General features: G+C 37.8%; 1 protein-coding gene across 9 annotated transcripts; it reads left to right on the top strand.

Annotated features, from left to right (window-relative positions):
- The first annotated feature begins 12,986 nt into the window (after window positions 1-12,986).
- LOC121304079 (sodium-dependent phosphate transporter 2-like) lies at window positions 12,987-113,942 on the top strand. 9 transcript variants are annotated; one of them, XM_041235087.1, is made up of 11 exons: window positions 12,987-13,132; window positions 95,271-95,837; window positions 100,220-100,360; window positions 102,330-102,415; window positions 103,271-103,367; window positions 103,848-103,967; window positions 104,359-104,571; window positions 104,902-105,502; window positions 105,905-106,090; window positions 110,635-110,719; window positions 113,518-113,942. In XM_041235087.1, the coding sequence occupies exons 2-11, from the start codon at window positions 95,549-95,551 to the stop codon at window positions 113,680-113,682; spliced, it is 1,983 nt and encodes a 660-aa protein (XP_041091021.1). In that variant the 5' UTR covers window positions 12,987-13,132; window positions 95,271-95,548; the 3' UTR covers window positions 113,683-113,942. The 9 variants fall into 9 exon arrangements, with proteins under 9 accessions (XP_041091021.1, XP_041090992.1, XP_041090983.1 ...); XM_041235058.1 differs by lacking the exons at window positions 12,987-13,132; window positions 110,635-110,719 and adding exons at window positions 60,617-61,029; window positions 111,689-111,773; XM_041235049.1 differs by lacking the exon at window positions 12,987-13,132 and adding an exon at window positions 60,637-61,029.
- Window positions 113,943-133,433: the final 19,491 nt, after the last annotated feature.

Raw genomic sequence — 133,433 nt, 5'->3', positions numbered from 1 at the left:
AAAAAGTTGTTGCAAGTCTCCCTCTAGTGGTTAATTTCTGTACTTACAGGGTAGCATTGATTTGGACAGTGAAGTTCCTGCGTTGACCACAGTCACTGCTACCACGATTTTAAAACGAATATATATATATATATATATATATATATATATATATATATATATATATATATATATATATATATAATATAGATATACACACACACACACAACACACACACACCCACACACATATATATATATATATATATATATATATATATATATATATATATATATATATATATATATATATATATATATATATACATTAATAGAACAAGAAATTTAAAATGAAAAGCAAAATTTATAACAAACTACTTAAAACACTAAAACACATTTTTGGGGAGGCTGCCATTATCAATCCCACTTGATTTTGATCCTTTTTTTTATTGAGCCAATGCTTTTATTTTTCCAACACTGAATAGTCTCATTATCAGGTTTAAGAAGAAAAAACAGTTTTAGTGTGAAAATTATTCTAGTTCTATTCCATTTGAACCTTATTTAAATATTGCATTTAATTTGTAGCCAAGCTATTCAAAAAGTATTTTCTTCAGAGCTGTGTGTGAGAATATAACCCTTAACATATAGATCGAATATGCTTCCATTAGTCAATCAATGAATGTAAGATATACTCTATAGGAAGCAGGAAACATGTCCCCTGCACTGTATTAATAACACATTTACTAATATTGAACTGTTTTTACTGTACACCATGCAGTATAATGAAAACGAATATTGCAGCTCAGCAGACCATTTTATTTGGCAGGTTATATATTTTGCTCTGATATATTTTATTACTCAAACATTATTTTGCTTTATTATTTCATAAGCACGCTCCATTTCTAAAGTGCCTTTTTCAATGTGTAGGACAGATCCCGTGTCAGTTATAGTTTCACACTGTACATTCCTGGTTAATTGTATACCTGGTTAAATGTTATTGTACACAAATTTGGAACTTTTTTACTTACAGTATGAAGATGGAATTTTACAATCTCTCCTTTTCTGGCTATAAAGCTCATATCTGGGAATTGCTTAGAGTCTCTTGCCATTGTTTTTTCCTTTAGTCCACATTAACATATAGATGTGTCCTATTTCTGTTGTTCTTTTTTGTAGGCTGCTGACTAAGTTTGAACCACACATGTATTTATTGTGTTGCTTGTATTTGTAATTGTTTTATTGTCTAACAGGATCCCTTTGTAAATGCCTCGTCTCAATAGGTAAATCTTCCGTAGAAGTAAATCAATAAATACAAAATAAATAAATACAAAAAAAAAAAAAAATCTGTATTGTAGCAAATAGTCCTGTTTTTACTGGATTTTATGGCCCTCTCCTACTTCAAATTTGCCCATCCCTGATACTTTAATGTTTCATTTCCAGTGGCCACTAGGGGGACACAAATAAATACAGCTTCATTAATGCTCAGATTGTAGTTTCACAGTTCACCACAAAAAAAAAAAAAAAATAGCGAAAAAATCCCCCAAAAAAACCTGTTTGGTTCAGTGCTTAATTTTGCAAACACATATCCGGGCCTCAATAGTTTGATTGGTAAGGAGAGCCCATCAAGGTAGTTTTTTGCAGTTATTTGAAACCAAGTGACAGTTGTGACTTGTTTACTTCCATCTTTGTCAAAATTATCACGTCATCTTTTAACAGGTCATCTTTTTTTTAAATATAATTTATTTTTTGTACATGTTACATCTTTATATGGCTAATGTATTGTTGTGACTTTTTTTGCAAATTCTTTCATGCAAATATTGAACAAAATATTTGGTAATCTACAATATATTGTAAGATCAATTTACACTGATTGGACAAATAGTGAATCTGCAAAGTATGGCAATGTGTGATCATGTGACCAATATAAGCAGTGTGCGAGTTGTGTGCAACTATTCAGCAACAATCATTGGAAAACAAAAGACCACGGATCTCACAAGGGGCATGATAGTGGGTGTCCATACAAACTCCTTTGGTTATGCCCTCCTTTTAAGGCCATTTTCTATTTTGTATGTCCATTCAGTATATTACACTGTATAATTTTTGATGAAAATATTGCACTGTATTTAGTTTCTTAAAGGCTGTGTTATTTTTTTAATGCTATGTGAATTACCTTCTTTGTACTTCTAGTCTGTGTGGGATATTAAGGGTCAACGTATTATATTATTGTACAACACATCAAAGCTTCAACCAGCTAGCCAGAGATTGGATAATGTTTGTTGGATTGTTTTTTCTTGTGTACAGTTTCCAAGTAACTGAAGACATTGTATTCTGGGAGATGTAGTTGTTAGTATAAGTTTTAGGGGAGGCAGGAGGGGAGACAGACAAGCTGCACATCAAATACTGTACTGTACTGCACTGCTATACTGTACTCTCCTTGTCTCTGGAATTCATTCAATTGAAAAGACTAGTGCATGGGAAATCAAATGTTATTTCTGGGGCCCCATTCCTTTTAAAATCACTGGGTGCTGTCGGATAATTCATTGGTTCTTAGTCTGTCCTTTACGGGTGGGCACCTGCTGCATATATCTAGATAAATATAAACAAATATATTATCTATTTGCGACATGGATCAAGAGGACATTCTTTAATGTGTGATGACATTTGAAAATAAGATTAGAGCATAATGAAATGGGAAACAAAATAAACTACGGCAATGTTAAATAATTATAACAGCCGCCTTGCCAAATTAAACTGATTGTTATTTTTTTTTTTTCTAAACCAAAGTGAAGTGGTTTTGAATGGTGAAATATACTGTAATCTATTTTTACTATAGCATAGTGAATGCACACCAATCTCAGATTATTCAGTTGGCATGGGGGAAGTGGTTTGGAGAAGAAAAAAAAACAACGTGCAGAACAATTGACTGTTCTCCACTCCTCACCCAATCTGAACTTCCCTGCAACTCCCCCGCTATTCTTCAGGTTGATTGACTTCGGGTAAGTTTAGGGGAAGTTACTTCTTATTCTATACTATTCTGTACACACTGTTACAAAATAGTATAGTATAGTATAGTATAGTATAGTATATATCAGCTGCTATATGTTCTACTCACAGTTGAAAAAAAGATATGTTAGTCCTAAGAGGCTTTCCAGAATGATTTGTAAATTGAACAAATGATATATACTGTACTTAAGCTGGTACTGTATTGGATAGGGCATATAGTTACAGTACAGCATTGACTAACAGGCAGAGTTGTGACATGTGTACTTTACATACAATATTTGAAAAAACTACGCGTGTGCAGATATTCACATTTTCTAAGTAACTGCCTTTAAGACATGTTTGTCGGTAGTAATCAAAACACACCAATTTATTAATGTGTTGATTTCAAAGCAAGAAAAGCTGCCCTTCACTCACCTTTATAAATATGTACCAATTAATGGCAAATAACTTCCGCATTTAATGTTTTATCTGCTGACTGGAAGCAAATTATCGTCTCTTCCAGGGCACTGGCATTTTCACTGCCATACTGAGGCCATAAGCTGTCAATGAGAATATGTTTCAAAACTAGCAAATGATAATTATTCGTCATGAAAACATGACCTTTCCTTAAACCTAACACAAGGTACTGCTGTGGCAACTGGGATATGTATTTCTTTGTTGCGAACATCCTAGGATAACATCCTGCTTAGGACTACAATCCCACAATTCTCTGCTGAGAAGACGCATTTCTTAGGAAACTAAGATAAAAAGATAAAAAGATTTCTTATCAAAAGGGTAAAATAAAGGTAAGACAAGTAATTGCTGAAATGAGTTTTAGGTAGTTTCATCACGACAGGTTCTATATTCAATAACACTGTTAGATGTGTATTGATTGATAGTTAATATTTTTGTAAACAAGGGAAACCGAGGGACAGCATTGTTTTGTGTTGGGTAATTAACTATTTTTTATTAAGGGCAATTATCCGGAAACTACGAGTCTTGGCACACTCCTAGAAATAATATTTCTAAAATAATGTCCACCAGTTTTTTCAGCCTTGTCCAAGGTGGGTGGCAGCTACCCTGCCCCCCTGCCTATGGCTTCCCTAGCCAGCCTCTCCACTCTCAACAAACTAAATTATGGGCAGGGGTACCTCGAAGGGCGAGGCCAAAGATGTAATGAAAATATGTATAACGTTGTGTTTGTTTTGTAAGCTTTAATAAATACTGTTTTCTGACACATGAGTTTTCCTGACTGAAATCAAGTTCATGGTTCATTTATAGCATGTTTACATTGAATACTAACTTCCCCCTATGTGCTAACTGTTATGTGGGGATATGTCAAACCTATCATTTTTCCAGAGAATCATTTATCCAACTGTCATGGAAATTGGTAGTAACACTATTATAAGTTATTAAAATATCAGATATCCATCTGTCTATGTCACAGTTACAGTTTTACATATATCTAGAGATCCGCCAATCCAATTGTGATTGAGCATTTGATTGTCATTTCATATTCTACATACTGTTGATGTATATGTCGTGGTCATCAATTTTTTTATCATACTGATAGCTCTGACTTTGAATTTATAACCATGGCATGGGGTGTAGTACAGGACACAAAGTACAGGGCATATGAAATGGAAATACCCCCAAAAAAGAATAAAAGATCAGGTAGTCTACCATATAAGGAGTATGCAATTGCTGGAGGCATTCTGCTTGCATTAATTTCTGTTACTGATAATATGGTTGTTTGTAAAGTTAAAGACAATGTTTGCAGAGGGTAGTGTACACAATGTGTATGTGTGTGTGTGTGTGTTTATATATATATATATATATATATATATATATATATATATATACAGTGCCTTGCAAAAGTATTCAGACCCCTGACCAATTCTCTCATATTACTGAATTACAAATGGTACATTGAAATTTCGTTCTGTTCGATATTTTATTTTAAAACACTTAAACTCAAAATCAATTATTGTAAGGTGACATTGGTTTTATGTTGGGAAATATTTTTAAGAAAAATAAAAAACTGAAATATCTTGCTTGCATAAGTATTCAACCCCCACACATAGAGGGGGGAGGCACCTTTCACTGCAATAACAGCTTTAAATCTTTTGGGGTAAGTATGTACCAGCTTTGCACACAGTGTCACAGTGATTTTGGCCTATTCTTCTTGGCAGATTTGCTCCAGGTTGTTCAGGTTGGTATATTCTCAATGGGATTGAGATCGGGACTTTGACTGGTCCACTGTAGGACATTCACCTTTTTGTTCTTGAGCCACTCCAATGTTGCTTTGGCCTTGTGCTTGGGATAATTGTCCTGCTGAAAGGTGAATTTCCTCCCAAGCTTCAGTTTTTTAACGGACTGAAGCAGATTCTCTTGCAGTATTTTCCTGTATTTTGCTCCATCTATTCTTCCTTCAATTGTAACAAGATGCCCAGTCCCTGCTGATGAGAAGCATCCCCACAGCATGATGCTGCCACCACCATACTTCACTGTGGGGATGGTGTGTCTTGAGGCATGGGCAGTGTTAGGTTTGCGCCACACATAGGGCTTTGAGTTTTGGACAAAAAGCTCTATCTAGGTCTCACCTGACCACAAAACCTTTTCCCACATTGCAGCTGGGTCACTCTCATGCTTTTTGGCAAACTCCAGACTTGCTTTCAGATGGTACTTTTTGAGTAACGGCTTCTTTCTTGCCACCCTCCCATACAGGCCAGTGTTATGCAGAGCTCCTGATATGGTTGACTGGTGCACCATTACTTCACTCCCAGCCACTGAACTCTGTAGCTCCTTCAAAGTGATTGTTGGCCTCTCTGTGGCTTCTCTCACAAGTTTCCTTGTTTGAGCGCTGAGTTTTGAGGGACGGCCTTTTCTTGGCAGTGCCTGGGTGGTGTGATGCAGCTTCCACTTCCTGATTATTGATCCAACTGCGCTCACTGGGATATCCAAACACTGGGATATTATTTTGTACCCTTTCCCTAATCTATAAATTTGTATTATTTTATCTCTAACTTCTGTAGAATTCTCTTTGGCCTTCATTTTCCTTCAGATTCAGAGCCTTACCAATGATCTTTCAACAATGGGTTTTTTATCCAGAAAATGTGACAGCAACTTTAATGGTTCACAGGTGGAGGCCAATGGTAAGGTAATTGTGTCCTCGTTAGGGCAATTTCTTTCATTGGTGCAAACTGGGAGCTTCCACAGCACAGGAGTTGAATACTTATGCAAGCAAGATATTTCAGCTTTTTATTTTTCTTAAAAATATTTCCCAACATAAAACCAATGTCACCTTACAATAATTGATTCTGAGTTTCAGTGTTTAAAAATAAAATATCTAACAGAACAAAATTGAAATGTATCATTTGTAATTCGGTAATACGAGAGAATTGGTCAGGGGTCTGAATACTTTTGCAAGGCACTGTATATATATATATATATATATATATATATATATATATATATATATATATATATATATGGTGACAACTGTTCGTGTTACATAAATAAAATATGTCATAGATAAGTAGGGATGTATTCCTGTCTTTTTTAAAAATGTATTTATTATTTTATTCTCTCCAGAACTATGCTGTACTATAAATCACAATATTCAGTGACGCCAGAAATTGTATCAGATATCTGATTGAAAAAAAAAAACAAACAAACAAAAAAAAAAAAAACAAGCTAAACAGTACAGATCTTCTTTGGTTTACTTAGAAAGAAATACTTCAAAACTTGACAAGTGAATTTTGAGCAAATTAAAGGTCTTGATAACAAAGGGTCCCAAGATTGTCTGCTGCCTTCTCGAGTGATAACAAGTTGTGACGTCACTGATGATGTCAGAAGCAATGATGTCATATATGTGGTCAGCAATGTCCTGTAGGCCCACAAATGATATGAGACCTTGGCATCTGTTACCTCATTGCAAAACACCAGGAAGCTTTCAGTTGGTTTTCAATGCAGTTAGAGTAAAGATACTGATATGAACACAATGAATGGCTGTTTCTTCTGTTGTTGGTGTAAAAAGGAAAGTGAGAAGGATGAGCAGAAGGAGAGGGTAGGAGATGGGATGAAAAGATTAAAAGAGGATATGGGGGAAGCTGAGGTACTGGCCTGTTGGGGAGCGGAAAAAGAGGCTGGGGACTGTGCTGCTGAATTTAAAAGAAATGTTAATGCCATGGAACCATCTGAGGAAATTGGAAGGGAGGTGGAGGTGTGGTCTGTAGAGACTGTGGGAAACACTAATTATGAAGTCGTGGCCACAGATGTAGAGAGCAGCGAGGCTTCGGGGAATTACAATAAAGATGAATGGACACCCGCAGCACAGTCAATGTGTTCAAAGAGCAGCTTCTACCTTGATCGTATTCCAGTGGCAACAGACACCAAGACTGGAAACTTAGACATGCCATGGATGAGTCTACCTCGCAGGCATGAACACTATGCTGTAGAGAGCAGGAAGGGAAAACCTGGGTGCTCTGGGGAACAAAGTGGCATTCTGCCAAAGTCTCTGGAGGTGAACAGGGATGAGGGACAAGAGGACCTCCAGCAACGTTTGACACACTACAATGAGCTAAATGAAACCCTGCGCGTTGAGTTGTGGAACATGGGGGAAGAGGAAGGGGGGAAGCCAAGGGCACTCTGGAGAGCGGAGTGGTGGCTCTTTGAAAAGGATTCACTGGTTGCTGAGGGGACTTGGGAGCCCCCTGGTTATCTCCAGTAAGTGTAAAAAGCAGGACACAGGGTAGGGTACATAAGGATTTTAAATTGGACAATGGAATAGAAGGAAGTGTCAAAATAGAGCTGCTATTGGGTTGGGACACCAAATGCCTGGATTACAGCATTGACACTGTGATATAGACTCCACAAGTTGCTGGAAGGTGTCCAGAGGAATGTTAATCCATTCAGTTATTGATATTTTATGCAATTGGTGCAATGGGGGTAGACAGAGGAGCTTGAATTTATGTTCATACCAAACGTACCAACTGGATTGAGATCCAGGGATTTTGCGGTGGCCATGGAAGATGCCAATGGGTTCTCCAAAACCCAAGTCAGAAAATGGAGGTAAACTTGGTGAGCTGGTGTGACATCTTTCATGTTTCCATAGCAACTCAACATCCAGGGGAATTACCACTGCAGTCCCAAACCAGGCAAGAGAACCCGAGATGTACAGTGACAAGCTTTGGGCTTGACAAAGTAGGACTAACAATTAGAAGAGATGTATAATCATGGTCCAGATATTCAAATGTGCAGCTTTGTATTAATAAAATAAAACACTTCTATACTGTAACATGTGTCAAGGACTCGCAATGCACCTGTCATCAGCATTCAAAAAATATGGATACCTGAAGAGATCTCTCTCTCTCTCTCTCTCTCTCTCTATATATATATATATATATATATATATATATAATTTACAGGTTAACTTCATGGGACCTGGAGAAATGTTTGTTATATCAGGGTGTTCACTATAATGAGGTTTGGTATTTTTCTGTATCAGAAATATAGTGAAACAAATTTTTACATTTTTTTTTTTTAAACAAAGATATGTTTGCTACAGCATGTGTTTCTTTTATATATGAGACCTACAAAGCTTAAATTTGTTATGCTCCTGCAACTTACTGAATAAGTGCCTTAAAAGCAACACTTTTGATAGTTCATGTAAACATACAAATAACCAGCAGGTGGTAGTATATATATATATGGTATTTGGCTAAGTGGGCATTGGTGGCGAAGAGCAGTACAACAAAGAAACGCATATTTTCACAACTTGATGAGATCACCAAGCAAAATAACTGACAAGTCAAGATATTTATTATGTTCTGTCATCATATTACAGTTTGTGTGTATCAGCTGATATCAGTAAATATTACATTTCAGGCATTATAGTTTGCTTACTACTCTACTTCATCAGGCAATTATTCTCCATGGGAAAGCTGAGTAACATTATACCCACATGATTCATTGAGCATAGTAGTGAGTCAATGGGTTAAGATCTCTTGGAAATGCTGGGGTGACCAGATGTGTTCTTTCCAGAGTTATTGCTTTAGAGACTGTAGATATTGTTAAAATAATTAGATCTTTAAAATGAATTATCTAAGAGAAAGTCACACAGTGAAAACAATGAGTGTTTGGTCAGTTTAAAAATGGTCCATTGTCATATATTACTTTTATCATTTGTTTTAAATCTTTTTTTTTTTTTACTAACAGTTCAATGTTCCGGCACATTTAAAGGGTCCTCATACTCTAATTTGTATAAAATGAAGATTGGTGAAAAATCAAGGCAGTTACCATATTCACCACGTGGAGTGTGACAGACAGGCATGTGGACACGCACGGACCAGTGCATAAGGGTCAGGAAGTTGGTAACTGTGAAGAAAGACATAACCTCCAATGAAAAAAAGTTGGTGATGACTTTCCTCACAAAATGATTATTTTTATGTGTGTTTTGTACATTATACTAGGGATGGTTCCATAGCGAATGGCCAAATAATCAGGTTTCAGAAGCAGATGGGCCTGTTTGGTTGGTAGATATCCGAAGTACACACAATGCTGCAGGCAGACATCCGCTTGGACTAGTTTCTACCAAACCTCTGTTTGTCAAATATCCTGACAGGCTACAGGTCAGCTACCTCTCTTTCTTTGACATGGTTCCCATGAGACCAAACAAATCCGAAGGCTCCTGGCACAGAAATTGATTCTGCCTTTTAAAGACGTAGTTTCACAAAGGGAATGTAATTCGATAGAAAAAGGCAGTAACTTAATGAAGGGCAACAACTGTTTGATTCTGTCATTGATCTCTAGACATTGATCAATAATCTGGGATAGGCAATCTTATTGTTACATCGGTGAGAAGGAGAGAGCAGCCAGGCAGAAAATGTTTTCTATGAACTTATAAACAAGGAGGTGCACCATGAAGGAGGGCCGTGGGCGTCTGAAGGAAACGCTTGAAGAAGAAATAAGGACATTGTGTCTCTAATCAGTAAGAACAAACTGTAGTCAGAATTTTAACACGTTGAGATGAAGGCATATTTATCATCAACAGAACAGAGTATAGCAATAAGAACAGCAGATTATTTTTAATAGTTCAACTACATATGAAGCTACTGTATGTATCATGGTACCCTATCTTCTCTTCAGTGGTTCACCAAAACCATAACTTATTTTGGGGGGACAGTTCAATCACACAGGGGTGGGTTTATTGAAAAAGTGTGCTTATTAATGGAGTGATCTGGGGCATTAATGGAGCCATGTGATACTATGACCATGCAAAATGTATAAAAGAGTAAAGAGGTTAATCTGAGCACCCAAACCGTGTAATTACACGCATATGAAGAGGTTGTAAATTGTCTTTCCTACAAACATTGTAGTTATCACCATTGGTTTATGTGAATAAAGCAAAAGGGAAGAGGCTGACACTGTGTAATATGCATTACTGTCATTCAGCGCCCGAAGATGCCTGGGAATGGTTACGTGTTTTTCCTCAGATGTCCATAAATACAAAATCTTCCAGACTGACAAGATACACAGTACATGTTCAAAATGGGTCACCTGTAGGATGATTAGATTTTCAAAGCTCAAAACCGGGGCACATTGTTAAATAATTGATAAGACTGATTAAACCGTTTAAATATAGGCTATTGTAATGGTTATTTAAATAGCCAACCGCTCACTCATAGTATTATCTTTTTTTCTTTTTAAGCAGCTAGCTAATTTCAGTACACTCCTGGGTGTATAGTTTGTGGCTAATTACTTTAAGTGGCCATATTGTGTTATATGTATTGCAAACTTTTATATTATTATTATTATTATATTATTATTATTATTATTATTATTAATAATAATAATAATAATAATAATAATAATAATAATAATAATATATAATAATAATCTTTAAATACATTCACGTTTTGGCATTTTTCTTTCATTTTTACTCATTGCGTCAGGCTCTATTTATTGTCTTTGTTGATGTGGTTTAACCCGATGGATTCGGATGATTAGAACCTCTGGCTGCACCCTTCTGGGCTAAATCCCGCCACAAAATTACCGTATTACACACAATTGTAGCTTCATATTGAATATAAACTAAATGAAAACGCACACCGCGTTGAGGAATAAGCATGTATGCCAGTGTTAATCACTTTATAAAAATAATGTTCTTGATTACTCTAGTACCTGTTTTTTTTGTATTTATTTAGTTTTCACTGCAGGTGACATAAACTAAAAACGTTTGTTAATGTTATTTTGACAACATTTATTTAAGTGTGTCGCGCAACGTGAAGAGGCTGAAAACCGGGACATTTCAAAGGTTTTGAGCAAGATGTTTGGACACCGGGACATTTGACTGAAAACTGGGACTGTCCTGTCTAAACCGGGACATCCGGTCACCTTGTAACGGAATGTGTACATTGTTTTTGTAGTGAGCTATACTGGCAGTATTGTGTGTAACGGATTTGCATAGTGTTTTGGACACTCGTTTGCAGTGTGCTTGGTTGATGGTTCGAAACACAAGCTTCTTTGTCTGTCAGAAAATGTTTCACAAACATCAAACATCTAATCTAAATGTACATCTTGCATAACCAAAAGGGTACCTAGAGGACCTTGCTATATATTACAGAGGGCCCTGGTTAGAAACAGAGGTAAAGGCAGATGTTCTGAAAAGAGTAAAACAAACGTAATGATATAAAACTACATAGAAAAAACTAAAGAAAGTGCAGTTAAAGATACTGTAGTTCTGAGTACTTCTTGCTAGTTTTATTTTCCTCAGAAAATGTATTTTTAGCGCTTGCTTCAAAATATGACTCAAAATGTTTCCAGCAAAAAAAAAAAAATCACAAATGGTAACTAAACTGAACAGTTTATTCAACTGATGTGCTTTCCCCTAACCACTACAAGAAACTGCAGAATTACAGGAATGTTAGTCATTCTTGCTGGGTAAGATGTATGAGGTGGGTATAGAGTATATTTGAATACAAACTGGAAGAATAGGTCGTGGTTAAGCTTTAATTCCATCTGGATTCCACTCACATGCAAATCAGGCCAGAATAAATATACTCTGAGAATTCTGAACCACAAATATACATAATACATACAATACATAGAAAGCATCAGATGACAATTTGAATGTGTCTTACAAAAAGGCTAAATTAAATATTTGGACTGTTCGGCATTCCCCAAACAGTCCAGGTTTTCTGTTGCTTACTTACTACAGCTGTATTATATTTAGGGCATCTGATTTTCGGTTTTAACCACCCCTGATACAAAAAAAAAAAAAAAAATGAAATCGGTGGATAGCCAATAAACACCAGAAAATACTAGAAAAAACTGTGGAAATGGGTAATCAATTTACGTTGGCTTTACCCTTTTCCCATTGAAAAATAAAACCTACTACAAAAGTAATAATAAACAAATGTCCCAGTGCTTTTGGGCAATGTCCCGCCTTCCTGACATGTATCTATCATTGATTTGTTTTGAATACTTTAAACCCGCCCCAACTACTGATTGGAGACTCCGCTTGCCAGATTTAAAACGAGATTACAATGACGAATGGAGGCTTGTCAGCGGGATTTAAAGCTGTATTACAGTTAGGAACAGTAGCGTACACGAGAACACCCAGTTTGCACACAGACCCACCCAAATCTGTGCCTATGCGAATGCCAAGTTTAAGTACATTTATAAAAAAAAAATAATTAATAAATGTCAACTGTGCGTCCCGAAGGTGGGTGTTTTAATTTTAGATCAAACAGGCTATTTTTTTTAAATGCATCAGGCCAATTAAATCAAAGTAGTAATTGTGATGCAGTTATTTGGGTGGGATATACCTCACACAACGAATCATGTGCACGCCATGTTTGATTGACAGCTTGCAAGGCAGTTGGCGCAGATCTGTTGAAAGTCCCAGACGTTTATTTTAATGTGCATTTTTAAAGTAAGTTAGTAGTAGTGCGGCAGTCAGCATTGCAAAACAAATATGCACATGCTTTTAAGAGGTAGTTTAGGGCCCATGTGAACAGGATTAAGACTGGCCGAATGCTGTCAAATAGCTTAAAATTGCTGTTCTTTGAAGCGATATGTGCGAGTGTCATGACTGTATAACTGCAAGCCCAATGCTTTATCCTGTGTAAGGTGGAGCAGAGACGAGAGGATACTAACTATACTAACTATGGTAAGTAATTGATTGACTTTCATTGTATTTAATAATTGCTTAAAATGTAATATTGTATTCTCACTGGTTTGGTGACGCTGCCACTTTGACTTTTTATTATATGTATATTTAAATATATGTAAGTACATTTATTTTTTTGTCTGCTTCAAATATTTTAAATGGTTTACGTGGTTGGGAGTGTTCTGTCTAGACAGTTTTGCAGCTTTAATATTTTTGGAATGAGTGTGTGTTTGGAATGTACTGTAGCAATGACAGGCATTGGCGAATCAAGAGCTGATTTCATAAGCAAAAATGTTGCTTTCAACTTCTTGCAATTTACCATGAAAAGAAAAACAGGTATTTATTTTCCTTACAGTATTTCACAATGTGAATTCATGCTTTTATCAGTGCCATGCATTTGGTTACTATGGCAACGAGGTCACGCAAATACATTAGGTTACTTACCATAACCCTGGTTCCCTGAAAGAGAAGACGACCACAACTTACATTGGTATGGGATATTCCTGCCCTTCAGATAGGTATTGCTGAGCTCTCTATACCAGAGCTGCCGAAATGCCCCTTCCTATGATGATGCACTCGGTCCGGCCTACCGAGGGAATAAAACAGTCACTCGCAGGAAGATCCTCCTCTTAATTGCTGTGCGCCTTTAAGGAAACGGGTAACCAAAAAATGCACAACCGGAGACATAGAATCTACAGGGGCATGGCAAGCAGAGATGCCTCTAAATACACCTTCAAGGTGGAAGGCGTTCTTGCAGAAAATGCAAAACTGCTGGCATTTAGGGCAAGGTAATGGGGATCTTCCAGCATCGAGCAGTTCTTGCAGAAACTGCAAAATGACTGGCATAGGGCAAGTAATGGGGTCATGGTTCCCAGCCAGACACCAAGCTTGAAAATACTTCCACTTACAGGTATATAAATACCTAGTGGAGTCTGCCTAGCGCTCTGCATTGCTGCCACAACCGTGTCTGATAGCCCTAGGGTTCTGGGTGCCAAAGAGAGCCTTTCGCCTGACTGAGGACATACAAAAGCAGTGGAATCTCCCATGGCTGGCCGTGCAACAGCTGGCACAGGATCAAGAACAATATTCTCCTGGGTCACTTGGGAGCCACTAAAAAAACTGACGCTTTCTCTAACTGGACTTTCTCGAGAAAAGCTGGGAGTAGTGGTATTGGCGGGAAAGCGTACAAAAAGGCTTTGGGCCATTTGTGCACTAGGGCGTCTAAGAGTGATGTGGCCTGTTTCATCACACTATGTCCCAAGGCCGGGTGGTCCCAGGAGGAGCGTACCTCCTTCAAAAAATCTGGGAAAGCCGGGAACCTCTGGGGGCAGGGAGCCGTCGCCTGTGTCTGGAAAACGGACCATCCTGGTTCTGCCACTGGCATCCAGGGGACCTGCAGGAAAGCTGCAGCACGGCAGGGTGGTACTGGCTTCTGAGACACTCTCAGAACCAGGTTCTTCATCTGCAAGAAGCCCCGTCACCCGAGGTCACTATGGACAGTGTGTGCTCCTGTACCAACTGGGACGATCCTGCTCATCCTTCCTGCACTCCCTTGGTAGAGAGGAGGGTATGGTGATTGGGGCTGTGGGAAATTACCCCAGGACAGGGGTCTTTGGCACCTGTTTATCCAAAAGCTTCAGGACCTGGGTCATCTGGGCTTTGAGGTCCATAATGTCCCTCACCTTCTTAGTGCTCTTCAGCTGTCTCGCTTGTGGAGATGGGGAGTGATTACGGGTGGCTTCTGCGTTGGAAATGCCTGACAGGGGTTCCTGGGACAGGTCGTCTGGGATGTCCGAGCCATTGATGGTCCGGCCATGAAGGACGCAGAGCTCGCCCTTCTGGCTAACTCTCTAAGCAAGCCACTTTCAGTTGGGCCTGAAGGGCCTCACAGATGCTACATGCCCCGTTCTTCTCAAGGGCCATAGTAGCATTTGGTACGCCCACGTAGCACACGCAGAGGGTGTGCTTGTCCTTCTGCACAATGTCGAACACTGGTAAGTGTCGAACACTGCTAAGCACACCTTGCGCTGAGTACCCTGTTTACACTGGGAACTGCGCAGCACTGTGAGCTATACAGAAAGTAGTAAAGGGAGAGAGAGTACACTGTTTACATTGCCCGACTCACCGAGGTGGCGGGGTTGTGTGGCCAGCAGGGTCTTCTCGACAGGGATGGTATGACAATACAGATTTTTTTTCTTTGGGAATTTTTAGTTTCTGTTTGCACTTTTTTTTGTCAAATGAAACGGCTTTTGCAGTTGTGAACAGTGTGTTTGTTTCTGTAGGTTGTATTCATATGTAAACAAGCTCTTGTTGATTGAAATAAAAGACAGCGTAATTTGATGCAACCGTAGTGTGTAAGATAGTGTGATAACTAGGACATTTTGATTGATGCTTACATGTAGTATATCTGTAGCTATAAAGTAGAGAGGTGGGAAATAGTGCGTTCGAATCCCTGCCATTACCATTTTTAAAGAAATTGTGTATGTTGTTTCCTTTATACACATATAATAGATCAGAGGATTTTTTTTTACCAATAATGTTCATAAAGAGCTTTGTTTGTACGTACTAAATGCTTTTTTGTTTTTGTTAATTTGAAAAAAATATGTAAATATTTATGAAATATAAAACAAAAAGCAGCATCTTGAGTAAAAAAAAAAAATCCTTTTAGCTTGACTAACTACAATGTGAGCACTGTTGACAAAAAGAGTATGTATTGGGTTAAAACAATTAATTTCCTTCCTATCAGCTACTGCTAAACATCGTATATAGGTCACATGACCCAGTGGTTCAAATGAACCCTATGAACCTTTGCTTTGCTTCAGTTGGTTCATTCCAATCCTGGCATGCACTTGAGTGTATTAAAATTGTGTTTCAGGAAATTAATTATGATGTGCTAAGAGGTACAACACAGGAGTGCGATTAACATTCGTTAAAAAAAACGAATCTCCCAAAAAATGTATAATTGACAACCCTAATTGTTCCCTTATTATTTTATAATGTCTGTGATTACTCTGAGTGGTCTGGGTTCTAGTGCTACAGCGTTGAATTATTATATCTTTTTGCTTGCGCTAAGCTTCACTAGACTTCACTGGGAATCCTAAGCCTAACCATTATGGCATTATATATGGCAAATTACGTACTAGTTTTGTAAATAATAATAAAACCCAACAAATTATGTAGTAATATGAGCACCCGTTCAACTATGAAACCTTTATTTTTCCTCGTTTGCACATAATTATTTTAATAATGGTTGTATTAGGATTTCCGTTACATCTGACAGTAGTATTTGTGTACTGTATACTAGCTATATATAATCTTTATTTAACAAATACACTTTTCTGACATATTAGTTTAAATAAATTTGCCTAATTATCTTGCGAGTGCCCTGAGAAGAATAAAGGTACAGATTACTTTGAGTGGAATACAGTTTGCCTCATCCCACACCTTTACCTTATGAACATTTAAACATGCTGCTGTACATTATCCACAAAACAAGAAATATCTGACAAACAAGACCTGCTGTGTCCACCCTTTACACAAACAAACAAAAAAAAACTGCTTGTGCCACAGGCAGCATGAGTGATATGTTCTGATATTAATGCATGCTCTGCCAGCCACAGCCTAGTCAGTAGAGAGCGTGTGTTTGTAAATATGTCCAGAATGTGCATGATAGTGGACAGCAGAATCAGCCAGTACAATCTACAGAAACTAATACAGATGTGTGCAGGCTTTACAAAATACACTCAGAAGCACATAGGCTGTAGAATCATATACTGATGCACAAAATTAACGCAACCAAATTAAAGGGAACAAATCGCTAGGTCTAATGGATTTAATCAAATATTTTAAACATAAATATCAAACAAAATCACAGAAAATGGAAACAAGAGTCATGAATGTCACAAAGACGGCTATAGTGGGTGACGTCAGACCAGAAACCAGGAAATAAACAACAGAGAGGTGGAGTTTTGGGGATGCAGAGTGCTTGCTTGCGCTCAGCATTTAATGAATGAACAGAACAGTAGATAAAAAGGTTGTAACAAACAAAAACACAGGACACGGCATTTTCGCCAAATTAAAGAGACAAACAAAATGGACTACACAGACAAACACGGTGAGCTGATATTTGAACTATTATTATTATTATTATTATTATTATTATTATTATTATTATTATTATTATTACCTCCGTCTCCAATCCCGTTCTCCACTCACCGAACACACAACATAAAACACAAAATACACACAGGGGCGGGGCACTTTGCCACATGAATCATGATAGGTTTTTAGTATGAAACATGACGCGGTGTCAAAATGAAAACATTACAAAGTTAGTATTGCGTATGACCTCCCTGAGCATTAACACAATCCTGGCAACACTGACGCACAGACCTGATCAGCCTCTGGATAGACTGCTGTGGGATGTTCCGCCACTGTGCAACTGCAGCCACCTGGCAAAGGCTGGCTGGTCACGGTTGTCTCCTGTGGATGGCACTGGTGATTTGGTCCCACAGATGTTCTATTGGATCAAGGTCAGGAGGAAAATCTGGCCACGGCAAGACCTTGACATTGTTTTCTTGAAGTCATGCAATTGTAATCCTAGCACTGTGTGGTCTTGCATTGTCCTGCTGGAAAGTCGACACTTCCGGATTTACTTGCAGAAATGGAAAAACTGTTGCCTCAAGGACTTTGTCAATGTATCGCTGAGCAGTAAGGTTGCCCTCAATCTGCACCTAAGGCATTCTTGTGTTTAAGGAGATTCCTCCCCAAGTCATCACACTTTCACCACCCCACCAGTTAGCTTGAACAATGCAACAGTCAGCATAACGGTCCTGGGCCGGTGTGGTGACCCTCTGCCTTCCAGGACATGGCCTGTCCCTCACAGAGCTGGTTTTCTGGTTTCTCTGGACTAGTCTGCTGATTGTTGAAGCAGAACATCTCATTCTCTGGGAACTTCTCTCACAGACAGGCCACCTTCAATCATGCCAATACTCAAACAATCAACAAACCTATCTGCTCGCTATTTAAAATGTAAATAACACCATGTATGTACCCAATGAGCTATTGATGTACAAGTTAGACTGTTGCATTTTCATTGTGCATCAGTATATATTGTAGGGGAAATTGATTGAAATACACTGAATACAGCTTTTTTTCTTACTAAATTCAGAAAGGCAACACATTTAAATGCATATTGTTTACTTTGTATATATAGTATGCAATCCCAGTATATTATTACCATTCTGAATTCCTATGTATATTATATATCCCACACCAGATCACCACAGTGTTCCAAGCTGTTATCAGCAGGTATGTCGGTTGTACTTTATACAATTGAAAATATAAGTAGATCATATTTAGTAACAGCAGTAGTTGCCAACCCTGTCCCAAAGTATCCTTATCAATCCAGGATTAATTTCAACCAGGAACTAAATATTTGTTTAAAAAATGCATGTTTTTTCAGCCTATGAAACTTTAAACAGTGTGTAGCTACAATACACGAATGCTCTGGAGTCTTATGCCCATCACTGCTGGTAAAACTACAAAACTAAGTCAAGAAACATTTCTGCTAATGCCTTCTTCACTATATGCTTATTAACTGTTATGGTATGAAAAGCAAACAAGTAGAATCTTGAAATACACTGTTCCAAGTTATTTTCCTTCATAATTGCTGCCTTTTCACATTTCTTTCTATTTTGTTCTCAACGCCAAACAATTACACACTCCGAGTGTTATGGCATTATATTGATAGCAGGAGATTTTTCACCAATATTGTTTCGTTAGTGTTGGTTCTGCAAGTATCATATTTACAACACATTAGTAAACAACTGCAGCAACTACTTGAGCATTTTTAGACATTGTTGGCTTGTCACCAGCATTCTGTCATCAGTGATAAACCCATCTTTAATTTGTTACTTGCCATTGCTTGTTTGTTACAACTGATTATGGGTGCTCACTGAGGAATTGTTATCCCTCCCCCTCCCCAGGTGTAACCAGCTTTGTAAGTGTTGAAATCCATTCATGAAGACTATAATATAGTTATTGATATGCAGGAAACTCTTTGTTTTCCATAAAGAAAACAAAATCTTCCCCAATGACTGTTCATTGTCCTGTGGACTGGAAGCTTAGGCTGAAATTTGGGGGAGAGATTGTTGCTTGGTTGCTCTCCTATTTAGGATTACTGATTACTTGCCTCATTAAATCACTTCCTTATATACTATATAAATCTCATGTAAACTTACCTGGGCGTTGCCTTTGCAATCTGGTTGTGATCCTACACTCCACCTCCCCAACTTCTACCTTAATGCAGGCAGTTCCCTTGCTGGGGAGGGGCGTGGCTTTGTCACGGTCCACCCTGCTGACCTGGCATCGTCAGATCAGGTCCTCTTTTCAGAGGGCGAGGGCTTCTTCTCCTATTAATAGACGGGACCAGCTTCCAAATAGTCCATAATCACCACTCACCATACCCATACAAGCAGTCACGATCCTGACATTGAGTGCTTTGTGTTTATAAAACATACAGTACATACACCCCAAATTCTGAGTAATTTGTTTTCTTTTTTTTTTTTTTTACACTTTTAAAAGCCCTGTTTCTGAAATCTGCAACTAAAGCAATTACTGTGTGCATTCACTATGCAACGCATACTTTAAATAAATATTTTTTCAGAATAAAACTGCTGTTTAACTTACAGTACCTAAAAATAATGTTCTATGAAACAGATGTTTTAGCTGCACTTTTTTGGTGTTAGTTTAGATGTTAGACGTTATATATAATTTGATGGTTTATTTTGTTGTTTTGAGCTGTTTACCTGGAGATCACACAAACAGAACCCATTTTGGTACAATACAAAACTCTTTTATAAGTTCAGGTCATCTTAAACCTATGTCCGACTAGCCCTATTAAGCAGTAGGAAAAGTACACGTGCCCTTGCTGTCTTTGCTGTCTGTTGGCAAGGGTTTTGTAACCTGAATCCACCAGCTGTTTATATATCCATGATATAGTCCTATCTACTCTAGTGCAGCTTACAGCAGCACCCAAAATTATTGTTGTCCAACTGCCTTCACAGCTGATCCCTTTTTCTAGCACTGTGGTGACAGGTGACTCATCGTATCCTGGTGCATGGCAGTGGCTCAGAAGATTGCAATTTCATCTCTGGATCTGAACACTAATGGTTAGGATCTGAGTTAAGATAGGGCTTAAGGGCTGAGGTCAAAACTCTGCTTTTAATAGGGCGAGCCTCACATTAACTGCAGTATTGCATGAGACCTGAGGCGTCTGCCTAATAATTGTTTTCTACAGGTGCTGCTAAGGAAATGAAAGAAAAAAAACGACATAGTTGTTACTGCAGTAATTCAAACAGTATCTTGTTGTTTATACAGCCAAAATAAAACAAATAAATAAATAAAACCTAAGCACAGCTCCCAGGAAATGATATTGTAATTATTGTTTCATGATTCATGGCATAGGCGTAGGAACCTTTTGGCGTATATATTTTTCCTTTTTATTTATTTAATTGTACACATTTGTATGCCGTTTACAGTCTTTTAGAAAAATGTGCATTTCAAAACTCCCCTATACAAAACAAAACCATCTGAATCTGCACTGCAGTTTCAACTGAAAAAAGTTTTCTACGTCCCATCTTTGTTTTGGTTTATTTCACTACATATAGCTTTAAAAGTTTAAATGTATGCAACGCATTTCCACTTCGAGGGCACCAGTGAATCTAGCAACAAAAGATATTCTACGCATATAAAATACACGGGGACTGAGTATAAGAGGGTTAATGGAGGTATGGATACATTTTTTTAATGCAGCAGGTGGAAATGAAAAAGTAAAGATAGACGATTGTAAGAACAAACTGAAATGTTTTCCACTAGTGACATACTGAGTGGACAGTAAAAAAAAAAAAAAAAACTCATAATTTATTTCCTTTTCATTTAACACCGAATGTATAAATCAGATTATCAGAGAAATTATTATAATCAAACCATTCAATTACAAATTGCTTTGCTTTTCCGTCCTATTGGCTTATATATGCGTGCAAATATGCATTGAATCTCTGGCTTTAAAGTTTATGTTCTTCACTTTCTTTTCTGGTTTGCTGGCTGTGTTAATTTTTCAATAAAAGCTTGTGAAACTTAAAATATGTAGGCTACGTTTGATTTCCTGATCTAAGCGTAAAATAGTACACAGTTATTATTTATAAAAATTTACCAGACTAAAAGGAATGATTTTTGAAAGTATGGTTTGGAAGCCTAATTATAAGGTAGGCCCAGGGGTTAATTTGCGCTGGATCTCATCGGATCTCAGATACGGTACCTTTTTGCATAACTGCCAAGAATTCTCCAGTTAGCAGATTAATCTTTTGAAAATTATGATCGTTAAACTAACTAACTGACCGCAACATTACATTTTAGGATATGATGTACGATATGTGTTATGCTTTTTTTTTTTTTAATTTAGAGATACAATACAAACATACAATACATGCAATGCTAAGTTTGTACTGTATTAAAAAAAAAACAAAAAAAACACACAGAATATGTGTAATAAAAACATGGTGTTTTTCCACTTGCTAAATATATTAATTTGCTGGGCCATATGTATAGTGAGTACTACTAACTCCATAATTTATAAAGTGAAATGAGATTTAGAGTATTTTTTTGTTTATTTTTTTTAATCGATTGCTTTTATTTTTAGGTGACAAGTGAGATAAGAGAACAGGCAGGGAAGGTATAGACAAGGAAGGAAAGGAAGAGAAAGATCTGAAGTAGGAAAGATACAGTAGTCATTAACCTCTTATCATCTTAGTTAGGTACTGCTGGACAGCTTGAGGTACGCAATAAAGAAAGCAATATCAGGGACATTAGAGAAATACTTTAAAAAGTTTTACAGACAGAAAATGTTGCTCATTCATCTACTTCAAATTGTACAACAGAGTCACTTGATCCCCATGTGCCAACATCCTCACATTCCTTGCACAACCTGGAGCTTAAAGCTCCTAGAGAATCTACTTATGACAATAATTGTCAAAACCAGTGTTGTGGACTGGAACTATGCAGTCCACAGCAACCTGAGTCAGCTTCTTCATCACTGCGAAAACAAGGCAAACAAATGTGCTCATTTCAGACAAAATGGAATAGAGATTTTCACTGGCTTACATTTTGCACAACACGAAACAAGATTTTCTGCTTTTATTGTTGCCAAGCAAGACAGAAAGGAATAAAACTGGAAAAATGCTCAAGGTGCTTTCAGAAATCATGAAAAATCCCATGTGCATGGGGAATCCCTCTATGTACAACAGGCCCAGAAAGCTCCAAGTGTATAGCAGCTCAATTGTCAGCACAGCATGCTGAACAGCAAAGGAAACACCAAATGATTTTTATGAAATAATTGTCCACACTGAAGTTGCTTGCAAAACAAGGGCCTGCTATTAGATGCCATATAGAACCAAATTACAATTTTCTACAGGTACTGCAGTGGAATCAAAGAGTGGATTGAAGAGCGCAAGTATGTCTCCCTAGAAATTGTCAATGAATTTGGTGGGAAATCAAGCTCTGCGAGAGATGCTTTCAGAAATAAAAAGTGCCAAATTCTATGCCATAATTGCAAATGAAACCAGATCTGAGTGGGAAGGAGCAGCTTATTGTTAGTCTATGGTGGGTAGACTGTTTCTATAATGTGCACAAAGATGCAGTTGGCTTTGTTGACCTAGAAAACACAAACTCTGTGACCATTGTTAATGTTCTTAAAGACGTGCTTTTGCGTTGCAACACAGTGCTATCAGATTGTGTGGGGCAAGCTTGTGATGGAGCAGCAAAAATGAGTGGACATGTGAATGGTGTTGCAGCAAAAATAAAGTCAGAAAACACAATGGCTCTGTATGTGCACTGCATGGCACATTGTTTGAATCTTTGCCTCCAGGATTGTGCCAGAACGTCACACCCAGTGCGTGATGCTCTAGATTTAGTCATGGAACTTTCAAGCTTGATTAAGCTTTCTCCAACAGTTCTACGACAAAAGATTCCCCCTCGCCAACTAGATGGCGGTGCAAAGCCACATTGTTTTTCAAACCCAAGAAAATATTTTCGTTCTCAGTAGTATGAGTCATTAGATCAAATAACAGCAGAAATGACCAGAAGATTTGATCAACCAGCATTTACAATTCTAAGTGAAATTGAAAAGGTGCTCACAGGTGGTTGTGGAGTCTCAGAGGAGATCGAAATCGAAGCAATGTGCCAATGAAAACAATGTTTTCTGAGGTGGACAAACTTCTAAGAATCTATTTGACTGTTCCAATGACGAGTGCCACAGCAGAAAAGACATTTTCAGCACTGCGACGTGTGAAGAACTACTTCAGGGCTTCAATGTCAGAGAAGCGCTTAAAGCTCTCAAACAATTTAATGATACTACACTGCCATCAAGATAGGACGGCTAAGCTAGATTTGGTCATCATTGCACAGATGTTTTCATCAGCAAATGACAGGAGACGTGGCTACTTTGGAAAATTCACCTGAACATCAAGCAATATGGTAAGTGACATAGCACCCCCCACCCCCACTCCCCCCGCAACATAGCCCTACTAATATTTTTTTGCTTCCTACGCCTATGATTCATGCTGATTTGATAAAGATATATATCTATATATATATATATATAATATATATATTAGATATATATATATATAATATATATATATATATATATATACTTAGTATACAGTACTGTGAGTTATAATTTGTATAAAATACCATTTGTATTCTTAAATAATAGTAAATGCTTTGGAAAACAGATTTATTACATGTTAAAATGGCTGTGTGAAGAAGGGCTTTTGCCCAAAACCTCCTGAAATAAATGTTTTTTTAATCATTGAAACTTTTTGTGTACATTGATTTTATTTTTATTTTTCTGGCCTGTGATTGGTTAAAACCTCGTCATAGGAGCAAAAATAGATTGAAGTAGTGCCCTAACATTCTTACACCACCGGACAACAGTCTCCCTCTGACATGTGATTGGTTCACATCACTGCCAGTCCCACCACTATTCAAAGGAATGCCCTCCACATCCACTCCAAAACAACAACAGAAAATGGCTGAATAAAACAACAGCGATTCTGTTATTTATTTCTGTTATTTAGTTATTTGCTTATGCTGTATCATCTATATTTAAACAAAATACTGTAAAGCCTGTGGGTAACAATAGTCTTTCCTCGGGTCAATCTTTTTCCACTATAGCCGTCCTCTCTATGTATGTATTTGTGTGTGTATAGTATTTGTTTGGAATTATTTTATTGTTGTATTGTTATTTTATTGAGTATGGTCTACTTTGGTCTCTTTTTGTATTGGTGCTTGTACTATTGAGATGCCCCTGTGTCACAGATGGACTGACTGGTGTGTGTGTGGTGACGTGAGGTTCAGGAAGCAGCACAAAACAGACTGAAGGTACAGGCTAAAATGGCCACAGCCGTATCTTTATTAAATAATAAAATAAAAGATTTAAACAAAACACAGCAAACAAAAGGGCACATGGGCCAAAGTAAAACAAACACAAAACTATAAATCTATTCTATAACAACAAGTATCTTGTTCGCTGACTGATAGCATTCGTTCTTAATCTCCTTAACTCTCCTCTAACTCTCTCCCACTCTGAGCCCTGAGTGGGTCTTTTATTCTGTGGCTGGAGCCTTAATTACCCATTAAATAATTACCTTATTAAGGCTCCAGCCACATTCCCACGAGCTATTCGGGATGGGGGTTCAACCCCATCCATGCCAATCACATTTTACGAGACCAGCTTTTTGATGATTTCAAATAAATAATACAGTCGGACGGCTTTCGTCCGTCTGCACACAAACATTAAAATTATATATATATATATATATATATATATATATATATATATATATATATATATATATATATATATATAATAACAACAACATAAATAAAATATACACAAGGTGGGCACCCCCTTACACTCGTCCCCCGTCCCCCCCTTGTGCACAGCACACATGGCCCAACGGTGGCAACTCAGGCCAGGGCATACTGGCAACCCCAGCCAGTATCATGCAGACGGCATCCCCGGCGGTGCCGTGCAGACGTCCCCAGGTGATGACAAGTAGGCGACGGCAAGCAGACGACCCCAGGCGAAGCAATTCTGGTGACCCCAGTCGAAGCAGAGCTGGCGACCCCAGGCGAAGCAGTTCTGGTGACCCCAGTCGAAGCAGAGCTGGCGACCCCAGACGAAGCAGTTCTGGTGACCCCAGTCGAAGCAGAGCTGGCGACCCCAGGCGAAGCAGTTCTGGTGACCCCAGTCGAAGCAGAGCTGGCGACCCCAGGCGAAGCAGTTCTGGTGACCCCAGTCGAAGCAGAGCTGGCGACCCCAGGCGAAACAGTTCTGGTGACCCCAGTCGAAGCAAAGCTGGCGACCCCAGACGAAGCAGTTCTGGTGACCCCAGTCGAAGCAGAGCTGGCGACCCCAGGCGAAGCAGTTCTGATGACCCAAGTCGAAGCAGAGCTGGCGACCCCAGGCAAAGCAATTCTGGTGACCCCAGTCGAAGCAGAGCTGGCGACCCCAGGCGAAGCAATTCTAGCGACCCCAGGCGAAGCTTAGTGGCAACCCCAGGGAAAGCAGTTCTGGCGACCAAAGGCAAAGCAGGGCCAGCGACCCTAGGCAAGCAGTTCTGGCAGGCGAAGTAGTTCTGGCGACCCCAGGCGAAGCAGAACAGGCCACGAGCAGTCCCTCCACAGGCGATGGCAGCAACGGACCTTCATAAGTCGACAGTCAACAAATTCTTCTTTTTTCTTCTTTATCAAATCCAGTGTAGACCTATATTAGATTGTTCCTACTTGCATCCATTTTTTTATGTGACCACCATCTTTTCAGTATGTTTTTTAGCATTATGAGACGTGATAAACAATTATATTGTTTAATTTTTTTAAATTTATTTATGGATGCAAAGTAGGAATTATTACAAATTTACACATTTAAATAAAATTTACACAATTTACACATTTGCAAGTCTGTGGGATACATTGAAAACTGTTATCAGACCAAAGGAAATAATACATGTTTACTACTTCAGACAAAGCTTTTCATATAAATCACTGATAATATGGTGACGAGAGAAGTGGAATTTAAATGGCTTTTTTCTGATGCGTTAATTGAGGAGGTAAGTGTGTAGTTGTCTCTGAGAAGCTGATTTGCTTTGGAGCAGTTGCTTCATGGAATACATACATTTTTCAACCTTTATCATTTCGTTACACAGTTTCCTTTTAATACAGTTTAAACAATTATCTTGCAAAATATCCTAAACCCTTGATTTACATTCTTTCCAACAGCTTGGCAGCCTGTCTAGACAGCATTATTCTATAGGTACATTTCCCAGTACAGTTTTACATCACTTAACAAGGCCCTTGCTGAATATGGAGGTTGTTCAGTGGATTTCATTGTCAGGGCACCTCACCAATCTGATGCAATTCGCTTTCTGATCTATCCAATCCCAGTGACCATAGAGAGATTATTCAAATCCAGTATGCACATGTACACAACCATATGCACTTTTTAATATTGCTTGTATATCTTTAAGCTTGGCTTGTCATTGATTATTAATACTAGCACTCATACATATTATACATGGTAGTGTCCGTACAAAGCTTAAATTGTATCAGCATCTGATACAGTAACAGTCAATAACTTTGAGCATAAATAAATTAACTTAATACATATAGTCAATCTATTTTTAATCAGGGACCTTTCACCCCTAAACAATCCTTTAAGTATATTTTTATATGGGATTATATGGTATTTTCAATGCTCTATTGTAATTACGATTAGCTGACACTTATCTACTTGACTGAGTTTTGCCTTAGAAGTTATGATTCAGTGCTTGAAGTTGTGAAAGGAGAGTATTTTGGAGTAAGAATCCTAAAGGATTTTTATAGGGATCCCCTGCACGTGCTAAAAGTGCTCTGGATGAACCAGCAGAAATGCTGGCAGACTCAGCGCATCCAAGTCATTCACTGGTAGAGGGAGCTCATCACAAACCCTTCGTGAACTCTTATTTTCTAATGAGTTTCATCCTTAATGAATTTCCACAGTTCATTTTAGTAAGCCATAGATATTAGATCAATAACTGGGAACTGATGCACACCTATAGTATCTTGCTGGTTGCCAAGTTGGTTTATATATAAAAAGCTTGGCTCACAGCAGCTTGGTTGTACAGTTAATAGATTGCATTGACTGGCCAAACCAGCATAATCATCTGAAAATGACTCCAGATCCCATTATTAACCCCTTGCTGGAATGTATTACATTGCTCTTATTGCTTTATTTTTCATTCCACATGTTCAAGTTGTTATGCTGTTCCCTAACCACCCAACCCCTACCCATGAATACATATAAACACGCACCCGCTTGTCTGCTCCAGATCTCCTAACAATGCTGCCTTTATTTTATGGTAGCCAACCCTTCAGATGTTTGGTAAGAACACTATGTAATTCATCAAACACACCCCAATTAAAATGAAAGGAAGCATCATACTGTTAGAACAACCCATTATATTAAAATAAACCCTTACATAAATCAGAGGGAAAACAATCCTGACCTACTTCTGCTGGACAAATATCACAGAGTTACTAAGAAATCAGCTTGTGGATTATAAGAGGAAATAACGTTGAACCAATGGGAAACCATAGTAACAAGCATTATATGGCTAGATTCTCTTTGAAATCCTTGTTATTTTCTTTTACTATTTCAACACATACTACTCTTGTTTTTTTTTTATAGTTCTGGATATTCACAAATGCCTTTCATTATGGGTCCCTATATACAAAGTATGTGACTCCACATGGATGGCATTGGATACATCAGCCATCATACAGCCCACAGACATTTCCCCTAATCAGCACAGGTTCTAATTAAATACAGGTCTGTGCTGTATATAGTTTATTAGTTATTCCTTTTATTTTTATTTATTTGTTTATTTATTTATTACTATTTTTAATTGTGAGCTCAACAAACACATGGTATGAGGAGTGATCTAAGCATAGGAACACTGTGCAGTGAAAACATTAGTCTCCTAGTTGGTTCAGATCCAAATTGACGGTCGTCAAGGTAACTGTGCCACCAAGGTAAGTAAACCCTTTAAGTTTGATATTCAGTGTAAGTAGTCCAGTTCTCAGATAGTACAGATTGTCCATCCAAATAGAATCTAAATAATGCTATTGTAAACTAACAGATTGATACCGCAGTTCTGTTGATCAAATTCACTGTAAAAAAAAAAAAAGCTATTGTTATTATTTAAGCAATTGAGACAGAAGGAGCGGGCTTTATCACGTGGTAATGCCCGCCTCGTGCAGTTACATTAACGTAACGTAATGCCATTAGAATATGGATACGTTAAAAAAATAAATAAATAAAAAATGTTTTTTTCTAATAGTTATATCCTGATTTTATGAAGAACTAGTTTTGGTTGCTAAGCATTTACCTGTTCAGGCTCTTTGGTTTAATCCAAGCAGTGGACGCTGTAGGCTAATAACAATTTCATACAGCACCATATTTAATATACTTACATGCAGCTGCTTGTACCCTGTTTTGTGAAGTGTTTGTTATCATTTTTTTTTGTTTATTTTTTTTAATATGATTTGAGTGCATATTTGTGCAGCCAGATATCAGTATTCAAATATGAGTAAAAAATGTGCCTCTACGTCTCTCTGTAGTTTATTTTCATTTCCCCACTGAGCAAAGATGGTTTACCAGAAAAGCCTCTTTCTGGTTCGAGGCTGACTGTTGCACTGGCATGAAAACAGTTGAATGGGAAGGGGGTCTAGAGCACACATGCTAGGTTTATGGCTCTGGAGCAGGGAGCAGAGATCAGAGTCTGAGAGGGGTGAGAAGGAGAAGGGTAGAACAGTAGAGGTTGCAGCGGGTGGTGGGGATGGAGTGAGCAGAGGAGAGTTTGCGACTGTTTGTCTTCTTTTGAGGAGAAGGAGGCAAAGTTATCATCTGATATGGAGGAGGGGGGGAGGTAGAGAAAAATTAATGAGGATTGTTAGTGGAAGACTGAATGAAGTAGGAGAATTTGGCAGAGGTGAGTGTAGAAGAGAAGAAATTGAAGAGTAAGCGATAGAGGCAGCAGAATGCAGTTCAGTATGAGCTGAGCCGAGCATAGAGGAGAGCCAGGGGGTGAGAGGGCAAAGGGAGTTGATGAAAAGAGGATGGAGGTAGCTGAGTCTACAGAGTTGGAAGAAGTCAATAGAGAGGAGATGCTAGAGTACAGCAGAGGAGCGAACAGAGGGGGAGAGAGAATGGAGGTGACAGTGGGGGGCAGCGGAGCAGGATGGGATGGGAGCGACAGAGAGAAGGAGATAAAGTAGTGGTCAGAGATGTTGAAAGGGTTTATAATAGGACTGGCCCTATTTTTTAACCAAGTGAGATTTTTCTAGCCTCTAAGTATACAGCCAGCTTACTTATAACAATGATCCTGGTCATGTACAGACTGCATGCACCTCTCTGAATGTACATATATCGAATTCCATGTCACATTCTGTTCATGCTGCTTGTTGTTATAATATAGATGTGTGTCATGCAAACATGTAAAGACAGGTGCTTTTTATTAATCACCCGTTCTGCTGCAAGGGAACTCCCTTTACTTTAAGGGCATAAAGATAAACACAATCACATAACATGAAGACCTTAAGGACCAGCTTTATACAATAAATAACTAGAGATGGATGGGATCAGTTTGAGTGCCACTTTTGCCTGCTGTATATGTTATGACATATTTCAAAGAAAGACCTGCCTCTCGAAAAACCTTTCAACTCCAAAGTCTACTTAACAACTTTCTTCTCATTGACCTACATTACATTACCTATAGCAGAGGTTCTTAAACTTTTTTGTTTAAGGGACCCTTTTTACAAACTGATTATGAATAAGGACCCTCTAGCAGGGCAGTAGGAAAGACCTGCTGTTTTAAATGTATTGTTTGTTTATTTTTAAAAAGGCGGTCTCCTCCTTTGCCCCTGTGTTGTGTTATATTTGTTTTATGACTTATTTATTGTATTTGTTATTGTTTTGAAGATTTATGTATTTATATATGACGGCGAAGCGTCGCGTTTTGTTGTTTTGTTTGATTGTGTTCTGGCAGAGGCAAGGTAGCAGCTGTCCTCTGCCAGGAATTATTAATAAAAAAACTTGTGCAGAAGGTAGCCATCTCCCCAGTTAATTAAGTGATTAATCTGTTGCTAATCGGGAGATGGTCACCTGTATAAAAGCCTGCAGCTCTCTGCACTCGGGGTGGGTGCGCGTTCAGAGGAGGAACGAGAGCAAGCGAGGAGCGAGAGAGAAATTTTTAATTAATTTAAAAACATATAGGAACAGTGTAGATGATTGTCCAGCCTGACCTATTTGTGTTCGTGATTTATCCCAATAATAAATGTGTCATGCAACCAAAGCTGGTGAAGCATTTCACTGTCCTGTGCTAATAGGTAACATGGCTTGACCAAAATGTGCCTATAGATTGTGTTTTGGATACAGTTTAGAAATAGAGAGTAAAGTGATCACAGTGTGTTATTTTTAGGATGGAAGACAGGACATCTGCTCTGTTTGTTTTGATCCATAATCAGGTTCTGCCTACCCAAGAGCTTATGGCTGAGTTCCAGACAAGCAGCACTACACCAGGAAATATTATGTCAGCTCCCCAATCTAGAAACGACTTCATTAGTGGAACAAATGTGAAATGTTCAGCTCCTTTGTCACCCACTATAAAAGCTGTGGTGCTCAGCTAGCTATTAAGATCAGGTGGTTTGGAAAAGATCATCTAAGCCAGAGTGTAATTATTATTATTTTTTTTAATAAAGGCAAAAATAGTGTTCTCAGTGTTCTCATTAAATTTAATTGAGTTCCCTATAAGAACTGAAACTACCCAATAAACAGTGTTTTTGTTGTAAGGTGTCAGAGGTTTTTTTTTTGTACAGCATGTTTATTTTGCACATCCTTGGTGCTTTTTTTCATTGCTGAATTAGGCAGTTACCATAGTTGAGTATGCTTTACCTTTTAATGTTTCACTGTGTTTTTACTACACTTACTACCCACATTATGCCTTTACCATAGTAAGCCACATTAAAACATACCAAGGGAGTAATTGTTGCACCATGTGGTTTGAATTTATTTGAACTTTTAAGAGCAATTGCAAATAAAACAGGCAGTTACATTTTATGGACACTTCACAAGCCAGAAATGGGGACTGCTGGGATAAAACAAAGGAAACTTTTAAAGCATTTCCCCCCCAAAAAGAAATGTATGAAACACATATATGTATTGTAGAACTACTTTGAAAATGTTACCAAGAGGTATTAGAAATGAACATCTAAAACAAATTAAGATTTAATTACTTACCTGTTTAATATATATTGGTACCAGTATGTGTGTTCTCTAGTATAAGCAGGTGTAAGGGTTATTGCACAATCTGATAAAAAAAAAAAGTAAATTTAGGGATAGAATACAGATGGGCCAGTTGCAGCACAAACATACCACAATTTGCTTTTTCGTTCTAACAATCTGCAAAGTATACAATTTGTCGTATGTACTAAGAGAAAATATATTAATGAAGAGAGACACAATATACCAAGTTATTGGTTGCGCCATCTTAGCGAGATCTTTAGCATTTTGAGTCGTACAGAATTTGTTCAACTAATGAAAGGTTGTTTAATTGCATCAGATTCTATGGCCCCCACCTTCACTCTATCAAAAAGCTTTTCATAATCATACCATAGGCCCTTTCTAAACCGAATATGTTTGTCTGACCTAAGGAGGTGTCGGGTTTAAAAAAATTCAGTGCTCAGTGTATTCTAAATATATAAATCATTGCGCAGAAATAATACTAATGTGTTTTGGGTTGGCTACACATTACATTATGAAAAATATAAATCTGTACAGTACAAATGAACACCTAGTGCACTTTCCTATAGGCTACCAGTAACACAAAATAAATCATGCTGCTGCATTGTACACAATGGTGTACAATGCGAATAAAAGATTATTTTAAATTGAAACTAAATGATTTTAGCAGGTTTGTTGTAGGTATATATATATATATATATATATATATATATATATATATATATATATATATATATATATATATATATATATATTTTACAGTGCAGTACAGTGTTTATAAGAATCACATCCGTCCCGGGTGTTTTGAGTCTTATAAGCAGTTGATTCTTAAAAGCAGACCAATATGATTACTGTGGTGCAGAATCAAACTTAGTATGAGAATGAGAAGAGCTGTTCCCTGGCTGCAGTGTAACGGGTTGACCACAAAAAATCCACAGCTGCTTTCCTTAACGTATTATGGATAATAGTCAATTGGTTAACTGATTGTTAAAGTTAATGACACCTTGATAGAAATGGCTTAGCTGATACCTTTGTGATGGGGGTATAGAGGCGTAAGGAAGTAGAAGAAACAAAAATAAACCAAAAGTTGATACTTATTAGCGGTTGTTTCGTTTAAGAAAAATTAAAACAACACTGGTTTAAAACTGTAAATCAAGACTCCAGCCTGATAATGTACACTGTCCTCGGCCACACTTGCATTACAATTAGCAAAAGCATGCCATCAGCAGTTTAAATACAGTATGCAGATGTTAATGGTGCTCAATCACTGCACAATACATCAAAACAAGTCCTTGTGGGTAAGCAGCTTGTTATATGATCACGAGGGTGCCTAGTTTAACTGCTCTGTGGTGTTAAGTTTAATGGCCTTTAAATTAAAACTACATTACAGAACATTATTTTACTGTCAGCATTACCACTGCATTTAAACATCTGTGGCTTACTTATTTTGTGTTGCCAAGCAAATCTCAGTTTTTCACTGAGCAGAGATACAAAGCCCTGTAATCCCCACCGCCCACCGCGCTGCAATCCCACTTCCTCTACTATACTCAGTAGGTTTACAATGAATGTGTATTTACTTTATTGAAAAAAATTGTCACTAACAGGGAACACAAAGTCATGTTTGATTACAAACAATGCAGTGTTTCCTGCATCATTGCACTATCATGCTGCGTATGTGCCCAATCACGCGATGTGATCAAATTCACATCTTGCAATGGTTAGCATAGGAATGATTTTGTTCCAGTGGTTTTGATCATTATATGCGGTTGATTCTTATATCAGTGATTCTTATAAACGGAGTGCACTGTATTAACCTGGCCTACTTAGTAGCCTAGACAGTTAACACAAAATAGATCATGGTGCCACATTGACAAGTTATGATACTTACAGGATAGTCAAGCGCTTTGTGATGGTGGTCCACTATGAAATGTGTTATATAAAATAAAGATTGATTGATTTAATTCTCGTTAATACGAATTTCAAGGGACCAGTAAGAAATTTTGCATTATACGCTAATTCGTATTATCATCAGTAGCCTATAAGCCAAATGTGTACTGTCAGTTTTTATTTAAGTTAGTCAGGGGTGCAGTGCTAAATTGTGCACAATTACAAACCACCTGCACATTAATAGAACAGGTGTGTTCCCTATTCATATACAGATGTTCAGAATGAGCTAGAGGGATTAGCGGCACATGTGTGCAGTCTATTGCTCCCAACACGTTGGGGATATCAGAAATGTCATAGAAATTTGTTTTCAAGGCTTGTAAGTACATCCTGCTTTAGGGGAAAATAGTTAATTTGGGTGTTCGCCTCTAAATGCATTGAGCACAACTAGCAACACACAAGAAAATGTGGACTGGGAAATGCCATCAACAATTGTGACTTTAAAACATGCTTTCAAAGGTTATGTAAGGATATTTTTGTCAAAGCCAGATTGAAGTTAGGAAAGGTTGCATGAACCGGCATAATGTGGTTCCTGGGAGGTGCAAGGGTGATCTCACAGCCGTTGTTGAGAATCGGCATATTGCCCGACATGTCTCCCCTCTCATGGCCTTTGTTGCCCACTACACAATGGGGCCACTCCTATTTCAAAGGGCCAATATTTTTCTCAAGCATGACAGCCACACCTTTATTGTATATTTATGCAGGTATGTATCTGTATGACTCACTGACAACCAACATTTGAGTCCTAGAGATAGCATGCAGCTCTTCAGTAAAAGTAAGTTATTATAGGATGTTACTCACTCTTTATCAAACCTCACTGACTGGGACTGAAGGTTGTTCATTCGATAGAGTCCTGTAGAATCAGATCTACAGTATTATTTTGTTTCAAGATTTGTATGTGCAGTTTTTATATTATGTTGTGCACTGTTTTTGTTGGATTTTCCTTTTTGTTCTGGAATTAAGCTGTTTTTATTGCAAATCACATCAAGAAGACTGAAACTTTAGTTCATCTCATTATAATATTTGAAAACCATCATTTGAACTGAAAGCTGCAACATCTAGCCAATCAGAATGTCATATTACTAAAAAGGGACTGTTTAGCAGAGAGAGAAAGAGAAGAGAGACAAGATGGAGGATTGGGTGAATGTTATTAAAAATTGTGCTATGTCGTAAATTACAAGTTTGTTTTCTTTTTAACAAATGAAAACCAGCTGCAGTTTCAGAAACTTGGTTAAATTGTTTGTACGCTATATTGGAGTGCATATTGTTGTGTTTGTATATTTTGCTTTTAAGAAAAAAGTTGTTGCGAGTCAAAAGTCATCGATCCAGTGAGTCAAGTGTCAGTGAAAGCTGCTTCAGAAAGAAAAGTGTAGTTAAACAAACTCATGAGTATGGTGTAGGTATAAAAGAAAGTCATTTGTTTACATAGCACATCAAATTAAAAAAGGCAAGTGCTATATTAAGTGAACTGCCAACTGGAAAATTAGTAAAGATGTATAGGAACCTGTGATGGGTACCCTCACCCCTGTGTTTATTTGTATTATTTTGTGTTATGTATTATTATCATGTACTATCTTGTGTTTTATTTTAATGCAGGGTGGCAGGGACAAGGTTTGCGTTTTGTCTCTGCCAAGCAAATATCTTGTGAGAATGTGTGGTCGGCAGCTAATGATTTATTGACAAACACATATCAGAAACCCATGCAGAATGTGGTCCAGGGATAAACAAGGTAATTGATAGACAATTAATCCCTTGAGCACGATAAAAAAAAGCAGCAGCTTTTTGCTGACCGGGGTTGGGGTTGTTCAAAGGTGGAACTGAAACACAAAGAACTGAAGATATAAACTGTTGCTACTCGTGCTGGATTAGGACCAGCACAATACTTGTTTGTTTGTTTGTGTTGTCTTATTGTACCTGTTTATTTTGGCCACTGTGCCATTTTGTTTATAAATGTTGTTTTGGTTAAATATTTCATTTGATTTAATAAATACACGCTCAGCACTTCAACCCGCAAGTGGCAGAGTGGAGGAAAAGCTCTGCACATGAATAGGGGGCAGGGCAAAGCCCTGCACGGAAATAAATGTGTGGTTTATTAAGCACAGGTGGTTCATTATTGTAAGTTTTAAAATGTATTGGTGTATTATTATTTTAAATAATGTATTGTTTTTGAACAGGGGCTGTTGTTCTATGATTTTAATGTACTTTGTTTATTTAAAATAGGATATTTCGTGTTAAAAACATGCAGTTTGTTTGTTATTGTTTGGTTTGAATGTGTTCTGGCAGAGGCCGTGTTGGAAGCTTGTCTCTGCCAGAAAGCTTGTTGGCAGTCTGTGATTATTCACTTTCGGCACTGCAAACAAAAACTTGTGTAGAATGTGACCATGTCTGGAATTGACTGATTAAGTGTTAATTCGGAGATGGTCACAGGGATAAAAACCTGCAGCTTCTCCTGTTTGGTATGGGTGGTGATATGCATCATACACATGGGAGGAGTCATACGCAAAAAGCACTTATTATCATATAATAGACGTATCCCCCCAACTCAAGATGACACGGCCATCATGACAGTAAAAATAGACATAATGAAGTGTTCTTACCTTTGTATATGTTAGTGATCAGAGCACAGCGTGTGGTTTTCACTACTCTACTTTTTCTATAGGTAAATATCTGAACTTTCTTCCTGTGCATCGGGTCACGGGACATTTGCTAGGAAATCAGGACTGTCCCGAACATATAGGGACTGTTGGCATGTATGCCTGAGTCTGTGTTTCAGTTCCTGTTTCTGGCCTGATGTCACCAACCTCAGCCATCCTGTCACACCGCAGTACTTGTGTCTGTCTCTTCCTGGTCTGACATCACCACCAAGTCATCCTGCCACAAACCCAAACCCTGAACTGTGTTTTAAAAGAAGAAAACAAAAGTTACATTCTGGGCGAGGTTAATAATATGTCTAGCCTGATTCTTGCAGGGACATTGTGACATATGCATATAGAGAATGGTAGTCTTTGTCTGAGGGGTAGAGAGAGGTGTGTCAGTCAGAGTATTGGGGTTAAGTAAGATAAATTCAATAAACTGCCTAAATTTATTTTTCTTTTCTGTTATACAAATATAAAAATAAACCAGAATAGCAGTTTAAAATGTTTATTGTATAAGAGTGTTTATTAATAGAAGTGTTATAAGTCTGTGATCATTTGTATCTCTGAGCAGGAGTGCCTCATCTGTTCTGTAAGATTTGGGAGGGAGGGATTTCCAAATTCGTATTTGCTATTTACTATCAGTGTTAGCTCAGGCAGCCACTGTGTAATTGCATCCTGAGCCCTGCCTTGCCCAAATAAGGTGAAGATATATTGACATGATTAGAACTATGCACAGAACAGGCACATACCGATTGGTCTTTAGTGAAGGTGTCTATGACAATTTATCACCAATAATTTATCACCAACAATTCATCACGAGCAGTTCATCACCAGGTATAATTTATCACCAGTGACAATTCATCACGGAGGGTACGTTATCATATCACAGCTGTTTAAAACACTACAAGTAAAAATGACCGGTACGGCTCTTGTAGGTAGTTCGAAATTCAAAATTTTTGTTTTGGTTTTTTTGCTTGTTTGTTTGTTAGTCTGGTGGTTATGAACTAGTAAAAGTTAGTGCATTATGGGTTTTATTTATTTAATTTATGAATACGTACTGAATCTGTTATTTCTGATTTATTATAGCTCTATTTGTTTTTAGCACAGCTTTTATGATATACTGTGGCCTTAATCGGTGAGTTGTCCGTGATGAATTGTCGCTGGTGATGAACTGTTGGTGATGAAAAGTTTGTGACAAATTGACGGGATACCGTAGCTAAGCAACTGATAGGGTAAAGAGGGACAAAGAGTGTTGGGGTGAAGAGCAAGATCCTTTCACCACTCATCCTTCCGAGACAGCAAGTCCATTTAAGGAACCTCTCCTAACAGCGGGACAATACCTGACCATGTCACACACAGGCTTTATATTTACAGGGTTGTGAAACAAAATCTAACAGCACTTTGAATTGTGATCTACTTTAAGGTTGCAGTCATATTGGGGTCATGTGACTTTTTGGTTTCCAGGTCATAAAGACCTTACAATTCAAGATAATGGTTTCATACTCAGTGCACACATGTACTCTGTGATTTCCCAGGTCAGATAAGTAACCCTTTCCTGACAGTTTTTTTGCAACGATGCCCTTGCTGCAGTGTCAAAGCCTCATATCTCAGAAGCTCTTGAGGTAGTAACTTCATATTTGCAAGGGCATATATACCCTGCATGCCTAATCTATTGATGGTCATAAAATTGACCTCTGATGCCTTACGCTCATTACAGTTGGTACACAATTATAAAGGCTAGTAATATCCATTACCTTCGATGGTGTAAAGCAATTAAAACCAGGAAAAATGACAAGAAATATCCTGAAGGCTAGGTGATGTGGGAAGCTAATATATATATATATATATATATATATATATATATATATATATATATATATATATATATATATATATACATACAACAATAAATACCTGTATTATGAATTATGAAGTGCTTTTAACAAAATGCCTTAAATCTGTACAATAAACACAACCAACAACATTTGCAACTTGAGAATTAAGAGGACAGTTTAGCCCAGTAGCAGTCAGATATTTAATGTGTTTTACTGAGGTTTTAGTTGTTGTACAGGTTTTGATTTTCAAAGAACTGGTGCAGAAAACTTAATGGTTCTGGGTGGGTAGTGCAAAAAAAAAAAAAAAAAAAAAATGAGTATAAAGCCATCAACTGGACTTTGTCTTCTCTAATCATATAAATTAGTCCTCTATATGTGACACTGGGCTCTTTTCTGTCCAGTTAATAAGCAAGTTTCCAGTTGCACACATTCTGACTTCCTAACGTGTGTGTGTTATCTTGATAAACTAGTTCAGTGTAAACAAACGCCTTTGAAATGTATCTAATTGCAAATGTAGAGTAAACAGAAGGCCAAAATGTTGTCTACTTGACACATAGTTTTAATTAAAATAATCAAAACAGCGGGTTACAGAAAATGACCAGCTGGGCAATGTTAAAGTGGATTATTTCCATGAATCCTATTTCTAACACATGACTAGGAGACGGTTTAGCCCACATTCCTATGGCATAATGAAATCGGTTCTTTTGAATTAATGTTGCTTTAGCAGGGTGGAGGACAGCAGGTGTATGTGGGCTACATGACAACCACCCACAATATTGACATGAAAGGGAAAGCACAGCACTGCAAACAGTAGTAATCCCCTTAGAAGAACACTGACGTCAAAGGATTGAAAGGCTGTTTAAAAAAATAAATAAATAAAAGTGTTGTGTACAGGATCTATCAGCAATGTACAAATAACATGCTGATCATGATGTATAGTTGTGTTTTTTCAATTGAAATGTTTGTCATTGAATTTAATTTTGTTTGTTTGCTATTGATGACATAATGTACCTGGTCACACACTGCTTCAATTTACAACATTGAAACATGTGTCATTGATCTATGAAGTTTATTTTAGTATGTCTAAATCTAGCACTATTGAGTGTGCAATAGTTATGGATGATGTATATTTATGGCATCTCAGATTTTGTATTGCAGGTTTCAGATATTGGTTTAGACTCTGTCTAGACTTTATGTATCTATGTTATACAATGTGGTCACTAGAACCTTCACGGAACAGTGTAGAATTGTTTGCTCTGTTAATAATAGTCAAGCCTATAAAGTATATCTAATTTACACACTGCTGTAAACAGGATCAATTCCTCACTGACTAATTTGTGTTGCAAATTAACCCAGGTTCTGTAGCAGTCCGACGCTTCCTATCCTCCCAGTGATTTAAGATATTCCACTTTGGTTCAGTGACAGGTCTCTTCACTGATTGTGGTCAATGAATGGCTGCAGACGTCAGATGCATCCAAGGGTTGCTGTTCTGTTTTCAGTAATTGGAGCCATAATATTCATACCCAACTATAAGATGCAGAATAAAGTTGGTATGTCAGCAGTTTTTTCAAAACAAAAAAATAAGTTTGCATTTTCAGTGAAATTATTACTATATAATATCTTCATACTTAGAACTAAAATCTGACATATTATATACTATAATATATTATATATAATATATATATATATAGATTTTTTTATAACCCCTTCTAAAAAAAAAAAGAGGACTCAATTAATGATCTCCTTTTTTTTCCATGAAAAAACTTTTTTTATGAAGTCCATAAATTAACATGGGAAAATTTATTGACCATGTGCTCAAACAATGTACATCAGTTACTATATAAAAAAAAAAAAAAAAAAAAAAAAAAAAAAAATTTTGTTTTATTTCTGTAACTTTCAGGCAACAGTAATGTTAAATGTTTTATTACATCCTGTGCTGTGAATGATTTTCTGTGACTAATCATTTGTTTAGTGAGAAAAGAATGTGTATTTTTTTTCCTTACATGTTGAAGCACATATTAGCATTCAAACAATCCCGGATTTAGTTGAAGTGATTACAATTTCACATTACAATTGCTATTTTTTTTAACCCTACTACCTGTGCATTAAAACAGACAGGATGAAAGCCAGACAAGAAAAAATGTCCTGGACTGGGTACAGATGTGAACTGTCTTAAGAACTATACTCAGACCTGCCAACTCTCCCTTATTTGCCGGAACTCTCCCGTTTTTTGGACACTTCTCCCAGACAACTATGGGGACAGATTTCCTCTTCTATTTTGCTCAAAGTTCTACTGCTAAATCCCTTTAGGTCAGCAAACCTTTAATTTCTGCAAAATTTCTCACTAACACTTCAAGTACTAAAATCATGGATACAGTGGTTGCTTTAGAAATTCAGATTGATTGATATAATAATAATATAATAATATCTTTATATAGCGCCTTTCATAGTGGACCACCATCACAAAGTGCTTTACAGCGGTAGGCTGTGAACTGTGCATTATATGCAGAGTCACTTACAATAGGACATTGATTTAACATCTCATCTGCAGGATGGAGCACAAGGAGGTTAGTGACTTGCTCAGGGTCACACAGTGAGTCTGTCAGTGGCAGAGGTGGGATTTCAAGCGATGACCTGCTGGTTATAAGCCCACTGGACCACGCTGCCTCCTCAACATGATAACCTGTGTTACAGCAGTGACTAAATTAAAAGTATTCACTTCAGTTCAGGCCACTAAGATTTCAGTTTACAAAGCTCCCTTATTTTTAAAACTCAACGTTGACTGGTATCATACCATCCGCTGTAAAAATAATTATGATCACTCCCTTGCTATTAGTATAGATACCATTATGCTGTATATTCAGATATGCCAGACACGTTTGTTCCCCAATAATAACCAATTTAATTTGAAGCTAGGTCGCTGTGAATTGCATGATTCAAAGAGACACACTGAAAAAAAAGACTGTTATACTGACACCGAAGGCAGGATGAAAATAAATGGAAGAAGAGATGCAAGTAGCCTACTAAATCACTGAAATGAAGAACAACATAAAAGGAGGGCATATAAACATATTCTGCAGAATATAAACTAAGCTTCTAGAAATACTGATCGACTCCAGTGGTTCGAAACAATAATTAAAATTCAGAATTTTAAGTCTTTAATTGCTTTTTGCAAAGAAAAGAAAGTTAACTCATACCAATAGAAACAAATAGCAGGTAGGCCATGTGTACACTATAAGGTGTTCCATGTACATTTAAAAATGATTTATGTGTATGCAGTCTATATGTAAGGTACTGTATAGTGTCATAATGTGTCAATGTGACATGTTATGTGTTAATTTTGTGTTAATTGCATACTATGTAGGCTGCAGTAAAAAAAGAAAATGAGGTAAATCATACAGTTTAAATTTTAAATAGTTTTATTATTTTCGCATTGTACTGTACAGTAATGTGTACAATGCTGCAGGGTGATTTATTTTATGTTACCGGTAGCCTACAGACTAAAGTAAAAAGAAAGTGCGTTAGGTGTTCATGTACTGTATAGGTCTACTATACATCTGAGCTTGGGAGCAGATGTAGGTAAGTTACAGGCGTCTGGAGGACCAAGGCTGACCCTGCAGTTGTCTGCTAGAGATTACAGGGCTACTGCTGTGAGTTGACAGTCCTTGACGATTTTGCCTGCCTATCACACGGCTGCCCCACAGCCTTTGAATATATGTGTTGTATTTCTTGTTGGGGTGAGGAGTTAGGGGGAAAGCATCCTGTCTATAAATATCAAGCAGAAAATACAAGTCACTGTACGTCACTGGTTTTAAATCCGGTACACATTAACAGCTTGGTCATCAAGAGCAGAGTTACAGCTTCTAGAGCTGCTGCATAAACACACAAAAAACTTTAACAAAGTTACAAAACTGTTACATCAATTAAAACACAATAATATGTTAAATTCTTACAAATGCTTTCCTGTTTGAGTGTATTTTTAGTTCTGGCTCAGTTATTTATAGCCTTGGTTTACTTTTTTTTTTCTTGCACATTTTTATTTGGACTTTAGTCTGTATTTTACATAAACAATTTTATTATCTCTGTTAGTATGCAATTTTGGTTTCATTCATGCCAAAGGGCCCTGCTAAAACTTGGCATAAATGTTATATTGGTTTTAAGTACAGACAATAATGCCAATATTAGCAACATTGTACTGGCTTTGGAAAGACTGACAACGTACTGAAGCTACTTCAAGACAAACAGTGCACCTATGCTTCTGTGTGCATTCACTTATATTAAAGTAGGTACAAAATACTAGTTTGTTACCTGCCTAATGGTATATAACATAAATCATCCCCTTTTGTAATTGTCTCTGATTGGCCAAACTCTGCTCTCTGTCTCAGTTGATTAGAAGCTGGTGGCAAAAACCAAAAGTGGCTATACAGTGAGAACTACAGAGCAGCGTACACCATACAATTTGCATAGATGACAGAAGGTAGGCCAGCATTCTTACAGATTGGCTTTGTTTGTAAAATGCTCAACACAAAAAGGAAAATCAAATAATCTCAAAAATGTAACATGCCATAAATGATGGGGCAAAGAGCCATCAGAAAAGGGTATCCAAGGGGTGCTTAGAGCACAGATAATGATGACATTTGTTAGTCAGATTTTGAACTCTTGACAGCTTGTTCAAAACCTGTAAATTTGAAATAATTGTGCATTTCCATCACTCATGCTATTGGCAGGTAAATACACCTGCTATCAAGGAACCCATGTGTTTTTTTGTTTTTTTTATCATTGCACCACAAAAAAAGATTAGGATAATAATATTTGTTGGATAAATAAACCATGCAGTTCCCTCATAATACAAAGTGGCTATCTAGAACTAGTACAAGCGCCAGACACCCTCAGATCATCACTCAATTCATCCTGTGACTATTCATTTGAATTGCTACACAGACAATAGAACCAACAAATATTTTAGAGAGAACGCTGCGCGAGACAGAGATGGAGGATTCCAAAATACAAACATGTAAAAAAATAGAACCAGAAAATCTTTGTTAGAGCTTGTAGGTTTTATTATAATACATGCTTAGACTAAAAAAATACAAGTTTATTTCTTTTTATTGAAGCTTTAAATTCATAATTTGTTATGATTGATTTGGTACTGTAACATGCATGGTCAAAGGTTAAATTAATTCCTTTTGAAAGCAGGCATCATAATCATTTCACTTTAAACAGGTGAGTCACAGACTCATTTAATGATTTATTAAGCAGAAGTATGGTTGGATATTTTTATAGAATATGGGGCAGTGTCATAATTGCGAGTCGAGTTATATTGAATATTGAAACTGATTGATAAGAGGAAGACAAGTATTCCATTGGTGCTGAAGGTGGTGAAAAAAATAGTATAGAAATAACAGGATAGATACTGTAAGCAATACCTTTGTGGATTAGTTTAATATAATATAATGGTTTTGCTAGCCTTTCAGAAACCTAACTTTTGTAAGCTGTTATTGTAAGAAAGTAAATGTTTGTCCAGTTTAGAATTGCAATTAGTAGTGTAGATGTTTTGTTGCTTTCTATAAAATAATGCTCAATCTTTAAATACAATTATCCCCAGTGTGTAGATCAAAAGGCTTTAAACATTTAAGTCACTGAAACGCTCACACCTGTATTATTATGTGTTTAAACCCATATGAGCATCAGCTGCTTGTTACTCACCCAAAGAGTAAGGTGAGAGAATAATTTGGGTATGTCACAGGATGGGTTGAGCGGTGACATCAGACCAGGAAGAACACACAGTACTGAGTGTGAAAGGTGAATGAGCTTGCTTGTGCTGGTTTATAAAACAGAAAATAAAAGGCTGAAAAAACAAAACACTCAAAATAAAAGGCACAATGACCAAACGAACAGACCTACAAACAAACGCTGGATGAACACCACACAAACAGGTATCGTGCTGACCCTCCAGCACAATAGCAATTGTTATTTTTCTTCTTTATCTATTTTTAACTCCTAACTCCACACCCATTCTCCATTCACGAACACACAACCCTGAGTGAGTGAAACATCAACACATATATATATATATATATATATATATATATATATATATATATATATATATATATATATATATATATATATATATATATATATATATATATGTAGTGGGGGGATTCAATTATTAATTAATTATTAACTTGAATCCCAGGACATGAACTAATTTGTGCAATCACTTTGCTCACATACCAATAAACATTTTATCTGCACGTGAAGTGATATATATATATTTTTTTAGAATGTCCACGTATTAACAATTGGATATGTGCTTAGAATAAAATGAATAGGTTTGGAAATAATTACTTCACACTGGTATGAAGCATGAGCTTCAGCTTATATCCTTTAGAAAAAGAACAACCACAAAAAACAGCTTTTGTTTGATTGAAATCTATAATTTCCAGAACAGCACTAAGTTTATCAAGCTGGCTCATCACACAACTGAGGCTTGTATGTACAGTACAAGACTACTACCTTGCAGATGCGGGACGCATCAAAATCTGTATTGCAGACAGACCTATTCTTTATGAAACTGTGAACAAGTGGAATAAACACCAGTTGGGTTTTTTTTGTTCTATTTTTACAGTATTTTGTGTTGCTTGCTCTGGTAATAAAGCTAGCATACTGTACTTTTTTCTGTGACCCTGAGTATTGATGGCATGAAATGGTCACTAGTTTTGTGATCTTACTTCAATAGGTGACACCTTTATTCTGAGTATTCATTATTATATTGAATGCAACTATACAGGTGCACCTTGGGCTATAGCATCTAATAATGTACTGAACTAGAAATCCGAAACTTAGTTTCTCAAATAGTAGAGTCCTTTACAAATGACAGCTATGTGTTTTACCCCAAGCCTGTTAAAGATTTTAGAACACTAAACTTACCCCCTTCCATTTCTCTAAACGTAATGCCAGTAAAATACATGTTTTTTTTTTTTTTAATTAACATGAAAAGTTGAGAATATAGTTGTATGCTTGAGCTGACAGTTTTATCAGTCAGCTATGTAAAGGCATAATCAAAAAGAAAATACTGCAGCGATTAAATGCAAGTATAGTAATTCAGGTTTTAAGCAGTTTAATGCAGCATACCATGGTCAAAACATATCAGTTTAGAAAAGCATAGAAGAGGCTGGAACAGCCAATCACATGGTACATCCATTGTTAACCAAGGTAAAGCATGGTAAATACATAGCATAAACATTGATCACTTTTATAAGGGTACTTCAAAGAGTTTCTCTCTTATATGTATCCCCTTCTAAGAAATTGCTATATTAAAAAAGAATGAACTACTGGATTTCTTATCTGGGAGTTGGTTGAATTTGTGGCTGCTTCTTAGGATGTCAAGAATTGCTATTGTAGGTATTTTAGTCTTGTGAAAGTATGATCTTAAATGTCCTTGTTTCCAGGCTGAAGGAGTGTGCTACAACACGTGACTATGGGTAGGATTTTCAAAACGTTGTAAACTCCAAATGTAAATCAAATCAGTATGTAGCATTGATTTCGGTATTTTCAAGCGGTCGTTGTGCCTATTTTGTTATTAAATAATCGTGCTAATGTGATTTTTGAAATTATGTTGATTTACGAAATAATTTTAATACCTTAACAAGCAGTGCTTCTTGCGACTATTTTGTTTGTGTAGGAATTTAAAAGCAAATCTGTGTTAATTGTCATCATTTATCAGGAGTTAATTTGCACTTGGAAAAGGAGGGTTTTAATAAATGAAAGAGTATATAACTCACCTTGAAACAGCGACTGTGACGCTCACGATACAGAGAGAAAGTGTACAGGACCAGAGTTAATTTCTTGCAGTCTACCAGATCATTCAATATTTGTAGTTATGAAAACATTTTAGCCTTTTCTATACTTGTGGTTATGAATTAGATTTATTCACATGTTTTAACCATTTGTAACCTTACGGAATGTTTGTTGTATTACTAAAATGATATACAGTTATTTGCACCCAGTGTAATGTTACTACTTTACCAAGACATGATCAATGCAACTGTAGCCTATCTGAACTCTGGAAACATACATTATATGATAGCTGACCTCTACTGTAAATAAATAATGACTGAGTAAATAATTAAATCTTGGTATTGAAAATGGCATGTTGGATATTGCAATAAAGTTTCCTTGGGTGATTGCAGATTTGCAGTTCGTCCTTGGCTTTAAACACCTGTGTCTAATCTACACACGAACAAATAACAGGCATAGCAGGTCGTACAAATCCACCACGGAGGTGATCGAGATCAGTGACATGGATTTTGCCTAAACGTTTTTGTAATGTTGTCAGACTCCCCCCATACTTTATGTACAGTGTACACATTCACCTTCGTTATCTGTCCGATGTAATAATGTGTCTCTGGGGGTCTCGTTTGTCTGGTGCTAAATGCTACCTTGCACTTTAAAAAGAGTATCGATTGTGCAGAGAAAAAACATTTCCAAGCATTTCCCTGGGCGACTGGATAGTTTTCCCATCTGGTAGTTACTTTAAGGTTAGGATTAAGTTAAAGGTTTTAGGTAAAGTTGTAATTTAAATTATAATAAGGTTTATGCGTAGATGGCCTAGAAGGTGTTGCTGTTTTAGGGATGAATCAGAAATGTGAGTTTTGTTCATAGAAAACTCTAGAAAACCCTAACTCACTAAGTTAGCGGTGGAGCTGGAATTTGCATTGTTGGCTCTAGCTTCTCCTTAAAGAGAAACAAATTTCTAAACTGGCAGGTGCATGTGAATTACTCAGAATGAGATCAGACTGTCTGAACCTAATCCCTTTCTAAACAATAGCCTCAAATCTATAAACTCTGTTGTCCCTATTTTGGCACAAATTCATATGACACAGAAAGGCGCACATTAAAAATGCAATTACATCATTAATGGAACAAAGCCGTGGTTGAATTACAAGAGTACCTGAGCAAATGAAGCACATTAACAGGTGGCCAGACTAATAGGGATTCTAATAAGGCCTGTGTGAACACAACACAACATAGCAAAATAGAACTAGTACACATTGCAGAAAACCACATAAAAAAGAATCATAATAATCTTTTTGCATTCATTCCATAGGCTTGAACTGTGAATAATAAAATGATTATATCTTCATATGTCCCCTACTTTATTCATATGTATAATTGACCCATGTATCCATTGTTTTACTTTCTGTCTACTGTATCTTAGACTTAATGAAAATATAATGAATGTTAAACATTTTAAAAGTGTTAAGTATGATCACACCTTCTTGTGTTGAATTATTATTAAGAGAAAATAAAATTAAATGGATTTTTATTTAATACTGGTTGAGTTTTAACTCTGACCCTGAGCAAGTCATTGAACCTCCTTGTGCTCAGTCTTTCAGGTGAGACATTGCTGTGAGTGACTCTGCTGCTGATGCACAGTTCACACACCCTAGTCTCCTATCTTGTAAAACGCTTTGTGATAGAGATCAACTATGAAAGGCGCTATATAAAAAGAAAGATTATTATTATTATTATTATTATTATTATTATTATTATTATTATTATTATTATTATTATTATTATTCTCTTTCACCTGTGTTAAGTATTTTACAACCAAATAACACCGAAATACTGATATAGAACTGGACTACTCACAAAGATGGTATGACAGAAATACAAATTGTCTGGTGCACAGGTTAGAACATTAGATATATGCTAATACACAACAAATGATAACAGCCTCAATCTTATTTTAGGGTTGGAGAAATGCATCATTATTATTTTCAGACAGAGCTTATAGGAATACTTATGTATTCAGATTTTTTTTAAATACCCACTATGAACAAAATATGTGCTGAAGCTTTTAAAATGATTACTAAGAACACATGTAGTGGGATATTATTATGATTTAAATATATTGTTTTGTGTTTATTTAACAAAACAATGTTTTGTTATTGTTTTCAGCGTTGTTGGGGTTAAAGCCCCATCCCTCTAAATTTGTGTGGAATGTGGCCATCTCCAAATTGATGGCCACATATATAAAAGCGTAGCAGCTACTCATAAAGGAGAGAGGGTTCAAGCAGTGAGAGAGTGATCTAGAATGAAGATAAACAATTGCTGCTCATGCTAGGGATAGACCAGCTTGATGCTTGTATTGTATTTGTGTATTTGTTTTGGCCACTGTTCCTTTTTTCTTTGTGTGTTAAAGTGTTTTGTTTTGATTTATTTGATGAATAAACATCCAGCGCTTCACCCGCAGTACTGTTCCTCAGTTTCCTTCCTGGGCTGACATCACACCATGCAGCCATCTGTGTCACTGCTATAATAAATATGTGAGTACTTCAAGTAAACACTTTTTGTTGAATACCTCAAAAATTGCCCAAAATAGCTTTGACCGCGTTAAAGTAATCATAGCTGCTTTGTCTGTGCCAATCTCTGGGATGTGAGTGTTGGTCCTATTATTCTTGGCCTGCTCACAGTGACCTAATTAATTCAATCCATTCAGCACCCCTTCAGCTTGAAAAAGCTTTGGAACTTTAGTTCAGTTGTTGTTGCTGTTCTTCTTTCTTGAGCAAATTGTTGAGGTTATATAAGCTGATTATGTGGTGTGTAAGGAGTCTCTTTTGTATAAATGATGTCATCTTGTGCAGTCTCTTCAGTAGGATAATTCTACACACAACTAATTAACTTATTATACAACTTCCTGACGTTTTAGTATGTTTAACACACCTTTATCAAGGGAAAATGTGTTTAAAAACAAACAAACATTGGAGGTACTTATAGGTTTTGATGCCATGGTAACTACACATGCATTTCTATTTAAATCTATTAATGTGTTTGTGTTGTCAGTTACTACGGTTAATGCTGTAACAGTCTACTGTTCCTTTCTATTTGATGTGAGGGTCTGGAATCAACTCCCCAGTAATGTTGTTGAAGCTGACACCCTGGGATCCTTCGAGAAGCTGCTTGATGAGATTCTGGGATCAATAAGCTACTAACATCCAAACAAGCAAGATGGGCCGAATGGCCTCCTCTCTTTTGTAAACTTTCTTATGTTCTTATGTTTTTATGTTCTTATTTAAACCTTCCGGTATCATGGTATTTAGTTACTGTGGCAACATGGATTATTTCATTGAAACCAATTTTCCAGCACATACCAGATTGTAGAAGTAATACTAAAACATATACATTATTCAGTTCATTTATTGCTGTACTGTATGTTTTATTAGATAATGAAACCGAGATTTCCTTCAACCCGATTGGTCAATAGGTCTCTAATGGCCAGTAAGGAACCTCAAATGTTGTCCTTCAAGCTATGTTTAATTTACCTTTTTTCTGCTTGATGAAAGGAAAATGTAGTTTTACTAAAAGGCTTATCAATGTTGACTTTCAAATAATGTGCACTAAAGGCTGCTTCCTGTGTGTCTGGTGCATGAACGGGGATACAGTATCCACAACAGCGATTGTTAATCGTTCTGCTCATTTTTCATTTATTTTACTGTAAGTATACATAAGTTGAAAGTAATGTAGTTATGTAACTTTAACAGTTTAAAATTATTTCACAACTACTGGTTTAAAATGCATTCACTGTAAAGACCTTGATACATCTGGCATTTTATCTTTCTAATTGTGACTCAGAGAAAAAAATTCAAAAACTGTTTTTGAAGGTTTTAGTTCGTCTATTATATTTCTGTACTAAGCGATTGTGTTAGGGCTGGTTTTACAGACCCCAATTAAGACAAGTCTTGGACTACCTAATGTTACTTTAGGTACGGTTGACCGAGACCGTGTATTAATCAGGATTTGTGAAACCAGCCTATGAGGTTTGATGAGTGATCAAGACAATAATGTGTCTCACACACAGATGACCTGATAGCTGTCGTCATTTCACCTGCAATTATGACAAAATGGAAAACAAATAGATGTATTTGATGTATTTGAGCAGGCTGCTGTTAAAATCCTCAGGAAGTTGTGGGCTGGAGTTATCATTTAAATCAAGTACTATATTCCAAAAACGTTATAGCGATAGCCCAACTGTTCTACTTCATTGATTTGCAAGGCGTGTGCTTTAAATTGAAAATAACCTTATTTCATAGTCTGCTTATGACATCTGACTACAGACACGTTTTCATCTGGCTTCTCTGTTGCCATAACAACAGTTGAAACCTTCAGCTCAGTTTTACAAATGCCTGTTTCTCTTCAGTAGTGTTGTGTTCGTATGACATGACATTTTCAGAAAAGAAAAAGACATCATAATAAGGTAAAATGATTAATGAAATTAAAGGTTCATCAGAGTCACTAAGGGCCCGGGCAACCATTAAAGTCAGTGATACAGGATTTGCAATGGTTTTCAGTCACTGCCTTTCAGCTCTAAGTGAAAATGAATCATTGATTTAGTGTCAGTCTTGCTCTCTGTAGCAGTGGTATTCAGCTAATAGGATGTAGACTATTTCTGTTTAAATGCTCTTACATTCAGAAGTATTTTCCATAGTAACTATTCAGTGATATTTTAGTGTTTCATTTCACAGAATATGAAAACAGAGTGCAGGTGCTGTATTTTGTGTCTTTCTTAAGGCTACCAAATGTATTGTAGGCTCAACCATGTGTGTACAGTAGTCCCTCAATGAACTGGACATGTCCAGAGATAGACAAATTGTCTATAAGGAGGGGTCTGGTTTAAAAAGACAAAAATCGTACACACATTTATAATGCTCCATGTATTTTAAATGTATAAATCATTGTGCTGAAACTACATTAATGTGTTCTTTGTACACATTAAATTTTTAAAGTAAGCCTATACAGTGTACAGTACAGCAGTAAAATGAAATTAATACCTAGTGCATAAAAACACACAAACACTTGCTGTTACGTAAGTAATAGACCCCCCTCCCCCCCTGAATAAATACATATATTCTACTCCAGTCAATGTTAATGACCACTCTCTTTTGTGTTGCTTTGATAAATGCCATTTTAATCCGCTGGACTTGACTTTAACATATCTCAAAACCCTCAACACTATGCACAGAGGTGGGGTTAATTCCTATCCCTGCCAAATACACATGGGAAAGTGGTTGGAGCTTTCATTGAATAATTGATGAGAAATTAGGCTCTAGCCACATGGGATATATGGGGATATATATTGTTTGAGAGAGTTGTTGGGAGGGAGTCAGTGAGTGAACACTGTGTTGTTTGTTTTATGGCTATACGAATCAGTGAACCTGAATGCCCAGCCTGACATTAGCATTGTTTTGTTTTGTGTTCGTGACTTGTTTTGTTTACCCTGTTTATTTTGTGTTTTTGATTTATTTTTGGTTTAATAAATGCAAACCCACAGCTACTGTCTCTGAGTCTCTCTAACCCTTTGCCATCCTGTCACTGACTGGATATAACATGGCAATAAACTGATAGTGTCTCATAAACCTGCTTACAGAGGTCATAAAGGGCTCAAAAGTGCCAGCCATTGGAAAACCAAGATATTTTAGACAGTGACTCCTTAAATCACCTCGGTCCACATATAATTTCACAATGTGCATAATTTCCTAGGTCACATATCACATCATGGTTTAGCACATTCAGATTAAAGAGGTTCCTTTATTCTTGGCACGTGGTGCATCATTTTGTGTAAAATGTGTGCTCACTTTGTGGTTAGGACTGCAGTGTGAAGTCCTCTGTTCCCCTGGAGCAGAGGCAGGAATTTAAAAGAAAATGTATTATGTAGTACTGTACTGGAATATGTTATACCTGTGGCAGGGCAGAGGCCTTGCACATTAGAATATGTGTTTTTGTGGCTGGCAACCATCTTGGCTCAGGAGTGGAGGAACAGCCTGAAGCAAATATGGCCACCCATTTTACAGCCACATATTTGTAAATAACATTGGCTGTTAATGTTTATGTTGGTACTAGATATGGTCATCAAAGTGCGGAACATGGCCAGGTGTTAATTGATTTATTGATTGTCAATTATCTCCTGTCCACATGCTATAAAAGAACAAATACATTGTTTGGGCTGAGGAGAAAAGAGAGAGATCGTTCAGTGAAGGCATTGCAAAGCCTGAACAGTGCTGAGAGAAAGGTTGGTAAGTGGACTGAGATAGCTGCAGCTGGGGGGGCTGTTTTTAATTTTTTGAGTTTCGATTTTTGTGTAAATCTTTTGTTTGTGAAGTAATAAAAGTGCGCAAAGTGCTGGACTGCAGCTTTCCGGGTCTGTGTTGTGCTATTTCTGCTGCTGACCAGCCTTGACCAGGACGTTACTATGCCACATACCTTATTCACACCACCTAAATAATGACAAATCATCATGTGTTAAAATCATGATTGTGAATGAACTCAATGGTTTCGATGTGTGTTGGTCACACATTATTTATGCAGTAAATGGAATCTTTCCCATTTTACTTACTTAATTAACTGGTCTGCTGCTGCATAACGGTATGGAATTCCAATTAAACAGTATTCTCTTGGGAAAGGGTTTGCTTTTGAAATGCACAATTCCAGTACCCTTAAAATCTGTTAACAAAAAAAATCATTTTTATGATTTCTGTAGTTTACTGTTATATGGGATATTTTGTATATTTTTTTGTAAAAACTGTGAATCTATAGAAATGTTGGTAAAAACCCTTTTTACCAACATAAAAGTTTGCCATAGTAAAAACAGCAAAGGGTAATAAAGCACAGTAAAAGCATGGCAAAGAATAGGTAAGAATGGTAAAGAATAACAAGGTGTGGTAAATCACATCAATAAACCAGGGTAAACTATAGTAAATGCATAGAATATAAAATACTGTGATAAGCTATTACAAGGGATATTAAATTATATTGTAATCGCCAGTAAGGGACCTCAAATGTTGTCCTGCAAATGAGTCATATATAATACTGCACAACCCTGTTCGCTGCAGTGAAAGTTACAGGAATCAGAAAGGTTTATTTGAATCCCAATGAGGATTGTAAACAATTGGGCCCAATTCTCAAAACCACTGTATGCATTGATTTACAATAAATGTATCCAGCAGTTTACAATGTCACAATGGAACCTCCCCTCTTCAGTGACTCATTGACCAGCTCAAAAGCTCAACACATCATCATAACTTGTCACCCTGAATCATCTTACTGTCACAACAGGAGTGTCAAAATACAATTTAACTACACTGGCCATATGATCTGTATGATCTAATAACTCCCAATATGAACTGGGTGATCTAATAGCCTCCAATATAATATGTGTGATCTGATCAGTTATTTTTAATGTCTAACTGCCTTTCAACTGACTGATATAGCACAACCCAAGGAGCATGTGCTGAACAACATTAAGAAGATTTATCATTGTGGATAAGCTTGCTACTTTTCAACATGCATTTTTCAAGGGCGCACAAAATAGTAATAAATCGCACCTGTGTGTATTTGACTGGGATTCCTCATTGGAACAACATGAAACCTGTTAACCGGTTTGATGATGTTTCAATAAAGACCCAGAATAGACTAAAAAAATAAATATGTTTCCAAGGATGGTGAGTGATTTATTACAGAATTTTGTAAACCAGAGAAAAATAAACATCAAAAAAGAAGTTAGCCAGGGCTCCCGAGTGGCACATCCGGTAAAGACACTTCACATGGAGTGTAGCATGCACCCTATAGCCTGGATGTTGCCGGTGCGAGTCTAGGCTATTCTACTGCCGACCTCACTAGCGAACCCTGTAGTCTGGCCGGCATCTGCGGGCTTGCCTGCAAACTGCCAAAAGCTGCTTGTCCTCCGACACTGCACCTCTGAGGTGGCTGCATGGTGGGTCAACAGTGTGAAAAGGAGCAGTCGGCTGACAGGCATACACTTCAGAGGACACTGCGTGTTCGTCAGCGCAGGGGTGGGAGTGGTGAGCTGAGCCTAAAAATAATTGGCTATTCTAAATTGAGAGAAAATGATAAAAAAAAAAAAAAAAACAATTGGCGACTACTAAATTAAAAAAAAAAAAAAAAAAAAAAAAAAAGTCACTAGTCTGGTATGCTTCCCACGATTTGGCCCCAGGTGCTAAAGGATTTTTTTTTTTTAAATTCTAATTTGCTAAAGTTAAGCGGGCTAGGTTTTAAATGTCCTGAAAAACAATCCCATGACGCTGGTCAGCATAACATTCCTGCCCTGTTGCCAATCCGTTGAGGCACACATGTCTTGGTGGACTGTCATACCCTGTTATGAACTGACTGCAGGGTGAAATAATTGAAAGAAGCACAGCACAAGCAAAGATAATATGCAAGTGTGTTTTCACTTGTCAAGTGCCAGCGGATGTCCTGCCCTCACATATAAGTGCAGTTCCCAAGGTAGAAATGCCCGTTCAGCATACAGACACCTGCCTACTATACCCTGCAATTAAGTATGTGCAAATACTGTAACAGTCAGCAGGCTTGTCTTGCTCTTGCCTTATGTCTGATACCACCATATGGCCTCACTCATGTTTAAGCAACTTTTAAAAGCAAGTCGTGCTGTGGGCTAATATGCCCTTCATCTGAGTCTCAGTTTATAATGTATACCGGTCTTGTCACGGTACAGGGGGATAGGATAATTGCTTTTAACTTCTGAGTTTGAAAAATGTCTAGGATGTGGTTACTGAAAAATGTGAATCTCAACAGAAAGTAGAATATATTAGTTAATGGTAGGGGATGTTCAAGTCAGTATTGAGATGCTCTCAAAGAGCTCTGGTGGTGCTTGCTGGTACCATGTCTGACTGTAGCTAGTGCCACCTGGCATGAGTACTAAAGGAACCTTTGCTCATGCCACATCCCCAATAAACAATGCACTGCATATCTTACACCTCCATTAAGTTATTAAATGTAAAACTATCTACAATTTATTGCATTTTAATTATCTGGGTTTTTTTTTGTTTGTTTTGGTTTTTTTCGATAATGTATCTACCATTGACTGTTTGTTTTATTGATTTATTTCTGTTGTGATAGCGGACAAAGGGCAAATGATGATCTCATTTATTCCTATCTCCTTTATGATCCCGCCCTGTCACACCCCAATGTATATATTATTTACAAGCCTACTACATTACCAATAGTTTCCCGTGTTTTCATTACTGTGTTGCCAAGGCAATTTCCTCATGCTGACAGTATAGCAGACATAACCGCAAGCACTGAACAAGCACCCATTCACAAATAACTGCTGCCCCAGCAAGTAACTGAAAAGACATTTCATTCAACAGCAGTTTTTTTTTTTTTTTTTTTTTTGTTTTAATAATACATGACATCTGCAAAAGGAGTTAAGAAATAAGGGTGTAGGTTATCTGTTGATTGGGACAGAATGTCTTACTGTCACTATAAAACCCTACCTACTGTACATACATTATTATAGTGACCTTCAACTGAACTGACATGAAGATGTAAGTTACCGTACACCTTATGATTCATTAGCAAATCTTACTTTTTCACTTGCATTGCTTTCCATTGTACTGCCTCTTTAACTGCAATAATTGTTACACATTACAAAAAGGAATTTCACTGCAAATGGGAAATGGTACTGCAATGAATTACCATTATATTGGCTTATTGCATTTTGATACCATTGGTACATCAATATACTGTCTGAAAATGTTGTCACAATTGCCTTTTTTCAGGGTTGCAGCTGTCATCGTACTACCATTGCCCCTTATTAGAGAACAATTGCATTGCTACTGAAGATTGGCAAAGGGTTTATGAATTGTTGAGAACAGTAGTTAAAACTAGAAGTCGGAACCCCCTGGGTGGTAGGTGAAAAGGTTTTAGTGGGGGTCACATGACTGCCACATCCCAATCAAACCTGTATGATACATAACAGGCGTTGTGCATTGCAGGAGGTTGTTTATGGAAAGTAAAGTCTTGTCAGATAAGAATACTGAAGTATGTCTTTTTTGCTTTTTTATTTGTTTCCTGAAATATTTATATAGGAGTCATACTAGACATTTGCCACAAAATACTGGTAGGATTAAAGCATGGAATAAACTCCAGTACTTGTAAAACACACACACACGATTTATTCATGTATTATCTTAAATTCAGTGTGTCTGTTTCCTTGGTAATGACCTTCCATGGTCAATGTATTTTGATAAAAATGTAAAGATAAAGATAACAAAACACTAATCCCATACCGTCCACTAACTATCATCTGTTTCTAGCATTGAATGAGGCCTTAGCAACTGGCACGCAACCTGTGTTGAGTGTATTGCATACACAAACATTTAAGGATCTCATAAAAAAATGACAAGGTACTGTGTGGTAAATTCACTGATGTCTTCTAAAAGTAACAAAACAAGTATTATTTTTTTAATTGCAATTGCTTGGAAATGCACAGTATATTAGGAGGTGAAGTTGAAACAACAGCCCAGGCGCGCAGGATTTATTCACAAAAACTGAAAATAAATAAAAGGGTCATGTGACGTTACCAGCGTAAAGCACAGAGGACACATACAGCAAGCTGTACAAAAATAAAACACATTGCGAAAACTACAAATAAAAGGTGCCACACAGGGCGAGCGCTAGCCCTACTGAACGAGGCGTCCCGCTCCAGGAACCGGCTACACTACGTAACCCTCGTTATACATTACATGGGATCACTATCCCCTAAACTAACCTACTGATGAGCCGGTATTCATACGACAACTCCTGCTGCTTCATACGGCCTTGGCTGGGCATTGCCTTCACAAGCACCGCTTGCAGTTTCAGGGTTGTGCAGCTTCAGGGTCGTTCCTGCAGCGTGGAGCATGGCGTTGCAATCGCCCCAAGCCATCTCCACCGGATGTGTTTATGCTGACGGACACTCGGTCAAGACCCGCCCACCTACTGATTGAGGACCTGCACATCTAATCACTTGCTGCCCTTCCCCTCAACCAAGCCTAGCAGGCAGCAAGTCTCAATCGAGCGCCCGTCTGTAAACAATAATTTAATCACACAAATCAACTCCAAAAACACACAATAAACCTGTCTCCAAAATATAAATTACACCAACACAGGGCCCTTTATGTTGCTTTAATTGCACATAAAGCTGGGTATAAAGTTTATTAATATACTAATTTCTCTGTTTAACATCTTATATGGAGAATGCATAACCGCAGTTAATAGCGTTTGTATGACTTAATTGCCTTTGCCAATTTACAATTCAGTAGTACTGGGCAAACTCCCCCAAGACTTCAATTTATCAAATACCATCATTACTACAAATATGCTTGCTCAAGGGGCCTGGCCATTGACCCAGACAATGCAAAGAAAGTAGGTCATTTCTGTTAGATCTTTAAACAAAAAATGATCAGTCAAAAACTGACTCACACAGTAGACTAATGCTAGATTACCACACTAATTTGCAGTTTACCATGCTTTTGTCATTGTTATACTACATTTAACCAGCTTTACCTTGGTTTACCATCCTGCTCAATGCAGGACTTGTCATGTCCTTTACAGGGCTTTACTATGATTTTTTTTTTTTTTTTTTTTTTTTTTTTTTTTTTTTTTTACCACGGTATACCACAATGCAATTTGACATGGTTATAACAATTGTCCAGTGGTCATGAAGTAAGTAGTGTGATTAGCAGCATCCTGTTATTAACAACCATTCATAAATTAATCTTTCATATAACTGAAAAAGTTATAAATACATTTGATGGTTGTTTGATTGTTTTTGATGATTACTATTACAAAAACATTTTATGGGATTAGGTACACAAAATACAAAATGCTGGCATGGTAAAGAGGTCAAAAGAATATAACAGTACCAGCCCAAATCTGCAGTGACTACTTCTAGAATGTGTTTGTTTTTTACAGGCACAATTACTTTTTACTTTAATGACCATTCTTTTATGGATATATTTACATTTTGTACAATTAGGTAAATGATAAGCATAGTTGTTTTGCTGGTTGCTGAACTAAATAATTAAAAAGAAAAACAATGCAACCTTATATTGTGAACGTTTAAAGTTCTTATTGCAATTTACTGTCTAAAAACATTTCATACAATTGTGATACCCATAACCAAATATTCGCTCATAAAAAGTATTGATAATGTTCCAAATCTGTTTATGTCTTAATTCCAACCCTACCCTCTACAGAAAAAGTTGTTTTGTTTTTGGCTCTTCACTTCCGTACTCTTCTGAAATAATTTTAACATCTTTACAAATACGATCCACAGACAGCGTATGGGGGGTAAAATGGACCCTGTGTGCGGTTCAAATGCAAATTCCAGATCCAAATATTTTCGAAGCATTGAGATGCGTTAACGCCAATTGTGCTTGTGAAGGCTCCCCTTGGTGAATCAGAATACATGTATGCGTGCAAGCAAAGTACTTAACATATGCTTATTTAATAAACATGGTATCAGGAGAGTAACATTGTCCCCATCCCTTTCTGGCTTCTTTTCTGTCAAATAACCGGTCAGATGCTTTCCCTAGTATTTTGGAAATGGAAAATAAACGTGGTTGTCCACTATTTATGATAAAAACACATTTTTTTCTGTTTCAAAAAGGGAAGGCGTAATCCGTTTAGTGATGGGAAAAGTGAAGCCCCTTGAAACACTGAACCCTTCGAACCATTTGCTGATCCGAATTACTGGAAGCGCTTCGTGCTCCATAGTGACATCTATTGGTAGAGCCGCGTCATTGAATATACTCAAGAGTTACACAGGCTGCTATTTCCGAAGAGAAGGCATTTGAAATTATGATCTGCAGCCTAATTTACACGATAGACCCTGTAAAGCATGCTTTTACAGAGATTTTTTTTTTTTTTTTTTTTTTTTTTTTTTTTTTTTTTTTTTACTTAATGTTATTTGGTTATATATCAACCGCACATGTGAATATTCAAAAAAAAAAAAAAAAAAAAAAACATCATACTCGAAATTTAATATTGTTGTACAATCGAAAACACTATAATGTTGCTTTAGAAAATAAGGCATATCTGAGAATTTGGGTAATGTACTCAGCGCGAAAATTAGTGTTGTATGCTAAGTATGATATGTTATATTTCACTTGTAAACCATTTATCCAGTGCAACATGTCGTGTAATTACAGATTCTTTAAAGACCGGTTTCGAATCTCCGCCGATCCAAACAAGTGTGCTTGTAGAAAACTGCTTGTTTTAGATTTAAATAAGAAAAGTAATTGCATTTAATGTAATGCAAAACTAAAAGAATCGTATTTTAGAATTTTCAGAAGGAAGTATTTTTAAAAAATCTGCATTTTATTAGAAATGAAATGTTAAATAATATAGGAGCTCCATTTGTACATATACGCTGCTGTGCTTTTGGGTTTGAAAAAAACATAACTAAAATGTTTGCTAAAAAGTAAAAACAAGGCGCAGCAACTTATATGGACACGAACCTGGACCTCTGAATTGAGAATTTTACTACTTTGTCACATTAGGCTCCGAGCCACTACAGACGCAAATCTCTCTCTCTCTCTCTCTCTCTCTCTCTCTCTCTCTCTCTCCTCTCTCTCTCTCTCTCTCTCTCTCTCTCTCTCTCTCTCTCTCTCTCTCTCTCTCTCTCTCTCTCTCTCTCTCTCTCTCTCTCTCTCTCTCTCTCTCTCTCTCTCTCTCTCTCTCTCTCTCTCTCTCTCTCTCTCTCTTCTGGAAAACATATCAGATAATCATTGCATTTATTTTTATAACAGTAGCCAGCATATGAATATACATTTTATTAATTTAACAAAGATTAATTGAAAATTATATAAAACATAATCTGACAAACAGTATATTATTCCTTCCAGTTCTATACGTCAATTTAGCATTATTGATTCGAAGTAAAGCGTTGTATTCATGGTTTGTGTCTTTTTTTGTAAATAAACCATCAAAACGCTTCGATAGTGAACCTAGGACAACCATCAGCAAGATTTAACTCAGTGAGCGTGCGTGACTGAACTTCAGAGGATCCGCAGAACTGCGGGCGCTTGTGTCACGTGAATTATTGCTTCAGGTTGCAGAGCTGAACCCTCGATTCACCACGTTGTTGTTCACATCGGATGTTGATGAAAATGTCCAGTGTTGTAAAGAATGGAACTACATTTTAACAGTAGAATTAAACTCAGTGAAATGCTTTCTATATGTGCAATTTATTGACAAATAAATAGATTACCAATAACGTAAATACATTCTAAAATATAGAATCCTCCTTAATCAGTCAATAAAAAAACAAACAAAGCAAACACACTTTAATAAATCACTAAAGCGAATGGCTACCCTTGAACATTTTAACTTTTAATAAAACACACTGGCCAGTAGGGGACACCCAGGCAGGACGGAAGCAGTGTTTAGTTTATCAATATTTACGTTTCTGTTAAAGGCAAGAGAATGCAGACCTGATACAATGTAAGAGGTTGCTCTGGGCTTTTGATATGTTACGGTGCCCCTACCTTGTCACTGTAACTTCAGTTTTCGCATTATTTGAATGGTGGCACACGCACCGAATACAACTGTAATATTATTAGCATATCAACATTATAATACAATAACAATGACAGTAACACTTTATAAAACTTATTGTCTATTTTATTATTTTTAAAAGCATAAATACTGTGATATTTTGAAGATACTCGCCGCATCCGCACGCCCACTGCCCAGCCGTGTAAAATGCAATATTACACCCCCTTTACCTGGTATATGCAGCGCCATATACCACACTCTTTGCCCTTACTGTTAAATTATCCCCTCCCTCTGGCGTTTGTTGACTCTATATAAGCTGTCCATAACTTTTTTCGACCCATAAATGCAAATGGCGGTTCAGCGTGAGCAGCAGTAAGTACATAATGTACATCTAGCACCACCGCTGAGAAACTGTTTCACCTCGGCTTGAAACCTGATTTCTCCGTCTGAACAGCACACACGAGTGTGGCGTATGACAAGCGGATGTTTCCTCTTTCTGAACGCCTGGCAGTCCGGTTCCACATCTAACACTATTTTGTATAAGAAGTACACTTATTAAATAAAAGGCAGTACTGAAACAGCAGAGATCTGAAATCTCGGGGCGGTGCGTTGTGGTCTCACAGCCACTACTCTAGGGAAGAGTGGAGAGGGAAAGGAAAAAAAAAGAAGAAAGGATAACAACAGATTCGCGGCTCTTATCGTGAAGAATTGTTTATTTTGGTAAGACTGGAATGGCTTTCTTTGCAATTCCACTCATGTCTCTTCCTTTGGAATGCGCGGCAAATGTGTAACTATTTAATACTAAAGCCACGAAAAGGCAGCGTGGTTTTCGTAGTGTAGCAGCTGCAGGCCTTTGCATGGAAGCTTCTCTCATTTAAAATAATCATCTGTTTTAAAAGGTCAAACAGGCTATTCCTGTAGATTTCGTGACATTGTACTGGTACAGTATGTAGAACGTTAGGTTGTATCGGTGTCTTATCAATGTATTGTAATTAGACCATTTGGACAGTCTTTGTGTTGATGCAAGAGGAGCAGCATGGCAACATAGGCTACTTGTACAAATTTGTAACTATTCCCCATATTTGTTAGCATGTATATGGATAAAACCTTAAAACGTCGTTCATCTGTTTAAAAATTCCGCCGACATAGCACACTTTTCATTTTAAACATTATTTATGGCTGCTTGTTTTTCATTTAATTTAGTCTGATCATTGTAGTTTAAACGCAGTCTGACAGGTTCAGACATTGATCGTTAAAAATGTAAGCTTTTGGTGCAAATGGGTTTTACCCATGGGGAGGTTGTCATTTATATGCTTTAACCGGTATCTTAATTGTTTAAGGATATATGTGTTGCTTTGTCACATTCTTATATGTAACAGGTAAACCAGTTTGTTTTGTAAGGCATCTGTATTTAACAGCCTATCTACCTGTTTTCTCCAAGACCGAGGATTTGGGAAACGAACAATGACATTATTATTAAAGATAATCGGCTGGACTGTGAATCCTATAAATTGAACTGTTTTTGCTATATATGCGTTACTGAGGTAAACAACAATTTATTACCTGCAGATACAACCTAAAGGGACGAGTTTTCTGTCGGATTGATTGAAACAGTAGGACAGTGTGCAGCATTTTCGTGTTAAAGGTACAGTGCCTCATTTCTTCACGAGGCTTGTGGAACAGGTTAGAGTGTGTGGTATTCTTGTACGTCTTAACGAAAAATAAAGAAAAAAAAAACAACCGGTAGCGGCGTACAAATTAAGCAGTCTGCGATTTGTAAATCAGATCCCACCTTTTTTTCAACCTGACAAGATTTTTCTCAATGCATGTAAAATTTAAGTGTGACATACACATAAGCGAGTGTACATACCCCATGCTGTACATCCTAGAATCTAATACTCTTATGCTAAATAATGTTAATGCCCAATTACAACTGGATAAGCAGGTTTCCAGATAGGTACAGTGTGGTGTAAGTATGAACAGTAGCTGCCCCCGCTGGAGATGAATTCCCTGCGAAGGGAATATAGTAGCATTTTGTGTCACATTTTGGAGCTGCTCAACCAATTGTCATGAAACCTGTTATAAACGTTATTTAGCATAGGCTATGTTGACAGATTCTGGGAATATAGGGGACTGTCTGTTTTTCTGTTCATCCATCCATCAATCTGTATGTCACACTAACATTTTTTTGCAAAAAGCAGCAGAACCACTATTAAATTACGATAAAACATTTCATTGCTAAATCTGTTGTGTACTATTATGTACATACCTTTTGTAGTAATCAGCTTTTGTAGCATACCGATAGCTCTAATTTAACTGTACTTTTTAATTTTTTCTTAATGTGTTTTAAAAGATTGATTCAAAGGTTGGGGGTTTTAAAATCAACCAAATTATGACCCCCTTATAACTTTTGACCCTTTGCTCCAACCAGACTGAAAACAACATGCATTTGGAGGTGTGTGGTTTTTATTTGTATTATTTTACATTTCTTTTTGCTTTGAGCAACTATGAGTGTTACCTGTTGGGTTATTTGTCACGGAGTGACCCCTATGTTCCCTTAGATATGGCCAGTGTTTTAGCCAATCTCTTTAAATATAAAAACCCAGCACGTTATCTAAGTGGGACTACCTTTGGGCTGCAAAGTTGGTTGAACTTGACAGACGTCAGTTCGCATGCACCGGCACAATCATTTTTAGGAAAGCCACCAGTCATATCGTACTTGTGGGTTATGCAAAGAAAGTAAGTGTTAATAAATGGCAGAGCTGGAGAGGTACCAGTACATTACACATGCTAGATGTCCGATTTCTGCATCACCTGACAGCTTAGCATGTTAAAGATTGTACACAGGAAGCACTTTGTCTTTTCAAGTTGATATTTGACAGTTTTTCTACCCCAGGATTATTTATAAGCACCATAACCACACCAGAGGCTGCTATTCCTTCTTTTACAAGAGGTGCCTAAGAGTTCACAACCGTATGCTTAGTGAGGAGGCTGTTCCCCCACAAAGGAGTTTTCAGATCAGTGCTCTTCCTATTGGTGCTTCCGTTGAGGTGAGTCTTTGCTTCCCCAAAAAAGGAAGAGAATGTGAATCAAGTTGGGTTTAAGGATTTGTGTGAAGAATAGTTTTGAATCTATTGCACAATTTTCCCCTTTCTGTTGTTGGCAATGGCAGCTTATTTTGTGTGATTTAAACTGATTTTTATCTAACCAGAAAAATAGTATCCTAACCATATCTAATTACAGCTTCTGCCTAAATGATTCAAATAAGACATTGCCTGGTATTTTATATACAATTAATATTCTTTTTGTAAAGTGTATACTGGCTCTATCAAATATTCTGAAGAACATGTAGAATACAGTTGGCTACTTTTATGTGGTCTTCAGTATTTCCTAATTGTAACAGCAATGCTCTGCAGGGTTAATATGTTTTTGGTTCATGTTTATCCTTAAGGTCTACTCTCAGAAACTTTGCAATATAAATTACGTAGGTGTTTAACGGGTTGTTCTTCAGTGGGGTATGCTGATTTTAGACTTCTTAGACCTGCCATCATATCTTCTAATCTTTTAATGTATTCCGCCTTTGGGAATGGGCAAACAGTACGTCTGATGTAAGTTTGTATTTTAAATATAAACTGGATCTATCTTCTCTTTACAGTATAAGAAACAGTGAAAGATGAACACAAATACAGTGGCACATTGCCTGGTATATAATTTATGATCCCATTGCAAATCAAAATTGATTGTACTCCAACGCTAAATAAAACAAAAGGCCTCCAGTAATATACAGATAAATATTAAGACAGTGTAGGGAATGTGCTTTACACAGTGACTTGATCAGTTGTTTGTCAAGTAATATTGACCAGATCATAATTAAAATTAAGCACAAAGCCGGATACAATGAGTTGAAAATGGACACGATTGATGCAGGTATTTTTGTTTATTTTTTTATTTTTCGTATACTGTGAACTTTTAATCAAGGTGTGCTGAATATTATTTTCACTGTACTGTGATTTAGATTCTAGTTTAGACTGTAGATCCTAGATGCAAACATTATTCCAAACTACTTCTTGTGATAGCAGAGTGAGCAGAGTTTTATATTTCAGTGCAAGGCTGACAATATTGTCACGCATTGAGCTTTCATTTTGGAACAGATTCTTCCATGGGTGTTTATCTCTCTTTGGGATTGACTGAGCTTGCATTCAAACCCAGGCTAATCTTGTTCCTCATTAGACTGCCCAGCAATTGGCTTAAAAGTAAATTGGCAGATATGTTTGTGGAGTTTAACCAGGGCAGTTATGGCTGCTGATCTGAAAACATTACCAGAGAAGTGTTTTTGCTTTTCAGTAAAAACAAAAACAGTATGAAATGCCTCACTCTTCTGTTCCTGAGATCACCAACACTATGTGGGGGAATCCTTTTAAGTAGGTTTTGATTTTAATTGGGGAAGGGGGGAAGGGGGGAAGGTGGGGGCGGACAAAAAAGCAAAAAAGTTACTGTTCTACCCTCTACTGTAAGAAAATAGAGCATGTTTCAGTTTGAATTTAGATGATCCTGGCTTCTATTGAGAGAAAATGCAGTGAAGCAACAAATTGCACTGTAGATATCACATTAATTTTCTCCGGCATGCATACTGTAGGTACAGCAAGCCCCTTAAATGAGTGTGTAGTGCAGTGGAACTCAACTCTGGCCCTTTTTTTTTTTTTTTTTTTTTTTTTTACTCAAAGCAGGTTCTGATGTAGTTCATTAAAGTTGTTAAGAGGCAATTAACTAATTTAGGACCTGGTTGGAATAAAGACCAGGATTGGAATAGATCTCGAAGGCCAGAGTTGAATACCACTGGAGTAGTGTATTGTTATGTCTGTTTGCGTAACCATGCAGCTTTTTCTGACACTATGCCTCAAAAAAACATATTCTATATCTCAACAACCAACCTGTTAAATATGGGTTAAAGGATTTTGTTTTTGTTTAGATTTCCAAAAAAAGAATGACCTGTACAAATTGCATACCAAAGCAAAATCTAAATACGGTATGTCCTTCTGAATATAGATCCCCGCCCCCCTTTCTCTATAGTGGTATGCTTGTTTGGTGTAAACAGTTTGTCCCTTCAACGTTCCATGCGGAGGAAGGCTGATCTGTGCAAGGTTGTGTAGGCTAGAACTCAGGAGGGGGAAAAGCTGCAGTTTCTATGAGCACCAGCAGGGGGAGCAGGAGACCGCAGCAGGCCTGGGGCTGGGACCAGCAGAGTCGGGGGCAGGCAGCAAACTGTTTGTCAGAGCAGAATTGCCTTTCTTGGACTGACAACCAGGCACACATTGTAAGATAAGGCTTGCTTACTTCATTATGCAATTGAGAGGTACCCACGTGACTCTCTATTATTAGCAGTTACAGTAGCAGAGAGTCCAGTTTGAGAAGCAGTATTGTACACAACCAAGAGAGCTACTGTCTATCTGTACAGTAACAGGGGTGTTGATTTAAACCAGAAGCCAAATCAAGGTAGAGCTACAGTATTTAACCACTTTCCAAGGTTGACTACAGAATGGGAAATGCTGTCTCTGTTGCTGTCCTTGCAGTTTGATTTTATATTACCTTAGTTGTGCAGCTCAAATGTGAAATATTTGCTTTATTTCTAGCCACTGCACATTTCTGTTACTGTTCTCCCAACCTGGTTCTAATATCAACCTTGTTTTCCTTTCAGAAGTGAACACCACATTCTGTAAATATCACTGACTGGCTGTTTGATGCTGGTTTAAGAAACAGAAGTCCTTTCGTTTCATTGTGTTTCTGTTTTGGCTTTGCCATCCTGTCTGATTTGTAGATATCACAGACACTGTATTTAGTTTTTAGTTACTGTGTTAAAAATAAGAACTATTTTCCAGGTTAAAGATTGTACTGTGTGGTAGCTTTTTTTTCTGTTTTATTTTTTATCTTTATCTATAGTTACATAGTATTTGTTTACACTCAGAAGCCTCACACTTTAACTCACCTGCTCAATTACCAAGAACATAAAAAAAAAAGAAAACATTAACAATTATATATGGCTTTACCTTAATGTGTTTGTCTTCTATATAGGACAATTTGAGACTACAGATTGTCAATAAATATTAGGTAAGATTTACTGGAATTATTTTGTTCACTCTGCGTTCTTTTAAAGACTAACGAGTGATCAGTTGCTGTGCTTACCCAATTCCTAGTTGAATAACAGGAACTGCTGACCTAAAGAGGCTGCTCTTGTGCATCTTCATTTATGACTCGGCTGGGAACTTGCATCACAATAATGCTAGTGAGTTTCACATTAGGGTGTGTTTTTTTATTTATTTATTTAATTTTTGCTTCAGCTGATCTAATCATGCATAGAGTTGACATGGTGAACTGGGAATATGTGAGTGTAAGCAACTCCCTGTCTTATCTCTGTTTTGAACTTCCTGTTTCCCCAGGGGTTACTGCAGGGAAGAGAAAATTCATTTTATTATGCACCCTAAGACAAGGACAATACCGGTATTGATATGGTGCAACTATATATAAATAACATTTAGTCTGAGGTCTTTTGTTTTTTTCAGTATTTACAGCTGTGGTGTGTGATGTGTTATGTAATTGTTCATTTATAATGTACAATTACGTAAGTCAAAGACAATAATGTTTCCACTAGAAAAACAAAAAAAACAAACAAAGCAGCACAGCTTTTAGAGTACAAAGATTTCCTTTACAAATGTTCATGGATGGGCTCTTTCATGAAAGTTAAACCTGGAAAATGTGAATGCCTTGAAATTGAACCAACAAGCTTTGCTTTACAAAAACTGAAAGTGCTGATGTGAAGCTGCTGGTTAAAAAGCTGTGGATGTTTGTTTTCAGAAGGCAGTAGAGGGTTCTTGGAATTAAATGAAACTGAAAAGGTACATAGAAATTCTGAAGATGGCTGATAAAGGTTTTAAGTGCTCCTTGTTTTGAGGCATTGCTGTACAATAGCTTCTAAGATGAATTGAGAGCCTGCCAGCGGATTGAGATTCTTGTTTGCTGGAGACTGCTGGGATTCTATAGGTCTGCTGTAAACTGGGAGACAGAACCAAAACAACCCTGGAGTTCTCTTCTCCAGAGATTTGTGAGGCAGCTTAATTACATTTCAATAATAAAACCCAGCAACTGATCCCTTTACATAATGCAATAAACACAATTAGAATGTCTTAAAAGAAAGGGTGAACAAAAATCAGTCTGTGCTTTGCAGTGGACTTGATTGAGTTTTAATGCTTTTGAGCTGGGCTGGGATACTCATTTAATCAAATAACATTGTGGATGGTTAAGTTAAGTTTTATAGGGGTGGAGCTCTTCAGGTTTGCTTTCTTTTCAGGTCCAATTTTTGATAACTAAACCTATGGTTACGAGAATTGTTCTTGTCATTGCACCTGGGTGCACATATTGGAAGTGGTGAATGGGTCCTTAACCAGAATGATGGTAGTACTGATTTGATGAATGCACCTTATAATTTGGGATGAAAAATGTATCCTGTAGTTCTAATGCTTTTTTTTGCCTTCACTGAGAAAGAGTGGGATAAATTCGAATACACAAGTCCAGTGTATAAAACAATGCCATGCTAGTAAATGCATTACTGTACATCCCTATGTGTTTACCCGCACCTCGATAAAACTAATTTTGTGCAAGGGAGGAGAAGAGATTTATGGGGAAAAGAGACAGGTTCTAGAAGAAATACTAACCAGATTTATCCTGTGACCCAGGTGCTTAATTTATATATTATAATGTATATGTTGCTTCTGTGCAAAAGCACAAAGACCTTGCAGTGATGATTTTTAATTTAGACTTTTGCTCTAAATACACCAGTTGTTATCACAATCATGCTTGTAAAACCTTGTATTCAACTCCTGTATATATAATGAACCTGTACTGTAGTTCCATACTGTGTCTGGCAGCCTATTGTGTACAGGTGGAGGTTAAATTGTGTTGCAACAGTTTCTGAAGGAGGGGTGGTTCAAATGCCTGACCTGTCAGCAGAGTAGGCTAATCTTCCGCCTCTTCTCCCCCAACCCCACCCTGCCCTGCCCCTCCCTACTGCAGTTTTCAGAATTAGGGCAGGGTTGTCCCTTTCTCTGCCAACACCACTGGTATTCTGAGCCCTGTTTGGAAAATTTTATTTATTTCCCTGGCAACACTGGGGTATGGTACAGCTTTGGAAGAAAGAATCCATGTAAGGGAGGCTGGCTGTTGCAAGCACCAGGAGGCTCCATGTGACCCAGCTATTTACAGCACTTTTCCAAGACACTTTCCCCTAATGCAATGCAAAGGCAACAGGTTCTTCATGGAGCAGACATGCGATATCCGACCTCCTCTGAGAAGTACAGGCAAGATAGATTATGGGCTTTGGATAACAGTTCCAACATAAAGGGGGACCTCATGGGCTTGAAGCTTGGCTCATCCAGAGAAATGATGGAGGCAGCTGTACTGCATGTACAACTGTGGCCAAATGTTTTTCATCACCCTATTAATTTCCATTTAATTTAGCTTCATAAAGTCAAATGAAACCTTCTGAATAATTTACGTTAACATAAATTGCATAACGCTCTGTAATGAAATACTGTACTACTGTTATGGCTGTTGGTAGACCTTTGCAATACGTTTTGTAGTTTGTTTGATTACATGATAGATAATGTCTAAAGTGTGTGTTCTTAAAAAAAAATTAAAACCCAGAACGCAGGAGTATTGTGGAAATACAAAGCAGACACGCAGTACAAGGATGAGTTTGGAAATAAAACACTGTGTACAGTGACCACAGGGTGGGTGTCTTCCAACCAGGAGTCCAGTTAAGAACAGCAGCCAAGGGATCACTGAGACAGGATTTAATCCTTGTACTGCAACATAACAAAACCGGTTATAGTCAGTGGTAACATGATTCAAAACCAGGGTGCTGTGTACTCTAGCTGGTTTCTCTGTCATTCCTTCCCCAAGCTCAACTAACCCAATTACCTGCACATTCCCCTTATCTGCACTGAGCTTCACCCCGAATCAGTGACACACCTGTCATAAGTTGGCAGGTGTATCAGATAATGGCTGACTAAGAGGGGAAGCTCAGAGCACACACTACTAGAATTAGAAAATATTCAGTACCATCATCCAATCAGATTGCAGCTCTAGTGGTTTTCTATCATACAATAGATGCCTGCTGCTATGTCACAACTGTAAAATCAAGTTTAAAATGAATACGTGAACGGCTTATACATTTTGACTTGCTGTAATGAAAGCTCAGTTCACATCTAGTGGTCAGAAAATACTAAACAAAGTCACAATTGGTCTAAATATTTTATTCACCAAAGCAAGCCAATCAATACTTTGCAGCTACAAAAACAACCAGTCCCTTTCCTGCCACTGCCGCACCAGCCAATCGCAGCCTGTCAGCTCAACATCTTTTCTAACAACAACAAACTGAGACAGACAGTTCAATCATATTGCTTGTGGCAACGCGGGGTGTTATTTACCACGGTACTCAGAAGGTCTTTTCAAAAGTTACAAAACAAAATAAAACGCTCCTTTTTGGAGAACTGACTAACACAAAAGCTGTTTACCCTAACTATCACCCAGGAAGCTAAGCTGCTTGCTGGTTTCAAAACTAACAGATACAAAAAACCTACAGTAGTAGTAGTTGTTGTTGTTGTTGTTGTTACCTTGTATAATTTTCCTCCAGTCTCCTCTTGTTCACAGACATTAACCCCACACTGCCAGGGAACCCCTCCGGTGAGACGTTTAAATACCAATCGTTAATTAAGCACAGGTGCAACCCATTCTCCTGTACTCTAGACACTCAAAGCCCCTTGGGAAATGTAGTATTTTAACCCGCCATCATTATCTCGCTGAACTACGTTTCTTATCTCAGTGGTCAGAAAGCGTATATGCTTCTTTCCAGCTGAGGCCCTAAGTACATGCTCTATTCAGATATCTGGCACGGTGCAGATAAACTCTAAGCAAGTCTGACAAGTAAAAAGTAATTTTGTTTAATAGAAAATAAATCTATTTCTCTCATTTTATATATGTGATTTCTTTTGTGATAATTTTCCTAAGACCCGACCCGACATTAAGCTACATCTGGGTTGTAAGGTGCTTTTAAAGAAAGCAATGAGAACAATCATTTTCTAATAGCAATAGTGCCCTCTCCTTGAAGGTTCTACCATGTCAAGCTTAGCTTTCGTTGGGGCCCTCACCTTTGTCTCGGGATGCATAATTCCCATCATGGTCAACTACCACACTGCAGTGCCATCGATGGACATTATCACGTAAATAATGGCCAACAACTTGCATACTCCCTGGCAAACTCGCTTTGCTAAGTCAGGTAGCCATCTAGTAGCCATCTGAATTAATAGTACAATTATTATTGGGTAATGTTTTAGCAGGATGGAACAGATCTCATTTACAGGGAATTTGCATTTTTTGGGGGGGAATTTAGCAATGATACCTGGGTTGACTCCACCTTTGTTCTACATCAAAGGATGTCGGTGTGATCTTTTAAAGTCCTCCAGTAGACCAGTCCTTGGTTCAGCATCTTGCAGCACAGTGTCCCCTAACACCATTTTGCGGCATTTTTTGGAGCTCTGGTTTTCCATGGAGGCTTGGACAATACAAGTACACACCAAGGCTGAGAGCAGACAAGTTCAGGCTCCAAAGGGGTCAGTCTTGCATGCAGGCTGACATTAAGGCAGTAAAATGTATGTCTTCTTCCAGAACCGTGGTGACAGTGTCCTCCTGAGACTTCCTGTTTTATGTGTGTAGAGATGGCATGTGAAATCCCTCAATGCACTAAACTGCTCTGGTTCTTGGTTCCCGGTAGGCATTTAGCTGTATGGCATGTTTTAATAGTTTATTTTTTGTAGCTCTAGTTGCACATTAATTTTATTTAATTTTTTTCCATCAACACAGTTGAACTGGTGCTTGCAGTCAGTGACTCATACATACTGTAGGTCAAGAGACAGAGCAAATTGTGATGCTCTTCTTTCTATAGTGCATGTGAAGCTTGTGCTATTGCATTATTTCCCCAATTTAGCCTAATTCAGTACTAGATAGAAACATGGATAGAATAGTTATTTGGTCTTACTGGGATTTACAGTTGATTGAACTTGCCCGAAGGTTGTCTCAGCAATGAGACTGTTGCTAGGAGGAAAGATTATTTTCTGAGGTACTGTACACTATTGTGTACTGTTTTGACTAAATGTAGTTTATCAGTTACTAGGTTCCCCTTTTGGGCAGGTTGTTTTGGGAGGCCTTGGGCTGGGTGTGGAGATATAAAAAGAACGGGAAGATGAATCATTCATTCTATTGATTGTTATATTTTTTGATAATGTTTATATGGTTCATTTTAAACAACCTCCAAACAAAGTATTCTTTGTGCTGCTTCAACTTTTACAAAAGAATGAGCCTTTTCTTGTTTTGCACTATGCAACTACTAAATTGCCGGATTATCTGTGATGTATTTTCTGATTAAGCCGATTAGAGAAATGTAGAAAATAAAGGAGTTTGTGTTCTCCAGTTTGAGTATTGTTTGGTTGATTTGCATGCCACACCAGATTAAAAATGCTTTATTTATTTATTTATTTATTTATTTTTTAGCGTGCACGTATTGTCATAGATCCTGTTTTGAATTCAGGCACTTTAAACATGTATAGTGCAGCACATACTTATTTTTAAAATTATCCATAAAAATGAATGGCAAAACTTATAAGAAACTGAGGTGTATTTGTATTTTTGTTAACCGAAACCGGGCCAGGATAATACACAGCTGGATTTTTTTTTTTTTAGAGCACTTTACAGAATAGGGGAGTGAATCTGAATTTCATTAAACACTTATATTTAGGTAAGCCTGGGTGATTCCTCTGTAATGGACAATGCTGTGGCTTATCCTGGAGGTACAGTCAATATGAGGCTCAGAGCCCCATAATGTTGAATCTTGCACTGCAGAACCAAAGTGAGTTTTAGTACTGGTACCTCAAAATGTAACTTAATGCTGCAGCTAATGTTTAGCAGATCCAAAGTTTTCATTGACACAGCCACCATTTTCAACTGAATTTGGAAATATATTTTAATTTGTCTCCTATGTTTTTGATTAATGTCAAAACCACTGCAATAATAAATATGTTCAGCTTTGTTTCTGCGACGAATAAAGCTGTTCTGTTGGAAGAGCCACCAACAGCTTCCTTTTGAAGGGTACTTTACTGCAGTTTAAAAATATAGTGGATGCGCCCCTCATAACATTTCAAATATAGGAAACAAGACTCCTATTGCATAGCAGTTTCACCCATTCTGGGTTTTAGTACAGAGGTAACAAGCTCAGCAGTGTCTTATTAGACTCCTAGTAATACCAGGGATGGATCAAACTAGCAAGAGGAGTCTGTCTTCCATCCCTGATGTCGCTGAAATTTGGCATGAATATTTGTTAATTGACATGGCCGCCTACTTTTTTTTCTTCTTTCCTGAAACATGATTGATATTAGGTCTGTCATCCAAAGGCATCACAAAGCTGCTTTGGTAACTATACTGTAATCCTTTAATGTTTTTGCTGGTTTTAACCTTCCTTTTTTGGCACTGTGCTTGAAGGCGGAGGAATTCTGTCTGTCTCTCGTGTCTGTGACAAAGCCCTAAAAGGTACAAAGCTGCAATCCAACTGTGTGTGAAAATGCTGCTGAAGTTCATGTGGATTGTTGTATTTCAGCATAGAGAATTGCCAATGTTTTTATAATAAAGTTAGCTTATCAGTGTAGTTTATCTATGGAATTTGTTTTAGGATTTATTTGCACATGACCAGATTCTGAGAAGACCGATCAAGCATGTAGCCAGTAGTTTCTAACAGCGGAGCAAATCAAATCAGTACGTTCCTGCGTGCCAGCTAATGTCCTCTGAGGTTAATTTTAAAAAGTATTCACATACTTGCAGCCCAGTAAATCCACTGGTTCTGACTGGACATTCCTTTCATGAGGTGCTTATTCTGAAGCAGGCAGCCCAGGGTAGCAGTGTTTGGAGCCTGCCTGTGGGATTCCAGTCATGACAGGAATGCTGGCAATTCTTTTATGGGGGCTTTCCCAGTATTGTTAAGGAAGGTGGTGGTGGGAGTTTGACGTCTAATAAAAAGCATTTGTAAATGGACTGAAGCACTTTTCTTAATTTAGCCATACCAAGTTAAAAAAAAAAAAAAAAAAGTTGTGAGAGGTGAAAAAGCCTACAGACTGCATAACTCTGTCAGTAGGTATATGTCTGTTTACTGCTTACAGTATTGCCATTCCAATTCGTCAACTAATGGCAGTTTGTCTGAATGTGTTATGCAGTAATGTACAGATTTTTTTTTTTTTAATTTAATTTTTTTTTTTTAAGTGTGGCATGCTGCTGGAGCAGGGTAGAGGGAAACTCAATTGAGAACTATGTGAAAGGACTGGTTCCTATGATGTGGGAAACTGACCCATCTTTAAAAGTTGAAGAAAAAAACAAGACATTTTGGCAAATTGGCAGATAGCAAACCAATCTTTTTTTTTTTTTTTTGTTTGTAATTTAAAAAAAAAAAAAATTATATGCAACCATTATAGGTATGACATGAATGGCTACCCAGGATTTTTTTCCTCTAAATGTATAATTTTTATTTATTTATTGTGAATGTATTTATAACCTTTTGGTACACCTCTCCATATTGAATATATAGCTTGGTTCCAGATAGAGAACAGTGTAAAATATGGTGAGAAGCCTACAATACCCCCATGAGAAAGGACTTGCTATAATTGGTTTGAAAATAGCAGCAGGTATACCATCAATTAAAAAGCATTTTGCATTATCTTATCAGTGATGGGTTATCGCACTATTATAAAGCTCTTTCAGTTTGCAGTTATCACTCTCTCTTCCCTCCTACCCGCTTGTGCTATGTATTAAGCAAACCACCGCTGTTCAGTTATGATGAGCCCAATCAGTTCCCTGGAGAGAAAAGGGCCCATTTTGAATGCTGCAGTGCTGGCACATTACATGCCACTTGCTTTTTTTATAACTGAAGCAGACATGCAATTCTCTGAACTTGCAGGGAGCGTGGTTTGTTCATGTAGGCAGAAAGACTGAACCAGTGGGCAGAAATAGTCTGCAGGTCATTTTTACTATTTAAGAAACCGTGCATTATGTCTGTGTCAGTGGTGGAGCAATAGCAGGTGCAACTGCACATGGTCCCACGGAGGGGTTTGAAAGTTTGGATTGTTTTTGTTTTTAACAATGATAATGTCGTTCACGGTTTATGTTTGCAGATGTTACACATTTGTATCACTTTAGCTGTCGATGTGCGGTGCCGGTAATTCAGATTGTATCCTCCCTCATTTCAACAGGTATCGCCATTGTCTTAATTATCCTAACTTTTTTCCCCCGGAGGCTGGTACGAGGCATGTCTTCATGGAAGGTTCTGGGGTGCTATTCAGCACAGACATTTGCAGTTATATTCTGTGTGCACGATTCATCCTGTAGTTTAGACAGAACCTGTTGGGTGATGCTGCGGGCACCAAAATAAACTACAGAAAATCAACTTGCATGCATTTCTGATTTAAAAATAAAAATAATTAAAAAGAACGGTTTCCTAAGTGAGACAATTTCTGCAAATGTCTGTGCAGAATTGTGAATTCTGTAATCATTTCTGTGATTGCAGAATTGGGGAATCCTTGTAGGGTTAGTGATTAAACCTGTTCGTTTATGATTTAAAAATAGTGTAGTGTTGGATGTAAAGATGTACGCAAAATAAAATAAAGTAGGCGAGTAGAAAACGTTCTTATTACATACTGTTCCATACATGCTAACATTCTGACAATTAAATATAGTTCAATATTGAACACTTGATTTGGTATGTTTGTTTATAAATAAGGGTTAAATTAACGTTTGGGGAGGGGGGCCCACAATAAGGTCCCGTACCGGGGCCCATCTTCCTCTTCCTCCACCATTGGTCTGTGTGGCCTAGACTGGTGCACCAAGACGGCACAATAGAATTTGCATGGGAGGAGGCGTTTCAGAGTTGACTGCTGTATATCCCTACGTTAAGCTTGAATTTAATGGTAGTTTGTGTCCTCTATTGTTGCACAAATACACAGAGATGGGGAAAGGAAGTTACAAATGAATTAATAAACTTGACTGGTTGAGGGAGCCCCCTCCAGCATGTCTGAAAATACACAAAACAAATCAAACCAATCCCACAATGCTGTTTTGGGCTGGAAGTTTCAGGAGCACAGTAGAACGAAGCTTATTTGCAGAGGGTACACCTCCCTGTTCCATTGTCAAGTGGTGCTAGACCCTGTTGGAACAGTGCAGTTGGTTCGACAGCACATTATGTGTGTTGAATTTTATTGACCAATATTTGTAAGGTTCATTGACCTGTAATAATCTTGAGATCCTGTTCTTATCTCTTAGCGACTGATTTGTTTCCTTTCTCTGCTACATTGTGTAATTACAAACCAGTAGGAGAACTTTGTTTATTTACACGTTTCTATGGCCTTCCTTTGATGCCAGAGAGGAGCTTCAATTTAGAGATACCAGACATGAAACCCATTCTTAATCGCTCAGCAGCTGCCCATTGAGCTGCACAAATTGATCTTCCCATTTCTATTTTGATCTCTGCTTCATTTTCATTAAAGCAGTATTTATTTCAAAGTAGCAAATGTTCTGTAGACTCAAATAATATTTTGAAATGTGCTGGGACAAACATGGAATTTTCATGTTCAAATATACATTCATTTGCAAAAAGTAATAATAATCTTTATTGTTATATAGCGCCTTTCATCGTGGACCACCATCACAAAGCGCTTTACAAGATACAAGACTAGGGTGTGTGAACTATGCATCAGCTGCAGAGTCACTTACAACGTCTCACTCGAAAGACGGAGCACAAGGAGGTTAAGTGACTTGCTCAGGGTCACACAATGAGTCAGTGGCTGAGTTTGAACCTCTGCTCGCAAATTAGATTGTGCCTTCAAAATGCATCTAAAAAGAAGTAGCAGAGTGCAGTTTTAAATTTAAATGTCAATGTTTTTCTTTTAACCATGCCACTAAGCAATTAAAAAGTGCAATCGAGTCAATATTTGAATTTGTAATTTAGCTTTCGACCTTTATCTGGACTAGGTACATTATGATCCTTTCTTCCGTTATCAAGTAAGTGGCCGAGAGAGATTTTATGCATAGTGCTCAGGTTTTTTTGATTGTGTGTTTTTGTACTGGGCACTGGTTGCATAATTGTCTTATTTTTAAGAGAAAGGTATTATTGAGATGTGCATCCATCAAACCAGACAACCAGAGGTAAAGAGCAAATTGATATCCTCGATCTCTAAATTGAGACCGGCAGACTTCTTTCACTTGAGCCGTGAACTAGTACCTCCACCATTTTTAAGCTTCGGCTTATTTTGTCAAAGTCTGAGCCTGCAGCGAATTGTAAAAGTAGTCATCTGGAAAATGAGTGGTAAATTTTGGAGGAAGTTAAATAGTGGAGCTCAGGGGGGTGCGTGCTGGCAGGATTTTGAATTGGGTCACCGCTTGTAATATTTCTAGTGAACGGCCTCAGCAAATGTGTTTTTTTTTTTTTATGTACACATTTATGGTCCATAAACCTATCTTAATTGAATATATAAAAGTTTCATTTTAGATTATTTCTCCATCTGCCTGTCAGGCTTGCTGTAATTAACAAGTATTTTCTTCTGCTGCTATTATTCAAACACGGTTAGTTGTCATGCCAAAGGAAGCCTGTAAATACCTTGGGTATTTTGTTCTGAAAGACATGCTCCCTTGAGAAAGCTATAGCCCCACTGATAATAATATTAATATAGTGGATTTGTTCTGAGCTTCTCCTCTTGTTTTATACATTGCAGTATTCTTTCCCAGTGACTCACTGGCTTATCACATTCAAACCGATCCTGAGTGAATTTTAAAGACAGGAAGTGTCACTGTCACTTTTCTTTTCAATATCCTTCCCATTGAAGTATTGTTCTGGAGTGGTTTGCTTCAGCCCTGATGGTTCCATTTAACGTGTGATCGCGTAACCTAGGCTTTTATTTCACTGCAGCAGACAGTCTTAAGGGGCCTGTGTTTATGTAGCTTGTGTTTTGTGTGGGTGTGGATGGGTTTGAGAGTGTGAACAAATAGCCCTTAACGGAATCCATTTCAGTTGTTTTTGTTATGACATTATTTTGTAGGACTGCCCAGCTGAGACACCTTGTTTTCATTGTGGTCCTGCTTTTATCCAGTTTAACATCGGTGTGGCGTTGAAGCAGGATTTGTACTCCTATCCCTGCTGCCTGTATGATTGCTAGACTACTGTTCCTATGGAAAAATGGTCAGATTTTAATTTGCAGTTTGGCTGGTCTTGCACTCTTATTATGTTTACTAAAAGCCTTTTGCAGTGGGTAGCAGGTCGATTGATTTTTACATTGTTTTGTAAAGCTAAACCGTTTCCTATACAGAACTGTTGAATTTGTGCAGAGCCTTTTTCATTGAACAATGTAGGGTAGAGTGCAATCCACCCCCCACCACTGTATTTGCAAAACCTTCCCTGGTGAAGATTTGCATAGTGTGTCATTGCCTTTTTAGACCAGAAATAACATTGTTTTCATTGCATTGTTTGCATTTCAGCTTGTATGCCATGTTACATAACAGCCTTCAGAAAAGCCTTAAAGCACTTACAACAATCTACAACCAATGGCTGACCTTCCTTTTAGAGGAGCAGAGAAGGGTTTAGTCTTGTCATAATGATCTCAGTAGAGTGTAGGGCACATTGGGAGCTGGGAAACTGAGAAACGTCTTCAATAATGTGTACAATCTCGGATATGGAAGCACCTGCCCATTCTATCCACCCTTTTATCAAAGTTGGTCAAGTCTGCCATCTTCACTGCTGCAACTGAAACAGACATGTAACCAAGACATGCAGCTTTTCTATATTAAGGAATATGTGTCTGGAATACTGCATATTAATCTTCCTGTTTGCTCAGTGTTTGTTGCAAGTGGCAGTGGTCTTGTGTTTATTTTGTGTCCAACCCCTGTAAGCAAACACATCTTAAAGAAATAGAAAATTAAGTGCCTTGGAGTTGTTAACCACCAGGTGGTGCTGTAGACCAAGATATAAACATACCTCCAGGGGAAGTGGTTTTGGACACAATATTCTGGATTTTACTCCAGTAACTCCCTGCAAATATGTGGTTTTTAGTACAAAATCTCCCCTTTTAAAAGAAAGCGATTCCAACTTTGTACTAAACCCCAACAAGCATAACCGTCTTAACTCTAGACAATCAGCTTCCTGCCAGGCACTGCAATCTGGCAATCCTGCTTAAATTCTGCTTCCCTCAGCTGTGGTAGGTCCCTCTGTTGCTTTTGAACCCTCCATTGCTGTTTTAATTATAATGAATACAATTAATTAAAATCTTGTCTGTATTTTTCATGAGTAGGTGCTGTTTGTCTACACACACACACACACACACACACACACACACACACACACACACACACACACACACACACACACACACACACACACCACACAGTATATTTTGGCAGAGCAATGCATGCTGCATGTGAGTTAAGCAACATGACTGGCGGCATAACAAGCCAGGGTGCACGTGCTGTCTCCCTCATACGACTGAAGGCAGCAGCTGCCCTCTTGTGGTAAGAGTCTGAAATTACTCATCTGTGCAGTGGGAATGGGGACGCAGATGTTACTGGTACAGCCAGGCTTGAGACAATTAAAAAAAAACAAAAAAAAAAACTTTATAAACATAATTGACATTTTAATTAACATCATATAATCAATTGATATTGTAGAAATAATAGTAATATTTCATAGCTGTATGTGCTTCAAATAAAAGCAGAGGTGAATGTAGCCAGGATTTTTACTAATTTCTCTGCTACTTGTACGGCTGCTAGACTGCAATTTTTATTGTCTACAAATAAAAATGATGCAAAATGAAAAACAATATACTCCCAATAGTTTACTCTAAAATAGAGCGTAGGTTCAGCTCATGTTAAGTGTTAGAAGCAATTATGCTTTTTTAAAATTTATTTATTTATTTATTCTGGCGGTGAAAAATGACTCTCCTTGTAGCAGATTTGAGATGCTGGTAGAATTTCAAACAGGCACATGACACAGAATTTGCTTCATCCAAATGAACAGCACAGTTGCCTGGATTTAGGTATAGAGACTGCGGTCCCAATTCACAGCTAGGAAGAATTAATTCCAGAAGTGAGGAGCTCTGACCGGGAGGTCCGTACACTAGACATCACCTTCTGTGAACACTCGAGGGCTTCATTTAAGAAACAAGCACAAGACCCTCTTTTGAAGGGCATTTAGCCTAATCGCCTCGGGACAATTTTGAATATGGACCTAAAGGTATTCAGCCTTAAATGAAACAACCTGTCCAGCTAAGTGAATTCCAATTAACTATATAGCATACTTTATAGTAAGCAGGAAGTTGGGTGATGCACTTTATAGAAATACAGGTTTGTCTCTGCTATGTTCAACGGAAACATTCGGCAGCTTTCATTTTGCTTTTAAGTTCTTTTAAAATTTTTGGATGCCTTTAAGAAAACCTCCTCAGACACGCACACATCATAATCTGTTTATGGTATATCAGGTCTGGATAGAGTAGGCTTAACGAAATTGCGTTGCTATTTTAAAGTTGTTCAGTGCAGGAATGCTTTTCTCTTGCTTGGGGTATTGCGTACAATGCCAAGAGAAAAGGCAGGGATTCCACAAGTGATCTATCGCCCATCTATCTTGCACATCTGTATGGATTCTGCAGCTGAGCAGATAAGCTCCAGTTGTCACGGTAAAAAAAAACCAAAATATTTATTAAAGAAACACAGGCCAGAAATACAGTATGGCTTGTTTTGGAATGTCTGATGAACCCACTGCAACTTTCGGCTTGCTTGATTCTCTCTTTTTTACGCAAGAAAAAAAGTATAACTTCATAATGTAACTTAATGAGAAATGCTCTGCTCTGGAGGGATGTCTGTGATTTGTATGTGTATGCTGGATACAAGTGACTTTAGGTCCTTCTCCAAAGATAAGCTTAATGTACAGTTAATGCTTTATTAATAGAAATACAGTAATGTTGAATAGTTTTATAAAGACCACTGAAGTGAGTAATGGAGAGTCTCAATAGAGGGAGATCTTCAGATGACCTCCAAATTGATAGCCATTGGGCATTGTATTGAGGTGATCACAAGGAGTAGTTGACTTTGTTTGGGCTGATACAGGGGATCTATAAAGTCAGAAATAATGCACTTACTGTAACTTTGAAAATATGTTTGACAAATAATGTTTGAAGCTTATACAGAAGCAGGTGCACTATATACAATTACAGTACGGTGTGTTTTTTCTCCCTATTTTTTTACTTTTATTTATTTATTTATTTATTTAATTTTTTTTTTTTTTACTTTGCCTTGCTGATTTAAACTGCTTGTGCTGAATTCCTAGATGGTCCTGGGACCTTCTGATACTAAAGTGTGTCTGAGCAGATGGTATTGGTTTTGACATGCGTTATAAGAGCCACAGGGCACGAAACAAACCCCTGCCAAAAAAACCATTGGAAACGGCTACTGGATGACAAAAGCACACCACCTGCAATTGGTCTAGTTCAGATATGCAAACCTTGTATTTTGATAACTCTGGAGAATGACAGGGAGCTGTGTTAAGGAGAATGCCTTTTTGTCCTTGTTTAGAACCCCATCGAAATCCTGCTCTTAAAGTAAATTGCTGGTCACGTCTAATCTGTAGCTCGAATGGTTTAACCGAAAGTCTTATTATAAACCTGTATTTTATTTGTCTGTGAACCAATGAAGTGTTTACACGAAAATGGCTTTTATTACCTCTGGTAACCTTGAGGCTGCACTTGAAAATCATATTCGGCCATTCTAGATTAGATGCTGTACCACGTAAATTGTCGTTAGAAATGTGCAGACACATGTTCCGAAGGAAAATAAGTGTGCGTGTAACAAATGCCAAATACTAAACTAACATGAAGGAAAACTTTAGTTAATCGCCTTATAGAAGTACCCACCGGATTCACGATGAACACTAATCATGATACTTTATTATGAGCGTGGTATTGTTTTTACACACACAGTTTTTACAATAAACACAATGTCAAATTGCTGTTTCATGCAGGCACACATTGCATTGCACGCAACTTGCAGCAGAAAACTGTTGATCTCATAATAATGCTGGCTTGACAGTCCTGTGTAAAAGATTTTAATAATTGTTATCCTGATACATTCAAATTCATTGGTGAAAAATCATTCCTTATTATACCAGCTTTATTATACCTGCCGTCCACAGTGAGGTATAGGGAAGATTCCAAATGACTTTGGGTAGATTCAGTAAGTTGGCTTGATATACAAATAGATTTGTGATTTTTAATTATTGCATATAACTCTTAAAATGTTCAGCCAGTGCATAGAAATCAATACTGTATAAGTGATCATTATAAATTGTTCCAGTATTTAAGTGGCTGTCTTACTAACCATTGCTGTCTCCTGTGCTAAATGTTTTGCAGAAATACAGTATCTTTTTCAACGTATCAGTTGTTTTGATATTTTTTTTATGGGGAGATGGTGAGTGGTAAGTGTAGTGCTTCATGACAGCTCGGAGAGCGCCGTGATACTTGAAGGGAGTTTAAAGGGATATAACAGGAGTCTTGCTCTCGGAGATGGAGAACCTTATTGCCGAAAGCTGGTCCGGCGACCCAAAACTCGAAAAACACATAGAATCCCCCACTCTGCGGAGAGCCGCTTACGTGGCAGCTTGGGAAGGGAGCTACCCATAGGGGATTGAAGGAAGAGAGGACCCAAAGAAGTAGCGAGATTAAAAAGAGATCGAAGGACTGCAAGAACATAAGAACATAAAGTTTACAAACGAGAGGAGGCCATTCGGCCCATCTTGCTCGTTTGGTTGTTAGTAGCTTATTGATCCCAAAATCTCATCAAGCAGCTTCTTGAAGGATCCCAGGGTGTCAGCTTCAACAATATTACTAGGGAGTTGATTCCAGACCCTCACAATTCTCTGTGTAAAAAAGTGCCTCCTATTTTCTGTTCTGAATGCCCCTTTGTCTAATCTCCATTTGTGACCCCAGGTCCTTGTTTCTTTTTTCAGGCTGAAAAAGTCCCTTGGGTCGACACTGTCAGTACCTTTTTAGAATTTTGAATGCTTGAATTAGGTCGCCACGTACTCTTCTTTGTTCAAGACTGAACAGATTCAATTATTTTAGCCTGTCTGCATATGACATGCCTTTTAAGCCTTTAATAATTCTGGTCGCTCTTCTTGCACTCTTTCTAGAGCAGCAATATCTTTTTTTATAGCGAGGTGACCAGAACTGCAGACAATATTCAAGATGAGGTCTTACTAGTGCATTGTACAGTTTTAACATTACTTCCCTTGATTTCAATTCAACACTTTTCAAAATGTATCCGAGCATCTTGGTAGCCTTTTTTATAGCTTCCCCACATTGTCTAGATGAAGACATTTCTGAGTCAACAAAAACTCCTAGGTCTTTTTCATAGATTCCTTCTCCAATTTCAGTATCTCCCATGTGATATTTATAATGTACATTTTTATTTCCTGTGTGCAGTACCTTACACTTTTCTCTATTAAATGTCATTTACCATGTGTCTGCCCAGTTCTGAATCTTGTCTAGATCATTTTGAATGACCTTTGCTGCTGCAACAGTGTTTGCCACTCCTCCTACTTTTGTGTCGTCTGCAAATTTAACAAGTTTGCTTACTATACCAGAATCTAAATCATTAATGTAGATTAGGAATAGCAGAGGACCTAATACTGATTCCTGTGGTACACCGCTGGTTACCACACTCCATTCTGAGGTTTTTCCTCTAATAAGTACTTTCTGTTTTCTACATGTTAACCACTCCCTAATCCATGTACATGTGTTTCCTTGAATCCCAACTGCGTTCAGTTTGAGAATTAATCTTTTGTGCGGGACTTTGTCAAAAGCTTTCGGGAAATCTAAATAAACCATGTCATATGCTTTGCAATTTTCCATTATCAATGTTGCATCCTCACAAAAATCAAGCAAGTTAGTTAGACACGATCTCCCTTTCCTAAAACCATGTTGACTGTCTCCCAGGACCGTGTTACCATATAGGTAATTTTCCATTTTGGATCTTATTATAGTTTCCATAAGTTTGCATATAATAGAAGTCATGCTTACTGGTCTGTAGTTACCTGGTTCAGTTTTGTTTCCCTTTTTGTGGATTGGTATTACGTTTGGCAGACTTTGCATCGACAGCTGAGGAGGAGAGAGAGAGAGACCTCCAGCTCGAAGTGCGTAACCCAGGGATGCTGGGGAAAGTGAGCCTTACGGAGAAAAAGGAGGAGATGGTAGTCCTTAACGAGCAACAGGTCGTTGGAATGGATTCCAGAGGCTGCGAAGCTGGAAAGGGATGGTCTAGAGAATTCTGCACATCTCGGGAAGCTGAGGCTAGAGCTGAAGGGGATAATTGAAGTGGCCTAGCAGAGAGAGCAGGTTCCGCTTTGAGATGGACCGTGATGACTGAAAGGCCTTAATGAGGGTGCTGATGCGATCCTAGGACTGTTGCGGGAACCGAAGGAGCTGGGTGGTGAAATAGAATTTTCTATTCCAGAAGACACTGAATAAGTGACGGAGGGAAGGGTGGCTGGCATCATGTTGAACGCATTGTAGATATCCACTTCAGCTAGCCACACTCCTTGACCTGCCTGCTCGATGGATTTAATTGCATCTGAGTGATTATAATGAAGTGAGAGCTTGTCATCATCATTTGCGGGACACAGGACAGATGGATTTGCCACAAAAGCTGCATACGTGGATAGCGGCAGCCTTTGACCAGGTGGGTTCCAGTATTAAAATTAGTGCAGATCTGCCTGGCGTCTGAGAATTTAATAGAGCAGCCATATTTATCCTGGGAGTGAGATGCTGATGGGGGTGCTGAGGCGTGAATAGGATTGACAAAAGAGACGTGGAGGGTGAAGAAGGAGGTAGCGGGGTGTGAGAGCTGTAGGAGGCTGCTCTGGGGCACAGAGATGAAGAATGGGCTGTAGAAGCACTGATCCCACAGGCGTGAACTCGCAGCCCGCTAGAAATCCGATTTGAATAAATCCATATTCGGCGTGGACATTGATGGCTTCCAGGATTTCAGCTGCTTTGGCGGAGAAAGCTTTATGGTAACCCTAAAATATGGTACCCCCATATATAGTGGACAGCTCGGAAACATACAGAAGGTATTGATCCAGCTCCTGGCGTCTCTGAGGGTAGGCTGTGCAGAGGACGTCCTGGTATGCTGAAAAAGCGATGATGAGCTCTGAGGGTGAGACTTTTTAGAAGCCATGGATCGGGAGACTTAAGGGTGACGGAGAGGTCGCCGCAATCCACTACCCGATGGTCGAGGTACTCGGAAGCTGCAATGAGGATGGATACAAGGTTTACGTCTTTACCCTGGAAATGAGAGGAGAGATTTGCTATGATCATGTCTGCTTGAAATGGAAATGGTGAATTTGCATTCAGAAATTTTGGGTTTCACAACTCCAGTCATTCTCCTAAGTTTTTATAAACAGGTCAGCAAGCAACCTTTTCACAAGCAAACAATGATTGAATTCAGAACTTTTAGTGGGGAATATATGTAGTTCCTGAAGATGTGTGTGCCAGTATGAACTTGGTCCATTCACAGTATTGTTGTTGATAATAGTGATATTGAAGACTACTTGTTTTAACTCCTTTCTTAAAAGGGTTTAACAGTATTTGCTTTGGTGCCCTTCTCAAACAACTTCATTGTCAACACCACAGGCTTTGGATTAGTTAGATTTTTTTTTAAAGTTTCTTGAAATAAATTGCTTCTTTTTTTTATACCTTTTTAAGATTTTGCAAGTTTGCCCCAGGTCAGAGTGATTTGGATTTATGCAATTTAAATGACAGGTCAAAGCTGCATTAGAATAAATGGCTCAAGCTAAATCTAATCCCTGGCTGGGCAGGCAGCCCAGCATTCTAGCAGAACAGGTGGCAGCTGCATGTGGGACACACGCGCACACCCTTCCTTTCTTTTCTTTTTTTCTCTCAACAGCAGCCGCAATATTAACTGTGGGGGTATCCCATAATTCCCCACTGTCCGTTTTAGCCATGTCATGTGCTGCCTGCATTGAATAACGCACACAGAGCATGGGCAAGATTAGAAATGCAGAGGAAAGTAAAACTGGGACCACAAGCTTCAGCTGTAGAGAGCAACTAGGTGTTCCGACGCAGGACCACCCTGGGAGTAACCAGCAACTCTGAGCTTTGTCTAAAATTAATTTGAAATACAAAACAGACTGGCTTGAGGACCAGACAAACTGGAGTACAGCTCTGAGACATTGGTGGTTAAGAATCACTATTGCTGAAAACCGATAGTGGGAGGGGGGAGCTGAACTTTATTCTGGAGCTGCTGACCTTACTGGCCACTGGTTGGTAAAACTGGCATAAAAACGAAGTCAAGTGAGCCAGAGGGAGTAAGCACAGTTCATTCAATTTGTGTACTGTGTTTTATGTCTTTTCTGGATGAGGGCTCATGTCATTAAGGTCTGTATATGATTTTGGAAATGGTAATTATGGTTCAGCCTGGGTATTTTACTTGTGTTTATTCAGGTAAACAGTTTTTTTTTCTGTTCAAAATGGTCTTGTAATGTTATTTTTGTTTTATTTTATTTAAGGGCTGAATTTCAAACAGATCTTGGTGTTCAGAATCCTAGGATATATATATATATATATATATATATATATATATATATTATCTATATTATATAATAATCTATATATATATATATATATCCTGCTACGATGAGGGGTAGTTAGCTCTATATTCATTCGAATATTTCAGTTATGTAAGCTACTAGAAAATAAAACAAGCCTGCATCCATTGAAATCTTTCTATTCAAACCCTGAATATGGGCTGAGTGTGAGTTTTCCAGCTTTGTTTGTGTGGCAACTAAATTGCAAGCATGTACATTTTATTTGCCCAAGTATTCTTTGACATTTTTCCAAATTGTCAGCTGTAACCAGTCAGTCTGGACCGGTTGTGCTTACTGTACTGTACAAAGTGAGTTGCTGTGAATCTGTCATGTTATGCAAAAAATGCCAATATGCTGTACACATCCAATCACTGGAACAGTTGTCCAAATGCTAAGGTTTCCTTAATCTTTTTGAAAGTGTCAAATACTTTACAATTATTATTGCCTTGTTGTCATGCTTTAGAAAAATAAGAGGAGAAATGAATTTGTGTATCTATGGTTGCAGCAGGGATTGGGGAGCTGGACATTACTGCTCATGAATAAACTGACCTTTATTGTGCTTTTATGTGATTAACTTTTATGCTGCTGGCATATGGAGAGTCCTTAAGTGAATAGTACAGCAACTGCTTTGTAGACGGGTGTCTGAGTACGAGCTGTTATCATTTGGGTTTACATTCTTTTGTCTTGAGTTGGGCAGTGTAAGATGAGAAAGTATACAACGTCTCGGAACTAGAAATGTATCTTGTTAACATCTAGTAATTTGTGACCTGCAGAGCTTCAATTATTTGTGAACGGGACATGCCAATCAGAGCTTTGGTGTCTCAGCCCTTCCAGTAAGTCTCCAATTACTCTAAAGGTAATGTCTGTTTGTGCACCAGGGATACATGGATATGGTCTGATATGCAGGCTACAGTTACACAACGAATAACCATTATGCAGTGTAAGGTCTGGTGGAGAAAGTGCCTTGATGACTTCCTAATCATACTGTAGGCATAAAATTAGGGGATACAGCCGTTAACTTAATGTGCCGTCTACAGTGGTTCCTTCGACAACAATCTACTATCCCGGGAAATTAGTCTGAAAGGTCTCCTAAGGCTTTAAAATCAATTTCCCTGCCATTATTAGTCCGGTATGCTTTTCACCTGTCCCATTTTTAATGAGTACTTGAACCCCTTTTAAACTATGAAATACATTTCTTTTTACCAGTCCTTTTTTTTCTGAACAGCAAGTCCCTTCCCACTTACACCTTCACTTAAAAAGCATACTCTTATTGAAATCAAAAGCTATTGTGGGAACTGAAAACCAGCAGCATTGTTCCATGAGGAGAAGTGATCTCTGGATACGCTATGAAGACAAATCCTCTTTCTCTGATGTTCAATGCGCCAGAGTGGAAAATGAGAGATTTGCTCTGGTTTTGTTCCCCAGCTGACCCATGACTATTGAAAATCCAAACAATCCAGTTACTAAGGAGAGGGATATAGAGACTCAAAGTACAGATGCTGTATTTTCAGAAAGTTATTAGAAGTTAATATAGTTTATTTTTCATAGGGGCAGTGATAAAAAGGTTCAGGATCTAGTAGGGACTGGGGCCTCTTCAGTCCTACCCTGTTAGTGTACAGTATCTGTGTCCCTTTGAGGAGTAGTTGAGAGATGATGATGATGATGATGATGATCAGCTGTCATGAATACCAGTTTAGTGTTGCATGACACCATTGCACGAGTTCCGCCTGAGCTACTATATTGTACTGGAAAATCTCATACTTAGTAGTTTTAGAGTTTACTTGAGAGCTCAGTAATGGTTATAGTTGAGAGATGAATCCATTCTCCATGGTGAAACAGTTCTATCCAGTTGCACAACTGTGACACACAGGGCTCCAATGGAATAGAGTCCAGTGCTTCAGGTTAATGCTTTATAAAACACAAGTGCTGTTGGTTTTAGAGAATTACACTTGGATATACAGTCAAGCCTGTGTCTGTTTGTTTGTGGAATAAAAAAAAGACAGAACTCATAAAAGGAGTAATGTGTTGAGCAAGAGTAAAATGGCAAAATGCCCCAGTTACACTGGAATTTAAATTATACAATAAAGCTCTCATGATCCTTTTAGTTACGGTATGTAATTAATAAAATACAACAATTTAATGAATATTTCAAGCTTTGGTTTATTCCTTCACAAAATGGCCATATTTGAAGCTAGTGCAAAGGCAAATGTTATGAAAATAATAAAAACATTGGTATAATAGCTTAGTTGCAAGTAGCTGTTGAATGTATTGCTGTGTGTAGTTTATTTTCTAATGTCATAACAGTTAACTCTTTCAGCACTAAAGGGCTATATACAGTTCCTATAAAAGACTACTCACAACGACAGACCAGTCTAGTAGTATAATAAAGGTCAAAACAGCAGCTGAGTCATCTAATCTAATATGCATATCTATGCCAATTTTGTATGTTTTTATCCAAGGGTGGTATTTCTGTGAAGTGTTTAAAGTTCAAATTGCTTCACAGTATCTATCAGAAATTTCCTTTGGACTTCATTCAAAAGGGGCCCAAGGTTGTGTGGTGTGTGTTTTTTGAGAGAGAGAGAGAGAGCGCTCTGGAAAAAATTAAGAGACCACTGCAAAATTATCAGTTTCTCTGGTTTTACTATTTATAGGTATGTGTTTGGGTAAAATGAACGTTTTTGTTTTATTCTATAAACTACTGATAACATTTCTCCCAATTTCCAAATAAAAATATCATTTAGAGCATTTATTTGCAGAAAATGACAACTGGTCAAAATAACAAAAAAGATGCAGTGTTGTCAGACCTCGAATAATGCAAAGAAGATAAGTTCAGATTCATTTTTAAACAACACAATACTAATGTTTTAACTTAGGAAGAGTTCAGAAATCAATATTTGGTGGAATAACCCTGATTTTCAAGCACAGCTTTCATGCGTCTTGGCATGCTCTCCACCAGTCTTTCACATTGATGTTGGGTGACTTTATGCCACTCCTGGCACAAAAATTCAAGCAGCTCGGCTTTGTTTGATGGCTTGTGACCATCCATCTTCCCCTTGATCACATTCCAGAGGTTTTCAATGGGGTTCAGGTCTGGAGATTGGGCTGGCCATGACAGGGTCTTGATCTGGTGGTCCTCCATCCACACCTTGATTGACCTGGCTGTGTGGCATGGAGCATTGTCCTGCTGGAAAAACCAATCCTCAGAGTTGGGGAACATTGTCAGAGCAGAAGGAAGCAAGTTTTCTTCCAGGACAACCTTGTACTTGTCTCTTCCTAAGTTAAAACATTAGTATTGTGTTGTTTTAAAAATGAATCTGAACTTATTTTCTTTGCATTATTCGAGGTCTGACAACACTGCATCTTTTTTGTTATTTTGACCAGTTGTCATTTTCTGCAAATAAATGCTCTAAATGACAATATTTTTATTTGGAATTTGGGAGAAAAGTTGTCAGTAGTTTATAGAATAAAACAAAAATGTTCATTTTACCCAAACACATACCTATAAGTAGTAAAACCAGAGAAACTGATAATTTTGCAGTGGTCTCTTAATTTTTTCCAGAGCTGTGTGTGTGTGTGTATATGTATATGTATATGTATATGTATAAACATATGTATATAGTATATATATATTATATATATATATATATTATATATATATATATATATATATATATATATATATATATAATATAATATATATGTGTGTGTGTGTGTATATATATATATATGGGTTTTTCAATTGTAAATTAACCGGTGGGGGGACACAAACCTTAATTGGCCACCCCCCTGTGTTGGAATGCTACTCTTGTACAACAGGCAGTGGGGCACTGATATGATGATCACCTTTTTATTTTTTTTTTCAGGTTTCACTATGTCAACTAAGACCTTTTTAACAAGCACTAAATCACCAAAAGAAAATCCAAGTAATAAAAGTTTAATAGTGTGTGTACTCTGTTGGGCTTCAAGCAGTGCTGGTACTGTACAGTTCAGTAGCTTGCTTCAAGAAGACTGGTGGCCTGGATTGCAGAGAACTTAATTTTCAAAGGACTTTTTATACATTAACACCACTTCCAATCAAAACATTCCCGTTTTCTTTTTTTTTTTATTTTTTTTTGTTTTTTTATTATTATTTTTTGTTTTTTTGTAGTTGTTTAACTGACTGGTCTCTATTTAAATCCTAATAATGTTAAACTACCTGAAATGTATCTACAAAAGCTATTTTACTGTATGGACTGGACCTGGTGATGAAATTCCCATTTAAACAGGTCACCAAAATGCTATAAAATCTTGTCAAATCTATTAAAAACAATAAACCCACTTTTTTACAATTTTAAAGGTTACCATCACAATCAACTTGCAGACATTACTGGTGACAGAATCACATTTTATATAGGACTGTTTTAAATGCTGAATTACCAGAAGATAGCATAAGTACATATGTTAAAAAATGTTGATGTACACTACTACCTCAGTGGTGGGAAACAGTTCTGCTGTAGGTACGATTTCAGATGTCTAGAAACTAGAATAGAAAAAAACAAAAAAAACCTGCTTTGACTCTCCAAGGTGCTTGCCATTCCTAGAATTACCTTTTACAGATATGCCTGATTGTAGAAGGACACATTTGGAACATCTGGAGAATAGTTAGTGAGTAACTTGTACTGTTTGGCCCAATGATTCCACCCTGTGTATGATGTATAGTCTATGTTCGGAAGTTTTAACAACAGCTATACATTATGTGAAGTTGCAGGTTTGCAAAGTAGTCTGGTACAGGTGGTTGGCAAATTATGCTCTTGCAATTTCAAACTGAATGTGGGTTCTATGACTAGAACTGAAAGTCTAAACATTAGGGCAGTGAACAGTGGGTGTGGTGCCCCTGGCAGTATGTAGGCCTGGGTTAAGGGGCCATGGGTTCAAACTCTTTGACTGGCTTTGACTCACCCTTGACTGTTAAGTCTTAAATGAGCAGATTAGGGCAGTCTTGTCTGGAAAGTGGCGGAATCTTGATTGCTTGTTGGGAGATCAGAAGTGAATGTGGATAACGGAGCAGGATTCAGGCCGATACAGTAGATGTACAATTTGAGTTTTGGTGTTAATCTTTACCATTATGTGCTTTAGCAGTAAACCACCCAGAATTGAAACTTCCATTTTGAGCGACACGTTTTCTGAAAATATGTTAAATATATAATTTGATGTTGCAAAAAAAGAGATTTGTCTAATATTTTATTTGCTTAATGCAGTTCATTTTAAAACCACACATTTATTTATTTTATTTATTGTGTTCGATTTATGGCAGACGTTGAGGAGGTTGGTCTTTTGAAGGTAATTTTTTTTTTTTTTTTTTTTTTTTTAAATACTTTTAGTAAATCTCTGTTAAATTTTGGAACCTAAATGGCAACTCAATATTTGAACTTAAGAACAAAAAATATTTTTACTTCAGTTTTATTATTTTTGGTTAAAAATGCATTCAGTGTGCCTCCCATGTTGTTGTGTTACACCATGGCAACAACGGCCTACAGTTTACCAGTTTTTGTTTTATTGTTTATGAAAGGTGCCATTTTCACATCCTTAATACTGTGCCTTTTAAAAAATAAATAAATAAATAAAATGAAGACCAATATTTAATTGTAGTGTAATTTTGTGGTTCAAATGAGGTGGTCACCAGAATGTACAGTTCCAGTGAATGACAAAAACATATGTACTGCACAGTCCCATTGTTGGGTTAGTTCCCCTTTGGAAATGAAACATTGCTCTACAGTAATTACCAGTTAGGCTGTTATATGGCTTCCTTTTTTTCACTGATTTTAGTATGGGTTTTAAAGAATATATATTTTTAAAAAAAAGGGTTTGTGAGGGTGGAGGTTATAATGTTTAAGTATAATTTTCATAAACATTCTGGATTGGGGTGAAAATATAAGGTGAGCTGGATAACCACTGTTTACACACTTGTTTTATAATCAGGGGGTTATTTAGAAAATGATATTGTAAGTGCTGCTAATCAAGTGTGTGCTTGTCAAGTCAAGGATGCTCACCTTGTGGTGGATTCTGCCAGTAATTGTGCAATAAGGTGAACCGTCATTGTTCTCCCCCTACCGTGTGTTTGTGTGAGTGAGTCTGTCTCTCTTGTTATTGGCCAAGCCGTCGATGATGCTCAGGAGCAGCACTGCCTCCCTGCCCACCACACTCCAGAGCCGTTCTTTTAAGAGGCAGCCCTGGGTCCCTCTCAGTGAGTAACTCTCACTGGCTGTGCTGTGAAGAAGCCTCTTTCCTTGTCTGTCTCTGTCTGTCTGTCTGTCTGTCTCTCTCTCTCTCTCTCTCTCTCTCTCTCTCTCTCTCTCATTCGTTCTGTCATCTCTCATTCAGTAAGGAACAGCTCACTGTCTCCCTTCGGTACTATATCTCTGCAGCTAACCTTACCCCTGGTTTGGGGGTGTTTGGAAGATTATAGAACACTGTGTCGTGCTTTATAGGGGAAGCTTTTAAGTCATTGATTTTACAAGGACACCCAGCTCCTGAGTGTGCTCTGAGCTGCGATTTGTAACAGCATTGAGAACTTGTTGCAGGTATATCTAAAATGTTGTTTTATATGTTTAGTATTATTAGAAATATATTATCATGTGTAAATGTTTGTCTGTGTATATTATAGATGTGTTAGTGTATGTGTTTTATAACATGTACAGTATGGCTTTTAATATGGGATGGCTGTTAGTGCCTCCTGTATCATTTATATTTGTGTTTACCTGTAATAAGCTGTGAAGGTAGTGCCTCCTTCCATGCATGAGGGCTATATTGGTTGTCTGCAATATTTTCCTAGAGTTATTACGCAGACGGGTAGATTATCACTGAGTCGACCAGCGGCCCATAATCTTTGTTTTTCTATACTGTACAAGTTGTCAGTCTGTAGTATTACTGTATGACCTGCATTTTCTAGATGGGGATTATATTGCAATTTTGTGAATTGTAATATCAGGTTGCCTTTACTGGCGCTCCTTTGCAGTGTTTGCAGCATTAACTTGATCTGAGGGTTGCAGTTGGTGGGGGGCATTCTCCCCACTCTGCACAATGGAACAAACAAGCTTGTTGCATTTATTTGAAATCGGTGTTCCGAGAGGACAATAGTCATTCTTGTTTGTTGTGCTGCGTGTTCAAGTCGTGCGGCAGTGAGTCACGCTGTCTGAGAAGGAGAGAGATGGGGGAGCTGCAGGGGAAGCCATGTGATTAATTGCAGGTATTTTACTTTTTCAGTGATGCCTGCTAGTGCTGTAGAGTAAATGCTAGCAGTCTGGAGACTGAGTTTTTTTTTATACTGTTACTTTTGAAATGCCATCAGATTCCAAGTAATATATTAACAGAAAATGGATTCTGTGTACATTATTGTCAGTTATCTGCAGTACACAGTGCATATTGAAAATATTGACAATTAAAATCTGTAAATTTATATGCCATACAGTATTTATGCAGCATATTTGTGCGTGTGTGCAGTGAAGGGATGAAGCCTTTAAACAGGATAACTTTACAGTTGTAATTGCTAAAGGTAAACTGACTTACTGGCCAGTTTTGTTTTTTAAACTGCTCCATTCTAGTGCTCTTCTTCGTCATCCCCCACCTTCGCCCCCCGCCCTGCCCCCCCGCCAAGACTAAAAAATTTTCTTTGTCTCGCCTACAATCACGTCAACCGGTACGTTACCTGCGTAGACAAAAACCAGACAGAGCGGATGATGCAGTTTGGGATGCATGGACTCTGTTTTGTTGTTACAGCAGTTTAGGGTGGAAGGTATCTGTGTGTGGGTGGCTGTAGAAGGATTTTGAATGTTTAGTAGCAGCATTAGGCATCTAAGGAAAGAGCAGTTGGCCATATTGATGAACAAAAAACATGTACTGTGCATTTATAGTACTGTGTTAGTCGAACGGATTTTAGTACTTCGTAAAACTTGCTTTGGACTTTTGTCAAGTAAGTTGTTTCAAACATAAAATTTAACTGATGGGAGCGATTTTTTTAAATTTATTTATTTATGTAGCCCTTGGGAAGTTGAAGTAAACTGGTGCTCCAGGTCCATTAGATCAGTTATTGAGTCTGTGTGGGTGGATAAACGGTACGGTATTGTACTGGCTATTTGCTTTCGCTGTGTTGTCTACTGTACTGTTGGTTGAATTGTATTATCTTCTGCTGACAACACCAGGCAAATACTAGTTGGTGTGTCACATTATGCTTTACAATAGTCTCCTTTTCCAGTTGAGAGTTTTTATAGGAGCATTTGAAACGGTGTCCTCCCCCCCCCCCCCCCCCCCCCTCAATTTTATCAGCAATGTAGTTCTCTCATTTTAGTACTAGTTGTCATAGCTTTGCAGTGGGATCAGGACAATTCCTTTTGTTTCTGTTTGCTGCGTCACATCTCTTCAGAAGCGTTTAATTTGACCGGATTGCTCTGAAGGTGTATGTGTCCTGACTCGCTTCAAATGGGATTGCTCAAGTCAATCCTCTTAACAGCCAAACTTCTTCTTTTTTAAGACCTTCTAAATTTTGCCTTCTGAATTAGAGCACACAAAAGTTGTCTTCTGATTAGGAATTTCTAAGTCAATCTATGACAGCTGGCTATTGTCAAAAAGTGACCCGTCAAGTTGTAGATATACAGTATGGTTATGGAACTTATCCATTCAACATGCTTAATTATAGGAAGTAACTGGACACTACCTGTTCCTGAATAACTTATTAATGTAAATTACAGTTGACTGAAAGTGGGGGTGGGGTGGGGGTTATATCTAATTAATCTCCATGAAGACAAATCTTGATCTCGGTACCTTATTTGGTATCTAACCCCTGATGTCTGAAAATGGTGTATTTATGTATTAATTTGAACCAAACCCTTCATTTTTCTTGCATGTGAAACCTGTATTATGTTATATAATGTTCAACAAGAACCTCTAAATATAGTTACTCATTTGAAAAAAAAAATGTTTGCGCCGTGTTGACATGTTCTCATTGCTACAACACTTGTGCCCCTCATTATAGGCCTGTTGCTGTGTTTGACATTTGGAAGTATCAGATGGCGTGATCTGATATCTTTAGCAGTTTTGAAGCCATTTTCTTCTCATTGGATCACCAGAATTTGCTACAGTATATAATGCAGTGGAAAACATATTGCCACACAAACTAATTGTTTCTTTTTTCTCTCTCCTTTTTACACAGGAAAGAGACATCTCTGCTGTGCCATTTCGGGGAGCAAAATATGGAATGTGTCCAGCTGACAGCGCACAAAACAAACTGTACTGACGTGATGAAAACCGCCAGTTAGCAGCTCTTTTACCCCTTGAACACTACAGAGTGACTTTGTTAAATTGTGGGGTGGGAAGAAGTAAAAAAAACAAAAAAAAAACAAACAAAAAAAAATTTGTTTACACAAATTCTGTTTTTTATAAACTTCAAGCATTTTTTTTAATTGCATTGCACTCCTAAAATAATCCAGGATGGATATGGAAAACTACTTGTGGTTGCTGATCCTGGGTTTCGTCATTGCCTTTGTGTTGGCCTTTTCTGTCGGTGCCAATGATGTGGCCAATTCATTTGGGACAGCCGTGGGCTCTGGGGTGGTGACTCTGCGGCAGGCCTGCATCCTGGCTTCAATATTCGAGACCCTCGGCTCGGTGCTGCTCGGGGCCAAGGTGGGAGAAACCATACGAAAGGGCATCATAGACGTCAACCTCTATAACAACAGTGTGGACGCGCTGATGGCCGGGGAGGTCAGCGCCATGGCTGGTAAGTAGTAGTCTTTCATTCATTCAGTATTTAAAAGTGTCGCATTGTTATTTTAGTAATGTTTACCACAAATGCAATACTTTACTTTTCTCAAATCCCGGTTTACAGACAACTACACTGTATTTAAATTTTGTAGGAAAGGAAATCCTATCATTTTAAATTAATAAATTAGAGAAAGTGCTGCTGGAAGCTTGGGATCAGATGATAACTCGATTGATTTCCAGCAGCCTCTGGAATGTTTCGATCGATGTGTCAACAATGTATCAATAACAAGATAATCGAACCTAAAGCATGAGGTACAACTGAAAAATAGCTAACTAAGAACAGGTGTACTGAATAACTGGTGTAGACTGTACTTGTAAAAAATATGTAAATGGAAGTGGGTACCATTCTAATGAACAATGTCATTATTTAAATCTATTGCTGTGAAGTTAATTCGAATGGACTCCAGTAACTTCAATTGACAGCACAGAAGATTATCTTTATAGAACTGGTTGCTTACACATTGCATGCAACAGTTTTCCCATCTACGTGGCCTGTGGTAGGATAGCACACTTGTGTTCTATTTTTTTTGTGCTTTTTTGCCACTGGTAACCATTCATGTTTAAACATACGGGTGTTAGACTGTAGTGTAGGAACTGCATTTTTTTTTTTCCTTCTAATACACAATACAGTTTTCTCCTGCGTCTCCAGAACTGCTGCAATGCAGGGATTACACCATTTGGAATAACAATGTGCCTCATTCTCATACCCTGAGTGTGGTATTTTTATTATTGTCAGAAGAGATTTTAATTGTAAAAACAGAAATGTCACATGCAGTATAGAAATCACACAGAGGAAGTCATTAAAAAGATCACTTGCTAAATGGAAACTGGATTCTGTTTTCCCTGATGGTTAGTGCACCATACTATAGATGCTGTCGGTTTTAAACCCTGTGTCCTGTAATTATCTCTTATTATGTCTCCAATAAATAGACACACGTACGGGTTTGTAGGGTAACTGCTACTGATTTTCTAGCAGCTGTGAACGTTGCCTCCATGGTTGCTTTCTACACACAATTGTGCATTCATTCCCCAACACTAACCTATTTGCCACACTTGCAATAAAGTATCGATTTCCCTACTGTACCCATGGTGTTCTTTGGCCTGCTGTAGAACTGTAGAATGAGTTCTAACACACAGACTGAACTGTATGAAATTGACAGGAACAAATCCATTTGCATTGGGAAGGAAATCTGTGTAGGCGAGGATAAGAAAACACAGCAAAGCTTTGGGTTAAACTTTTAATAAAGAGTAAACTGCAAGGTGGTGTTAATTAAACATATCTTCACCTCACCTGGAAGCTTTGAACAGACAATTCTCAACTAACTTCTCAAAGTAACTGTGGAGCAGCTAGCCACAGTGCTGACTGTAACCACAAACTAAGTAGCTTTTCCTTTCTTCATGATGCTTTCTAAAAGGAGAATGGTTTGGCTCACATAAAATCAGAAGCTACATAGGCAGGGAAGCGGGAGCCAAGTCGTTACATACGATCATAAACTTGAAGTTGCCAAACTCATCTGACATTCGAAACGTGACTGCAGGCCAGGCAGTCGAGAAGGGGATAAGCTTTGAAACCAGAGCCAGAAAGTTGCAGCGCAGCAAAGGGAGGCATTTTGACCCGCATGTACTGTAGTGCAGAGGTGACAGCGCAGGAAAGTCTAACCATTTATGAAGCATAAACATTAACATTAGTTCCATTGTAAAGAAGAACCAAAGTTTTAAACCCTGCAAACTTGGATAAATCCCAATACAGACCTATTGAATATTTGCCCACAACCCTTTACATCAGACAATATGGCAACTGAGTAGAACTATCCTGGAGTTAGGTGAATGAATAACTGCAGCAGAACTGGAAAAACATTCATGCAGCTATGGCAAAATATTAATAAACCATTGGTTTATTACAATGCCTGTTAGATGAATATGTGAGCACAAGTCTGGGTGTGCCATAGTTTAGAACTTTTTAAAGGGATAGAGTGATATTTAAGTACCTAGACACACACTTGTGCTCTTTTAGTTCATCCTCTGCTCTTCTCCCACCATTATGCCGCTATTTTGAGCATCATGATATTAATAGTTTGTAGGGCTGGAAATGCATATGAAAGTTACATTCAGGCTGGGATTACATTTTAGTTGTAGCAACACTTCATATATACCGGTATACAGTATAACCCACTTAGTGTATACTTGCCTAAGTATTTCATTCCAAAATCCAACACCGTTAGCAGTGCTTCATCATTAAATGTACCCCATTTAAGAAAAATCTAATGTTCCACATTCCACATGTTGCTACAGCTGTTTACATAACGTACATCGAATTTCTTTTCATTAACATCCTGACAACTGGTTATATTTAACTTCTAAAGTCAGTTTCAAAGCTCTTTTCAAAATGGCTGCTCTAGTGTAAAGCGTTATCAATCTTAATGTTTGCCAATATTCTGACTTTTACTAATTTTATGTATACATATATAATATCTATATATATTATATGAGAGACACACACACATTAACTTTATTTGGTACTGTGACGGGTGTGCAACGGGTCGGAGCTGTGATCGATCCTCCCGATCGCTGGTGGCGTTGCATAAAACGGGACGAAACCGGCGAAAAGATAAAGGTCGAACCGTCTGGGAATTCCAGAAAGATCGCTCGCTCCGCCCGAACGCGGAAGTCCGCGGCCGCCGCGCCACGTACCTCAATCGGAGTTACTATGTACGTCGATTGGGTACAGCGGCGACCGGGGCCGAGGCTAAGGGCGGGGTCGAACAGTATTTAAAGGACGGTACGATATAAGCTCGGTTGGTCAGTCCTGGGAACAGCAAAAGGAGACGTGTTGCTGAATTGATTATTGTGTATAATAGCGTGTTGTGTTTCAGAGACTGGAGACGGCACTTCAGAGTGTTACCTGGAAGAACGACCGGGACCTCGCCGCTAAAATCCTACTCAGGACCGGGAGCCCCCTAGAGACCAGCGCAGGAGCGCTAGTGAAACTTATAACTATTTGTTTTAATCTCTTATTGTGTGCGGGACTTCGTTAGTTGTACATTTTTATTTTGCACCTCCTCCTTTATCATTGTTGATATAGGTGGGGGAATTTATTTATTTTTAATTTATTTATTTCATTATTTTTGTTCTACTTTCTTTTTGATTGAAGTACTGGTCGGTGGCCATTTTTACGACCAGATTTAATAAAACCCTGCTGCGGGGAGAACTAAGTTACGCCTCCCGTGTATTTTTTTTGCCAGTCCCATTTACGTCACCATTTGACTCGGCCCACTACCCTCTTACAGGTACATATAAGAGTAACGGTGCCATAAGTTCTTGCCTCAGTTCTTGTTGCTCTTGGTAACTTTTTTATTCTTTTATGCATTTATGCTTTCCATTTCTAATCCAAGAAGCCCTGGCTTGCATTTTCCACTTTGGGCAAATTCAAGGCAAATTGCCCACTCCACAGTAAATGTCCTCTGTGGGCAAGATGCCCATGTCATGCAGTCAGGCCCTTGGTCTTTGGTTATTCTTTACCTTTTTAATAGAGTTTCTGAACTTTTTTTTGCGTGATATTGTTTTTCGTCCAACGTTATCTGTTACGTGCTTGAGAAAGGAAGGTTGTGTCTAAATTCCCCATAACGGACTGCAAAACAGTTACTTTGAAGAATGCATTGAAATACATTTTACTGAAGTAATCTCTTCAGAATGATGTTGGCTGCTTTCTTTAAATATATAATATATATATATATATATATATATATATATATATATATATATATATATATATCTTATATATATCAACATTTGTTTCATAACGATGGCGTTCCATGCAAAGTTCAGTATCCCCTGAAGTAGGAGTTTAGTTCAGATAAAGTAATTGTTTAAATCTCAGATAGAGTGCATATCAAACTATTAAATCACTTTAATACTTTTAATAGGATGCAAACCCTCTGTTTTTTAAACTGTGATGCATACTGTTTTTAGAGCTAGAATGATTCTGTATATCCATGCTAGCGTGAGAATGTACCATCCTGAGATATTTATAAAAAATATTAATCAAATTCCACTCTTCTAGCCAATTGATATTATTAGTTATTGTCATCCCATGCTCCTATTTCTTCACTGAGTTGATAGCTTTTGGAAGAGTGCATGAGGTCTGAACTAACTTAGGTTAAAGATCAACTGGTTTCTCCAGCCCAGGGTAATTGATTCCAGCTAAATTCAAGCAAATTAGACCATTGTGACTCTCTTATGTGTTTGATGCTTCTGTCAATGTGTTGAGTATCAAGTGTATCAAGTCTGCATACACACTGTACTGTCTAACCTTGGTCTCCCGTGTCTCTCATTGGACAGGCTCTGCAGTGTGGCAGCTCATTGCTTCCTTCTTGAAGCTGCCCGTTTCCGGCACGCACTGTATTGTGGGAGCCACCATTGGTTTCTCGCTGGTTGCAATTGGTACCCAAGGTGTTCAGTGGATGCAGCTGGTCAAGATTGGTAATTGACATTTCTTTTTATGTGTGAAAGTATGTGGAATAACTGTGTTGACTGGCAAATCCTTTTTTTTTTTTTTTTTTGGCAAGACGATACCTTTTTTTAGTGTTTCTTTTTACTTTTATTGCATACCTTTCACCTGACCTTGTTTCCCCAGTTTTTAGATTAACTATATATTTAATAATTAATGTCACTAAACATTGAATGTTTCTTGTAATGCTGCATGAGTTTTGGGTTTTGTGTGTTTCGCTTTATGATTATATATATATATGTATATATATATATATATATATATATTATTCAGTACCAATTCTCTCATATTACTGAATTACAAATGGTGACATTGGTTTTATGTTGGGAAATATTTTTTAAAATATTTTTAAGAAAAATAAAAAACTGAAATATCTTGCTTGCATAAGTATTCAACCCCTGTGCTGTGGAAGCTCCCAGTTTGCACCGATGAAAGAAATTGCCCTAACGAGGACACAATTACCTTACTATTGGCCTCCACCTGTGAACCATTAAAGTTGCTGTCACATTTTCTGGATAAAAACCCCACTGTTGAAGGATCATTGGTAAGGCTGTGAATCTGAAGGAAAATGAAGACCAAAGAGCATTCTACAGAATTTAGAGATAAAGTAATACAAATGCATAGATTAGGGAAAGGGTACAAAATAATATCCAAGTGTTTGGATATCCCAGTGAGCACAGTTGGATCTATAAGCAGGAAGTGGAAGCTGCATCACACCACCCAGGCACTGCCAAGAAAAGGCCATCCCTCAAAACTCAGCACTCAAACAAGAAGGAGACTTGTGAGAGAAGCCACAGAGAGGCCAACAATCACTTTGAAGGAGCTACAGAGTTCAGTGGCTGGGAGTGGAGTAATGGTGCACCAGTCAACCATATCAAGAGCTCTGCATAACACTGGCTTGTATGGGAGGGTGGCAAGAAAGAAGCCGTTACTCAAAAAGTACCATCTGAAAGCATGTCTGGAGTTTGCCAGAAAGCATGAGAGTGACCCAGCTGCGATGTGGGAAAAGGTTTTGTGGTCAGATGAGACCAAGATAGAGCTTTTTGGCCAAAACTCAAAGCGCTATGTGTGGCGCAAACCTAACACTGCCCATGCCAAGACACACCATCCCTACAGTGAAGTATGGTGGTGGCAGCATCATGCTGTGGGGATGCTTCTCATCAGCAGGGACTGGGCATCTTGTTACAATTGAAGGAAGAATGGATGGAGCAAAATACAGGAAAATACTGCAAGAGAATCTGCTTCAGTCCGCTAAAAAACTGAAGCTTGGGAGGAAATTCACCTTTCAGCAGGACAATGATCCCAAGCACAAGGCCAAAGCAACATTGGAGTGGCTCAAGAACAAAAAGGTGAATGTCCTACAGTGGCCCAGTCAAAGTCCTGATCTCAGTCCCATTGAGAATCTGTGGCACTATTTGAAAATTATGGTCCACAAGTGTCGTCCAACCAACCTGAACAACCTGGAGCAAATCTGCCAAGAAGAATGGGCCAAAATCACTGTGACACTGTGTGCAAAGCTGGTACTTACTTACCCCAAAAGACTTTAAGCTGTTATTGCAGCGAAAGGTGGCTCTACCAAATATTAATGTGTGGGGGTTGAATACTTATGCAAGCAAGATATTTCAGTTTTTTATTTTTCTTAAAAATATTTCCCAACATAAAACCAATGTCCCCTTACAATAATTGATTTTGAGTTTAAGTGTTTTAAAATAAAATATCGAACAGAACGAAATTTCAATGTACCATTTGTAATTCAGTAATATGAGAGAATTGGTAAGGGGTCTGAATACTTTTGCAAGGCACTGTATATGTGTGTGTGAGTATGTTTATATATATATATATATATATATATATATATATATGTGTGTGTAATTAATTTTTTGTCAGTAGTTCAACATATTGCTGTTTCTTTATTGAGCATTTTTGTGTTTATTCATCCAGTTGCCTCTTGGTTCATTTCTCCTCTGCTGTCTGGTCTGATGTCTGGGTTCCTCTTTCTCCTCATCAGATTTTTCATCTTAAACAAAGTAAGTCCTCTTGTTCATTGGAAATCCTGAGAACCACAGGGTCTCCTCAATAGAGATACTGTTGTGTGTGTGTATGTGTGATATTATTGGATTATTTCATTTGAATTATTCATTTTAATGCATTCTCCTCTAGGAATTGTGTGTGTGTGTGTGTGTGTGTGTGTGTGTGTGTGTGTGTGTGTGTGTGTGTGTGTGTGTGTGTGTGTGTGTGTGTGTGTGTGTGTGTGTGTGTGTGTGTGTGTGTGTGTGTGTGTGTGTGTGTGTGTGTGTGTGTGTGTGTGTGTGTATATATAGCATTTTTTTATTGTTTTTTGTAAAGAGTTTGTCTCCTACTATCGTTTAGTAATGTTTGCCGACAGACTGTTTTCTGCTTCTAGCTGCATTCATACCCTTGATTCAGTCTGAATGCTACTGTGTCACCAGTAACACTGAAATATTGAGCACAACTTTACTTTTGTTCTTTAGAACAATCACATTTGTTTTTTGTTTGATTACAGAATTGAGGGTTTGAAATGAATAGTATAGTATTGAATACTAATTTGATCCATTCTGGGTTTCACCAAAAACTGGAACCACCAATAAGTAACAAGCTCAGGTGTGCCTAAGTAGGCTTTTAATCAGGTTCTCAAAGTCTGTAATCCTCCAGGATTTCTAGGCCTCACAAATAATTAATTGATTTAAGAACTGGAAGGAGGTTCAGTTACAGGCGAGTATGTAGGGTATAGGTGTAACAAATACCAGGAGACTTCTGGACCTCAGACTGGAATTGTGCACGCCTGTATTTTGCACAGGATAATCCACAGTGACTGCACCTTAGAGCCTCTAATGTTCTTTATTTTTATCTCCCTTGTCTAGGATGACCCAGTGCCCAATGGCCTCCGTGCGCTTCCTATATTCTATGCTGCTACTATAGGGATTAACACCTTCTCAATCATGTACACAGGAGCTCCACGTAAGTACACTCTGTCTGCATGGCTTAGTTCTTTAACAATTTGCTGCCCCCACTGTTTTCCTAAAGCTGCTTTTTGAAAAGGGTTTGTTTAAGTTGAAATGACAAAGGTCTGGTTGGTACAAAGTAAACAAACTTAAGACTTGGGAAGGCTAGAAAACTACTTACACACGTAAGTCGCTCTTTTCAACTTTTTAATGAGTAGGAGATTTGGAAATTTCCATTGGTTTCTTTTTGTTTTACAGCCCTAAGCTGATTCCTGCAAACAATACAAATACATCTGGGCGTTTTTACTTTTGTACCCATAGTTGTAATTAAAGCTGCTCTATTTTCTTTCATTAAGTACAGCCATCAGAAAAGCTGCTGGAATATTCAGCAGGGAAGTACATCCCTTTATAAATCTATCAACTGGCCGTAGCGGTACTCTGTCTGAATTAAATGAGTTAAGACTATTTGAACTTTTCTTCTTTTGCTTCCATATAGTACTGGGACTGGAGTTACTTCCTGTATGGGCAATAGCTCTGATAACATTAGCTGGCTCGCTAGTGTGTGCTGCTTTAGTGTGGTTTGTGGTATGTCCCTGGTTGAGAAGAAAGCTTACGAGTAAGTATCTCCCACGTTGTTGACGCTCAGCAGTTCACAGTGGATACTGGAAGTAAAGCTATGATCTTACCTTTTTAAATTATCATTCACAAGCTCAATAGTTTTAAGATTGAGTGTTAAAGGTTAAGGATGAGGTTGGTTTTATGGATTTCTTCCATCTGACTAATGTTTTACCCCATTTTTTATTATGTAATTTCTCATTCTAAGCTTGTGGGAAAGGTTTTTAAATATATCGTTACATTTATTTGTATATTCAACATGTATACACAGCTCTATGGTGTACATCCTGTTCAGCTGTAAAATTTTAGGTGGGAGGTAGAAGCTGTCAAGCCACCACAGTTTTCTTTAAAAAGCCTTTTTTTTTTTTTTTTTTTTTTTTTTTTTTTTTTAGGTCAACAGAAGGCGGCAAACTCCCTGTCAAGGATATTGGACGAGAGTCTTGACAAGATCCAGGATGAGGATGCCCCAGTATTCAAGGAGTTGCCGGGGGCGAAGGGGACAGATGAGTGTGTGCTCCCTCTCACCAGCAGGGTCACTGAGGAGTCGGGGGAACCAGAACCTCTGGCCAATGGGAACTCTATCTTCCCGAACGGAAGGGTATATGGTATGTAGAGCAGGGTACTCTTGTTCTTTTGTTTTTAAACTCTGTCCTCGGCGTCTCCAGCTCCCGTTACAGTTTAAAACTGAATATTTCAAAAATGTTTTTTCATGATATATGCCAAATAAATGCATCGTTTTCACACACAAGACTACCATTTGAGCTGGAGGATGCTTGCAGAGTATTTTAATTTAGTAAAACTAGTTTTATTTTTGGCAATAGATATCGGGTACATAGTTCATCTAATATACTGTATGTAATTGAATTGGTATGCTTGAGTTTTTGTAAAGTCTTTAACTATGTTAAAAAAAGAATCTCTCTCTGTCTGCCTGCCAGGGAGGGCATCCTCCATGACCAATGGCAGCTTGAAGTCGCCCATCTCAAATGGCTCCTTCAGCTTCGATGGACACATGCGCAGTGACGGGCATGTCTATCACACTGTACACAAGGACTCTGGTCTGTACAAAGACCTGCTGCACAAAATCCACATGGGGAGGATGGACGACGACCACACGGCCCCTTCTGCTGACAACAATTACCGGCTGCTGCGGCGCAACAACAGCTACACCTGCTACACGGCGGCTATCTGTGGCCTGCCTGTGCAAAATGCCTTCCGGCCAGTCGAGCCAGTGGCTCCAGAGGACAGTGAAAAGCTTGTTGGAGACACTGTGTCCTACTCCAAGAAGCGCATCCGCTACGACAGCTACTCCAGCTACTGCAATGCGGTGGCAGAGGCAGAGATTGAGGCGGAGGAGGGGGGTGTGGAAATGAAGCTGGTGGGTGACGCCATGAAGACCCCCCCGATGGTGCCCACAGAGGACCCAGCTGAGGAGGAGAAGGAGGAAAAAGACAAACCCCAGGTCTTCCTGCTCTTCCACTTCCTGCAGATCCTCACCGCCTGCTTCGGTTCATTCGCACATGGAGGCAACGATGTCAGGTAAAGCAACCATTCTCTTTTGCTTTTTGATAAAAACGTGTTGTGTTCCTTCCTTTTTATAATATAGATTTACAGAATAGGTTTTGGACATTTGTTCACTTCCTGAAATGTTTTCAGATGCTTGCCATTAGCCTCGGTTATTGGTATTGATTTCCTTTACCTCCGATATCCAGTTTTTCCAGTTTCTACTTTAACCAGGTGCCTTTGTGTTTAAAATGGTCATTACTGTATAAACGTAATGTTTGCTCAATCACAACAGTGCCCATGAGAGCAGAATTTAATAGGTTTGCCTACATACTTTTAAATAAAAAAAAAAAAAAAATTCTGAACCATGCAGTAATTCATTGGTATTTGTAGTAGAGGTATTTGTTCTTGCCTTCAGCTGCACTATTTCCTCTGCAGCAATGCCATTGGCCCCTTGGTTGCCCTGTGGATGATCTATGATCAGGGCGGCGTGATGCAAGAGGCTGCCACCCCTGTCTGGCTGCTCTTCTATGGAGGTGTGGGTATCTGCGCTGGCTTATGGGTTTGGGGTAGAAGGGTCATTCAGACCATGGGCAAGGACCTCACCCCAATCACCCCCTCCAGGTAAGTAACCCTCTTAGGGGAAACATGTTTTGGTGTGCTTGTGTTTGTATCATGATGATTGCAGACCTTAATAATTCCAATAGGCTGAAACGTCTTTTTATTTTATTTTATTTTATTTATTTATTTATTTATTTAGTATTTTATAGGCAAAGATCAAAATCTGGGCATTCTCCAAATGAAAGAAATATTTGAACTCTAACATTTCAGAGTTTGGTCTTGGCCTGTAAAGATATTTTTTTGAAATGGGGCTTGAATTAAAGTTTGAACATACAGTACCGATGTCATTTGGACTTGTGAATATTGTATACATTTGTTTTGTGTAAGCTTTATTTGAAATGTTTTTAGATCCTCCAGTTGTGTAATTGTTCAATCAAAATTAACATAATTTAATTTAAAGGAAAAAAAAAAAATAACTATACTTCCATACAAAATAAGGGTACATCACATTGGTAACTTTAATTGGAGGATTGACATGGTCAATGCCAGTGCAAGATTTATATGACTTGCCTGTCCTTCCCGTGCGTGAGGTTGCATTATAGCATGTCCCATCTTAACTGTTTGTTCTACAAAGCGACCAGCATTGTTTTGTATGCAGATACAATTTGAAAAATTGTAATGATAAATGGGTCATTCTATTTGTTCCCTCCCCATACACTGTATGTTATGCCATTTATCATAAAAAGTTACATAAAAAACATCTGAAGGACCTTCTCCAAATATTTTATGTTAGCTGGAAATAACTGATAGATAGGGCAACAGCAGATAAATTCACCTGAAATTCAAGCCCTCATTCTTTTTTGCAAACTATTTGTTTATAAGGATCTCATCCATAAAGCTATTTTGCCATATACAAAACAAAGACATTTAATACTGCACAATTGTGTAGCTCTTATAATGCTACTGGGTGGCTGATGCAAAAGAACATATAAGTGCCTCATTTTCATATTGACATTGAAGACTTTTGAACATGACCCACAACAAAATAAAAACATGAAATGATAATTTTTGGACAATATATCTATTTTAATAACTGTTTTAAAAAATATTGTGGTTCCCTTACAATCTCAAAATGTCTACCATTACGAGTTGGGAAATGACCCATAATTTGTGCGTCCAGTGCTTGGGGGCTGTAACAGGATGGCGTGTGTGAGTGACGTCAGACCAGGAGAAGGAACCAGAATAAAATAAACAAAGAGGTGGAGTTTGGTAAAGCTCAGCATTTAATAATGAAACAGACAGAAAATAAAAGGTTGTAAAGACAAACAAAACAGGACACGGCACTGGCAGCCAAAACAGAGTAAACAAAACGAACTATACAGACAAACACGGTGAGTTACTATTATAGTTACTATTGCCTCCATCTCCAATCCCGTTCTCCACTCACTGAACACACAACCTGAGTGAGTGAAAACATGCAGCTTTTATGCAGCTGTACCGAGACTCTATTGCTAATCAATCATTCAATTGGAGTCGCGGTACAACTGCACGTGAATTAATAAAGTGCAATTCCCCATGCTCGCATATTATTACATTTTACCTGCACCTGAGGTGCTGTGCAATCCTCGTGCCTAAATACAAATATACATTTTAAACAACTTGTGTTCAACAGACCCATTTACATCCCGTGTTCCAGTGACTATATGCCATCAGTAACACACAACACGCAGCATATAACAATGAAATACACACAGAGGCGTGTCCCTCTGGTGGGGTTCTAGCCACACTGAACCCTGTGGCCAAGCAGAGCTGACGACTTGGCAGGCATCCTTGGGCGATGCGGAGCGGCTGGCAACCCCAGGTGATGCGGAGCGGCGGGCATCCTTGGACGAAGACGTGAAGGGAGTCAGGACAAGCTGGGGTGTGGATTTTGGCCCTCTTCTCGGCCACTGCGGCCGGGCGGTTCTTCCCAGTGCTTCCCTCAGCAGCCTATGCAAGGGATGCTGAGGACCGCCAGCATCTAGTCCTGGTCCTTCCAGCTCCTGCTCCTCTCCCCCTGATGGTGATGGAGGTGGCGGAAGCAGACGACTGACTCATCTGTGGCCAGTTGCGGGAGCAAGCAGTGTCTCACACGGCTCTAGTGACAGAGCATCTTATATCATACTGAACCTGGAGAAGAGCTGCCTGCAGCCGGTGCAAATGACGGTTTTCCTGGGAATCTGGCTGGATTCCCGCTCCATGCTCACTTCCCTGTCGACTGACAGGGTAAGCACATTGCAAGCCTGTCTGTCCCTTTTTAGTCAGTGCAGGTGGTACTGTGCCCACGGTTGCTAGGTCTGCTGGCTGCAGCCTCCTCTGTCCTCCTTCTCGGTCTCCTCCATATGTGCCCCTTGCAGGCATAGCTCAAGTAGTTCATCCAGCTCGAGATATACACCGCCGACTGACAGTGTCTGGTTCGTGCTGGCGTGCCCTGAGCTGGTGGAAGAATCCTTGCCACCTCAGCGAGGGAGTAATTATGGGTGTAATATACTGGAGAGAGGTGCTGACCACGGATGCCTCCGACTTTGTTTGGGAGATGGTTTGGAACGGTAGGGGGAACCGTGGGGTCTGAACTGGCAGGTGGCAGTCTGCCCACACCTTCTGTGGGGTCCAGAGTCCTTGATGCAGCTTGCCCTCTTGTGCAGCAGCTTTCCAGTTAGGCTCACGCCAGGGCAAGGCTTGTGGCCTCTTTGGCTCACTGCGACAGCTTGGGTATACATTTCCCAACTCGTAATGGTTGACATTTTCGAGATTGAAAGGGAACGTTAGGTTACTTACCGTAACCCTGGTTCCCTGAAAAAGAAATGTCAACCATTAAATTTGCGAGGTCTCTAGCTCGCCTTCGTTGCCATATTGAATCAAATGGCGAAGGTTGCTGTGTGACATAGTGTCTTGTTCCTCAATGCAACAGACACGTGGTCACACCGGGCCTATCAGGCAGCTTTTTAAATATGTGCTCAGGTCATGTGACACAAGGGTCATTTCCCAACTCATAATGGTTGACATTTCTTGTTCAGGGAACCAGGGTTAAGGTAAATAGCCTAATGTTTTCATTCCACAAAGAGAGACTTTCTAGAACTGATTGGTAATGGTTATATTTCTTATCACGTCAACCTACACTGGAACTGCATGTAATAAGTTACTTACAACACATCTTTGTGGTCCATCGAATAACCACAGTATTAATAAAGGTACTGTACTGATCCCCGATTTCCTCAAATCGGGGACTTCCCTACATATGTATTCCGATATGTTCTCCTGTCTGTAATATACCAGGACATCAGATCATTTGTAAGGGTTTCCAATGCGTATCAAATGATATCTTTGAAAATCATGTGTTTGTAATGGACCATAAAGGTTATTTCGTGATACTTTACAATTGAACATCTTTTACAGCAGGCTTGGTGCAAGTACTGTACCTATTTCATGGGTTTTATGTAGATGCCATAGTAAGATATGGCATTAGAATTGGAAGTGCAGTAGTTGATGGTGTGGTTCAGCTGTCTCTAAACCAAGCTAATCTGATCTAGATTTGTTGTGGAGCCATTTAGTTTATTTATATTGTATTTTATTGTGTGAAGCAACACAGCTGTTAAATTGACTTTTGTTTTCATTTTCTTTTCTAATTTACTCTTATCATTACTGCACTTTTAAAAACTATTGTAATGAATGCAGAAAATCAATTATATATAATTTTTAATTCATTGTACAGTTGTGGTCAAAAGTTTACATACCCCAATGGAAATTGTATAATTTCCAGAAATTTCTCAAACAAATTATAGAAAAAATCTTTTGTAGCAAAAGTTGTGCTTTTGTTTGAGTAAAAAGTTACAAGAAATAGATGTTTTGCAAAACTCCAACCATGCTAATTCAAAAATGTTCATACCCTGACAAGAAAAATTTAAATAACTAATAGCTAGTCGAAGCACCTTTAACAATAATAACCTCTTTTAAATGATTAGGGTATTTGTCAGTGAGCTTCAGTGATCTGATTGTCTTCAGATAGCTGTTCACTTTTTCCTATATTGACTTATTGGTAATGACGGCAATCATCCTATGCCTAACCCTTTTATACTATAAGAATGTTCACCTACAATCCAGCATTTTCTAGACTTTTCTAGAATTAGGTTCTGCATTATCATATTTAAATTTCTAGCACCTTGTAGACAATACTATCATAGCATCAAACAGTATGAATACTTTTGAATTGGCATTGTTGGAGTTTTGCAAAAACATTGCTGAAATAAATAATTGTAGACATCTATTTCTTGTAGATTTTTTTTTTTTCCTCATCCACAAAAGCAAAACTTTTGCTACAAAAGATTTTTCCTAAAATGTGTTGTTTTGAGACATTTTTAGAAATTATAAATTTCCAGTGGGTATGTTAACTTTTGACTACAACGGTATACATACATACATACATACATACATACATACAACAAATATCAAAACAGGGCTGGAGAAAAGCTGTGGTGAGGAGATGCCTTTCTGCATGCTGATACTCTGAAAACAATAGCTGGAAAACAAGAGAGTGACTGTCAAGTATTGTTTCTTTGTGCTCCCCGCAGTGGATTCACTATTGAGCTGGCTTCAGCACTCACAGTTGTGTTTGCCTCCAATATTGGACTTCCTATCAGTACCACACACTGCAAGGTATGCCTCTGCCATGTGACTGCAGCCCCCTGCAGTCTGGCGTCCTCTGCTCTCAGCTGCTCAGATCAGTTCAAGTTGAGGTGACGGCACCCAGGGAAAGGCATGCAATGAACAGGAGGCAAGAATGAGGGGCAGCTTGTGCATTTGACCCTTGAGCACCAATTTAGCTTAAATCATCCATGCAGTGTAGGCTTTGCAGTACACCTGTCCTTTAAATATATATGACAGATTCCATTAGTACATGGTAAACGGCTACAATGACTAAACAACTTAGGCTCATATACTGTAGTGCTTTGTTGTACCAAGACATTTCAAGATACTTTACAAAAAAGTACCATATATTCTAGAATAGTTGTCACATTCAATTATGTTGTATTAAATCCCTTAGAGGGCTGTGTCAATAATTTTGACCCAGTTTACAGTACTTGCAGTATGTATAATTCTGGCATACCCAATGAAAGTAATCACATACATTTGTTTAAATAAATAATTTAAATTATACCTTACATATTAAGAGAATTTAGTGGAATGGAATTTAAATAAATCTACCAATATCAGATAACACAGATTTTAGCTTGGTTAGTACAAATAAGGCCCAAAACCAAAGTAACTAGCTTAATAAGTCTACAAATATGGAATAACATAATGACTCTACAGTACAGCATTATAAAATAGCAAATTCGTTGGCAATGAGTAGCCTAAAGAGTGTGTTTTCCCTTCAAGGTAGTAGTGCAGTAGAGTAAACTTGTGTGTGTCTCAGAGCTGCATTTCTTTGTTGGGCTGGTTCATTTCATGAAGGACTGATCTGAAGCAGCCACCAAGAGCCAGGAAACTGACACTGGTATCATCATAACATCATCCATTCAGCCACCCCTCCCCTGCTACTCCCTGCATGTTGCGCTATATGGGATACCTTTCACCTTCCTCACCTCATCATTGTTTTATTTGTTTTGTTTAATTTCTTTACAGTGGATTTTCCATTGAAGTAATGAGTGCTCTAAGTGTGCTTGTTGCCTCAAATGTGGGCCTCCCAATAAGCTCCACTCATTGCAAGGTATTGGCGTGTGCAGTGATAATGGCAATCAAGCAGAGCTGCAAAAAAAAAAAAAAAAAAAAAAAAAAAATTATACACCAAATAAAATGAATGCAGAATTGCCAATTATTGCATTTTGCCTTGTCTGTATAGAGAAACATCCACCCACTTTAGAAAGAGAACAACTAAAAAGAGATGTTTTCATTTTGAGAGAAGTTTAGTTAATCCGTGCAGTGTAATGCAGTGCCTCGCTTTCGTGCAACTTTAAGAACTTGGTATACACTACAGTGTGTACAGTACTGTATTCCACTAATGTATCTATTCTTTCCTGGTTCATTTGCTAGCATTGTGTTTTTATAACATGCATGTGCAAATTAGCAAGTTTAGAAATTAAAGACATTTTGTCTATTCACAAGGCTTTTATTTTTCATATAGCAGGAGCTTTCTTCAGAATGTGGCAATTTAATGTTTCTGCCAACTTCCTTTAAGCTTGAGTCTGAGAAACCTAGAATGATATTTTTTAGAATTGTGGGTTGTGAGGCAAAATGCAATATCAGTGCAACGATTTCTATCAATTATAGCTGAATTAAATAAGAATAACCAAAATGGAATGACTTCCTTTTTTTTTTTCCTCCTCATTCCCTTGATTTTAAACCACCTTTTTGCATCTAAGTGCATAATATGATTTCCTTAACATAGAAAACTAGCACCTGATTTTTGTTATTGTGTTGCAAGTTTATGATTAAGCCAATACCTTATAATGGCATTTATTTTAATGAACTAAACGGGAGCTGATCTAAATACTGCCACACTAATATTTCTAAACCTGATTTTACAGTATTTCTGTAGGAAGTAGTAATTAATGGATTACTCAGTAATAAATCAGTCATGATTTAAAAAAATAAATAAAAAATGCAGGAATCATTTGCTTTGACCTGCCTCTGTTTAGTTCATTAATAGACCTCAGTGTCAGTTATACTATTTTTATTGATTGGCTTTATCATACTTTGCTTTTATAATACAAGAACACACATTTTCCCTGTACATTTTTACAAGTAGATGTTCCATGCCATGATTTATCCAGTCCTTTTTTTAGCATCATTTTGATTTTGGCAAAATGCTCATACTAAATATGTGTGCACGTTTTTGTGCATAAGTGTGGCTTTCCATTTTTGTCATTTATTTTTAGTGAACTGCACCCAGTGTACTGTGTAAGCATCTACATGGAGTTCTTGTGTGGTTTCTGTGTTGCCCCACGCAAGCTTTATTTTATTTGAGTAGCCAGTGACAGAAACAGAGAGAACTCTGGAGTGTGGTTTATAAATTACTGTATGCTTTAGTTTGTAGTCCAGCTAACTAACTAAAGTAGAGAAGATTTGAGCATTTTAAATATGTTTTAAATTGCCATCTTGGAACCAAATTATAGAAGCCTTGTAAGATAACCTAGTAAATGTCGCCCTGTCCTTCACCACCTCTTTAGATATCATTGGCAAAATTGGCTACAATTAAATTGAAAGTCATCAACACAAGCTTATATTTCATAAGAGTTCATGTTAATGCAGGCATTTTGGCCACAATTCTTGGAAAAAGATGTACCTGTAGCACCATTAATGAAGTGGGCCAAAAAAAAAAAAACTTGGATAAATCATGGCTCGTGGTATCAGGTGATGTTCACCCCACTGCCACTCGGAATGTATATTTATGCACTCAGACTTTTGTATATTTTCTAATGTGTATATATATTTTTTCTTGGACGCATGTCCAGGTGGGCTCAGTAGTTGCAGTGGGATGGATCCGGTCAAAGAAAGCTGTGGACTGGCATCTGTTCAGGAATATCTTCCTGGCCTGGTTTGTGACGGTTCCAGTGGCAGGGCTCTTTAGTGCTGCTTGCATGGCCCTCTTCATGTATGGCATTCTTCCATTCGTCTGAATGTCACACCAAGGGAGAAGACAGAATAAGCCCGTAACAGGCTGGAGTTCATATGGGCGAAGATGGAGGTGTGGGTATGGGATGGGACGTTCTCGGGATTGTTCAGAAATTTATTCTACTTTACTTTTTTCTTTTTTTTTTAAGAAAAAAGAGCAAAAGTACCTAAAGCAGACATGCTTTTTCATCCACCACATCTAACCTATACATAACACTATCTGTGTCATTTTTGGTGGCATGTGGTATAACATGTATGTGGTGCAGTATATATTAAATAATATATATATATATATATATATATATATATATATATATATATATATATATATATATATAATATATATATATATAAATATAGTATTGATTTGATAATCACTATTATGTGAAAGTACTTCAAACACCATATTGAAAGTTGTGGGTAATATTGCAGAGGATGGAATATATATATATATATATATATATATATAGATATATATGTTATATATATATATATATATATATATATATATATATATATTTTAAACAACAACACATAATTTACATATTGTATCATTTGAGTGGCAATTTTTTGTACTGAATCTCGTTTTAAACAAAAGGTACTCATTTACCAACACTGCCATATTGGGAGGGGGAGAGGGTTGGGGTGTATGGCTATCCAATAATATCGCCATAAACAAAGTTCATGCTTACAAAAAAGTTTTTCATAATGATAACTTCATGTATATTTTACGATGGACTGGACATTTGATATTGTAGTATAATGTAATTTGTACTGTAAATACTTTCTAAACAAGATAAAGCATTGGTTATTTTCTTTTATTGTTATTGAGGGTACATTACCCTCAAACCCATTTTAGATAAGCAAGAATCGAATGTACCAAAGATAGAGGAATATCAATTATGACAGTATTCACAATTTATAGTCATTGGTTATTTACTTTGCATATAGAGATATGTTGTTGTTTTCACAAATAGGCCACAACCATGCAATTTAACACTGTCATTATGATTTAGAGTTCAATCTGAGATACAGTATATTTTTATACCATATCTGCACACTTTTTTTTTTTTTAGGTAGATTTTTCATTGTATTTTTAATAACCTCCAGAACAAAACAAACACAAGTGTGCAGTTCCAGGATGAGTAAATGTTTTTCACCAGACATATATTGTTTTCATACAATTTCATGCAACCCTGAGTTTCCTAAAATGCTGGCAACAAGCTTTTCAGCCCCAGAGTTTGCTGACAGATTTTAGAGTTTAAAATTTCCAACAGAAACATTTTTTTTTTTTATTCCAGGTACACACTTTGTAATTTTGTTTCCCACTCAGAGTAGTGAAAGCAAAACCATTCTTTTACTCCAGTTTCAAATTGCGAAGAATAATAAAAAAAAGACAATGCTGCATTTCACCGTACCAGCCCAGATTTTGTCCATTTGCAATATTAGAGATGCTTTTCTCTGCAGCCTCCAATGACCAGCTTAAATGCCCCTTCTTTAAAGCACATACACTGTCAAATGAATGCTATAACCATTCCCTCAATAAGGTCAGTTTTCTCTACCGGACGAGCTCCTCCTGCCACAAGCCAGTGGTGCAGGTGATCTTGTCTGTATGATAACCTAGTACATTTGTAGTACTGTACTGGGATCTCTGACATTAGGGAAAACATTAACTACTTTCAGTTGTATGCTAAGCTCGAATTTTTCTGATATCAGAATTAAAACATGCGTTACATTTTTTTTTTTTTTTAATATTATTTAAGTTTGTGGAAAAACTAATTTGTTTAAACAAATAGTATTTCAGTTGATTTGTTGTAAGGCATGTTGTTTTGAAACTGGTGACTTGGTGCTGTACATTTTAGAATACAACGATATAATAGAGGATCTATCGGCTGTTTTGAAATCTCTTTTGTTAACTTGTGGACTGGGCTGTGTTTCAGTTCTGTAACTCGGATAATGCTGCTAGTGACTTTAAACTGACAACACTGTTTTTTTTTTTTTAATGGTATTATTGTTATTATTATTATATATATATATATATATAAATATATATAAATATATACCTTACAATGTACTGTGCTGTAAACTGGATCTGTTTATTTTCTCGAAAGTGGTCAGCATTTGGCATAATTAAATTATGGGAATTAAAATTACAAAGACAACCAACAAATGTCTCTGTCATTATTTAAGTTGTTCCCTGTGTCTTTATACATGTAATATAGTAAAATACAATAAACATAAATGGAGCTTATAAAATTTCCCAAACAGTCTTCTCCCTTGTAAAGATTATAATGGAAATCCTAACATCCACTTAAATGAATACCAGGAGTCCAATCTAAGATGGATTGGATAAACAGTGAGAAGATACCATTGCAATATATTTCATTGTAATTGAATTGCATTATATATAATTGCATTAAAAATAGGTTTTCTGATTTTTTTGTTTCGTCCGATTTCGTTGAGGAAGACAGCAAAGGAAAGAAGGGTGGCGGTAGGATGTATCTCGAAAAAACCTAAAAAGCAGCAGTGAATAAAGAAATTAATAAAAACAGAAGCCCTAATTATAATGCACTACATTTTAAATACCAGTTAATTATGTCAATTTCTAAATCATTTAATTTAATCTTTTTTTTTTATAATGAATAAGATATGCCACTGATTGCTTCAGTAAGTCTTGCTTGTTCCTTCATTGGCCATGGCTGACTATAGCACTAAAGCTTTATTACCACTACTATAAAGTAGTCGCTCCGCAGAGCTCACGTTCCCTTTTGTATCGAATGCGAGTGATGTGGCCTTAAAAGGTTTGTTGGTAGTCTTTCAGGGAACTGGGGTTATATCTGTAAGCTGTCGTTCCCTTTCAATTCGAAGACGACCAACCACCAATACTTTTAGGAAAGTATATCAAAGCCGTCATGAGGGAGCGTGAGCGGACGGCAGATGAGAGGGATGTCTTTCTATCCCAAAACTAATCTTTGTGGTGTGAGCGTGCAACCTCAAGGACCCTTGTGCCTAATGAAGGCATGGAGGGGACTTCCACATTGAGTCTGTAGAAGCTGGTGAATGTATGTGGAGTAGTCCAGCTAGCCGCAGTACAGATATCCGTCAAGAGGACCCATGACATAGCCATTCCTCTGGTAGAGCACGTGGCCACCCTCCCACGTGGGGGTAGGCTGGCATTAGTATATGCAGTCAAAACTGCTCGCTGCTTCGAGAAGGCATGACTCAGGGTCCTTTCACCATGACAGACGAAGAGCTCTTCAGACTGACTCTCATTCTATCCACATATCTCGAACCAGGGAGAGGAAATTCATTCTCCGATCCTCCTCTGAAGAAAGAGGGGAATAGAAAGCCTCTAGTACCACTGATTGATTCAAGTGGAAAGCCGTAACCACCGTAGGAAGGAAAGCTGGGTTTGTGTGCAACAACACCCTGTTACCACCATCCCAAACCTGCATACAGGAACTGTGCACTGACAGAGCCTGCAACTCACTAACCCGTTTAGCGGAGGTGATGGCTAATAGAAAGGTTGTCTTTATAAAGAGATGTTTCAACTCTATGACATGTATAGCTCAAGTGGGGCTTTAGTGAGAGCCTCCAATACCACAACCAGACTCCACTCAGGGAGGGCATCCTTTCTAGGAGGACTGTAGAGTGTAACCGGTTTGTATGGTTGTGAGCACCCAAGAGTCTGAGGTGCAGCTGTGCCAGTACTGCAGCTGGTGTTGTGAGAATGGGTGGGTCTGAGGCCGCTAGCCTTCATGGCCCTGCTGAGGCTGCGATGGGGCCTGACTTTGAGGCTGCCTAGAGCGATTCATTGGGAACTGTCTCCCAGCGTGCTGATGTGTAGTGGCCCATGTCCGGCGTTCCCCCATCCCTGCAGGTGGCCCTGGGTGTTAGCTGCTGCGGAATCCTGCAGACGGTGCCTCAGGTCGCCAAGCAGTGCAGTGGGGATCGGAACTGTCTGGGTTACCGTAGTCACTGCTGGATGCCCCCGCTTCATCCTGTCCCATAGCGGAGCTCGGGAATGGAGCATCGCAGCCACCTGTCGAGACACTTAGATGGCATCTCTGTGGGAGCATTGCCATATGTCCTTTACCCTTGGTCCAAAGGTATGGTTAGGGGAGATAGGTGTGTCCAATAGGGCTGATTTGTATGCATCCGGGACGCTGGCTTGTGACAGCCAAAGCTGTCACGCCAGTACAAGCCCTGCCAGGCTTCTACCTAGGGCTTGCCGCAACTGTGAGGCTACTGGCTCAGGGAGGGAAAGCGATTGCAGGATGCCATCTAGTTAGGCCGTTAGGAGACCTGCCGTGTTGGCCAAGAGTGTTAACTGCGCTTCAGCTGCGTACACTTTCTTTAGGTGGGCCCCTATGACTCTGCATTGGCCGTTAGGGCATACCAGAGGGGCTTGCACCATGGCCTCTATGGTGGAATCCACCGACGGGAACTGTGCTAGTCCCAGCGCCCCCACACCTTCCAAGGAGGCTAGTGGGGTTGCATGCTTTTATATGCTTGTGCTGGTTGGAACACAGAACAGTGCTGTACAAGCACTGCCTTCCAGGGAACCTGGAGAAAGTTGGAGGCTTGCTCCATGAACGCTCGAACCGAACTCTATAGAGGCTACCTGAGCTGGGTCACTTCCTGACCTTTGTCTCCTGCTGCTCCAGAGAGACCCCATCCCAGGAAGCCGCTCATCGCCTCATCTCGGTCTGAGACATCCTCAACTGCCGGTAAGGGAGGGGACGATACCAGGGAAGGTGCCAGAGGCAGAGTTGGGGCAGGCTCAGGGGGCAGAGCCTGCTGCCTAACCAGGAGGACCTGGGCCATCTGGCTCTTTAGGTCTGAGATATCCTTTGCCTGCCTACTGTGCCTTGCTCGTTTACTCGAGGGAGACTGTGAGCGGCTGTGGGCTTGGTGGGCTGGAGCCTGTGCACAGGACATATTCTGTGATGGGCTGGAAGATAGGTGGAGGAGGGGGGAGGATGGGGCACCCAACACTGCAGAGGGATCAGCTGAGCTGGTTGAGGAAGCCGCTCCTGTGAACTCTGGAAGCCTCCTGCACAGGGTCTGAGGCTAGGACGCTACACAGATTGAACAGAATGTCTCATCTCCTAAGGAAGAGGAGGCGTGCTGCATCCCCAAGCACTTGACACATAAGAGGTGCTTGTCCTGTGGGGAAAGCATCCCTCTAAAGGACGTAGTGCTGCCCGGAGCGTCTGCAGTAGAGATGTCTGAACATCGATGCATCACACAGCAGAAGCTGAAGGGTAGAGTATAGTTATAGAAATAGTTCTTTGTGTTTGTTTATTTTCTTTAGACCGCTCACACCGAGTGGGAGGGCCAGGTCAGCCCAGTGGCGTTGACTTGACAGGGGGTGCGGCAGCGCCAGGTCATGGTGAAGGAAGCATCTCTCTTTGTTATTGTTTTTTTTTTTGTTTGTTTTTTTTAGCTGCAAAAAGCAGAGGAAAAAACACAAACAGCAGATGCTGTAGGTTAGAAAATAGCCTACACTCGGCGAACGATATAGGCTGTTGAAATAAAGAAAGTTTTTTTTTTTTTTTTTTTTTTTTTTAAACGTAGCACAGTTGCGCACCGTTTGCTCAGTCCTCAGAATGAGGACTTACTGATTCTGGGAAAGTGGCAAGCCGACTTCTAACAATATTTGCCATGGAATAAGCAGAAAACTTGAAGCGAGACCTCTTTTACAAAGATACAATCACGGAACTGGAGAGGTTAGTTATACTTACCTACTTGGTTGTGAGAAGCAAAAGAGAACGTGATCTCCGCAGATGACTACTTAATCCCTCAGTAGGCGGGACAGAGGACATCACTCCCCGGAGGGGCCTATCGGCAGCTCTGACATGAATGCTCAGTAAATACCTGAGCTGTGGCAGCATTATACCAAAAGTATTGGTTGTTAGTCATCTTCGAATTGAAAGGGAACATCCACTGGCACCCAATCCAGACAGCCTTGGGAGCATACGTGGAAGGTGTCTGGCACAGACCTCTATAATCCTACATCTACACTAGTTTCCAGCCATGGTGATCTGCAATAGCTGGGTTTGACAGTTTCGTTATATACCTCTGGGTTATTTTTTTTTTTCTTTAATGAATGAATTGTGTGATAAATTAGTTGAAATATTTTTCACTACTAACGATATGCCACCCAACCAATGGACATTTGAAAACAATTTGGGCAAGAGCAGTAAAACTCGTTTAAAAAAAAAAAAAAAACAGGCACGAGGCATTTACAAATCATAGTTTTATTACATGAGCTTAACACTGTGCTTTAAACAGTTTCACTCAAACAAGATGTCACCTGGTAACCATGGATTTCAATGTGAGGTTCTCTCCTGTACCTGTTCTCTGTGTATAGAAACCAAATTTTCCCGAGCTGTCTGCAAAAACAGCATGAAAACGCTACGTGTGACTAATTTGCATACCGACCTCCTTCTTTCCCCTTCATTTGCATAATGTCAGGTGAGACGAGGGTTTTCTCGAGTAAAATAAACTGGATTCAATGGAAACCCGAAATGTAGAGGGTCATTTTTCATTCAGCTCAATCACAATGTCTCCAGAAAAATTAGAACACACATGGAAACTATCTCATAGTCATCAAAGGTTGTATTTGAGTTATTTAAAGACTTCAAAGTTTATTTTAGTCATTGAAATCAACACTTTTTACTTATTTCTAGATAACTATTTATCCAATTGTGATAAAACTTTACCACAAATTACTGAGTGTATAAGAATCAGGGAATATGATGAGGAGCCAGTCCATTTGTATGTATATATTGTATGGAACTATTTTACTTGTACATACAGCTGGTGATGATATTCCAAACATATTTGTTCTCTTGGCTTCTAAGATTCTAGGATTTGGACAAAAAAAAGAAGGGTGACACAATATTTGTCTGTCAGTGTATTGCATGATAAAAAGAGTCTGCTAAATATTTGTTCTCTGTTGTTGCCTGCATTGCCCTGAGCAGCATTTGTTTACCGGTAAGCCAGTCTATGTTATGCATTAAACCCAGATTTCAGATGAGACAGATGCCAAAGTAGACACAGCAATGACTTTAATTATAGGATTGAGTCTTGGTGCAATTACTTCACTTTAATTTATTACTTACTACAGCACTAACCGGCTGTATGCTAATGATGACTAGATGTATGGAACATAGAAATATTTTTTAAAGTTGTTTTTTAACTACTTACTAATGCATTATTTAACAAGCGTCATTTGGGAAATGCTAAATGCCCAGGGTAGGTCATGGTGACATCAGCGTGCCTGACTGCATTCAGGCTGTGCGTGGAGGTATAGACACCTGGATATGTAGACGTCATTGCTAACTGCTCAAGGCAGTATGCAAACATCTTGGACAAACCCCTTGAGAAGCCAGTGTCTGTACCGAGTACTGCCAAAAAACAGGACATCCAACTACAGCAACAAACAGACTGCAAGAATAAGGAATACTAATTATTTGATTTAAAAAGTCTTGTAAAGCTTTAATAATCATACAGTATTGCTGTGGATGTGCAGTGCAGGTTCCTCAAAATTTTGTCTTGTCCAAAAAACATAATCTTTTGGAACAACAGAATATCATTGCTAGGGTCAGGTCCAAGTCTGTGTCTAAATTTGAACCTGTAGAAATCTGATGTATTCAAGGCATGGAAACATGAGGCTGGGAGTCAGAAAAAAGTTTTACAGATGTTGTGTGATGTATAAGTACTACCATGCCAAGATTATTACAAGCCACCCATGACCAGATATTCAGAAACACTGAGAATAAGCATTCCCCTGCTTATTATTTTATACCTGGGGCCACTTTTAAGAGATGGGTCTGCCTGCTTTTGTAAATTTTGTACAAACTGGAAACTGGAAAAAAATGGAATGTGTATAAATGTAATCACTTGATGGTATTTTTTAAAGAACCATGGACAAGGCATTACATTTACATGGTGCAGAATAATTGGAAGTTGTCTACCAGCATTGAAATGATATACAATATGTTTTCATATATAATATATGTGTCATGTGAAACTACCCCATGTACTCAATGTCCTTACCTGATGCCCATCAGCAGTGGGTGAAAGGTTAGGTTCAGTACTAAATTAAAAGGCTGCCATCGTTCGGTAGTAAATTTTCTTTTAGTTTGAGCCAGGCCTTCCCTGTCACTTGATTAAGGGGCAGGGGGGAGGGGGGATAGTTGACAGTATCATCATGGTATTTCATTTAAGAATCAAATGCAGTCAAAGGAATATTTAACTCCAAGTTAGGGCAATAACTTTCCACTGAGGTTATTGTGCTGTGAATGCAAGGATTTCAATTATTAGTTTTTTTTTCATGGAACATCATTACTGATGCTACTACTATATTCTGCATGCATGTATGTATATATGCATGTGCGTATGTATTTGGCATCAACTTTGTATTAAAATTTGTAGAAAGGTGTCATGTTTAATTTTGTACCATGTAGAGGTCAGATCAACTTCTGTTCACTGAAAGATTCATTGTAACATACATTTTTTCCAGGGATGCCCAAACATTTGCATACAACTGTATCCCTGAAATACAGGCTATTTTGTTTTGATATTTTAACTACATTGATATACTACAATAACTACTTTGTATACCAAACCATATTCAATCACAATGCAATGGTTTTGTACAAAGGGGAAATAAGCAGCTATAATGGGTTGGGCCATTGGCAGAATGATACAATAGTGGTATGATTATAAACACACTATTAATCAACTGCATGAGCACAGAATCATGATAATGTCAAAGGTTTTAAGGGAAATATGTTGGTATTACAATGTTATCCAGGTGGAATTTCTAACTTTTCTGTGTGAGTTAAAACTTCACCAGTAAAAAACAAAACATGTTTTTCGATATATAAATACAACCAAAAAACTAAATTTGAATTAAAACTCTACTGCTTTCCACAGCAGCAACAGCTGTCATGAACTCCCGGCCCGGAGACAACATTTCTATTAATAAAATCTGACAGTGTAGCTCTGCAGCTCGACAGCCTTCATTCCATAATCTTATAAACCTGACCTGCAATGTCTTTTTGTACATATTAATATATCAGATAAATATATATATCTTACCTCCCTAGATTTAGAACTGGCTGTAGTGCACCACAGATGCTCGACTAATGTTAAAATAAATAGTGCCAATGGTTAGGGCTGTTTTAATACTAAGTTTATTACCACAACTAGAGCGTCCAAGATTGTGTCCAGGATGAATTCATATGTTGAGAAAACACACTTTGCTAAAACGTTATATTAAGGTGTTGCTTATTAATGTTTTAAAAATGCTTTATAAATATATAATACATACTTAATAACTATGTTATAAAGTTTTAATAAAGCATTATATATGGTTTATAACCATACTATAGCCATATATGGAATTACAGTTTTATAAAAGAGCCACCTGTTGTACTTTGGGATGTTTAAATATAATTCTATGATTATTGTATGGTTTTAAACCATCTATAATGCGTTATCAACTCTCTATAACATAAGTATTATGCACTTATTGTATATTTATAAAACATTAATAAGCACCACCTTAATATAAAGTGTTACCCATCCTTTTATATTCATCATCCACTTATATTTAATAGTGAGTACATTTGAAGCCATCAGTGTACATAATAAGTCTCTCCTTTTTCAAATGGAGGGATTTAATACATTTAAAACATTAAACAGTTCTGCACCTAATGCTTATAACACTTACTTTCATGACATGCACCAATACTCTTACTATTCTTATATGGTAGTGCTTGGACAATTTTACAATTTTTACGTTCAGTTATCTGTTAAAAATTCAGACACGTGTTCAGGTTGTTTTTTCGCAATAAACAAAGTGGTCAAATGCACATTTTCATAAAGTAATAACATTATTGAAGTGAGAAGCAGATTGCCAGAGATCTTGCAATAGCATATGTAATAGTTTGTTTGTTCATGAGAGGTCTCCGTTTTGTAGCAGACAGAGAAAGCAATAGGCACCATTTTGGCTGCAGCCCTTATAATACCAACCCTAGAAAGAAGTCTTGCTTTTAGGAAGGTACAATTATAAGCTGAGCAACTGGAATCAAATTCTCCTGCCTTCGCCAGTTTTCCTGCATAACAACACCTAGACCACTTGGCCAGCACCAGAGAGCCCAACAAAAAAGGTAAATTACTTGCTGTAACTTAAGTTAAAATGTAAAAACTTTTAAATATTTTTTCTCTCTATATATATACCATAGTGATAGAAATGTAAAGGTATTTATTGAATTATCGGAATTGTATTAGAATGACTAAATAACTGAAATGTATAAGTTCACCCAGACACCTGGGTTGATCAGGAGGAGGGGTTGCCTGGACAGGTATTCATTCAGGGTTTTCGGTTGGTTCATTTGCTTTTGGTTTCCAAGATGGAAAATAGGTTAGGGATAGCCATGGTACCTTGTGTGAGCCTGTCTAAAGAAAGTGTTGATACCTGCATTCAGGAATTATTTTGTTTTCTTACCTGTAAACAGTTTGAAGTACTTGTTCCTGTTTATAGTCCTGCTTCATCTGTTTTGTTTAATAAATTATTGACGTTGTGGAACCAAATTTCATGCCTTGTTATGCCACTTTTCCTGCATAACAACACTTAAGACCACTTGGCCAACACCAGAGAGCCAAATTAAAAGCTTAATCTTGCTTGAAAAAGTAAAATGCAAGCATTACTTATAAATTTAAGGGAAGTGGATTTCTGAACACTGTCAACCAAGTTTAATCCTGTGCTACTGAGTGTAGATACTCCACAGGCTGCTCTGGGAAAATCCATCAGAGAGTGTTGCAGACATAAAATAAATACCGGGAATATGCTTTACCAACCTGGGGGCTTAAATCCAAGCAACAGGAGGTTGATCACAAAGCTGATTGGAACAGACAACCCCTGCAGGAGAAAGCTTTCAGCTTTGAGTGAGACTGAAACTGTAGTTCCACTCCAGCAGACACAGGCAAAAAGTCAGTGCTGTATTTAACTATAGTATGCTGTAGGCACAATTGCCTGAAATTAATAACTATTTTTGATATAAGGACATATCTGAACTAATCTGTTGGATTCATTTTTGAGCCCACAGTATGCAATGACGCATGTGAACTATTGACTGGAGCAGCTGCCGAATCACACTAAACGTAGGAGAGGGGGAGTGAGCAGCAGGCCAGTGGGCTTTAATTGAACCTGATACAAAGGGGTCTCTACAGGATCATGAGTACTTCGGAGCATCTGATCAGAATTTATGAAGGAAACGAAAAGCTGGAGACAGCAGAAGGGAAGTCATAAAGAAGATCATAGGGCCATCCCATGCAACGTGAGATCACCCATGGCCCAAAACAATGGAAGACAGTTGTAGGTCTTTGTGTAAAAGTCCTATAAGAACTGGCAATTTGCAGCAAGAACTTTGAATTGGTTTCTGACGTGATTAGCCTCACAATGCTAATTAGCAGGCATCTCTTCATTTTGATTAACTGGAACATGCCTCTGCAATCCCATAATAACCCGAGCTTGCCAAGTATGGCAAGCCACATAGAACACACCTAATACATAACATAATTCTCCCCCCTTATTGGGAGTGTTCATTAAATATAACATATACTAAACTAGGGAATGAGTGTAGACTGCCTCAGTTCCCGGCTGAACCCTGGGGATTATTCTGCCCAATAATGTGGGTTTGCCACTACTATAAACGCAGACGTTGCTGAGGTCGTCTTTCTCCAGTGGGGTAACATTGGAATTCTGGTATTCTATCGTTGGAACTTTCACCAGTAGTTGCTTAGGTGTAGGTCTAGGTAATCTTTCAACAGGCTCTGAACACGCAAGTGGAACAGGTAAGGGAGAGGTATCCTCTGTGCAATTAGACTGAGCTGAGTCTGGAGTGTGTGACTCTTCATTTGGAAATAACTTCCCTGCCATGGATGAATCAGAAATTTCAACAGATGGTTTATCCTGGGGTGCTGTAGCTCCAGCCAACAGCTATTCAGCATGTCTCCGCCAGGTGAGATATTTTGCAGTCTTAACAGTGTACGAAACAAGTCTTGTCTGTGCAATCACTGTAGCTGGAACCCATTTCTCTCCAGCAACATAGTTTCCTGCTAGTAGTAACTGTCCAGAGTGAAAGGCTCTGTGTTTCACCCTGCTCTCTCATCTGTTTACTTGACGTTACACCACTTGTCTTATTTTTTCACTCCAAGAGACACAGGCAAAAAGTTAGGAACCTCAAAGATTTTTGTAGACAGGTACCATAACATTTTTTAATTGTTTTATCTTTGTCACAATTTTTTTTTATCCCATTAGTTTATTATTTATCATCTGTTTCTGTCCTTTTTTAGAGAGTAAGCAGCTTCAGATGTCACGTTACTTGTTTTTTGTTGCTTGTGTTCAGAGATTCGAAACAGAACCGGAATTGGAAAAAAAACCAAAAAACCCCCACAATTTTTCATGGAATAAAAACAAAAGATGAAACACAATTAATTTATTACGTTCTGGAATGAAAACGATATTCAAGATTTTGTTTATCGGTTAATAGTGGGTTTTTTTTCATTCCTTTTCAGTCTGTTTTCTCTGTCTCTTTTCATTGTTTTCAAACTGAATAATTTGAAAAAAGCACTCTTCCCCATGGTCTTCCCCTTACACCTCAGTGTTCAACGACAAAGCATTACATCACAGCCAGTTAATGAAATTTAACGTTACATTCAGCTTTCTTTTTCAAATAGCCCTATATTCTCCTTCAGTTCAGACTTCCACCTTGTGGTCGGCTACATGCTGGATCCACGTTAATTGATCAGTCTTGTATTCGCTCAAAATTAGCAGGTACTGTTATTAACTTATTATTAATTTATGTACACAGACAACAAGCTGTAAAAGTATGTGTGGCAAGTGAAGCACTTTGTTAATAATCAAAAACACCACAAAAGTTGAAAGGTGGAACAGAATGGAAAAAAAAGCAAGTGGCATATTTGATGGCTCCATGATCTCAATTAACTGCACAGTTTATTTCAGACAAACATTGCATTATGTTATTACTTTGAATGCAAGGATGCTAACCCATCAAGATTATTGGGAACAATTGTTTAAAAACATTTTTTTGTAAACTCGAACTGAGGCAAAAGAAAGTTGCAACAGAGAAAAAAAGCAGCGGACTGCTGTCATTTTCTATTGACTATTGACTGAGAAAGTATAGAAAATAAATGACTTGTTCATTGAGTCCTCTCCCATGCATAATCTCAGACTATGGGCAGGTTTCCGTGGAATTTAGAGGAGTTAAAATGTCTCATGTTGAGATATCTTTCTTAATATAACATCTGTAATCTTATTGCCGCTAGTAAAGTTCACAGGTTCTCAAATGACAGAAGCTGTGTACTTATGGTCAGCATGTCTTCCCTGACTCAAATGTAACTATGCCGTGGTGACAGACATGTGTTTCTGACAGTTTCCTTGGCTGTCTAATTTAAATGTCAATCTTCATTTAAAAAAAATTATATCTAGATTAACTATAGAAAGCTCTAAGTTTGTATGTCTTACTTTCAGATGTAAGTATTTACTTAGTCTGTAACTGTTTCACTTTTTATAGGTCACTGTAGTGTCTATGAGGTTAAAGCATGACACTGAGATTTGCAGCTCCTTCTCTCCCTGTCCCAGTGTGATTCAATCATGTCATAGATGTTTGTTAATAACTTTGACAGTAGTCAGTCATGTAAACATGATGTGATTGAAAGCATGTGATCTGTATCTTTGATATGGCCAAGGGTTAAAACAATGTTGCAGTGATATAGTTAATATTTTACTGGCCAACACCTGTAAAGGAGCAATATAACCTCTTGCATGTGAATGCAGAAAGAGTGTAGCTAAACAACAGTTTAAACATGGTTTTTGTCATTTGTTGAAGCCTAACATGAAGTTTTCCCACTAGTCCTAAAATCTTTAATGTACAGATTGTTTAGCTGCCCTTGCAATATTGAATAAAACAGAGAAACATGAATGCTGCCAATGCTCCAGCAACATTGCCTAATAAACCTGCATTGCCACATTAAAATTCGAGAGGGTAAGTCTTGTGGCCCTAGTTACTATTTATATGATTACCAGCTGCTTCGCAGTCCCACTGATTCACCTGTCAGGAGATTTGCATTCAAAAAGCATTGAAAGCCAAATCACATTTTGGCCATGCTGAGTGCCTCTGAATAACGTAAGGGTCTGTTGCTTATATTTAATAGACCACAGTTAAAGCCCCATTAAAATGGCATTCAAGGGATGTCATTATTTTCCTTACCAGTTCTCCTGGCTATTTTGTATCAATGAACTCTTACCTAGAATAAATATATCAACAGACTGCAGCAGGTAATGGAAAATTGCTTGTATTCAGACTAAGCACCCATCCCTCATATTGTACACAAGATGACATAGAAGAACTACATGTTCATTCTTACATATATATTATGTGATTCCCTCGGTCAAGTTCGATCATGGGTGTGTGTAACAGAGATCGTGGCGTGAATGCGCTCGTTAACCTAGAGGTCATGAGTGAGGGTATAAATAGGGGGCATAGTGCAAGTGATCTGTTCCTTGGTAAATGGTTAGTGCTTAAAAACCTACAAGGAGTCTGTATTGCAGTATTGTTAACCATGAGTTTGTCTTGTGTTTGTTAGTGTTTGTTAACTGTTGTCTGTTTCTTAATAGATTACCAGTACCCCTGCATTTCACAGAGAACTGTAATACACCACTAGCACTTATTCACTGTCACTAAGAACTGTGTTTGTGTTCTGTGTTTAGTGATGGTGTGTAAAACTGGACATCTGGTTTTGGGTCAAACCCGTGGGATTCTTACAAACTGAAGTGATACACGCCGCTGTACTCACTTCCATCAATTATTATTTACAGGTGTTTGCCATAAGGCTCTGGACATTTTAGTAATTTCAATAAACACCCTTGCACCTATTCGTAACTGTCTGTGTGATTTTTACCTGCACTGCACTGCACTCACCTGTATCCATTCACCACTTTGCCACAGCGTCGAACAAGAAAACATAACACTTTCCTGCCAGTTTTTTTGCAAAGCTGCTGTCACAGTGTCATTCTCAAAAATCATTCAAGGTTCATATTAAGTACTTCATACTTGCATGGTTCTATAATCCTTGTATTGAAATGTGTTACACACAGTACACTGAGTTATTGGCTTAATGTTTAATAAAAGGGGGACCAGTAATACTGTTAATACAGTTACTAATATTTGAATAAATGCTTAGCACTCATTATATTTCATACACATAGATACAAGCATTTTTATCAGGCCAATTGGTTCTATTACTGATAATCTATTTACCAGTTGTGTTCTAGGTAATACACAATTGACAGCAGCTAACCTACATTTCTCACATCTTGCAATCTCATTCGCAGGAATTTTTTCTCTCGAGTGGGATTTATGCCTCTTTCCCTTGCAACAATAAGAAACCAGCTCATGACGTATTACACAAAAAATAAGGAGGAAGCTCTTGCCAGTTTTCCAGCTTTCAAGTTACACGCCCAGTACAAGCAATTTGCCTAATCTATTTGAGTTCAGGAAAAACTCATTCTCTGCAGCCTTGGAAGTAAGAATCCATCAAACATGTTCCTTTTTGTAAAACTGCAATGGGAAAATATGAATAATTTTGACTGGTTTCAAGTTGATTTCTGTGATGTGAAAGGTGTATGGAATATTTGATTGCCTAGTGGGCTGAAGTTAGATTCAAGTTTATTGTTCATTATTCATCTATTAAATAATGAGAAACAAACAGATTCTTTTTTCATTTTACAGCTTTTTAAAAATGAACAAATAACCAGTTTTTATTTGTTTTTCATTTTTCATCTTGTAAAATAACGAAAAATACATTGGTAGTTGCTTGTTTTTCAATAGCTGATTTGAAATTATGCAAACACCACAATACTGTAAAATATAACTTTTTGCTGTGCAGATGTGGTTATATTCAACTCCTATACAAAAATAAAAAAATGTTAAAATAATTTTATTACAAAGCACAGCATAACAGTTTATAAACAGATATATACTTCACTTAACCTTTACCTTAATTTATGCGATTCCCAAATGTAATAGAAATACATACATAAATAAGGCTGATACTTTTGCTCCTAATAAACAAATTAGTCCATATAAGTTAAGTTGAACATACATGCTCCACTGACATGCAACAGGTTTGAGGGCTTAGCACTTGTTCAAATTTTGAAAAACTACGTTCTGCATCAACTCAGTGTAGGTATGCATATATATATATATATATATATATATATATATATATATATATATATATATATATATATATATATACCATTCATACAGTATGTATAAAAGTAAGAATGCTAAATAGTTATAGGCCACGTCTTAATCCCTGGTTCCAGAGAGGCCAGCTTTCTGAGATCTTAAAGTACAATCATGGAGATAGGAAGTTATGGGAGGTAAGAAGAGGCGAGGACAATGGCTTGCAGGTTAAATGCACAATCTTAAAATCAATTCTAAATCCATCTGGCAACCAATGCAAAGAATGTATAACTGAAGTAATTTAGATCAAGATTTAATAGATTTAATATTCTGAAGTAATTTAGATCAAGGTAAAAACCATTGTATCAGCATTTTGAACAAGCTGAACAAGAGATACCTGCAAAAAGAGAATTACAACAATCCAATCTTGTACTGACAAAAACAAGAATGAGCATTGTATCAAGTTAAATAAGTATAACACATACAGTGTTTGTGAAATGGAAGAAAGAAATCGGAGACATTTGACTAAAATGATGGGAACAATATAACTCAGAGCCCAGCTTCAAAAACCTTTAACATTTAGTAAAATTACTGGAGATGAACTCGAGATATCGCCACGAGCCAATCAAAATCCAATCATATTTCTCAGGGTTCCATTTTAACTAATTATGAGAAGATTGAATTCCAGACAGGAAGTGTGGCATCACAATGATTGCAGTTCCCACATACAGATGAAATCATAATTTGTTGGGGAAAGCAAAATCCGGCGGACCAAAAGCATATTTTAACAAGCCCCCTTGTTGGTTGCTAGTTGCAATTACAAAACAGTATTGTTTAGTTTCTACACCTCTATTGTTATTTGCTTTGTGATGTAAATTTGTAGGCAGCATGCATACTATCTGTGTAGGAAGGAATCCACCGAGTTTGCTGGCTTCTTCATAGATCTGCTATAAAGAACAAGGATTACATAACATATTCAGGGCTTCAAATGACTTTTTTGGTCCCTTTCTCAGGACAAATGTTACATTTCCGGTAGCAAATACCAAGCAGCGTGACATAAATGATGCTGACAATTACACAACTTCCAAGGAACAGAACTAAGTGTAAAAATGATTGTACTCATTAGGAAAAAATAACCTTTCTCTGTGCCTTCTGTGACCTAATGCCCACACTGCACCAATAAGGAATGAACCAGACACTTGGATTTTATTTTGTCTTAAGGTAAAAGCAAATGAAGAGAATGCTATTTTCATTAATTTTATACTCTGTTATGCTCCAGAATCTCAATAGGGATTCAGTTTGCAAAATCAATTTTCTATTCAAATGAAGATAAGTCATGGTTTTGGAATTCTATTCTAGGCAATATGTGCCTTGAATTGTCCTTGGGAGTTATGCCTCCTCGCTGAAATGAAACAAATTGAGTAACAGTGGAAATCTTGCAAGAATCAATAAAGGCTTAATTTATTTCAAGTTCTTGCAATTGAACTCAATTTAAACTTGCAATAGATTCTAAATCAGGTGGAGAGCAATGGAAATGCAGAACTTATTCTCATAGGGTCTAATTCTCCAAACTCAGTAGGAGTTAGGGGTCAATTTGATTAATCTACAGTATATCTGAGTAAGCCATAACAACCAATGAAGACTGCAACTTTAATAAAACACTTTCATATAAGTTAATATCAGAGAAAAACATGTTAAAAAAAGACAAACACAACAAGATATTGTCCAGTTAAACTATACTGTCACTGTAAATAAGTAGTTCACATAGAGGATAAACAATTAAAATTAATATTTCAACACCCATTCAGTAGTGTAAGTGCTTTATTGCTCTTAGAACATTTTATCTGAAATGTCTTCAATACATAAGTAATTTACTGTACTTTGTTTATATGCCTTTAAAAGGCACATCTTAAACACCCCAGACTTTAAAAATATTATTCATTATAAAATGAATTTAGTTATACAATCCTGCAAGAAAACGAGTTAAGATCAGGGTAACCATAATACTGTATATCCATGGCACTGATATTTTATTATTATTATTATTATTATTATTATTATTATTATTATTATTATTATTACACTGTGTAACAATTTTTTGTTTGTTGTTGTTCCTGGGTAGTAAATGTTATTTCCTAACTGCTTATGTCTCAGAAACATAGAAAATGGCTATTATTCCGTACTATAAATAACTTTGCTTTTGTGACCAGGACAGGTAATTTTCAAAATATCACTATTTCCAATGAGAAAACAGGCATATGAATCCAAATTAACATGTATTTATACTAAAGTAATACAAAAATGACTACAAAAGATTTAGAAGTGAGTAGTTTTTCGAGATTTATGATTATACTATAAATTTACATGAGGGATAATTCCTCCGAACTGCAAGGATGAGAGTTCTTTTGTGGCTGTCACTCAAACTCATTCCCATAGATATTACTTGGCGGGGATATACAGTAGGATTAGCAAGCTTGGCAGCCATGGAAGAAACCATAACTACCACACACTTTGGCTGCAATTAAAAACATAATACTGAAAATTGCAGTAAAGAATAAAAAATTAAGATAATATAAATGTTGTTAATATAAATTGTTAAAAGCGACAAGAGAGAATTTAAAATACTCTAAAAAACAAACAAAAACAAAACAACAAAACAAAACAATAAAACACAAAAAATACAAAACACCTGTAAATAGAGTGTTTTTGTTTCCTGTGTGGGCTGTGTAAATACTACTGATCATGTTTTTTACATCTGGTAAGGATCCTGGCAGAGATAGAGAGTTGCAGTAGTCAAGTTGAGGGAAGACAAATGCATGACAAAGCATCTCTGCATCTGGGAGGGAAAGGTAGGATGGACTTCGGAGATGTTTTGAAGATGGTAGCATTAAAATTTGACCACAGAGGAGATTTGGGCATCAAAGGAGAGGTCAATAGTGTGCACTGCCTGACAGGAATATAACTTCTGCTTTTCTGCCAGGACAGCTCCTTTAAACAGCCCTATTAAACAGGATAATAGTACTGTGCCTAAAATGTTAAAAACAGTTGATAAGGCTTAAGTGTTTATCCTCCCAGTCATGTAATCCATTGTGTTTAATTACATGTCAAGGTCTTCCATCTCAACTTTGCCAAGTGCCACCTATATACTATCCGCTGGCAAGCAAAGTGAACACATAGAATAACATCTCTAAAATGACAAGAGCTCCTGGAGCTTTGCAGACGTTTTGAAGCTTTAAAGTTCTGGTAAATGTGTCAGACTGCGTTCATGATAACAGACAAAATCACTGGGAGCCATTTCCTGTCAGCCGATCATATCAATTATCAATCTGTCTTACAACTGAAGTTACACTCTTAGCGCTTCAAGGCATCGCCAAGTCAAAAATGAGTACTTTTTTATTACATGCTTGGCTTTTTTGACAAGAAAATGCCTGGCAAATAATGTCAAATAATAACCAACATTATTA

Source organism: Polyodon spathula, chromosome 2, assembly GCF_017654505.1.
Source record: "Polyodon spathula isolate WHYD16114869_AA chromosome 2, ASM1765450v1, whole genome shotgun sequence".
Classification (NCBI taxonomy): domain Eukaryota; kingdom Metazoa; phylum Chordata; class Actinopteri; order Acipenseriformes; family Polyodontidae; genus Polyodon; species Polyodon spathula.
This window is presented reverse-complemented; position numbering and strand designations above follow the sequence as displayed.

Excerpts from the sequence above, each read along its gene's own strand:
- LOC121304079 (XM_041235087.1), top strand. The coding sequence starts at position 95,549 with ATGGATATGGAAAACTACTTGTGGTTGCTGATCCTGGGTTTCGTCATT. Across the intron at positions 103,368-103,847 it reads CATGTACACAGGAGCTCCAC|TACTGGGACTGGAGTTACTT; the intron begins GTAAGTACACTC and ends GCTTCCATATAG. Across the intron at positions 105,503-105,904 it reads CATGGAGGCAACGATGTCAG|CAATGCCATTGGCCCCTTGG; the intron begins GTAAAGCAACCA and ends TTTCCTCTGCAG.